At 38.8% G+C, this 143,463-nt stretch overlaps 8 protein-coding genes and 1 non-coding gene across 15 annotated transcripts in view; 4 read left to right on the top strand and 5 right to left on the bottom strand.

Annotated features, from left to right (window-relative positions):
- The first annotated feature begins 671 nt into the window (after positions 1–671).
- On the top strand, positions 672–46,710 carry vipr1b (vasoactive intestinal peptide receptor 1b). Its single transcript, XM_067486861.1, has 13 exons — positions 672–1,284; positions 8,027–8,117; positions 10,861–10,971; positions 26,612–26,712; positions 29,307–29,404; positions 32,050–32,182; positions 35,567–35,720; positions 35,820–35,880; positions 35,971–36,043; positions 39,872–39,963; positions 40,602–40,731; positions 41,499–41,540; positions 43,521–46,710. The coding sequence occupies exons 1-13, from the start codon at positions 1,231–1,233 to the stop codon at positions 43,710–43,712; spliced, it is 1,332 nt and encodes a 443-aa protein (XP_067342962.1). The 5' UTR covers positions 672–1,230; the 3' UTR covers positions 43,713–46,710.
- A 7,691-nt stretch (positions 46,711–54,401) lies between these two features.
- Positions 54,402–59,442, bottom strand: sec22c (SEC22 homolog C, vesicle trafficking protein). The gene is made up of 7 exons (XM_067485342.1): positions 59,185–59,442; positions 58,376–58,587; positions 58,052–58,215; positions 57,728–57,907; positions 57,446–57,564; positions 56,938–57,003; positions 54,402–56,824 (listed from the first exon to the last, which is right to left on the bottom strand). The coding sequence occupies exons 2-7, from the start codon at positions 58,555–58,557 to the stop codon at positions 56,624–56,626; spliced, it is 912 nt and encodes a 303-aa protein (XP_067341443.1). The 5' UTR covers positions 58,558–58,587; positions 59,185–59,442; the 3' UTR covers positions 54,402–56,623.
- A 4-nt stretch (positions 59,443–59,446) lies between these two features.
- On the top strand, positions 59,447–74,803 carry nktr (natural killer cell triggering receptor). Of its 3 annotated transcripts, XM_067485336.1 has the most exons (17): positions 59,447–59,582; positions 60,982–61,060; positions 61,562–61,636; positions 63,123–63,230; positions 63,703–63,747; positions 65,141–65,228; positions 66,046–66,075; positions 66,846–66,991; positions 68,029–68,248; positions 68,444–68,611; positions 68,696–68,783; positions 69,133–69,281; positions 69,366–72,035; positions 72,263–72,346; positions 72,665–72,724; positions 73,724–73,819; positions 74,013–74,803. In XM_067485336.1, exons 2-17 carry the CDS (start codon positions 61,003–61,005, stop codon positions 74,080–74,082), a joined length of 4,155 nt encoding a protein of 1,384 aa, XP_067341437.1. In that variant the 5' UTR covers positions 59,447–59,582; positions 60,982–61,002; the 3' UTR covers positions 74,083–74,803. The 3 variants fall into 3 exon arrangements, with proteins under 3 accessions (XP_067341437.1, XP_067341439.1, XP_067341438.1); XM_067485338.1 differs by lacking the exons at positions 59,447–59,582; positions 60,982–61,060; positions 61,562–61,636 and adding an exon at positions 64,045–64,068 and having other exon boundaries at positions 63,135–63,230; XM_067485337.1 differs by lacking the exons at positions 59,447–59,582; positions 60,982–61,060; positions 61,562–61,636 and having other exon boundaries at positions 63,143–63,230; positions 64,045–65,228.
- Positions 74,804–77,105: 2,302 nt separating this feature from the next.
- zbtb47b (zinc finger and BTB domain containing 47b) lies at positions 77,106–102,979 on the top strand. Its single transcript, XM_067485339.1, has 6 exons — positions 77,106–77,316; positions 91,204–92,562; positions 94,078–94,225; positions 94,669–94,784; positions 95,737–95,881; positions 96,466–102,979. The coding sequence occupies exons 1-6, from the start codon at positions 77,314–77,316 to the stop codon at positions 96,909–96,911; spliced, it is 2,217 nt and encodes a 738-aa protein (XP_067341440.1). The 5' UTR covers positions 77,106–77,313; the 3' UTR covers positions 96,912–102,979.
- klhl40b (kelch-like family member 40b) lies at positions 102,951–106,692 on the bottom strand. Its single transcript, XM_067485340.1, has 6 exons — positions 105,295–106,692; positions 104,721–104,881; positions 104,498–104,605; positions 104,189–104,374; positions 103,873–104,022; positions 102,951–103,473 (listed from the first exon to the last, which is right to left on the bottom strand). Exons 1-6 carry the CDS (start codon positions 106,432–106,434, stop codon positions 103,362–103,364), a joined length of 1,857 nt encoding a protein of 618 aa, XP_067341441.1. The 5' UTR covers positions 106,435–106,692; the 3' UTR covers positions 102,951–103,361.
- A 757-nt stretch (positions 106,693–107,449) lies between these two features.
- On the bottom strand, positions 107,450–113,670 carry hhatlb (hedgehog acyltransferase like, b). Of its 4 annotated transcripts, none has more exons than XM_067486930.1 (12): positions 113,498–113,670; positions 112,347–112,466; positions 111,343–111,410; positions 111,150–111,263; positions 110,232–110,426; positions 109,935–110,144; positions 109,254–109,425; positions 109,017–109,161; positions 108,892–108,927; positions 108,608–108,809; positions 108,385–108,526; positions 107,450–108,299 (listed from the first exon to the last, which is right to left on the bottom strand). In XM_067486930.1, exons 2-12 carry the CDS (start codon positions 112,450–112,452, stop codon positions 108,088–108,090), a joined length of 1,602 nt encoding a protein of 533 aa, XP_067343031.1. In that variant the 5' UTR covers positions 112,453–112,466; positions 113,498–113,670; the 3' UTR covers positions 107,450–108,087. The 4 variants fall into 4 exon arrangements, with proteins under 4 accessions (XP_067343031.1, XP_067343034.1, XP_067343032.1 ...); XM_067486933.1 differs by lacking the exon at positions 113,498–113,670 and adding an exon at positions 111,518–111,615 and having other exon boundaries at positions 107,453–108,299; positions 112,347–112,427; XM_067486931.1 differs by lacking the exon at positions 113,498–113,670 and having other exon boundaries at positions 107,453–108,299; positions 111,518–112,502.
- A 5,137-nt stretch (positions 113,671–118,807) lies between these two features.
- gars1 (glycyl-tRNA synthetase 1) lies at positions 118,808–125,275 on the bottom strand. The gene is made up of 17 exons (XM_067486655.1): positions 124,983–125,275; positions 124,508–124,609; positions 123,852–123,954; positions 123,622–123,763; positions 123,194–123,282; positions 122,598–122,674; positions 122,354–122,499; positions 122,121–122,270; positions 121,872–122,034; positions 121,383–121,547; positions 121,179–121,287; positions 120,924–121,068; positions 120,753–120,838; positions 120,546–120,655; positions 119,868–119,961; positions 119,573–119,763; positions 118,808–119,318 (listed from the first exon to the last, which is right to left on the bottom strand). The coding sequence occupies exons 1-17, from the start codon at positions 125,232–125,234 to the stop codon at positions 119,193–119,195; spliced, it is 2,250 nt and encodes a 749-aa protein (XP_067342756.1). The 5' UTR covers positions 125,235–125,275; the 3' UTR covers positions 118,808–119,192.
- On the bottom strand, positions 123,360–123,494 carry LOC137105107 (small nucleolar RNA SNORA84). The gene has a single exon (XR_010911776.1). It is a non-coding gene; the product is annotated as a small nucleolar RNA SNORA84 (small nucleolar RNA).
- A 4,825-nt stretch (positions 125,276–130,100) lies between the features above and the next one.
- Positions 130,101–143,463, top strand: part of ctdspla (CTD (carboxy-terminal domain, RNA polymerase II, polypeptide A) small phosphatase-like a) — a 28,814-nt gene continuing 15,451 nt past the window's right edge. Inside the window, exon 1 of one of the 2 annotated variants that reach the window (XM_067486093.1) lies at positions 130,101–130,732. In XM_067486093.1, coding sequence (XP_067342194.1) covers positions 130,657–130,732 — 76 coding nt within the window. In that variant the 5' untranslated portion in view covers positions 130,101–130,656. The remainder of the gene's footprint in view (positions 130,733–143,463) is intronic. The other variant, XM_067486094.1, reaches the window with a different exon arrangement.

The following is a 143,463-nucleotide window of genomic DNA, read 5'->3' on the forward strand; positions in this document are numbered from 1 at the left end:
TTTTGTTGACATCTGCAGTGGATGTCTGCAGCATCTCATTTTTTGATTACACCTTTCTCATCCTTATGCATTAGCCATTACATGAGGATGGACCACTGCAATTTGGTTAATGGGCTTTTTTTTTATCACGCAACAGAAGCAGCTCTTTAGAAGGTTCCCTGCTATATTTTCTAACCTTGCTTAACATTATTTATTCCCATGTTAGAGTAAAGAAGGGCTGGGCACCTACAGTACTCTTTCCTCCTCCGGTGGCAATGGTGCTCATCTACTTTATGGTCACTTTATTATAACAACGTCTAAAGTGGAAGCCACTGTTTTTAAATTCAGTGTAAGACAGTCTGGTGTGTTACTGGCTAGTAATCATTGTTTTTATTAATGGTTTCTTGTTTTGATTACATAACAACAATATATATCACAACACATAATCACAAGCAAATATGGCCCATATCATAACAAAGTACATGTGAACCACATCTAAATAGCTTATGTTAGCCAAACTAAAGTGAGCTGAAAGTGGCCTATATTAAAATGTGATGATGTGGCCCAAATGTCCCTAAAATATAGTAGGCTAGCAATACAAATGGAAGATTTAGTAGTAAAATAAAGTAACACACCTTTAATTCGTGCGTGGTTCTTTTGTAACGCAAAAGCAGAATGAAACACCTGCACATCAAACTCTTTAGTTACCATAACTCCAAAAGTCAATCGAGAGAAAATATGAAATTTTTGGTCAATCTGTATGTCCCATGGGCCATCATTCCATGGGGTCCTGATGGATGCCACATATGAGACACACCTGCCATCACTTATGTGAAGTTGTCATCGACATTATTATCTGCTGATGAAGATCATCTTCATACACTTCTCGTGCCGCCTGATGCGCTCACTTGAGGGTTTCCCCACTATGCGTCCCACACGGAGTGCAGCTTATGTTTACACGATGAATTAGTGATCTCCTTAGATAAAGCGTCCTCCCTTAACCACATCTCCAGCAGCCGTGTTGCCAGCCTCCTTTGGAGTTGTGAATGGGCGAGGGGCGGGTCCAGTCAAACAGATGCAGCTCTCCTGCAGGAGGAGCGCACAGAAAGGAGCGCAGTGCTTTGGAGCGGCCGCAGCTTTACCTCCCGCATCTGAACACACTCACACACCGGCGCAAATTTACGTAGCTCGGTTTGTTTTATACCATTATTGATGGGCCTTGGATAAGAAAACTCCAGACCTAAACCCAGAATGGATGCCTCACATGTGTTTTTTCTGATGCTGATTCACGGATATCTCCCAAAAGTAAGTCTCGTTTACTCTGAAATATTGCTTTGCTGGGACCTAACGGGAAATAGCTGTTTGAAATCTGAAATTACGCTTTAACAGACATTTAGGACAATTTTATCAAGAACAGTGAAGGCTACTACTTCCTACAGGAAATTACCCTCTGTTTTATGAGAGGGAGCATGGTCCCAAGATCCTATTTTACAGGATCTAAAATGAGATTATTAGAAACTACCTGTCTGTCTATCTATCTGTCTTTCTATCTGTGTCTATCTAATACAGTTTAAAAGTCAAGGACATTTTACAATTTTTTTTAAAGATTGAATGAAATGAAAGATTCTGAAAAATATTTGAGCTTTATTTGTACCAGTGTGAAGGTGAAATTCTTCTGAGAACAAGTCGCAGGCTTCCTGCCAACACTAAAACATGACAAATGTCCTGTTGAACTGACGCAAGAAGTCCAATGAATACCAATATGACTCGTCAGAATTAAAAGTCAGCACACTCTCATACTGAAACACCTTCATAATTTGGCTCCCACAGGTGATTTTAGTACTCTGCCAGGTAATTGGATGAAAAGCCTTTGAGCATTACCGTAAGGTAATGTGTCACCTTTTACTGCCACGATGATTTGCTTCATGGAAGTTTGGTTCTGTGAAGTATTGACTGAGGGTGCTAAATATTAAGGCTTTCCTGCACCTTTGTTTTCAATTATATATAACTCTTGTTTGATCTTAGTTGTTAAATGAACAACCAGCTTGGACACAAATCAAAATCATCCAAATGTTAGAGAGAGGACAATTCAGCAGATCTGTGCTAACTCCTACATTTTTAAGAATGTGATTGTGACAGTTGTGACAGTTGTGTCTTTGGAGTCTTCCCTCATTCAGCCCAGTGGCTCATTCCTGTACAGCTCTTTAGACAAAGAATATCATAAGTGATATGAAGTCAGTCTCCTCACTTCTGATAACTTTCAGATGTCCAGCCCACCCAAGACTTAAAAATTAACAAGACATATCATTCGTTGACATATTTTAGCGGCTCCTATAGGCACCAGTGTCCCCAGCCTTAGGCAGCACCTTTACAATAACACACCCTGACATGTGACATCAATTTACTGAAGGAGGAATAAGTGATGTTGAAGGGAGCACAGAAAATCTCATAAGTGGTTGGAAAGTACATGTAGTGGCTGGCTGGCAACAAGTCCTCCAACCTTAAAAACTGTGTAGGTTGTTTGAACTTACCCTATGTATCACTAATAAACATTTAGAGCAGATTATTGGTGGTGTCCTTTGTTTTCAAGGTTGCAAATACTGAACATGCAGTATAAGGTATGGGAAAGTCAGCATTTTGTTTTTTAGAAAAATAAAATGTGGAAAAAACCCCTCATGGTTTGGGTTTACATAACTGTGTCAATGTAGACCTTCGTTTTCATAGATAATGTGGTTAAGGTCATTGAACAGTCATGGATTTTAAAAACAATCTCAAACAGTAAACAAATATCTACTGACCCGAACTTCTTTCCTAAACTTGCTATATTAATGTAATTTATTTTTTTATTATGCAGGGTATGCATACTCAGATTGTTTTAGAGGAGAGTATTCATTTTATCCCAATATGCATTAGCTAATGTCATAGGGCATCAAGAAAATGTAATTGTGTGATATGTAATCTGAGATGTAATTGTAAAGATAAATGTACTTTATTAGTATATGTATTACATGTGTCACTTCACCTCAGAGCCTCAGAGGGGGCCTGGTGGATCAGTGGTAGATCATTGGGTTGGGCCACAGCAGGTGACAGGTTCAAATCCCACCCCACCACCCTGGTGACAGCCCTGAGCCCAGACAAAAGGGGAGGGTTGCAACAGGAAGGGCATTCAGCCCTGAAGGGATGGATCTTTGACACAATCACCTTATTATTGGTAGTAGTAGCACTAATAATAAAATTAGTAAGTATTACTATTATAACCTTTGTTTTTCGTCAAACTGCAAGGAAACATTCAAAAGTACAAGAAATTAAAAAATTAAAAAAACTGAACGATGCTTATTTCTACGTGAACTCACATTTCTGCCCCACATTACAAAATAGCTGCATAGTCTCATGTCGGTTTTTCTGATCAGTCAATTGTTGTGTTCATGTGTGTTTGGCCAGATAAGTGTTTAATGTTTACATTGTTTCCATCGCACACGCTGTGCTTACTGATTAATCAACCCCAAATGTAACAACAAGAGGTGAAAAGTTATACACATCACATGATGTAGATGTTGCTCTCCAGTGAAGTGCAGGAATGGATAAACACATTGCTCTGCATTATGTGGCCTCACACAAACACAAGCTTCTCCTCATTTTTATTTCATTCTGCTAAAACCAGGCAAAACCAGAAGCCATTTTAAATGGCAACAATCCCTAACCGCTCGAAGCAAAAGAAAAGCCTGGCAGCTCTCGCGTTGAGCTCCAAACTAGCAGGTATTTATGTGATGTTTTGCTTATGGAGATGCTGTGTGTATTTGTGTGTCCCAAAGGTCCTGCGGAACTCTACTTATCATTTGCATAGACATGTTGATTTATTTCCCAAAACAGCAATCTCTTGGCTGAGCTGTCCAAACTGCAGATACTATCAGTGCGTTTTCAGCCTCTCTACCTGGCAGGCACTTAATATTGGTCTCCAGCATTGTCATTCATGTATAATTTTGTGTCAGATCCGTTCTATTAGTCACTTCACAGATCCGGAAATGTACCCCAATTTCAGCCACTCAACATAAATCGCATACTTTGAGTCTAAGACAGTTTTATTATCACTGGTCTCCCTCTGTGTATTCTGGCTCTGTTAACAATATACAGGGTAATCCATGAACTAATAAACTACCTCCATGCAATCAAGCAGGTTTGATCCCAGCAGCCTGCAGTACAAGACCATGCACACATTCCAGTCTCATGTCTGTTTTCCCCTCTGGTGAGGAACCTCATTTTAGGTTTTCCTCTCTTTATGCAGTATTAATGGTTTTCGGGAAACATCAGGTTTGTTGTCACTCCGTTGAGTTTCCCAAAAGTTACACGCATGAAACTGAAAATATTAGCTTGATTTTTATTTTTGTATTTTTAGCTTGGATAGCTCAAGTTCTGTCAGAATCACTTCATCTTGAAGCCACAGGCAACTCGCTAAGCTACATGGGATAATCACAGGACAGTGGCAACCGTACTGTCCACCTGTGTCAAGTCAGCACACAGTTAACCTGATTAACATGACTGAAAACATCTGAATATAGCTCTGTTCATTATGAGCCAGGTTACATATTGACATTATAATGAGTGACTGTAAGCTACAGAGGAATGATGTAATTCATAACAGGGGCTGATAAATGACTTCAGAGACTTCAGCTGAATAAAACTCTAACATTAGTTTAGTTTGTCATGTACCCGTCTAACATACTGAATTATGGCCACATACAACAAAGTTAGAAAAAAATGTAAATCCCACATCAGAACACAAGTTAAGGACAGGGACCACTGCATATTACAAGCCACAGTTCAGAGTTACATAACATATTTTATAATTGAAAAAAAATTAACGTTTTGCAATTCCCACTAAATAAACGTTGATGGTCTATTTGCAGTGCAGACAAGCACAGGAGTTAAGAACTTTAACCATAACTGAGCCGAACCTACAGAGTACACTTATTTTGTTATCTATAAATAAAATTAAACATTAAATACAGTACAGTAAATTGGTAAAGTCAGACTTTGTTTGGGATCAGTTTAAGCATCATAAAACGTGTTTAGTTAGAGTTAAGGAGAGAGTTAAGTTCAGACTGACACTTCACTTTCTGTCTTTGCCTGATCTTATGCTAACACTAACAATATCAGCCACTAATACCTAATAAGGGAGAACGTGGCCTTGCGTTTAGTTTCCTGATGAATCTACTTTTGTTCAGTTAAGTTTTCTTCTCACTTAGCCTTGGTCCTGTTCAGCATCCAAATTTTCTCTTGCCCTGCTGATGTTTATTCTCTCTGTTTCGTTTTTGTCCAATGTGGACTTTGACCTCCCTTTGGAATGATTTTCAGTGAGTTTTCTTGAGTGCTGTTTATTCTGTATATTCTGTTTTATGTACAGTTGCAATAACTGGGTATTAGGTTTCCCTCCGAGGGGCTTTTCTGAAGTGCTCCACCATTACATGGCTTGACAATCAATTTCATACTCATCAAAAATAAGGTTACCAAAGGGGCTGACACAACATGAGATTTCCTCCTCTATCCATGTTGGTCTGCACAGAAAATGCTAGCAGATTAATTTCCTGCCTTCCAGCCAATGCTGCTGCTGTTACTTTAGGACATGTTGGATTTTCTCCTGTAATCGGTTGCAGGCAAAGAATCCTGTGAGAAAAGTTGGGTTGACTATGATAGTGTCAGGATGACCTCGTCCGTGGAGGCAGAGAGTGAGTGTGGAGATAAGTTCAGAAATGGAAGTAAATTACATAGACAGTGTGTAATGTATTTACTTCATTTTGGTGTCATGTTTGTGAATGTTGTTTACCAAGAGTCTGTTCAACATAATGCATATTGTTGCCCTTGATGCAGTATTGTTTTGATGATTACAAGTCATTTGATGTATGTAGCTACAGCAGCACAGTATTTATAACTCTGTCAGGGTTTAAAGGTCCCCTTCAGAGATATATTAGAAGCATATAAAATCACTCTGCTTGGAGCAATTTTATTCTGATATTGTTTGTTTCTAGTTTTATTACCAACAAAGCCCAAAATACAATTAAATTGAAGAACCTGCAAGTGGTTTTTTATGTGAAAACCACTGAATTCAACATGTCTGATTGTTTTTTGAAAAGTGTGAACTGGAGGTGTTAAATCTCTACATCACACGTGAGTGTGTGTGTGTTTATGTGTGTGTGTGTGTGTGTGTGTGTGTGTGTGTGTGTGTGTGTGTCTAAGATCAACAATTAAAAACAAATGTGCTTGTATACAGGCGGAAAACCTTCCCTCTTTAGATGCAGATAAATGTGAAAGCAGTCTTCTGGTGTCAGGCAGCACATCAAATCTGCACAGTGAAGCTCAAACATCCACGTGAAGAAAAAACGAGCACTACACATTCTTGTGTTGAGGGCAACCATGAGACTGTTATCAAAAATGCCATCTTGTTTGTTCAAATTCCTTAAAAACAAACTCTGATTTTTTGTCTGCCAGTATCGAGAGACCTAAGCTGAATCATCACCTTCTTTTAACTAAAGCCCAACTAAACTAAACAGGGTTTGAGTTTAGAGTTAAGCAAGCTTTTACAAGCCAAGACAATGACATGGTGTATTGTATCTAAACACACAGGAATTACATATTATTGCATGCATATCCAAAAACCGTAAAACGTGGCCATTATTATATTTTTACCAGCCTTTGTCTTTAGTTTTAACAATGTCTATGTTACTAATTTCAATACCAATACCAATACCAGAAATTCATCATATGTCTCTGGCTGTTAGTCCAGCAGCTTTTTCTTCAGCATAATGAAGTTGCTGTAGGTCTCTAATGAAAATCAAGCGTATCTTCACACAAATTAATGGCCTTACCAAGCTGGCTTTTATCATTAAGCCACAGAAAATTACCTGTGACTCTGTGACTTCACCTCTGTCTCCTACTGTCCCTGCTCTGCTGCTCGCTCTAGAACCATAATTACATTTCAAATTCACTGTTTACACTTTAATTATTATTTCTATCTATTGCATTTTATTGCCATATTGTACACAATTTTTAAGGTGAAAAGTCTTTCTTACTCACACTCTTTCTATCCTAAAAACCTCATTATGCCAATCTGCTACTTGGCAGCCTAAATTTAACTACAGTGGCGTTGTTAGCAAAAGCAAGGAATGCTAATCTCGTGTGGGTTTGTCGTTGATGATAAAGTGACTTTAAGTAAGAAACTCAAGCTATTTAGTATAAATTAATGCCATACAAGTTTCACTTTAGATCATTTTTGATAAGACTTTTTCGGATATTTTTGACATGTCTTATTTGTGATGATATATCTATTGGGAGCGTGACCCTCGAATAAACAGGATGTTCGAGGCTGATTAATGAGGATATTTCTCATATCTGATAGCTCCAGGAGGGTTGGGGCTAATGAAAAGAGAAAATATCAACGCCTATAAGTATGATTTAGAAAATACAAGTTGTGTAATTATAACTGCACCATGAGCTTTATGTTGCAATACACCTCTCCACGTGACATTTAGTGCTGTAGGTATTGTGGGGTGAAACTCTAGTTGTGCAGGAATACACTCTGCCTCTGCCTCTCTCTCCATCTCCACTGACCTTCTCAAGCTCCTCTCTGTTCAACTTACACATTTTCATTGACCCATCGGCTCGGTGCCACAGGCTGTCAGCCTGCATTTTTCAGACTTTGTTGACACAGATGAGCAATCGCAGAAGATTACCCTGTGGCTCCCTTCTCCACTTTCTAATCCATTTGTATGATAGCATCTGTTTACCCAGTAAAAGGGAGGGGTCTTTGTTTGGATTTCAGACATACAGAGCATTTTTGTGTATTCACTGTATTTTTCACTGGGGGTTCCATCTAATAGCAAAACATAAGGAAAAGGCCACAGTTTCAGGAATGTATCTGAAATAAATATAAGTATATAATTCCTGGGATATAACCTCTTTACTTGAATCCTACGCCTTTGTTCAGTAACTAATTGCAGTGATGGACTCCTCTTCGATTCTTGACACCTAAATGTGGTCTCTGCCTCTTTCACAGGTGTTATCAGTGCAGATGTGTGACGTGGTCAATGAGATCGAGCTGGAGAAGCAGCGCTGTGAGAATAGCACCTCTGGGAACTTCACTTCAGGTTATTTTTGAAAACATATTTTCCATTCTCTGAATGTTTAGGGTGTGCATGAGGCTGTTTAGAGGAAATGGGAACACAGTAAGAGTAAATGCATAGTGAGGTGAGGTAATAGAGTGTGGGAGGTTAGATAATGTAATATTATGTACTAGCAGGAGGAAATTCAGACCACATATTTTTCAAACTCATTGGCCAATTACCCTGATGTTAACCTCAGCCAAGTTTTACAATTATTCTATAGTTCAAGGTCAGTGTCTTTTTAAGATGGTAACAGGCTTCAAAGTGGCATTTTAGGTCTGACTTTCCAATTACGTTATTTAATTTCCAAACCAGCGTTGTTACCTCCGGTCATGTTCTCCTGTTGTGCCTAGTTTGATCTCTTCTTAAAACTGGTTAAGGTACCAGGAGGCAGATACTTTAAGACCTTAGCGCAGTACTTCATACGCAGTATTTCTCAGAAAGTCTTTATACAGATATTTTCCACTACAGTGTGACTTATCCTCACAACCTAAACTTATTGTATCTTCTTATCCATTAGGACAGGTATAGTTTATTATCTTGAAAAAACATGGTGGTTCTCCAAATTAATCAAAGACATAGAATAATAATTTATGTGGCAAATTCATTAACTTTTAAATTGTGTATTTTGCACTTTCCGTATACTTTGACATAGTAGATGGATGTGTTGGAGGCATAGCAATCAAATCTGTAACGCTTAAGCTTTAATTTAAAGTGGAGCCTCATACTCTCTTCTTATTTGTAGTTACAAGGCAGTTACATCATAAATATTCACACCTATCATGTAATATTTAATAAGTTCCCCTTAACTACAAAATACTTACACTGTAGGTATTTTTTTTCTCATTGTCATCTTGTTACCCTGTTATTCCCCAAAGTCTGCTTATTGTTATCAAGTAACAACAAATACTGTATGTATCACAAATATGTATCACAAGTAAGCACACAGTTCACTGCACTTACCCTGTAAGTCACGGGGTGTAATCTAAAGCGTTACTGTCAAATCATTAATTGAGAAGAGGCCCAGGGTGTCAGGCTTTGAAAACTGCAGCTAGTGAGCAGTGCATTGCGATTTGGACACTAAATCAATATCATTGTGATGGTGGGTGTAGTGTAAAGTTCACTAAAATGTTGAGTATTACAGAAGCAGTTTACATAGCATAGATATCACTTTTTCAGGCATTATTGTGCATAAAATTCACTCTTAAATAATCATACAGGTATTAGGATGAACAGAATGATCTGGTTTAAAAAGAATAAGAGATAAAAACAGTTTACTAAAAATAATGCCCCTGACCCTTAACATGAGATTCGAGTAAGACTTTAATGTGTATTTCAGTTTCCACTACTTTCAACTACAGGCTCACTGAAGCACCAGAATTGGGCTCTTTTTTTTCTGTACAACTCATTTATATTAAACATTTACAGCATTGGTTCCATTTGCTCTCATTTTTATTAAAATATTACTACACAACCTGACATACCAAACAGTGCATCAAGTAAATAAACATAAACTGCTTATGTAGAAACTATTTTCTTATCTCTGCAATAACTCTCTTTTCTCATCCCTATCTGCTTCCTGAACAGGAAGGTAGTGGAAGCTGCTCTCAGAGGTCACATATCTAATAAACCTATTAAACATTATGATAAAACCACATATGTCAATAGCCTATGCTTATATGCTTATGTAACATATTAAAACAGGACACTTTACACTGCTTCTTATTCACCCAATTGCTCTCACAATCACACACACACCTATGCAGCTGGCCAACACTCACTGGTGTTGGGGTTCAGTGTCTTGCTCAAGGACACTTCAACATGTGACCGGAGGTGCCAGGGGTTAAACCATCAACTGTGAGATTGGTGGATGACCGCTCTACCTTCTTGCGCCACAGTCGCCCAATTTCAATATTGAAAAAGGTTTTATATTAGTGTACAGACTGAAGATACTGTTCTTTGAAAAAACATTTCTAAAAGTTATGAGTTAAGTTATGCTTTGAGATCTGTCTCAGAAATTGTTCAGTGCCCACCCTTTAGTTATTTCACACTTTTCTGAAGATTCACTCATGTTTTAAGCCTGTGCACGCTGCTGTTACTTGCAATTACAAAGTGAAATGTTTTGACTTTGATTTCAACTACAGAAGAGTTCACAAAAGATCTTCAATTGTAGCACAGACGCAGAAAAAAACGATTGCACATTTAGTCACAAAGAACATCAGGCATCAGCAGAAAGATTGAGAATGAAGGAGCGTAAAAGCATAAACAAATAGAACTAATAAGTAACTACACACAAAGTGTTCTGAACAGTTAAAATGATGTATTTCAAAGAGAAATTATTGAGGATATTGACATGCACTAAAGAGGAAGTAGTTACGGAGCACACGATACATTTCAGATATACAAAGACGATAAGGGGGTTTATTCTCATCTTGTAAATACAAAAACAGTTTTCATGTCTGTCTTACTTGCCATTATTTGAACTCTCTACCATGAATGAAATGCAGACTGAAATGTCTGTAGTAAAACTGAAGGAAAGCAGATAAAACAACAGTTTACACTGCTTCTCTGCAGAACTGAACCTACAGTATAGTCACTGCAGACCACACACACAATTGTGTCATGGCTGTCACATTAATTAGATGATTTAGGTTTTGTCCTTGTGGGTTTGTGGGTGTGTCAGTCTCAGGTTGAGTGATGCCATGTTAACGAGATTGTTTCCTGGCAGGTTGCCAAGGTATGTGGGACATCATTGCCTGTTGGCCTTCGGCCAGAGTTGGAGAGGTGGTCACAATAACCTGCCCGACTTACTTCAGTTACTTCAGTGACCAGCACAAAGGTAAAGTCATCTTTTCTCAATTAATGTCAACAGAAAAAACAGCACAAAGCAGAGGTTTTCTCTCCATTTTCTCTAGAGTCACATTTCAGACTATATGCTGTGCATTTGTAAATAAAACTTTTACAGTGAAAGAAAAATATGGTTTAAAACCAACTGATAATTAATTAAATATATGTAATTTCATCTTGCTATATTATTACATATTGAAATCTATTTATTTTGTTGCAAACCAGTCTGAATGTGCCAAAACAAAATGTGTTATTATTTTGCTGTTAGATCAAGGCTGCAGGTCAATGCATTCATATATACACTATTTTTCATGTATTTGTATTTCTATTTTCTATGTAAATTTATATTTAAAAATGTATTTGCATACAGTCCGGCCTTTGGGTAGATACTAAAGATTAAATGTGCAACTTCCATACAAATGGTCACTCTAAGTCATCACGCTGGTATTTTTGCCATCACCTCCTGAGGACATCAGAAATATATTAGACACCCTGCAGAAGGCCCAAGGCAAACAAAGTGGATATTGATTCATGAGCGTCATAAAGAGCATCATTACAGCGTTTGGTATTTACAGCACTAATCTGTAAGATTTCAGAGCTTTCATCTCTTCTGCAATGTTACTAATGTTAAAAGGAGAACTGACTTCACTCCCACTATTTCAGCACCCTACAGATGAAGCTCTGTAAGAAATGTATCTATCGTGTGAACTAATGCGGCACATTAAACATGTTTCCGATAAATACTGGGCACGGCTCCCTGTGCCTGAAGTCAAAGATCAAAGTTATCCAGGTTACAGTAAACAGTATGTAGAGTTTACTGTACATGAGCCAAACAAAAGTCGGTTCACATAAATCCAGCCACAGATTAGAGGAAGGGTCTGAGGAAACAAGCAGGAATCCAGCTCATCCTTGAACCTTTATTTTGGCACAAGAACTGTGCAAGAGAGCAGGGAGGTAGAGAGATGGTTCACTAATATATGATAAGAAAGAAAAAGTTATCAAAGCGTGTGTTTTGTTCATGGATGAATTATGAGAATGTTGTCTCCTGGGCACCAAAAGGTGAACGGCCACCCAACAATCTTTTTTTGGAGATATTTGTTCTCGTTTGGTTGTTTTGGTGGTTCGGCCTGTGTTCTGGATCCCTTTTAGGTTGTTTATGGTATCTTAGAGTGATCCTTTTGTGGCTGTAGTTTTGTATCTCCTTTTGGTCATTTTGTGCCTTTTTAAGGCAGCTTTGTATCTCTGTGTTAGTTTGGCCCTTCATTAAAAAGCTGCAACTCAATTTTGTCTGCTTTGTTTATTGCAGATGTGTGTTGCTTGTCTGTCCGTTCCTGCCATCCACTTCAGTTTCTTTTAAAACTTCCAGCATCCTTGTGCATTGCTCGCTCTTCCTGACTCTCCCTCTCTACTGTGGCTCCTCTTCACTAGAATAATGACACTGACATTATCACCAACAGTTACTTTTTATGGTAACTCGATCCTAAATTATTGCAGATAAACAATTCTTCTTGCTGTCAGTGCCACACACAAACATTTACATCAGTGAGGTCACAGGTAATTACGTCTTTAAAACAGATCTATCATAGGATTTTTGCCTCAGGAAGTGATGCATATGTGCTGTAAGATGAGAAACCTTGACTAAAAAAAACTGATGTTGAGGTAATATTTGTCCTTCCTTTGATGATGATTTTTTTTCCTACAATAATTTCCACAGGCTCCATCGTTTTTAAAGAGATTGGTCAAAGTTCACAAGTGGAGATTCACAAGTGAAGTAGTAAAGCATGTATTGACCTGGTGCTCCTGAAAACTAGTGACAGTGTTTGTTTCAGTCTGACCCTGGGCCTTATGCTGCCTTCAACCTGTGCATTATTTTCAAGGAAAATCAAGTATGAGAAATGGCTGCCATTTGAAACATTCAAGTCATGACAACACTCAGGTGACTGCCAACAACAATGGCTCTTCCATTGTTTCCTTCACAAAATGTGTTGATTCACTTTACATTTGAATGGCAAGGAGAAAGTCAACAAGCAAACTGGACAAAAAATTAATTTACATGGGCTCTGACAAAAGGCCACATGTGTTACAGTACAACTTGAAGGTCACAACCTGTGCACTCAGAGCCATCAGGAAATGTCTACTTATGAAGTCGTGAATCCTCTGTCAATGGGTCATTCAATGGGTCACCAGGAAGCCACACAAAAGGGCCTGTGTGAGCTGTTTTACATGCTTCCAAATCCCTCTCAGCTGAGAGGCAAACTGCTTTACTGGGTAATGTGTTTCTAATTAAAGATGTGGGGTCACCAGAGAAGTAGTAGCAGCGTTGTCTCTCTCAGCACATCTCTGTTGAATACTCCCCCTCAGATAAGTGCAGTGATGGATATTCTCAGTCTGTGGGACTCTCATGACTAAACATAGTAATATACATGTCACAAAGTGCAGAGGTGGTTCTCACTGATGTGTTTTTGAGCAACAATGTAAATCTATGGCAAAGAGAAGTAAGCCTAAACCAGGTTCTAAACCAGAGTTAGTAAAATCTAGAAAACCACGGACTTTATCCTTTAAATATCAAATGATGAGTCATACCTTTGTTTAGTTGTCCCTCCATTTCTGTCCAGCTCTACCCACTATCTCACCTGCAGCTCATGCAGTCCAATCAAAGGCACTAGAAAAGCCCTCAGTCAGCAATCACTCTTTGTTGCAGTTCTTCCAGGTCTCCTTTTTCCTGAGTTCCTGAATATCAGTTTTATCAGTTTGTATCACTGGACTTGATTTGACGCTACAGAGTACCCAGCGCACTCTACAGAGACTTTGTTGTTGAGATACTGCCGGTTAGAGGACATACTACTTGAACTGTGTGTTCCTCACTGTTGTATTATTCCATTATCTACCTTTCCACTCACCCGTCACTGTTCATATTGCCTGCAGAATCTCTACTGTGTTCCCAAAGACCTGATGCCATCTCTTGTTTATGGTTGTGCACTTGAATCTTCTATTTTTACCTACTCATAACAAACCAGGGCAACCCTGACCTGTTTTCTTATTTTCCAGATTAAATGATATAATTGAACAAACAGCTGATACAGGAACCTGTTTTCTTGTTTGTGACAGGCTGTGGTTAAAGGGCAGATTTTCCAGTGGATTAGCTGCTCCTAAAGATGGCCTGTGTAAAAGCAATAACCTTTGATACATCAGACCTGTTATTTCACTACGTGACCTCCAGACCTCTCACGTCCTCCCTTACTAGACACGTCTGTGCACACTTATTTTCCAATTTCAAAGCCATACTTACTTTATGAGTTTGTCATAACACACTTTTGAACTTGTGACTCTTACTGAAACAAAAAACTGGTCATATACAGTACCTGGTTTTATTATCCAGCTTTTCAGATGTGAACTGAATTTTCCAGCTGGTGCTGCTCTGATGTTGAGACTTTTTGAAATATAGTTCACATCCTTGTACATTCTCTTGAATTAGACTTGAATTAACTATGAAGTTATTAAATTCAGCACACATTTGTAGGTAGGTAGACTGTGGTCCAGAGCAGCATGAACACCTGGTTGGACGATTCCTGTTTCCAGATCCTTTATGCTCTTTCCTCAGTCAAATTGAAATCTGTGCTAATGGATCATTTGCATCTTGGCTTTTTGACCTGCTCCTTTTTGCTATCATCTGTAAAACTCAGCGAATCCCTGTAGATTCTTGTCCTGACTGAGAGCTGCACTAATGTACAACTTTTGACAGCATCGCTTGATAGAAGATGAGGCTTTTACACTACCTCTGACACACTATTAAAACAAATACTTTCTGTGTCTACAAATCCTGTACAATATGAGCACACCATGTACAGACAGTACCAAGAGTGGTATTTTTATTTTTCTGATTCTAGCTCACTACTATATCAGTTTTTTCATACCTTAATTTGCTGTACTTCTATCCAGTCGCTTTTTGTTCCTCATTACTACTCCTGTATTTTGCCATTAAAATGAGTTTGAGTCCATTTTAAAATTTACAAAATGGCCACTTCACAATTAAGCATTAAAAAAAGGGAAAGGGAAATAATAGTTCAATTAGATTCATTATTAATTGTCAATAAATCAATTACTAGATTATTAAATAACACCTCATATTAACGTCCTTCGGGTCATTTCTTTCATCCTGCCTCTAAAACACTATGTATGCATGGTCTGAAATGTGATGAGGTAGTGTAGGGAGGCTTATGCACATTTCTGTGCACATGCATCATTTATGCACCTGGCCCGAGGTTGGCTTAGCTAAATAAAGGTAAAACAATCTGCCTGCAAGCACCTCTAAAGGTCACTAATATTTTTGTTTTGTTTTAAGATATATATATAAAAACTGAAGAAAATACAAAGTTTGGCTTTCAGAGAGACTTAATTAATATTTTATCTTTAGACCAAACAGGGTGACAGGTTTCAGTTATTTACAGTGAGGTGAACTAAGAATGCAACCGCAAGGGGGCACAAGCCAGTGTCTTCTTGTGCCAGTCCCAAGTCTGGATAAATGCAGAGGGTTGTGGCAGGAAGGGCATCCGACGTAAAACACATGCCAAATCAAACATGCGAATCGTGACAAAGGCTTCCATACCGGATCGGTCGGGGCCCAGGTTAACAACGACCGCCACCGGTGCTGTTGACCTACAGGGTACCGGTGGAAATTGGACTACTGTTGGTCGAAGACGAAGAAGAAGAGGAGGAAGGTGTGTTCGTAGGCAGAGAGAGAAGAGGAAAGCTAAGAATGTAGGACTGACAGTAGGGACTTTGAATGTTGGTACTATGACAGGGAAGGCTAGGGAGTTGATCGACATGATGCAGAGAAGGAAGGTGGACATACTGTGTGTCCAGGAGACCAGGTGGAAAGGTAGCAAGGCTAGAAGCTTAGGAGCAGGGTTCAAGTTGTTTTACCATGGGTCAGATAGGAAGAGAAATGGAGTAGGAGTTATATTGAAAGAGGATTTTGTGAGGAATGTTCTAGAGGTGAAAAGAGTATCAGACAGGTTGATGAGCTTGAAGCTGGAAGTTGAAGGGGTGATGTTCAATGTTGTGAGTGGTTATGCCCCACAGGTAGGATGTGAGTTAGAAGAGAAGGAGAAATTCTGGAGTGAGTTAGATGAAGTGATGCAGAGCATCCCCAGAGGTGAGAGAGTTGTCATTGGTGCAGATTTCAATGGGCATGTAGGTGAAGGGAACAGAGGTGATGAGACTGTTATGGGCAAGTTTGGTGTTCAGGACAGGAACGCAGAAGGTCAGATGGTGGTTGACTTTGCAAAGAGAATGGAAATGGCTGTAGTAAACACTTTCTTTCAGAAGAGGCAGGAACATAGGGTGACGTACAAGAGCGGAGGGAGAAGCACTCAGGTAGACTACATCTTATGTAGACGTTGTAATCTGAAAGAGATCAGTGACTGTAAAGCATTGGTAGGGGAGAGTGTAGCCAGACAACACAGGATGGTGGTGTGCAAAATGATGCTGGTGGTGAGGAAGATAAGGAGGACTAAGGCAGAGCAGAGGACGAAGTGGTGGAAGTTGAAAAAGGAAGAATGTCGTTTAGTTTTCAGGGAGGAGCTGAGACAGACTCTGGGTGGTTTGGAGGTGCTTCCAGATGACTGGACTACTACAGCTAATTTGATCAGGGAGACAGGTAGGAGGGTACTCGGTGTGTCATCTGGAAAGAGGAAAGCGGACAAGGAGACTTGGTGGTGGAACGAGGCAGTTCAGGAGTGTATACAGAGAAAGAGGTTAGCTAAGAAGAAGTGGGACACTGAGAGGACTGAAGAGAGTAGACAGGAGTACAGGGAGATACAGCGTAAGGTGAAGATAGAGGTGGCAAAGGCCAAACAAAGAGCATATGAGGACTTGTATGCTAGGTTGGACACTAAAGAGGGAGAGGTGGATTTGTACAGGTTGGCCAGACAAAGAGATAGAGATGGAAAGGATGTGCAGCAGGTTAGGGTGATTAAAGATAAGTATGGAAATGTATTGACAGGTGCCAGTAGTGTGATGGGAAGATGGAAGGAGTACTTTGAAGAGTTGATGAACGAGGAAAATGAAAGGGAACGAAGAGTAGAAGAGGTGACTGTTGTGAAGCAAGAAGTAGCAAAGATTAGTAAGAGTGAAGTGAGGAGGACATTGAAGAGGATGAAGAGTGGAAAGGCAGTTGGTCCTGATGACATACCTGTGGAGGTATGGAAGTGTCTAGGAGAGGTGGCAGTAGAGTTTTTGACTAGTTTGTTTAACAAGATCTTGGAGAGTGAGAGGATGCCCGAGGACTGGAGGAAAAGTGTACTGGTACCAATTTTTAAGAACAAGGGAGATGCGCAGAGCTGTGGCAACTACAGAGGAATAAAGCTGATGAGTCACACAATGAAGTTGTGGGAAAGAGTAGTGGAAGCTCGGCTAAGGGCAGAGGTGAACATTTGTGAGCAGCAATATGGTTTCATGCCTAGAAAGAGTACAACAGATGCAGTATTTGCTTTGAGGACGCTGATGGAGAAGTACAGAGAGGGTCATAGGGAGTTGCATTGTGTCTTCGTAGATTTAGAAAAAGCGTATGACAGGGTGCCGAGAGAGGAGCTGTGGTATTGTATGAGGACGTCTGGAGTGGCAGAGAAGTATGTTAGAGTGGTGCAGGACATGTATGAGAGCTGTAAGACAGTGGTGAGGTGTGCTGTAGGTGTGACAGAGGAGTTCAAGGTGGAGGTGGGTCTGCATCAAGGATCGGCTTTGAGCCCCTTCTTGTTTGCTCTGGTGATGGACAGACTGACAGATGAGGTTAGACAAGAATCTCCCTGGACTATGATGTTTGCAGATGACATTGTTATTTGTAGTGAGAGCAGGGAGCAGGTGGAGGAAAATCTAGAGAAGTGGAGGTCTGCTCTGGAAAACAGAGGAATGAAGCTTAGCCGCAGCAAGACAGAATACATGTGTGTGAATGAGAGGGACCCAGGTGGAATGGTGAGGTTACAGGGAGCAGAAGTGAAGAAGGTGCAGGACTTTAAGTATTTAGGGTCAACGGTTCAGAGCAACGGTGAGTGTGGAAAAGAGGTGAAGAGGCGAGTGCAGGCAGGTTGGAACGGGTGGAGAAAAGTGTCAGGTGTGTTGTGTGATAAAAGAGTATCAGCGAGAATGAAAGGAAAGGTGTTCAAGACGGTGGTGAGACCAGCAATGTTGTTCGGCTTAGAGACTGTTGCACTGAAGAAAAGACAGGAGGCAGAGCTGGAGGTTGCAGAGCTTAAGATGTTGAGGTTCTCTTTGGGAGTGACGAGGATGGACAGGATCAGGAATGAGTACATCAGAGGGACAGCTCATGTTAGATGTTTTGGAGATAAAGTCAGAGAGGCCAGATTGAGGTGGTTTGGACATGTTCAGAGGAGAAACTGTGAATATATCGGTAGAAGGATGCTGAGGTTGGAGCTGCCAGGCAGGAGGTCTAGAGGAAGACCAAAGAGGAGATTTATGGATGTAGTGAGGGAGGACATGAAGTTAGTTGGTGTGAGTGAAGAGGATGCAGAGGACAGAGTTAGATGGAGGCACATGATTCGCTGTGGCGACCCCTGAAAGGGAGCAGCCGAAAGGAAAAGAAGACAGTGAGGTGAACTAAGGTAAGAATGCGGGTAAGTTTATTCTTTAAAACTATGATTAAATGTAGAAAATAACTTATAATTTGTTACCCAGCTACAGCCACTGTTGTGATTACATTTGTCACTAACTTTCTAGAGTTTTTTACTTTAATCTCTTTCTATGTATTTCGCCTGTTTCAATCCAGAAACCGCAAAGAGATATTGCTGAACTCTTTTACCTTGTTGTGGGTGTGAAAAGCCCAATCCATCATCTCTCAAACTGTCAGTAAAATTAAAAATATGGTCTATTTCTAATGTGTGAGTGTAAAAAATGTCTCCCTTCTGTTGGTGATGATACACTCTTACAGGCATTAGCATCTCAGAGAGCCAAACAGCAAATTCGAGACACAGGGAAATGTGACACTTCAGCCATGGATGATGCACTTAAACTGCACATCTACTGAAGGCAGCATGAAAGAAGTTCAGTGGGAAGCAGATGGCAAAAAAAAAAAGAAAATCTACTAATGTTTTGAATGGATGTATAATGGGGACAGACCTTCAAAGATAGTTATGAATTTGCTAAATATACTAAAGAACATGTTAGAAATGGGCACAATAAATGTATAACCCCAATTCCAAATAAGGCAGGATGTGTAAATGTAAATAAAAACAAAATGCAATGATTTGCAAATCTCATCAACGCTTATTCTGTTCACATAAAACATAAACAACATATCAGATGTTAAAACTGAGATACTTTAACATTTCATTTAAAATATTTGCTCATTTTAAATTTTATGGCAGCAACACATCTCAAAAGTTGGAAGAGGGGAAACAAAAGGCTAGAAAAGTAATTGCTGCTAATCAAAAACAAATGGAGGAGCATTTGACAACTAATTAGGTTAATTGGCAACAGGTCAGCAACATGACTGGATATAAAAGGAGCATTTCAGAGAGGCTGAGCCTCTCGAATGTAAAGATGGGCAAGAATAATGAGAAATCTCTGTGCACAAGTAACAAGGCCAAAGGTAAAAACTGGATGCGTGTGATCTTCGGGCCCTCAGGCAGCACTGCATTAACCCTCCTGTTATGTTCGTCTCTGAGGAACAGCCTTGATGTTCCCGGGTCAATTTGACCCGGGGGACACTTAATTATACAAGTGTCAGAAACCAAAAACCAAAAACACTGTTTATATCTCATCATTAACTCCATTACTAACCATTTCAATCAATATTTAGTTCAATGATGTTCTTTACTGTTCACAGATCATGGTTAAATGAGCATAGGTCACTCGTTTATTAAAAAAATATCATGTTAAAACTTTTTTTAATGTACACTGAAAAGACCTACATATAAATTACAATAGTTTTATATGCAATTGATTTTTAAAAATGTTATTTTTTTTATGGAGTGATGCTGATAAATTGAAATGAGACACCTCTTCTGTTCAGGGTCAAATTGACCCATTTTAAATCTAACAATCTAAAGAAAATACTTAAAAGTATTTTTTCACTTTGAAACTTCTCCTGCTTGGCATATTTAGTGTAATCAACATATAAAATAAAAATGGTTCAGTTCACATATTTGTAACCCCCCCCTACATGTTTTTATTACAAAGGTACTGTTCGGGTCAATTTGACCCGGCAGAAAAAATAGAAGATAAAAAACAGTCAGAAAGATCTACTATCTGATTCTTTGCAACTATGAGACATAATACACCCCTGTCTCACACTCACACTCACAAACACACACACACACACATGCATTCTCTTGACCTCATCTTTGAAGTGTGAGAATGCAGGTGTTGACTTTTGACAGGAACCTTCAAACTCAGCAGAAGCAGAAAACAACCAGCACAAACTCATTACATGTGGGTGATGTCCAGAAACTGCAGCTTCTGTATGTGACAGCGTCATGGTCAAAAAGTCTTGTAAGGAGGAGGTTGGGGCTGGTGTACACAGTGTGGGAACAATGTAGAGAACTTTCCCACAGGAGACTGAAGATTGAGTCCAGTGTTCAACAACTTTCTGTTCTGACCACAAGGACATTATATATGTGACATGATGTGCAACATTAAAGAAGCAGTGATTTCAGCCTATCCACAACATTTTTCTTTATCTAACCATGTTTTTTGACTAAACCCATAGTGCTACAGTTATAATCCAATGCTTTTGACCATTTAGGTTGAAAAATAGTGTTATGCCTTGTTGCCCTTTTGTTGCAATTGTAAGAGTGGGAAGGTGCTGTTTTAACAGATTCCTGCAGGCCTGGGAGCACTTTTACAGCAAGCGCTCCTGTGGGTAGAGAAAAATGATGCACAAAAGCATTTGGGCTTGATAGCTGGTGAATTCACCTTTGGCAAAAAAATGTGTTTTTATTTGATAGTTCACAGTCATAGGCCAAACCTATTTTTCTTTAATCAGTCCCTCCAGGAATTACCAATGTTGTGATCCCAACAATTCATTTAATTACCAAAATATCATAAAAACATTGTAACCTGCGTCCAATGACATAAAAAGGTTTGGGGAAATGTTTTTGTTCAGGCTTTCATATGTAATTCTGTCTTCTCAAATGTGCAGCTATTGCAGATGAAACCAACTTCAGTAGTTACACACTTCAATAGAAAGTCCCACTGAAACAAGTCGTGTTTTGTCAGAAGTGGTGGAGTGTAAGATTCAGGAAAATGTCATTTTATAATGAAATTCTTCAAGTCTTCCTTTTTCACTTTCAGACACACTAGAAGGACAAAATATTCATGACCTTTTCCTAATATTGAGTTTCAGCCCTTTTTGCTTAATCCATACTGTCTACTACATTTTTTCTGTTTAAAAGACCGACTTTTTAATCTGCATCTCATCTTTTCTGACAGCTTTACCTTTATCAAGGAACCACAGAAAGGATTAATAGCTTTTACCTCGATTCAGATCAGCTGGGTTTTATGAAAAGCAGTTTTTCTTTTCAGGCTGAAACACAGATAAAACACTTCTCTTCTTTAATATGTCACAGCAGCACGGTCATATTAAGCTGCTATGTAAACTGAATGTTTCTGTCCTCGGGGATCAGGGATAGGGCAACAGCCCTGGCCACCAAAATTATTACAACCACCGCTGCTAAGGAAACCTGTTCAAGCCATACACAAACATCCAATAACAGTGGCGCTGAGGGAGAAAAATTAGAGCAGGGAGGATACACGTCAAGTAGATTCCTGTCTAAGTCACGCACATAGAAACTGTCACTAAACAAGATTGCTTCTAGTTTTGTACTTTTTTTGACCTTGACTGTTCTGACTTTGCCTGCCTCGTATCAACAAACCCTTTAATAGGTTGTAGCTTTCTGACCCAAGCACAAAAGGCTAGACCAATGGATCACATTTGAAAAACAAAAGTCATGTTCTCAGCCCAAGAATAATAACCCAGTCAGACTATTATTTGCCATTTTATAGCTGAAGTGGACGTAGTTTATAGCGGTCTAGCGCTAAGTGGATTCCAATCCCACTTAGTGTTAGACTGCTAAGCCGAGCAAATGGCAATTAATCTTTCATTGTGAGAAATGACTACGGCTCCTCGGCTGTGTGATTATGCACTTATGCACAATCACAGCATACATCTGACACACTGGTGTGCAACATTTAAGTGGGACAGTGAAGGGATTTCTCCCAAACTGACAATTTGGCAAATGTTTCTGTAGACTTGATTTTTGCTTATTATTTATAATAATAAATTATTTATTATCTGTTAAAATATATGACTAACAGGCATGGGCTCACACCTTTATCTAGTGTGGACTAGAGACTTCAGACTCAAAAACAACACAGGAAACAGTGTGAATTTGACCCAAGATACCACCACTGGTACAGCATCTTATCTGAAACAAAACAGTTTCACCTATTTTTTCTGGCCTCAGTCAAAATCTTTTGGTTCCCTAAATCTAACCAACTATTCATCATCAAGGCCTAACTGTGGCAATTGTTTTAGAAGGCCTGCTTTGCTATTTAGTTTTGAGAATTTGTTGAGGAAATACTACTTTGTCATCAACTGATGTTTGTTCTGTATGTTGACTTACTGGTAGCAGAAAACCTTTTTTCCTACAGCAACATCATGGCACAAGATTTCAGGTGATGAAAAGTGTAAAAAAAAGGAACCCGGGAGACAGCAGGGAGATGCAGAAAGATTTTTGGAGGCAAAGGCTCGGATTTCTAAAAGGGACATGTATTAGTGTGAACTGTTTTCAATTAGTACAGTAGGGGCGGCTATAGCTCAGTTGGTAAAGGCAGTTGCTTACGGACCACAGGGTGAGTGGTTCGATCCCCGGCCCTGGCTGTATGTCGAAGTGTCCCTGGGCAAGACACTGAACCCCTAACAGCCCATTCCCCCTTCCCCAGCGATGCAGTGCCGGTCTAAGCCCGGTAGAAATTGGGGAGGGTTGCGTCAGGAAGGGCATCCGGCGTAAAAACTGTGCCAAATCAACATGCGGACAATGATCCGCTGTGGCGACCCCGAACCCACGCGATAAAGCCGAAAGTAGTAGTTTTCAATTAGTACAGTAATAGTATGAAATACATATTCTTATCATAATGTCCCTGGTAGTTGTGTCAACACAGTGTGTTTCACACCCACAGTTTGCTTAAGTTTTCACCTGTGGCCTTGGGTGTGTAGAAATGTAAACATTTAAATGTTGATTTTGTTATGGCAAAACAATACCTTGTTGAAAACATTTCAAAATTATTTTTCATTTTTTAACTTTTTATAATGTACAGTAATCAATGAAACAAACAAGTCCAGGAACTTTTTGTGCGACTGTGTTTTTACCACATCATCATGAAAGTACTCATGTTGTGAATAATGTGTGAAGTATACAAATACTGGTAAAGTTATGAGGAGACTGGGTGGCTGGTGGTATGCGGTAACCGAATAAGTGCTTTGTGAATGTCTGGAAACTTATTGTTAAGATAAACAGCTTCATAAAATCTTAATAATGGAAATGGAGGCTCAGTAAAAATATGATGGTACTGTGAAAGCAGAGCTGCATATACTGGAGGAACTCAAGGCAAATAAACAGAGACTAAAGCAGCTTAAGGTAAACTGTCTGTGGCACAGGGATATGTTTCACTCTATAGCAACTTCAAAAACAAAATAAACCATTTTCTTTGTCGGGTTAGGGTCCCCGATTCTTCCCTTTACCTTTTTAGTCTTTTTGATTGACTCGCTCACACTCACTGGTTGACATAGTAGGTTCATACAGTATGTTTGCTGTGGTTTCATCAATTTGATATTTACAGGTTAAGAGGACACTTGTCCACAAAGCCTGACTGATGTGACCTGGGGGCCCAACATGAAACCTGTCTTGGAAATCTGTCATAATTGTGAAACAAAGAAAACAAAGGAAACATACTGTAACTGACCACATCACGTTTTCATTAGCATAATGAAGATATTATGTTGATTATTGTTTAAATTTGTTTACAAATCTCATACGTATTGGAGAAAATGTGCACAATGCCTTGAGACAAGTTTTTATTCACATTTACCTAAAATCATGATTGAGTGAGAAAACTCTGCAAGTATTCCCATGTACACATGCAGCTGTGCAAATGTCAAATAAAGTACTTGACTCAGATCAAATTAAACCACTGATTGTGTTTTCCCCCTCCACAAAATTGGAGTTTCATAATACATGCTCATAATTCATTGTAAATAGCCTTGATTTAAACACTTCTATATCATATGATCTTTTAATATCTTTGTGTCAGATGACCTCATGGTAATATTATGATTTTACTAATTACTACTTTTACTGATTATTATACATCTGTATAATAATAATATATGATTTCACTGTATTAAAGTAGAGGCGGCACTAAAGTAGACTAAAGTTGGATTTATCTAAATATCTTTTGGGGAATATTTGAGTTTGTATTAGTTTAAAAGTGAGAAATGTGTCTGTGTTTTCCAACAGTTCTAATAAACATCTCTCAGGTGCAACCTCATTTTTGAAAGATGTTCTGCCGCACTTTCACATGCAATCTGCATCTTTGAGGTAACCAACTGGAAATGTTTTAGTCAGCACTAACTGACTTCATACACCAATGAAAACAAAACCTGTTTATCTTCATAGATCCCCATTGCTGCTCATTTTCAAGCAAGGAAATGACCTGAGTTTTAGTATAGACGTGTTTTGTCAGGTGACCATGACCTGTCCTCTTCTGTACAAGTGGCTCTTTGCTGTGGCCGTTAACAGAGCTTCACTTATGCTGTGATGTTTTTCTGCCACACATAAGAAAATGTGGTGACAGCATCTTGCATCAGGAGTTGCACCATCCAGGACATGAGCCTGCTAAAATGTGCCTCTTGCATGAGAATTAAAAAGCTGGACTGTTAGTGTTGCTAATGAGTCTTTAAGAGGTTTATCCAGTGTTATTAGTTTCTCTGAGCTTGTTTTGAGGAAAGCAAACCTTAACCGACAACTTGTATCTGCTGATATAGCAGCCAAATATTATATGATCAGTGTTGAAATTATTTGCTCACAATGGCTATTAAGACTTTTACAATCATTGTGTGTATAAAATAATTTAACTATTTAATCACAATAGTTTATCAGGATTATTGGTCAGGCAGCTTTCTTCCATCCTGCAATATTCTGCAATAAAACAATTAGTCAAAACAGTTGGTTTAATGAAACTATGCATATAGCATGTGCATTTTTTTTAAATGGTTGTGTGATAAAATCTTAGTTTTAGCTTCGCAAACCTCTAAGGAAATCATGAGGACATCACCAGCCTGTAAAATCAAGCATTAATAAAGCAGTAGTGATGTTGGCCCACATGCAGCCATTTCTCGCCTCTTATCAAACTCACATGTTCTGTAGCTTCTCAGGCTTGTTCAACTCTACTTAACCCTCCCTCTTTGCACCTTTTTGTGGGAGTCTTGACTTTTCAATCACACACTTGCAATGCTTTCCTTTGTAGGGCACACACACGCACACCCGTAGACGGACACACACACACACACACACACACACACACACACACACACACAAATTGAAGCACTTATCCAGTGAGTAAGGTTAGAATGAGATGTTGGGGAAAATGCATTCCTCTAGAGAGAGTGTCCTCACTAAGAAGTACACACTCACATGGGAGAGATAAGGGAGCATCCACAGAGCAGCAACAATAGACAAATGACGTTTCTCTGCCTGAGCAACATTTCCGACCTCCCGCTGCACATTCTTTTCTCCATTGTTCATCGTCTGCAGATGATAATATTTGGCTGTAATTGAATGTTTGTGCTGGCAGTCACATTGTTTTTAGGGGTTTCGTTTGGGTTAAGCTGTGTACGTAACCCTTTTATGCTCCACAAACGAATAATAATTCCCATGAATAAACTTTAAAAAAAAAAAGAAAACGGACTATTACCAGTTTTCCTTCACAGATTACTTCACCTGCATGTTAAGTACGAACAGTATGTCTTTGGCAGAGAATTAGTGGGTTATTTTCAATGTAGGTACAAGAAATGATGACTTGTATATGTTCTTATGGTACTGCATTTATTCAGCATCCTACATTGTGTGTTTTAAATGATTTATTTTTAATGACGCATGTTTTTAATAAATTGAACATTTTCAGTAGTGGTATAAGGACATACCTTGATAGCAGACGTTCCTGCAGACACACATAACTCACAGCAGAAAATAACACTATGGGGAAAGAAATAAATGCAACCACTATAATGAAAATTGAATAAGATAAATTTCTAAATGTGAAGCGTATACATACTTTGAGAAAACATGCAAACTCCACACATAATAATAATAATAATAATAATAATAATAATATCTCCCCAAATCCATAAGGACTCACAATAGTAGGAGAGAGACAACAGTTTCTGGAGGTTTTCTAGTTGTTTGCATTGATCCAGCAGTTCACCCACAATGTCACTGTAGGTCAATACATAAAGTGGTGGACAAATTGTAAACTAATTTTGTGAGCAAATCAAAGAGAGGCATTACAAGGGTGGCTGTGACCTCTAATGTCTTCTTCTTGTTCTGCTTCATCTCCAGGTAATCTCTCCAAAACCTGCACTGAAGATGGCTGGACTGAGATGCAGCCTATTGACATTGCCATCAACTGCGGATACAACCTCAACAGCAGCAGCGATGATGTGAGTAAACCACCGCAGTCTATTGTGTAAGAGGCAGCAGAACATATACACAACGGGCATGTAGTGAGTTAACTCAGCAGCACAGCGGCCAACCTTCTTGGCAGCCTGTCGGCAGGACGAATTCTATGGGAGCAACTCTTTAACTCATGGGTGAGGGTTTTTGGGTCTATCAGGATAACAGTGCAATTGATGGCCTAAATAATAAAGTCCATAAATAATTTGTACAGTTGGTGGATAATCGGTGGGAAAATAATTCGTATTATAATTGCAATTTTTGGCAGCATCCATTGTTGCCTGTTTCCCATTAGAAAGTTGTTGCATTTTTTCTTTATAGTTTAGGGCTCATTCCCATGTAATATGTTGTGAATTTACTGTAGCATAAAGTGGTTCACCTCTGCAGAATTTATTACAGTGGCAAATCTAGAAAATGTTACATGGGGTGGGTAGAGGTTTTGACAGGCGTGGTGGTATCTGGGGGACTGTGAATATATCATTACATCTACCACTAATGTGTGTTATGTAATAGGAAATGGGCAATAACAAAAATCTTCTTCTGAGTAAAATGGGTTGTTATTACACTTGAAATGCAATATTCAGTTAATAGAAACATGCATTAAGCTCTAATTGGAACTGTGGCAGCACATCAGTTAACATGCAGCACATTTAGATTTAGAATCATTATAATGAACCTAAGATGTAACAGGAAGGAGCTTATTGAAGAGTTTTACCCAGGAGAAAGAAATCTCACAGGTTGCTGTCAATCTAAAAAACTGAGAACAGTGATGTGTTCTGATACAACATATTATTAAATCTGTCTCTCCATCAGAGATAGTATTATACAACCCACCTCTGTTCCCCATCTGTCCCCATCGCAGCCTTGTCAGCATCACAATCTTATCCATAACGTCACATTTCTTTATTTTCTGTGCAGACTCCCCATCCCTCCTCTTTTCTTTCCTTTTTCTCAGGCAGCTAACAGCCGAATTTTACAAACTATTTCTTTTCTAGGATTAAAAATTCCTGACCTAAAATGCAAAAATACTCCAACTATTTTTAAAATGGACACACCGGTCAACACACATATTCCTTTAAATATCTCTGAAGCACAACAAACTTGATTCCCATTGACCTGGTCACTTAATAATCCCTGCCTCTGTTATCAGGCATTTTGAGTCATTCAGGAGCTTACTCATGTTGCTGTCAGGGTTGAGAAGGGAATAAGCGCATAAAATGTTGCTATTATTTAGCACCGTTTGAATGCAGAGAGAACTAATCTTTTCTGTGTTGACAAAGGTGGAGCAGGATGAGGGGTGACTGTGCAGTACAGAGTGATAAAAGCTTTCTTGGTGGGCGCTCTGAGTCACTCATTGGTATGCCATAGGAAGTCACGGGGGACCTGCAGCAGAAGTACTCTAAAAGGAATTTGATGTTTCCCCTTATTCTTAAAGTTGATACCTCCACGTGCCACAAGATGCAAATCTCTTGATTTCTTTTCTTTTAGAAGAAAACATATGGTACTATAGTAGTGACTTTAACTTACTCTGCGGTTACTGCATATTAGATGAGAAGCATTACCCTGAAGGACGTCAGTAAATGTGTTGATGCTTATTAGGCACTATCCAAAGAAAATCTTTACTTAAAATGCTAAAAAGGTCACAGGACGCATTTAATTAGCTTGATGTGACAGGTGAATTGTGCTGGTGTCCACTGTTAATCATACCAGTGGATTTGACTCATTTAGTCAGTTTACATTTCAAGGATTTCTCCTTATACCAATTCAACTTCAAGGAGATTAAGAAAGAGCAGGCCTTGCTTTTAACTATACTGTTACATCAATACAGTGTCAACTTGTGACCTGTCCTCACACGTCACATGTTTCGTTTAAGTCAATTTTTTAGGTCAGTAAAAAGCTACATTATTTTAAAGAACTATTGCAGAGGAATAATCTAATGAAGCTAAGAGAAAGTGTGACCATGAATTATCATCTTTTTCACCCCGTCTCCATTTTTACGTCCAAATTCATTCAGCATTTACTGTTAAGGAACTGGTTTATGCAATATTCTCCCTTAGCCAATCACCCCTGCAGGAATCTACTTCAAAATCTGTTCCCCTCTGCCCACCATGTAATTTCAGTTGTGTATCAAAACAACCCTCCCCCACCCTGTTTACCAGCAGTTTTCCTGAGGTCCTTCAACATGCCCATCAGACTCTTGCTGCATCCACATCTTCAGCCATCACCTCTCCACCCTCATCACATGTGTCTTTCAGTGTCTCTTCAGCATCTTGCTCAGGTTTTACGTCTACTCCATCCAAATGTCCAACCATCTCCTTACACTACTGCGAGTGTAAGGAGAAGGAGAGACTCCATCGGAGGATATTCCTGATTTCTCCATAATCTGACATCCCTTTAACATAAAATGAAAATCTTGATCTAATTGCCACAGACTCTCACAGCTACTGAGAATATGTATTTTCAAGCACTTTCTGATCTTTCTTGTGCCTGTTTTGATGGAAATAGCATTTTTTTCTAGTTCAATGTAACATCTCGACTATTTTGGCGACTTCTTGTACTGATGTTGTTTATTTTACAACAGGGAAAATTTTTCTGGCAAGTGAAGATTGGCTACACCATTGGCCACAGTGTTTCCCTCATCTCTCTTACCACCGCTATAGTGATCCTCTGCATCTTCAGGTATGTAGAAACCCAGCAAAGGCTAGATACACTGTTCATCCCCAGCGTTTTTGTCAACGTCAAGGAGTCACCTCTATTCTTATGTAGCAGAAGTTTAAAAAAGAAAATAAGGAAAAAAAACTCCCAAGGACTTTAAAAGTAATTAACTTTTGATGTATCAAAGTAGATGGATGTTGTACAGTTTTACACATATCAATTATTTTGTTCTACATTTTGTCAGAAAGCACATTTTGCTTTGCTGCACAATCCCCTACACACTTTCGCGAGCTGTGAAATAATTCTCCTTGACATCAGAACTCTTCTTTGATCATCTAATCTCTCTCAATGTATAGCAAACTACTGTTACGCATCAAGTGTATTCTTTCCTTTAACTAACCATCTATTCTCTACTGTGTACACATTAATTTCTGCCTGAGTCCCTGCCCCTTTTCTTTCATATTGCAGAAAATTGCTTTTGTGGCTCCATTTTTCATGTGTCGCCTATAGTTTTTCCCTGCTACTGCCACTACACTGAGTTAGCCACATATCAGAGCTGCTTCTCATGTTTTCTCCCAAAACCTTCTGAAGGTGTAAAAGTTTGTCGACCTGAGAGTTTTGTTTGATCTCAGGAATTAGTGTCACAACACAGCATTAACAGTTACAACAGGGCAATGGGAGGTCAAGGCAGCTTGGGGGATTGTAGTGAAGAGGGGTATGAGTAGAATGGGGAGAGTCACACCTGTTCCTGAAACATGCCATGGAGTGCAGCTGCAGCAGGAAGCAAAATTATGGCTGTCACATCTGAGATAATTTCTTGTAATATAAGCTTTACTAAATGGGTTTCAAGCTGGTGCCCCTGTTAAATATAAAACTCAGTTTTAGCCCATTTGATATTGTTTGCCAGGTGTTCCACTCCCTCTGGAATTAAATAGGTTTATGTTTATCGACAGCGTGTTTTGCTGTTTTCAGTAATGATCCTGCAAGAACAGTGAAGAACTAACAGTTGGAAATTAAGGGTATGAAGGGTCTGAACGTGTGCCACAGTGACTGCTGTGCCAGGAGGCATGTTGGGTTGTTGGTAATGCCATGAGTGAATTTTGTCAAATTGGGAAGAAACATTAACACACTGATGACAGTTTGGTGATCAAAGGTCAACATCACTGTGACATTACATCTGTTCCATTCTCGTCAATGCAACATCTCAGAAAGACTAGAGGGAATGTTATCACATGTGGCACAAACATCCACTTGGACTCACAAATGATTAGAAAATGAGTGTAAACAGACATCCATGTAAACCGACTGGTTTATGGAGGCCTACCACCAACAGCCAGTCATTTCATTAATGATTTTGCAAGAGGAAAACCACAGGTTAGTGGTGTGATGTGGAAATTAGCTTATATCTTACTGCTGGAAAAAATGACTACTGATTGATTTAAATAGTCAATAGTTTTATTTCAAGTCATTTATAAATTTGTATACGAAGTGAGTAGAAGAAATGTTCCAAAAGCAAAAATTGGTCAGGCAAAAACAATTTAAAAGATAAAAACTCTGGTAAATGTAATTTGTATAAAAGTAAGAGATTATTCACTAAACAACATTGACAACATTGTTTTAAAAATGTTCATGTGTTAGACATTAATTGTTTCATAATCTTCATTAAATATGATACATTTTACTAATTTAAATGACTTCAATATTTTATGATGCTGGCAGGGATTTTATAGATGTAAAAGATTATTTTTTTCTTGCTTTAATGTGCTTGAATAATATAGGAATAGGTTTTTTTAAACTAAGAGTTGTGAAAATAAAGGATGCAGAGGACAGGGTTAGATTGAGGCACACGATTCGCTGTGGTGACTGACCCATGAAAGCCAACAGCCCACAGGAAAAGAAGAAGTTGTGAAAATAAAACCATTAAGTTATTGTTATGTCACAGAAGTAATTTCATTTTCATCAGGAAATAAACCTTCCAGTCAATGTATTGATTATCTGCCACAGTGTAAAATAATGTCTGTTGTGTTGGGAAATTACAATTCATACAACAAATAGCGTTGCATCTCCAGAGCACCAGCATCATGATGGAAATCAGATCTGACACTTGCCACAAAAGAAACCAATAAATGATTTTGCTCGAGGTATTGCATCAGTTTCATTCTGCTGAACGTTCGTCTTTCTCTGTATAAGCCTCATCACTTAGAATGTGATTTCATTTAAACACAAAAATAACCAAAATATGTAAAACTGATATTTATGCACAATATGAACATGTGCACATTTAAATGCAGTTGGAGTTTGACAATCAGAGCTAATGGCAGCCTTGACACCATCACCTGTCTTTCTCTTTCTCTGATCATTTAATCTTTTTACCTATTGTAATGTAAAGAAGTGCTCAAAAATAGATGCCTGTTTCATTTCTCTTTGTCTGACATTCAGCTTGTGAAGCTCCATTAAAAATCATTAATTGTGCTCTAAAGCGTCTCTACCCACGCAGCGATAAAACGAACTAAGGAGCTTAATTATGAGTTCATTCAGTCTGTGATTTGTTGTAATTTGAAGCAATTAGCTACGAGGACAGTGGATAATAAGCATGAAAACCCTCCATATGAAATTGAAATGGGTGTGTCTCTTTAGTCTTGACCCGTCTCTGTCTCTGTGTGTTCTAGGAAGCTCCACTGCACAAGGAACTACATCCACATGCATCTGTTTGTGTCCTTTATCCTGAAGGCCATCGCTGTGTTCATTAAAGACGTGGTCCTCTACGAGGTCGGGGAGGTGGACAACTGCTCCTCTGGCTCTGTGAGTTTTGGTCTAAAGTGTTGCTGTTTGCTCTGGGTGTCAGATAAAGGACTCCAGCAGTCCTCTATCTCAAAACATGATCACCTCAGCTGGTCATCATGAAATTAAAACAGAGCTGTTTGGCTAATTATATACTGATATTTTTTTAAATGTGTGATATGGCAATCGGACAGTTTTCAATATCCTCTAATGGAGGCCACAAGCATTCAGTCAAGTGTTTTGTTATTATTATAGTGCATAGAGTAGGACTATATATTGAATTACTGTGTGATTATAATTCAGTTATATTTCCCCGTAGCATTAGAAGCCATTCGGTTTTGTTGTTAGTGGGAATTGTTTATAATAACATGGTTATGGTTATGTGGTGGTCACAAAAGGAAGAAACAGCTTTGACAACATTATTTGATTAGATTTGTCATACAGCACATGCACAGATATTAAGCTATGTCGTGAAGATACCACAACCCCTGACTGGCCAATTTAGAGGTTTTGATTTAAATTTGATTTGACCTGCTAACTGCGTAAACAAAAAATAAACTAACCAATCTAAAAACAGATCCCCCATGTAATATTCTACTGCCATAAAACAATAAAGCGTTCAGTAATGATTTTACCGCCTCATGATCTTATGTAAAGTGAGGCTTAGCCATTTATGCCTGATCTTAAAGCAAGGTACAACGTTTTCATGGCTTCTTGTGAGCTTTCCACACCACCAGCCCACCACATAGCGCTGAGTCCATGGTTAGGCCGGAGAACATGAGGTTTGTGTTACGTGTTATGAACAAGAGGAGCTTCAGAGTGTGTTTATTAGTGACTCTCTGGCCAGCTCAAGTGCATTAATGGAACTACTGGTTTGACAGGAGCCAGCTGCTGTCGTCAGGCCACTAAAAAAGACATTATAGAGGCAGGGTTGGTGCTACTCATCATGACCCTGGCATTACTTCCAATACCTGCTGGCTCACTAACTCTAGTGTGTGTGTGTGTGTTTTCCCTTTATTTTTCCAATCAGAAAACATCTCATCGTTCATCCACATCCACCTAATGCCAGACTTTTAAATATACAGGCTTAAGTGATTTGCAAACATTAGAACTAGCAGAGAGGTTGAAGCAGCGCATCTGGATTCATTTTCCTCACGTCGACATGCCCAGTGGGAATCGGGTTATGTAAAATAACAAATTCCTGTCAGCTTTATTGCCAGGTGCTTTAATGAGCTGCCTAAAACTTTACTTCATTTTACAAGAGGAGAATTAAAAGGCAAAGCAACAACACTACATGTCTCGGTTATGGTGTCACTAGTAGCTCAGGTGTGTTTGCTTCCACAAACAACCACATCACTTGTTGAGTATTAAACATTGCTTAAATTTTTTAACCTATTGTACGAGTACAAAAACTCCCATGTTATTAAAAGTGCATACATTTCTTAATTTCTTAATTTCCTTCACTATTATAATAAATCACATAGGCTATTGTGAAAATCTAATTTTCACAGAATAACATGTAACTACTGGTTCCCACTGAAAGCTCAAAAAATTAAATACAGTTTCCTGTAATTAAACAACAGGTAAAGCACAAATACACAGTTTTTACACCGGATGCCCTTTCCTGACGCAACCCTCCCTAATTTCTACCGGGCTTGGGATCGGCACTGCATGGCTGGGGATGGGGATGGGCTGTTCGGGGTTCAGTGTCTTGCCCAGTGACACTTTCGACATGTGGTCGGTAAGAGCGGGGCTTGTACTTAAATAAATGTAGTTGTGTATCACTTCTTAATATTATAAAATGTTTTCAAACTACAGCATTACATACATGTGGCTCTATAATTATTTAATGGACACGTACTGACTTGCAGTATCATCTCAGCCAACTTCAGAAATAACCGTGTTATAAGCTATGGGTGGTGATTAATGATGGTCATATATATAGAGTACAACTCCTCTACATCTGAGTTAATTTGTCATCCGACTCTTTCTTACTCATTCATCATGCCTCCCACTTTAGACTGAGATACGTGGCACATGTTTGGCATTTTGGCATTATATACAGTAATGACTTGTTTGTCATTGTTCCACCATTAAAGGGGAAAGCTGCAGTAGCTCCGTTTGTGAAAGAAAAATGCTGTATCTCTCTGCACTAATACTTCATTCCCAATCACACTTCTTTTTCACCCACCTCTCAGTTCATCCCATGTCTCACATCTGGTACATCCACTAAAGTGCTCAACACATTCACATTCACAGGTCACTTTCAAATGGATACACTATTGATTTTTCTTTTCTCCATGGTGCCCTCCCTGTAGGATTTGCTCATCCCAAAACAACCAGTGTGTAGCCCACGGTGTGTATCAGCCTTGGATCTGCACAGCGGGAGTGTATTTTCAGAGGTGTCAGTGAAAGAGCTACATGCATCAGTTCAGCCCACCCACACTGGGGGGGGAAATGAACCTTTTTATGCATCCTTATCTAACCACTTCAATAGCAGCCCCCTCCTCCCCACACAGTGTTCTCCGAAAACGAAAAGAAGTTTGAATGAATTCACCCAACCTAGTAGAAAGTGTTGTGCTGTCAGCCAACTGGAATGGAGTTGATTGTGTTATCCTGCATGGTTGAGTCAGTGATCCTCTCTTGTCCCTCCCTCTTTGAAATATCTGCTGAAACAATTCTAAACGTTTCAGGCTTTGCTTCAGTGGTTTTGTAGAGGTAGAGTTTACATTTTCTTCCTGTTCATATGGATGGATTACTTCCTCAACATGTGCTGCAGAGGATGCAAATTGGTAAAGAAACTGAAATTCTCCTTTTAAAAGTTAATGATTGGCATTTTTTTCTAATACTAGGTTTGCAAATACTTTATAAATTAGTTATAAGCCCTTAACAAGAACTGTTGAAGTGTCAAGAATAAAAGAGTCAGCATAAAAGAGAGAACAAAGATAACTGAAAAACCAAAAGAGGTCTTAATGGCTTATAAACTATTAATAAATAAATATAGTAACCGATTCATTAACCAGTACTAAACTCCTATAATTACAACTTACAAATTATTAATGAAATGTGATAGATGAACCACTGCAAGCAAGAAAAATGTGCTTTAAAGGAGATTTCACAGATCCAACTTATTACTAGAATTTCTAATTCTGTCATTTAAATTATACTGCTGTAGAAAGTGTCATTATTAGCCATATTTTAACACGTAGAGTGTTAATATTAAACTATAAAATATCTGCTTTTGTACAATAACGCCTTTTATTGAATCGTTCTTACATTTTCTTCTTTTTTTGCCAACATAAAGAATAAAGTTGTATTTTTATGTCTCTATTATTATAATCTTTAAAAACTTCACTATATCTACTTGGACCATTGTGTGATTTATGCTTTTGTCTTGTGTCTCAGGTTGGCTGCAAAGCAGTGATTGTGTTCTTTCAATACTGTATAATGGCCAGTTTCTTCTGGCTGCTGGTGGAAGGCCTTTATCTTCATGCATTGTTGGCTGTCTCTTTCTTCTCTGAAAGAAAGTACTTCTGGGCTTACATTCTGATCGGTTGGGGTGAGAACATCTTTCTTTTTTGGCTTACAGGTTCTGACCCATGTCGGTGGGGGTCAATAATAATCTTGGTGTGCATTTTTCACTTTTGTACGTCTCCAGGAGGTCCCACAATTTTTATCAGCGCTTGGAGCATTGCTAAGGCCTACTATAATGATGTGGGGTAAGAAAAATGTCAGCAAGTCTAAAATCTAAGAGTTTGTCTTTGCATTGATTTGCTCTTATGCACTAATATTGTTTCATATCTTACAAGGTGCTGGGATATAATTGAGAACACTGATGTGTTCTGGTGGATCATTAAAACTCCTATTTTGGCATCAATCCTGGTAAGTTTACAAACCATCACTTTTTATCACTTACGCCTCAACACTGACACAAAAGGATAAAAGTTTTATTGAGCACAAGACAGTTAAGAGACCTAAAATGTTGACTTTAACAACTTGACTCCATTTTAACATCATATCAGTGAATATAAAGGTTTAAGGTCAGATGGAATAGGAAAGATAATCCCCTTTTAGTCTGGTGGTGGTGAGGGAGGAGATGTAGAAGTGGGACCAGATGTAGATTGAGAGTTGGCAAAGGAGAGATATAGCTGGAATGGAAGTGCCTGTTTCCGTGAGCAGAGTGGATGACTAAGTGATGGCAGTGGTGGGGCTTGATGAAGATGGAGCAGGAAATGATGTACCTACTGGAGAATCTGAGGAACACTGATCTGACAAGCAGGTGGATGACACGGTGGAGATTGTTTGAACCACGCTGCATTGAAATGACAGCTGAGATCGGAGCAGTTTTAAGTTCAACAGGTGTAAGATGATTGGCTCTTTCAGACCTGTGGTGGAGACTGGATTGAGAAAGAAAATGCCCTGCAACAGCTGATGAGTGAGGGGGAGAAGAGAAGGAAAGGAGTAAGGTGTGAAAGTGTCTTCCTGATTATATTTTCGCTTAGCTTCATTTAGGCATGTGGAGTTATCATTGGTCCACCTCACACTTGTAATTGATATGAATTCACTTCTTCATACATGTCTCCATGTACTGAATGTCAACAAAAACGAGAGGTTGTTATGACCTCAGAGTTTTCACTCTGGAGAGCTGACAGAATAATCATCATTTGTCTTCATTCCATCATCTGCTTTATTTTGTAGCATCTTGATGTCTTTTTTCTCTTCGATTTACATTTTAAAAACAGCATCCACATCTAAACACATGAGCTGACAGATACTGAAGGAAAAAGTGAAATGGTCAGATTTTTAATGTACTATGGGTGTTCAAGGACTAGTTGTATGAGTTTGTTCTCTTGTATAAGAAGATTGAGAGCCTTCTCAGCCTATAGAACAAAGACAACAGGGGGAAACATCTTGTCTTTCTTCAAGAAATGACACATACAGTATTATAACTCTTTTCTGTTTCACTATACGTGTAATTAACAAGCTTTAGGTCATACTGTTTGTGTAGACATATCTACAAAGTTTAGTGAAACCAGCCTTGCATTTTTCCCTTGTCTGTTTTACTAAGTTAAGCGAATTAGCTTTTGGCACCACCTGGTCAGTGGTGCCCCAGACATTTTTCATAGGGGTGGCCAGACGGGGCCAGTGAAAATCTTAGGGTGTCACACCAAATCGTCGTCCTTGTGGTATCTCAGATTCCGTCAAGATCTGGCCTTGCACTGCATTTTGTCATGTTTCACTAGCTTCATTTCCTGTCCCAGACTTTTATTTTGTAGGCACTTTTTCCTCTTATCTCAGCTACTTCATACACCTCATCAGTTCTGATTAGTTTCACCTGTTCCCCTCCCCATTTAGACCCAGCTCTCCCCACAGTTTCCTGCCAGATTCTCATTGTGCTCCTTTTTTGTATGCGCAGCTCCTGATTCATCCTGGTTTTGTTTTGTGGAGTTATTATCTGATTATTTGGTTTGAGGTTTGGTCTGTTTTTCCACCCTGTCTCCTAGCTATTTTTCTGTGTGCATGTTTTATGTTTGAATGTTTTATGTTTGCAGGTAGTCTCTGTTCCTATTTCTTTAGGTATGTGTGCATTTGTGTTTAGTTGTTCATTCCTGCTCCAGATCTTTCTTGCATAATGTGCACCAACTCTTTGGTTAAGTAGCCTTGCCCTCATTGATTTCCTTTTTGTTTTATCCTTGGGTTACGATTCTTAGTTTTTCTGAATCTTGAATCATGTTTGTTTCCTACCCCCTGAATTTGTTTAAGGTTTAAAGAATTTGAATTCTTTAGTTTTTCCTAGTCCAGGATTGTGGTTTTTTTTGAGTTCACGTATGAATACTCGTATCCATCGTCACTGACTTACCATTCGGCTTCATGTTAATCTCCAATTGTCTGAATTACATTTTGTCCTTAACTGTATCTTGTCAATCTGCAACTGTGCTAGGTTTTTGTCTTCCTTGTTAGAGCAAGTATCTGTTGGTCTTACCTTGTCTGTCCTTCCGCCTTTGTTTTTTTTAAGTTTGGTTTCTTGCCACACTTCTCTTCATCCTGTTGCACTTGGGTCCACCCTTAATACAAAATGTGACAGATTGAGTTCGGCCCCTGGCTGTGCATTACGTGCCCTTTTTTGACATTTTTAATTTTTTTTTATTTTTTTTATAAAAAAACTAAATTGAAATCGGTGGGTGGTAGGAGTGCGAATTTTACTCATGATTTATTTACTGAGTTTTGCATTTGTCTTGACTTAACATGGTTTGTATGAACCATACAAGATTATTGTATGATTTAGTAGGGGAGCCTCTGTGGGGTGGCCAGCAATTTTCCAGAGGGGGCCATGGTCCCCCCAGCCCAGCATTGCACCTTGTGATGTAGTGCAGCCAGTAACATTCTAAAAACAGCAGACAAACTTGTAGATGTCATAAACAACAAAGCATCGCCTGCACCTATAACACTGTGGAGTAATTCTATATTGTGGCACTATACTCCTCCTGGACATCCAATAGGGCAGAAGATCAGCTCCCTAACAGAAGAGTTTAACCTCCCAAAGTCGATCCGCTTCTACAGCACTATCACGGAGGCCTCCCTGACCTGCCCCATCACCGGCACTCTGCTTCTACTGCCACTGATAAGGGCAAACTGCAGACTATGATTTGCTTGCCTGAGAGAGCGATTGGCTCTGATACTATCCATCCCCTCAGGGCCTGCAAAACTCCATGATGCTGAAGCGTGCAGGAAAGATTATAGTTGACCCCTACCACCCCAGAAAGAGTATCTGAAACTTGAAAAACTGGCAAGAGGCTGCTCTTTATCAAAACCAAACCCTGATATCACAAAGTCCTCATCGCAGCCCTTTTGTTTGTTTGTTTGGTTATTTTAAACACTGCAAGTTGAAGGGCATATGTCCTATACTGTTTTATGATTTTTGTGTGTATTTGTCTTTTTGTGTATTATGAGGTTTTGCACCAACTTGCCAAGACAAAATCCTTCTATGTGAAAAGTTATTTAAGATGAATATATTTCTGATGCTTAATGAAAGCTTTGCGAGCATGTGTGTGACTTAAAGAAAGGTGCCAAAAGGAGGTAAAAAAGACTTCAACAAGTATGAATAAAAAAACTGCAGTGAAGTTTAATTCATAGTGATAAATATGACTTGATAAAGAAGCTGAATCCAGACCTGGCATATCTTAGGGCACTGGTGTGTGCAGAACCTGGTCTTTGAGGTCAAATTCGTATCCTTTTTTGAGATCTGCTGATGTCCTTCTTTGTGCTTCTGTTGTTGCTTCAGTTGTTGACAAAGCAGATTCCGTTGTGTTGTTTCACATTAGGATCAGCTGCTGTCAGATCGCTGTGTCTCCTTTTCTCTGCAGCAGCTGAGTGATGGTCATTAGTGTATCTTAATGTGTGCTATGTGTTGCCAGTTCAGAGGTCCAATGCAAATTAACAATTTAGAAAGTCTCATTTCTCCCCTCAGGGCAGCAGCACAATCCAATCAGAAGATGATATTTATCATCCCCCAGCTTCTACTATGAGATGCATTCCTTCAAATCCATTAGTTAAATCACCGAAAACATTGAGAAGTGGTGGCTTTCTGTTACTTTCTAGGAAATTTTGTAATTATTATTTCATAAACCACACATGAAGCACATTATACCCCATTCCCGTTGTGAAACACCCATGTGTTGTCCTCACGTGACAGCTGATCTTTCTCCACAGATGAACTTCATTCTGTTCATTTGCATCATTCGAATACTTCGTCAGAAGATCAACTGCCCTGATATAGGAAGAAATGAGTCCAACCAGTACTCGTGAGTGTAATTTTATGTCTTTTCATGCTATAAAGTTGAATTATTCATCAGTTAAGATAAGATGAAAAATGTTTTTGATCACTCAGACACTTTCACAGCCTATGCCTTGGGCTGAATTCAGTCTTCTGTTGTTGAACACTAACTTCAATTACAGGATGAAGGAAGCTTTTCTCAAAAGAAAGAAAGCTGATTAAAGTTCACATATTTGCCCTTTAGATACAGTACATCAGCTGCTTTAAATCTAATTTCTTGACGTACTTTCCTTTTATGCAATGCAGGGATAACTAGTTTCTCTAGTAACATCAGAACCCTTGTATGATGCCCATTGTTGTCTCCCTCTGGCAGCTACTTTACACAGAGATATATGGTCCCTTGTGTGTTTAAGTGAGTTTTCCTATGATGGAAAGCATGCATAAGCCATTATAATACATGGGCCATGCTCCCACTAACACTTTTAATGCTGTTGTTTTTCCCATCTCTGGTTCTCTGAAATGTAAAATGAAAAGTACTCCAGAATTGCATTTCATTATTGGCATACTGTACAGCATATTGAGATGGATATAATTTGGTTTAATACTGGTTTCACTGGAGGCACAAATGTGAATTTTTTTTTTTTCTTTTTTTATGTGTTGTTTCAGGAGACTGGCAAAATCAACGCTTCTTTTGATTCCTCTGTTTGGGATTAATTTTATTGTGTTTGCATTCATCCCAGAGCAAGTGAAGACTGAGCTACGGCTAGTTTTTGACTTGATTCTGGGCTCATTTCAGGTATGATAAACATGTTTTATGATGATAATATGGAAATTCTCCAATTTTTCTTTTTATCTTTTAAAATTCCCTTGCAGTTGTCAGTGTGTATTTTCTATGTTGCTTTTCTGTGTACTGTATGCAGAATCATACTTGGCCAGTGAAGCCAATTTAGATTCTTATACTATATTCTAATTTTAAGTAGATGCCTTATGTGAAACTGATTTCCATTATGGCAGCCTACACTAAAAACTTTTTTAAAAATTAGAAAATACAGTACATCCATTCAAGGTCCAAAGAAATATTTTTGGCATCATGTCAGTCCATATCTGTAAGGTGTCTATTGAAGAAACCCTTGCAGGAAACTGTGGCAGGTCTCAAAGCACTTTGCTGGCTGATTTAGTGGCAGTGTTATCGTTTTAAGCCCAGGGTGTTATTTCAGCTCATCACGTAATGAGAAATGATTGAGAATGCAGTCATACAGCAGAGGTGTATTACAGAGAGCTTGGAAACCAAGGACACGTTTCTAGCTCATTCTCACATCATTCCTATCACTGTCACCTTTTCATTATTATTATGAACTAACCATCAGATGGTATTCATTGTCTTTGTCAAAGCACACCATCCATGGGCCTCGTGAATTTTACGCTTGTTATTTTTAAATTAGCAAGACATATCTACAAAGCAGTAATACATAGCTGTGAAGACAAGATAACCCAGGTAAACTCAAATTTTGCCTGACACAAATTATTACTGCTCTCTTATCTGTGTTTTCCTTTTCTGTTCAGGGCTTTGTGGTTGCAGTGCTTTACTGCTTCCTCAACGGAGAGGTACGTACTCCCCTCACACTGATGTAAACCAATGTCAGTTGTTTGTATAAACACTCAAGATTCCCATGCAGAGATGGGCTATAGTATCATGTTAGAAATAAAGTGTATAATTTTGACTCCCTCAATGCACCATTTACATTCACACATACTCCTGAAAGGTGGAAGGAGCTGTGAGTATGAGTCACCAGTGCTGCTTGTTGCAGCTGTCTCTCCTCCCTTGGACCTCCTTGCAGCATGTTGTTTTTTTTTTTTTTTTTTACTCTGCTTTGGGGGGCGGGAGGGCTGTAAAAAGCATAGACTTTTGGCAAGGAGCTATTCAGTGATGTCTGCAGAGGCTCCCGGTGGGCAGATTAGTTATGTTCCCAGTGCTGGGCTAGACAGAATCACAGTGATGGGCTAGATGTTGAGGCACCACACTATGCAGATTGAATTTTAATCCAGTGCATTTTTCAGGTTTTCTTTGGTGGTTTTGTTTTAATTACTGCAGCCTCAGAAAAGGGTATATGCTCATTTTTGTTTTTTTGTTAACCAGTGACATACAATATAAAAACATTGCTAGAGAAGAAAATCATTGCTCTTAGTTAATATGCAGTATCTCCTGCATGGACGCAGGCTGCTATTGTCTATACTAGTAAACATTGTCAGTGCACTGAGGTGCATCATTACAAATGAGCAAATAAATCAACAGAGACTACTTCGTTGGAGCTCAGTCAATTTGACATAATCAATAAAAGTACGCTAACACAATCACAGCTTAAGTCAGATGTAGATACCCAATCTCCTCTAAATATTGACAAAAAACCCTACCATCCAGCCGCTCCATAAAACGAGGAGAGGAGGTTTGTTACCGTTCTTAAAGCTACAACCATATAAAATTTCCATATAAAAAAAGATTATAGTAGTACTGGGCGGAATACACTTTTACTGGGCAGACCACACTTTAAAGCTGTGAAATATTTGAAAGTTTACAAGAATGTTACAAGTGAAGAGATGATGCAAACCTTTTTAACTCAAAGAAGCATTGAACAACAAAGCTGCTTTGGACAGCAAAATTTCCCAATTTGAGAAGAGAAACAATCTTGTAAACCTCAATTGTTACTTCTCTTGTTGATGAGGTAGTAATGATGCTACTTCTACTTAGTCCCATAGTACAAAATCCCTTTTTAAATTTTTGTTTGTTTCACTCCCTCTGAGTATTAGTTTAAATGAAAAGTGATTTGCGTGTGATACAGTGGGACATTACTTCTTCTGAGTTGTAAATATCTGCTTTTCTTCTTTTCATCCTTTATTCTCTCAGCTTTGGTTGCTGTTAATGGCTATAGAAATGTTTTTCTGTTATAAAATGCATCATGCTTTGTGTACAAGAATGTTTTTCCATTCAGGTACATGCTTACAGGTTTTGACCAAGTCCCAATGCTAATAACTTGGTTTGAGTCCTGTCATTGTCATTTTATACATGCATTCACATTTTTTTAATAAAATAATTGAAAATGAGAAATGTAAATATATAAATATTTCAGCAAAGATTACAAAACTTGTGATGCACCCCATGGTTTAACTACACTGTATGAATTAGGTCCCAGCAAAATGCTGTATATAAATACTGGTATTTAAAAAGAGGTACAGGGGGAAAAAAAACAGGAAACAAGAAAACTGGGCATTTTCTGAAAAACTCCTTTGACAGAAAAATGTAAATGAGAAAAAAAAAAAAAAGTATTTCAGTACAGTTCTATAAGCTTTGCGTCTTTGAACCAGAGCTTCTATGTGAGGTTGCTGTTGAGTTGTTTTGGAAATAAAAAAACTACAGTACTACTACAAAAAGACAGAAAACGCCTACAAAAAATGCAAAAGAGCACAAATTGACAGTCAAGGGATGCAAAGCAACTTCAAAAAGACAAAAAAGGCACTTACAAAGACATTTACAACTCTTAAAACATACATTTATTTTACTTATTACGCAACATATTGTTTAAATTATAGGTCCAAGGAGAGATCAAGCGGAAGTGGCGGAGGTGGCACCTGCAGAGATACATGGGCTCTGACACCAAATACCAGCACCCCTCTATTGGGAGCAGCAACAACTTCAGCACCCAGATCACCATGTTGACACGATGCAGCCCGAAAACACGCCGGGGTTCATCCTCCTGTCGCGATGAGTTGTCAAGCATATGACTCACACCAACACACAGACACACGTGCTGTAGAAATGGAAGCAGAAAAGTAACCGCATATGTAAGCTCCAGGATGACAAAACATACACACTCCCTCATTAATGCGTGCATTCTTCAAGGATGCTTGAGTGCCTGAGTGTGACAGGGAGAAGGGACAGTGATGAAAGGACAGCAGAAAAGGATACTAAAATAGAGACACTATCATTGGCTTAAAGCAGCTTTTAATATGCATGCTTTCTTTAAAAAATCATAAGCACAGCTTCAGCACATCTGAATGAGAATCAGTGAATTTCCATCTTTGGATTTTATATAATTCAGTGCGCACATGTACAGGTGAATTTGTCTTATCATTGGTCAATTGGCATTAAGCTCCCTACGTGCTCAGGCAGTGTGCAAAGTGAAATATTACATATTAATAGGGTTAGGTGAGAGATCTAAATGTACCAGCAGACTGATTTAATTATGTGCCGATTAAAAATCACTTAGTGTATTACAGCTCTAAATGACTGCGGCTGGAGCAAAAGGCACAGCCACTAAGAATCTTTACTTAGTGGCTGTGTCTTTTGCTCCGACCTTGCTCAGATTTTGCAGTGACACATAGGCAAAGAAAAAGTAACAAACGGGTGCTGTTTGAGTGCCGAATGTTAGCAGTGAAGGAAAATGTTTTAAACAATGCTGTTAGGCAAAAAGAACAAAACCACGTGCAACTTGTTTGTTTTCCTTAATGTATGGGAAGACAGAAAAAGAGAGACTAGCTGATAATCAGCAGGACAGTTTATTTCCACAAATGCCAAACGGATGAGGCTTCAAACCAGGTGACCAGTGTGATGATGATTCACAATGATGGGTTTGGATTAAAATGCCCTTCTCTGCACTATCCCTCTCACAAAAGACTGATTGCCCTTTGCCTTCCCTTTTATTAGTATAGCTTTCACTGGGTAGGTTAATTTCCTTTTTTTTCATTAGAGAGTAAAGACTGGTACCTGGGTTTATTGTTTTGAAGTAACACTTTCAACGCGACCTTCACTGGCTTTTAGGGTGCTTTTTAAGCAGTCTTCCTTAGGAAGAGTCATTTAACGTTGTACAGACAGGTTTACATTCTTAATATCAATGCATTGCTATGAATTGTTGTGTGGTATTAATTGCTTTGTGGATACAGTATAAGTGATGTGTAACTGTAAATGTTGGTTCACTTTGTTGCAACATGTGGCATTTAATGCCCTGGCAGGAACATAAATTTCTCCTGTACAAGCTCATTTATATTGCAGTCTGTGTTTTATTGTCGAACATAGCAGCTAAATTAAATAAAAGGCCATGCATTACAATATGTTTAACTATGAAGCAGTCCTCAGATTTATAATGCAGTAATACATGCAGAGAAGCTTTCTTGCTGACGCTTTGATAGAGCAAGTTTTCACTACTCTATGGAAAAAAGAATCTCCATTGACTTGCGAGATTTGAACCTTTCCATTGGAGAAGTTTTAACTTGACAAGTCAGTGGAGGTTACTGGATGACTGGCTCCGTCATCATAATTATATCATAGCGCTTTATAGCTTACAAGGTTAGACTTGAAAGTCACTTACATGTTCATGCAAGAGGGAACTTCCAGAAGATCCAACTTCACCAGGAAAAAGCAGTCATCTCAACTCATTGCTGATTTAGTATTTGACCTCTGTTGTTAAAATCACACACTGCTTCACTGAATGAGGTTTCGTCATTTCAAAATGTGTTGTGGACAATTTTATTTATTTAATTTTTTTTACCAGATTTTGCCCCAGAACCTGAGTTTTACAATTACTTTGAACCACTGGGAGCAACTTGGGTTTCGGTGTCTTGCCTAAGAACAATTCGACACATAGCCGGGAAGAACTGGGAGTCGAACCACTGACCCTGGGGTACCAACAAGCTACAGCTGCCTATGACCAGTTATCCTGTAAGGGCCTCACAAATAAGAACATGCTATTTTTGATGTTGAAAATGTTAAAAGTGCAGAGACCTTCATATTTTCACAAAAGAAAAAAGCCTGTTAATTCCACACTTTTCAAAGATAAACTTTTGTGCTTTCTAGCCTAGTGTTAGATAAAAAGACCGATACCTCTATCACGTCATTATGCTGGTTGGCTAGTAGCCGCTTAGCTTAGCTTAGCATAAATAGACTCCAGGTTTGTTCTGTTTAAAAGTAAAATCTACTACCAGCAACTCTAAAGCTCACCATTTAACACATTCAGCTGGGAGCTTTTGGAAATTTATATTTTGTTACCTTCGGACAGAACTGGCCGAAGTCTCTATGCTAAGCTAAGCTAACCAGCTGCAGCTTCATAATTACAGCAAGAATACAGCATTGCATTCTGTAAAGACTTGTTATCACATTTGTTTGGTGCCTGTCTTGTCAGTAAACTTAATTGTGAATTTGCGAATATATACCTCTCATAATAGTGAATGTAAATGTATTTGTGCATGATAGAACCTATTCTACTACTATTTAAAACTTCAGTCACCTGTTGCTAAATATTTGTCTGTCAGTGAGATTAGATCAAAAAGGGACATTGAATTAACAGTCACTAAACTTTCCACTGTGACAAATATATTTTATTTGCAAGCTGGATATTGTGTTGTGTAAGCTTATGTTCAAGACATAAGAGTTCTTGTTAGTGCGATGTAACATTTGTGCAACGCATACCATTGTGAAGCTACAAATGTACTGTGAGAATTGATAGCTTTGACTCACCCTTGTTTAAACATGAAGCCACTTTTCATTTTAAAACAATGTGTTGTGTATATTATTAATAATTTTTTTGTACAGTGTATGTAAATATTGTTATCTTGGAGGGACTATGAACTTGCTATTGCCAAACCTTTGACATTGTTCCACACTATACAAAATAAGTTATTTAGAAATCTACAATAATGTAGAGGGAATATGTAAAGCTCCAAATCATACTTGGACTCATTTCTGTTATGTATATACCTTTTCAAATAAAATATCATTTGCAGAAGACCCCATGTCCTCACAGACTCCTCCATAAAACATGTTGTTTCTTAATTGAAACTTAAAGTGCTCTCTTCTACTTGACATGGTCATGGCCTTAAAGTAATTAAAGTTTCATTTTACTCCCAGCGATGCTCACTTAGAGCTTTAGACTTAAGTTGTTCATGGAAATATGGTAATTTCTGCTAGTGAAAAAATAATGTTCAATGAGCTGCATGGTGGTGTAATGCAGGTTTGAATATTCATTTTTTATCTTCAGGGCCTCGTGAACTACAGTACCATATACACCAACCACACTATGATATTCTGATCAATGTGATAACCGCTGATTATCTGGTTACAGTGGCAACTGGAAGTGGATGTGATATATTAGCCACAAAGTGAACATTGTTTCTTTAAAGGTAATGAGCTGGAAGCTGATAACAAGGGTAAGAGTAAGGATTTGAAAGACACTGAGAAGGGCCCAAATGTGGTGGCAAGAGCACTAAGTAAAAGAACCCCAAAACCCAGCTTTGTGGGATATTCTTAGTTGACAGTGGACAGGGCCTATAAGTTGTCCAAGAAGGAAAACTGGTGAACCAGTGACGGGGCCAGTGGTCCATGTAGTCTGATCCATTGGACGAGCTACTGTCGGTCAATTTGCTGAAAAGGTTAACGCTGGTTCAGATAGAAAGTTGTCAGAACACACAGTGCATTGCTATCATAGCTATCAAGCTCCTCTCTTTAGCTATCAAGCTCCTCTCTTGTGGAACCAGCTCCCAGTTCAGATTTGGGAAGCAGACACCCTCTCTACTTTTAAGTCTGGCTTAAAACCTTCCTTTTTAATAAAGCATATAGTTAGTTATAGTTATGCTGCCATAGGCTTAGACTGCTGGGGGACCCACCCCCCAATGCACTGAGCTCCTTTCCTCCTCTTGACCATCTCTCCTCTCCTCTCATCCCGCAATTGTCACCACTGTATGTCATTAACTCTGTGTGTTCTCTCCCGTAGTTTTCTTTGTCCTCCTCTGTCCCCTTCTCTCTGTCCCTTTCTGCAGGTGTCCCCCGGCTTTGAAGCTGTGTGTCTTCCAGCGTGAAGCTACTGGTCCTACCAATCTGCCCGATGTTTTGTTGTTGCTTTTTGTTGCTCTGTTCTTTTCTCTCTCCCCTTTCCACTTACCCCAACCGGTTGAGGCAGATGGCCGTCCACCCTGAGCCTGGTTCTGCTGGAGGTTTCTTCCGTTAAAGGGAGTTTTTCCTCTCCACTGTTGCCTATGGCTTGCTCCAGGGGGAATTGTTGGGTTCTCTTTATATATCTTTATAATCTTGACTTTATTCTGTAAAGTGCCCTGAGATGACTTTGTTGTGAATTGGCGCTATATAAATAAAGTTGAATTGAATTGAATTGAATTGCTGTATGTTGCATATGGGTCTGCATACTGTAGCTGCAGATTGGTCAGTGTGCCTGTGCTGACCTGAGCCCACCGCCAAACATCCCTACAGATGTCATATAAGCATCAGAACTGGACTATGAAGCAATGGACGAAGATGGCTTGGTGTGATGGATCTTGTTTTCTTTTCTTTCTTGGAGGACCAAGTGCGTGTGCATCGCTTACCTGAGAGAGAGATGGCACCAGAAGAGGTACATTGGTGCTTTGGGTAATGTTATTGTAGGAAACCTTGGACCCTGCCATTTACGTGAAGGTTACCTTGACATGTACCAATACCAATTTATGCCACTTGTTCCATATATTTTTCCATATGTTTATTTTATTTAAGTAGGTACGGCTTACATTGCAGACCATAATTTGTAACGTAAAACATAAAGTAATTGAACATTGGACCATACATATTGTAAAAATAACTACTTCGCATTACATGTATACAATCCATGATTCTGCGTTACATCTATTTAAGCATTTAAGCGATTTATGGAAATTTCATTCAAGGAAAGTCAGCAGTAGTACTATCTTTATGCTGGTCCATGCTCTACTACAGTTTACTTCTTTCAATAAAACTCCTGCTATTTGGGCTATGTGTAAACTGCCCCGTAGGTTTTTTTGGTCCATTCGCTGGTTTTCAATGCAGCAGAGCTCTGGCCGTGCTCAGCACCATGAAGAAGGGAGAATTCAGCCAACCGTAAAAAGATTAACAAACACACCCTGCCATGTCTGGTAGATCAGCTACTCAGCTATTTGGGTTTCATTAGCTACCTTCCACAAGGTGGAAATGAGCATGCGTTTAATACGATTAAGTATTTATAGGAGTGGTAATGATTCTAAATAAAGGGATTTCCAGGGTTGATGGCTGCAGCATGAAATTGCCTGCACATATGTTAAAAACATCAACCTTAAGGCCCATGTAATGAAATATGTGGATCAAAGAAAGTATACACATGGATGTTTTGTTTTATAATCTGTAACTGGATTATGCATTTTTATGCATTATTTCAGTCTTCATTTAGACATGGTGAGCATGTCAAGAAACTTATGAATACATGTTCTTTTACGAGTTGTAGGAATTTATGAAGCACTCAGTGGGACTCAGAAAACAGAAGATGGATGAAGTTATTTTCAGATTCCAGGGACTGTTAAAATTTGAGACAGGTGTTTTGCCTTTAAGCATCTTTCAATATTCATGACACTGATTAAATATTGATATAACAAATAAGAGAAAGTTTGGCAAGTTGAGTGATTCAGCAATCAAGGTAGCCCTGTTGAAACTCCTAAGAGGCTGCTGTGATCACCTCGGCTGTCCTAGTACCCAGCACTGAAAGGCTCCTGATTTAAAGAGAAGTCATCAGCCAAATCTGATCTGTTCTGATGCTTGGAGCCATGCTGATGAACATAAGGGGGTCGCGTACATTTCAGAGGATGAAATCATTTACTTATCAGTTTATTAGACTTTGTGGTCTGCATCTGTACCTCGAACAATCAAACAATCCATTTACACAGATGAGCAGAGCTTTTAAAAAGTTTTTATCCTTTAGTTCTCTGGTCCTAGTGGTGAATTATTCTCATGGTGCTGCTTCTCAATTGAGAAGGTACTCTGACTTATGATTAATGCATGCTGCAGTTCATTAGAAAGCCATTCTTCTCAAATATGCACCTACATTTATTATGTAAATGATTTGTCACGGCCATCACACCCGATATTAGAATCTATTATAGTACTACAATCTGTGATTCATATTTAAGCAGTGTATAAACAACCTCAGGAAATTGTTCCACACATTCATACAATGACAGGATGCTTGATCTGACTCTTGACACAAACACATAATTCAGTAAGGGAAAGTATGCGTATTCTTTAAAATACCCTGGGTTTCTGTGTGAAGTGACTGCATTGTCTGGTTTGGCTGGGAGAGTTATTACAGAATTGAGAAGCCTCTGTTGTTGCAGCTTAATATCTACAAGCTAATCATTTCCCGCAGCACAGGTTTAAAGTCTTTCGGTTCCGATCTGATACTGAAAGTTTTTTCTTTTCTTAGTTGGAGAGAACCAAGGTCCTACACTATTACCACATACACCGATCAGACATAACATTATGACCACCTTTACAAGGTTACAATTTCTCACTGTGGCCAAAACATTAGAACTACCTGTTCCTATAATGCACTCCAGTGCACCTCCACTACCCACTTTGACCTCAATAACAACACATAGTAGAATTATCACCTTTCTGACAGTTCCAACCTAAAAACTGAGAAATTGTAACATTGTAAAAGTAGAATTCCTGGCAGAGCCACTGTATTGGATTGCATTAAAATTGTACAGGTGGTCATAATGTAACGCCCGATCAGTCTAAGAGAGCAACTGATATAAACAAACAATATTTGTGCATTAGGAGATAAGAGCAGAAAGATATGTACTGTATATAAATTTCAATTTGAGTGATAGCTGCAGCTAAAGGTGATGCTGTCCATAAATTATATTGAGAATTCAGGCTGATATGGTGAATAAAATTAATTTAATTTTATTTAAAAAGATAACTGATTGGGTCCTAAAATGATAATATTCACAAGGTTTTTGAAAATAGCTTTCACTTTTCTTTCATCAAAATTTTTCTCTAATATTGTACAGCAGCTTTATAGCACAGTCTCTTTTAAATATCAGAATCCAAGTTTCCTCCTCTTATGAAATTGGAAAGAAATTGGAAACACATTTGACTTAGTAACATGTTTTAAAAGCTGCAAAGCTCAACGGAGCAGGCTCTGTACTCGGATGAAAAGAATCTGCTGAACTAAAAAACGCCACATTTTAGCTCCATCAGTTTAAAAAATGACAAAAAAGAAAAGTAAAACACTCCACAAACAGGACAAGGTATACACACCATGTTAGACGATACATATTTTATTGTAATTTCCTGAAATCATATGGCTCTACATTATGCAGTCGGAGATGACTCAGAAAAGCAGAGAAAACCTTGTGAGTAAAGGTTGTCTTCTGATTTGTCTTCGGTTTGTGATTTCATGCACTGTTCAGTGAAGCTACTGAAGCAGAAACATCAAAGAGTCTGGATTTATGAACTGTTGAACATCCTAATAAGCATAAGAGACACACTGTAAAGCCTTAAGGTCTGAAGTACTAGACTGCAAGTCAACATGCTGCAGTTGGAACATGCTGTGAATGTAAAATCTTTTTCATCATTTCTGCCAAACAACTTATGGTAAAATCGTTTAAATGTTCCTCTAAATGGTTTCCTTTTTATATTATGATGGATCAACTGAGTGTGGGATTAGTGTGGTGACAGACTCAGCTTGTTAGCATCTTTTAATTCAGTGGGTTGGCTTTAAATTCTGCAACTCATATTAACTGAAAGGTGAACAAATGTCAGTGTTTACAGCTTATACCACCCCCCCCACCCCCAAGTTGCCTAGGAAAAGAAGATAATGACTGAATAAATAAATTTTTATTTTAAATTGTTATTGGTTTTCCAATTTGGATGCAACCACTGAAGAAGAGAAAAATCTTCCACTTTACATCTCAATTCTTCATGTTCCATACTGAGGACCTCCACTCAGAGTGTTATACTCATGGCACCAGGAAAGGGAGTTGAATGATATATGTGAACTTAATGGAAAACCTTCAGAGAAGGCTGCCAGCACTGAACGTGGGACAAAGATTAAATATATGGAGGAGTGGGTGCTGAATCACCTTGATTAAATCTACCACTCCTCAGAGTAATTTTATACAGTCCTGGAGATTAGCTACTCCAGACCTTCTAAGGTTGTTTTGGGCTTTCGCGGCCAACGCGAGGCCAGAGGGATGGCCTAAGGAGGCGTTGGCCATCCTCCAAAATCCGAATGGCGCCCTACTAGAGTGATCAGAACTCATCAGCTTTTTTAACCATGTACCTATTACTTTTGAATAACAATGTACTTAACCATTTAAAAGGTATTAAACAGTTCAGATGTCTCTGTTAACTTGCTAAAAGGTTTTCACAAACTCATTAGCAAGGTATAGTGTTCAGGTGACATTTGGTATTTTTAATTAAATTGTAATTTCTTTTTTTTTTTATTACTGTAGTTGAGCTATTCAGCAGATGTACTTTGGATAATCTAAAATGTTATTATAATTACAGTATAATTTGGCCAACAGCTTCATTATTTTTACAAGTCAACTTAGTTGAATGTTTGACTGTGGATGCAGATTAAATTACTCATAACAGTAAGGCAGAAAATAGCTCAGTGTTTGTTATAGTCACTAACTCTGATATTTAAGATTCTGTGATACGGAAACATATTGTATAAATTCTAGAATACAATACAAAAAAGCTATGTTTCGGGTCCACTATTGGTGCCCAGAGCTGATAAGACAAACATTTATTTAAAAAAAAAATGCTGTTCTATGGATATGTAGAACACAGCAGGTATTTGTTTGTAAGCGAAAGAATTGCAATCCATAAACATTTCTGCAGGACCACCCATGCTGTTAAGCCTATTTGTTCGGGGAGAAAGGGCAGCTTCTCAACAGCCGGGGCTGTGCCCAATTAGGATAGAAGAGGTTAATTCCTGCAAATGAGGATCACATCTGAAGCTGATCGTTTAATTTAGATGGATTGTAGCAGAACTGATTGGGCTGTGGATTTATAATGCCAAGAAGAGCCCTGAGGGAGACGTTCCAAATGTCCCTCCTTAATATGCATGAAAATACTAACAAACAGTGCACACTTTACAGCCAATCAGGGAACGATCAACAAGGGAGGACAAAGGAGGCAGCTGTCCATGTCCTGGCCCGTCGCCTTTTCAGTACTAAAATGTAATTGTACAACGACACTTGACTTTATGATATGTTTTGGCTCTCTATTTAGATGATCACGGAAATATCAGTTAGATTTTTATTAACATAAACAAGACCTTTACTATGCTGCAGCTGCTGCCAACATCTGTAGGGAGAAGCAAAGAAGTGGTAAAAGACACAATAAGTCGGATATTTACTGGAGGGTTCCAGGATTAATCAGAAGCTTATCAGTGACATTATCTGAAACTGGAGCCAGTAAGGTTTAGGTCAAAGAATATAAAAGGCAATTCATATCTCATTTATACGAGGAGGATTAAAACTTGATTATCTGTATAATGACACTCTTGTCACTTGAAGCCCTTCCACTGAAGCCAAAATGAGGCTCTGAGATACTGTTAAGACAATGACGTAGATAAAAGAAAAGATCAGACATGAAACACTTCATTTCCAAATTTATTTAAAGTGGAAGCTGGATCTATGTGTCCTCATAAAGTCTTGGAAAGATTTTATCTGAAGATCTGAACTAGTTCTGTAAACTAAAGCCAGCATGAAGGTCTGCCACATTTACATCATTATACCAGCATATTGCTGTAGCAGAAGTCAAAACTTCTTACATTATTACTTTTAATAAAGTGATTTCTTTAAAGCATAAATATTTACCTGAAAGGCAGCCACATTAAATACATTGACTTTTAATGTGCCTGTTCGAAACCTAACTAGCTACATGCCCTACCTACTGCATACAATCTGCCTTTACTGTTTGTACTGTAAATAGGCGAAGTACAAAGAGTTTATTGGTTAAAATGCATTTTTGAATAAACATTTAATTATTGTCTCACTAAATTGCTGTCATTGAAAAAGAGTCCTTATTGCTCAAGAACATATTTATCTGAACTTTAAATGAACCCACAAACCTTTTAATTCAAACATGTTGAGTAATAATCTAGCTCAGTGTGACCTTTGTAAATCCGGGCTAATCTATTTTCAAATTCTTAAAATGTGTCACCTAATCAAAGAATTTAGTGTGCTGTGCATTTTATTTCCACCCTTTCTGACCTTTACTATCAGGCTTGATACTGTCTGAGGAGTGAATAATCACACACGCCCTAGTCAAACTGACCAAGCGTTAAACCATCCTCATCCGAGCTAGATAGCACTCAGGTTTCATCAAAAAGATTTTTTTGGCACAATCTAATTTTACTGGAGATGAGAAACTTTGACATTTTATCAACTGTTATTACTTTATATTTAACTTAAGAAGCAACAGTAATAAGACAGATTACAAATTGGTAAAAGAGCCCCACCTGCTGTTACAATGCAAAAGTGCAGCATCTTTTAAACCATTTAGTTTACATTTATGTCTTCCATTTAATTTCTTTTTTAATGTGAAAATGAGCAAAATAATCAATTTAAAATTTTGTTATTGCTGAATATGGGGTATTGCTGGTTTTGTGCACACACAGATCAAAAATCAACAGATGGAAAACATGACAATTTATTAATGAAATTTCAGTTTTACCACATAAGAAAAAAATAAAGCTCTGCAAGTACCTGTGTATTTGGTAGATACAACAAATGACACCATTACATTTATTCCCACCATTATAAAGAGACTGCAGCCACAAAAACAAACAAACAAACAAAAAAACACTTGATAAATTTTAAGTTAGTTATTTAGATAAAAATAACTGACTAACCAACGGGGCCTGTACTAGAGCGGAACGGCACAGTAGGTTGACCTTTAAAAACCTGAATCACTTGCAGCTTCCACACACTATTTACTTTGGATTTACAACTTTGATTCCAATAAGAATAAAGAGAGAGATGTCACATCTTTCTGTTGTGCAATGTACTGTATTTCTACTGTGTTAAAACCTATCTATTAAACATTATTGTCTTTCACTTTTATTATGTGCACCAGTTTAAGTTTAAATCTTTTGAATGTTTATGGAACCTTTTTAAAATTTATTTGGTCATCAGTATTAATACAAATTATATATCTCTTGTAGTCTACAGTGTATGTAATGAGTGAGTAAAACATCATTTGTAGAAAAATATTATAGTATCACCAACATCCTGCACAGAAAATACCACGCAGCATACAAATAATGTTTCACTTATTTACTGTATTTGATGATGTCAAAATTATAATATTAAAGCATCAATCTTGCAATTTAAATTATTTATTTATTATAGTCAGTGACAGATGAGATAAAAAGTGTCTGTTTTTCTTACAAATTCTGGCTAACTTCCTCGCTAAAATGCAGAAACAATTTAATAAAAAATAAAAGGATAGACTTTGCACTGCAGCTATAACGCTACTTGTCTGACAAACTACAACCTAAAAATGACTTCCCTTGCTTAACGGACACCAAGCAGCTTATTTGCTATTAAAATTTGTAAATCTAAGAAGGGGAATACTCAAAATGTAAAATTTAAAAAAAAGAAAAAGAGAGACTTGTACTAAGTCTATTTAAAAGTACTACTGTAATGTGTTGTATGATATTCATACCTAGATTACAATCATCTGATATAAGTGATCTTGTTACCCCCCAAAGAGGGAATGAAAAACAACACATTATTTTAGCTAAACCTGATATGCAACACATTCGACAACAAATTACCATAACACACATAAACCAAACCCATTAGTGCAATTAAGACTTTTACCAGCAATTTATACCACATTGTTTTAGCCATCAAATCAGTGCCTTCCTATCCTTACCTGTAGTTTTCACAATGCAGAGATCAGTATACAAAGAATTTTTACAAGAAGAAATTTATCAATTTTGGATTGTATAAAGAAAATATACTGTGGGTCTAAAACATTACATGCGTTATCAAGCCAATATGATCATCTGAGAAAATAGCTGCTTATATTTAAACTATTGAAATCAGCAACTTAGCCCCATCTCTGCGTATAAAAGAGGATAAATAAACCAATTACCTCTTTTTTTGCACTGTCACACAGAAAGGCATGTAGGAAACCCATACAGTAGCTTTGCATTTACCTTCATTAGCTTTTCATTAAAACCCATGAGCAAAAAAAACACAAAAAAACCAAACTAATCAAAAATGCCACATTTCCCACTTTCCTTTTACTTATATAAAACCAAAGTACACCGGACAATTTAAGTGTTACTAATGCAAGCTACCTAATTATCTCCTAATTAGCTACATTTGCCTGTTAGAGCTGTAAACGGATTATGTCAAGATAGTCAATGGCCTGTGTTAGCACAACAAATACTGAGCTGAATGAGAAGAGAAATGCATCTTAATTACAAAAGCACAAGAATATCCAGTTTTAGCAACATTATTGTTGCAATGTGAAAACTTTGCTCAGCAACTCTGACTGAAAAAACATCTACTTTAAAATGGTTTGTGGAGATTTCAGTCCTGACTGAGATAAATAAAGGCTGTTATTACAAGTTTAACCACATATTTTAAGTATCCAGGAAAAACTTCAATGTCACTGTATTCTGTACAATGTACACAAAGTGCAAGTACAGACTGTACACATGTATTAACTTGTATTTAAAATTTTCCATGATAACAAAACATTTCTGAATAAGGTTTTTATTAAAAATCCACATGATGTCTACATCTGGATTCAGTTACAATGGTGAAAGGTGCTGTTCTCACCTTGACTGAGAAGTAGGGACAATAGGAGAGTTGCAACACAATAACGTGTCCAGTGCCCCTCAAACCCCACAGTCATTGGTTCTGTCTTGGAGTTTGCGCGTGAGGATGAGGATGGTTGATAGCGAGGCGACTGAAGTGTGGAAGATCAGCTGCCACACGTTCCGCATGCCCAGCAAGTACAAGTTGCATAGAATGATGACAGTCAACAGAGTAAAAGACTTCAGTTTCTTCTGAGACGAGTGGAACAGGTAGAGGTGACACTGTGAACACAAAGGTTGTAATATACAAAAATTTGACCTTACAAAGAAAACGTGAAGTTGTGGGTGGAATTTTTTTTAATACAGTTGTGTTGGAACATTTGATCGACATTTACCTGAAACACGCAGCACACAAATGCTAGAAGAAATGCCATAAAACTCCAAATACCTTCATAGTCATCCTGTGTCAAGGGAATTAAGAAATGTAAACCACATTGTTATTTGTCGTTCAAGTTAAAGTCCACTTAATAAAAAATTTGCCAAATGTATCTGAGATTTAAAACCAATTTACACAAGTGACAATCTGGGCAATTTTGTGAAAAACCTCATCATCTGCTTCCACAGCAAAATGCTAATGTTCAGCAGCCAAGTAAGCAGGTTTAACATATACAAATAAGGTTAGCTTATGCCTAAAATGCCTGACTAAAGTTTACTTTGTTAATGAGAATACGAATACCATCACACATTCTTCCTTGTCTCACACAATTTCTTTTATCTAGTTATTATCACAGTAGCTAGTTATGAACATGAACATCAACACTCTGGGCTCCCTCTTAAATTTAAAAACATAAATTTTATAAAATTATTCAGAGCATTTGTAAAAACATTATTGCACAATCCTACCTGGAATGTGTACTCTACGAGGTGCACACCACGGATTACATTCAAAGATGCACACATGATATTTAGGACGAGAGATAGGATGCCTGATGCTGTAACTGGTTCCAGTCTTACATTCTGACCTGTTAAAAATAAAGGTAAATGGCAATATAAAAAGTGTAAAATAATATCATCTTAGAATGGATCTTCATCACTTGTGAACAACTAAGCAGTAAACAATTAACCAACAAATACTATTTATAGCGCTATATTGAGGGATAAGCACTTTTTATTTGTGTGCCTTACCAGATCCAGGACCTTGCTCCATATGCCCATTTGCAATGCCATTTGTGAACTCCACCTCCTCCAAGTTAATTACTTGTGGTGGATGGATCCTCAGATCCTCCTGGACTTCTGCCAGTGTCACCTCTAAGGCTGGGCCACCACTCTGGTTGTACTGCTGCTTCAGCTTCTGAATGGTACGGTCTGTTAATTGTCATTAAAATTAACACTGCATAAATCCACATCAATCTAATTTAAACAAGACTTGAGCTTTTGTGTTTCAAAACATAACAGAATTCCAAAATATGAACAGCAAATATAGACGGCAGTATACCTCTTCCTACTCACCAAATTCCAAAAATGGATACGGCCTGGCTGCCAAGGCAACAACATTGCTATTGAAACATGCTGTGAACTCCCAGTGCAAATCTTCCAGAAAGCAGAAGGCTTTAGCAACAGGGAAGCTGCAGTGGCACACAGTCATGTAGGATACACCCTCTGAAGAGATGAAGCTGAGCAGGTGAGAAGAGAAAAGGTGTTTAGTAAACAAACAGCCTGACACAGTGTGACATGGATGCTCCTGTGATCAAATGGACAACATTCTGTCCACCTTAGGCTCTGTGCTGTGAGAGTCAGCGCCATGAAACAGTGCTTTGTTTCTAGATTTCTTACTATATGTTAAGCTCCTGGCCCTTAATGGTCCCTCTGTCGGGGAAGTGGGCCAGTGCCTTGCTGATGGTTCTGAGCTGCTGTTTTCTCTCCTGGAGCTCTCGGTTATGCTCAAAGTCTGTGGAGGCTGACAGGGGAAGTCCATCCCTGACCCGAACCACAAAGGCAAACAGGATCAGAGACATGATCCACTCGGTCCATGTAGAACAAACTGTCTACAAGAAGTATACAACAACATTAGATCATTGATTTTAGATAATTTGTCTCATCTTCTTGAACAATCGATTAATTATGGTGTATAAAATCTTTATCATACAAAAACACAAATTATTAACTTAATTATTACCTAAAGATGCACTAATGGGTTTTTTGTTGCTTGAAAAAAACCACAATATATTGTAATCTAACTCTTTCCATTAACCAATCAAATAATTCCAAGTCTATCAAATATTCTATCTTTATGGAGGATGTTACTGAAAATTTAAACTGTTTCAAACAGTTACTGATTCACCATTAATTTCTTTTAAATGCTTTAGTGTTGTTTAAACTGTATAAAATGACTGGGTTTCCCCCCCCCCCCCCCATTTTCATCACCGTTTCCAATATCAGCAAACGCTGTATTAATTTATCGTCTGGATTGCATTAGTGTTTGTAACAGGATATTACAGATTCGCAACTGAGTGTGTAATTTTAACTGCGTAGTTCTAAAAATGTTGTGGTTTAACTGATATAACTGTTCTCAACTTAACCGACACTTGGGTTTCGTGAGAATTCAGTCTCTGTAAAGTTATATGTTCATAGTTACACCTTACCTCATTATCTTGGGTTTCATGCTGCACCTTGTTACTTAGCTGCAGTAGATTAGCTGACGTTAACGTTACAGCATGATATTTAGAAAAACCAATCACAGCAATAGCAAGTTGCAGGCCCCAGCTTCAACAGTTACTAAAACACCCGGACAATTTATATTACCGGCGACTTATACAAAGAATCAAAATATTAAGTTATCTATTTAAGATGTTACATTGGCAGCTAACGAGCTAACTTGAAATCTGGTTCCTGATACAACAAACCCCACAACAAATCTTCTACGGGAACAACCGAGGGACAAAGTTGACTCCTGCTCACCAGTCGGGAGTAGGCTGCAGCGCACCTTGACTGGAAACCGCAGTTGGCTCATGTTAATTATTCGGCTAGCTACTGCCCAGAGGTAAAGGTTATATCATTTACACATTTACATAAACCGATTTTATATTGTTGTGTTGAATGTGAATAGTTATTACAACGTAAAGAAACCAAACGGAAGCTAGTCGATTGCAGCTAGCTAATACACTAGCTGTAAGAAGACTAGCAACCATTTTGGAGGCGCTAACGATAGCGCTAAGCGTTGTTTTCTTTTTCTTTTTTTTTAACAAATATGATATTTATTGTTCTCTGTAGACATAGCTTCAGCCTAAACTCTTCATTTCTACCTAAACAAAACAGACACGAGCAATATGTGCGCCGCAACTTTAAAGTAGCTAAAGTTACATAAACTAAGCCTTCAATGTTTACACGTTGGAGCCACTATATCTGTTTATGAGCATTTCCTTGTTTGAATTTATATACATGTCTTGTTTATTAACCAGCATGGCCCGCATGTATTTTCTTACATTTTTGATGAACAAAATTAATTCAAAGGCTGTGGACATTTTTGTGACCTTTCCTAAAGGCTTTTCTTTGTAAGTAAGGAAGGAAGAAAACAATATGACAATATGCCAAATAGTTATTGTTTGCGGCAACATATGATTTCCTCTTGAATATTGTTTATATTATGAAGGATTATTGTGTTTACGTTGAGCAGTCACATTTTTTTAAGTTTAAAGTCCCAGTTTCTTTAATAGCATGAACCTACTTTAACAGCATAAATAAATTGTTCAATATTTGAAAATAATTTAAGTTTGGGAGTACAATTAACGTTCAGATTACGGATGTAAAAGGCATAAGTTGATTCTGATCATAATCATTAAGAAGTTAACAAAATATTAAACAATTCACAAATAAAATACAACTTAGAGTACATCAAATTTAAGAATTGCATCTTATGATACAGACTGCACTGATTTGGATGTATGATTTACAAGCCCCACCTCATACACGTCTGCATTGTCTTGGTTAGGGGAAACTTTCACCCAGCTTTAGTTTAAATATGCAAAATTTCTGCCCATTCCCACTTTAAATATGTCATTGTTGTGGCTTAGTTGTAGAGGCCTTTTTTTACATTTCATTCGGTTACACTGTGATTTCCAAGTGGACAGTGGAAATAGAGCTAAAACTGCTACAATGCGGGAGCTGTGCTGTGCTCTGCTTTAGTTGAGCGTAGCCAGTACATTTCTCCATCTGTCCCCTCCCTTCAATCTCTCTCCTCCTCTTTCTTTTTGCTTTCACTGTCTTCTAATCTTTCGACAGTGCACTGTTTTCTAGCACACTCTTCTCAATGTGCTGTACTTTCTAAATAAAAAGCTATCAGATAAATGGGGAACCTACATGGAATACTTGCTTCTTTAAGAACAGGCAGCCTCATTATTTTTCCTTCCTTTAGCTTTTTTTATACTCTCTTCACATTTTAGGTTACCCAGCCTTTGATCACAATGGGGGTGAAAGACCGCCCTCAGTGTTACTTTGATGTGGAGCTCAACCGGGAGCCAGGTAAGAGAATTTAAAATCTTTTTACAGGTATGAGGATTAGTTAGTTATGTAAAAGCCTCATTTCACATGATTACTTTGCACTCACATCCTCAATAAAAAAAGTTTTAAAATAATGCATGTGGTTTGCTTTTGTAGCCGTGGCACTTTTGATTGATGTCGTGCAAAATGAAAGTAGAATTGGAGATAAAGGACCTGGACTGGTTTGGTGGCCTCAGCTAAAAAACATTTTTTCATTCATATTTGGACAAGGAAGTACAAACCATGCTTCCATTATGCTCATAAGACTAGTTCTAGATCAGCTTTACAACAGGGTCCTTGCAATTATTTGTGTCGGAAGCTAGTTAAAAATGTACAATATAACAACTTTTATACAAACTTTAACCGCTGAATTATGAATAATTCATTGATCCTCCTTTTTTGTAAAGTTCAGTTAAACATTTCTACTTTTCAGAACATGCAACCTGAAATAATTCTTTTTTTGCTAACTTTTGTGTCTTGTAGTTGGGCGCATTGTCTTTCAACTTTTTTCTGATATTTGTCCCAAGACGAGCAAAAACTTTCTCTGTTTGTGCACTGGTGAGTAATGTCCACTAATGGGCATGTTTTACACAAAACTTTTTGCAATATTTAGTACATTGTATATCCAGGGGTTTTTTTTTGTTTGTGAATGTTGCTATAGTAAAACATCCATCCATTCATTATCTGTCACCGCTTACCCTATTTGGGTCGCAGTGGGGCTGGAGCCGGCATCAGCTGGCGTCAGCTGAGAGGCAGGGTACACCCTGGAAAGGTCATCAGTCTATCTCAGTGCCACAGAGAGACACCCACACACAGACAGACAACCATTTCCACTCACATTCACACCTACAGGCAATTTTAGATTCACCAATTAACCTAACATGCATGTCTTTGGTCTGTGGGAGGAAACCCACAACCTTGTAGCTGAGAGGTGGCAGTGCTAACCACTCCACCACTGTGCTGCCTGCTATATTAAAACAGACAATTGTAATCCAGAAAATTATAGTTCTGTCTCTATGTGGAAACACACAGTGACTGTGGTGGTTGTCTGTGGCCAGAATACACAATCGTTTTCTGGATATGAATCTGTTCTGTTTCTTCTCACTTATCACCTAATTTTCTTTTTAATCCTATTTAATCCTAATATTTAAGATTATAACAAAAATTAAATGGAGGGAAAAAATTCAACAGGAACACTTTCTAACCCCCGCTTTGGTCTTTTAATGTCATGAGGAATGAAAGTATAGTAGTAATGTGAGTGGTCCAGTGACAGATGGAGTCACTGGATGGCTATCAGGAGTGGTCTGTCTCCCTAGATTTTTCATTTCACTGAGCAGAACAGAGAAGTTCTGCAAAACCGATGGTCTGCCCAGAGAGCCATAAATTTGTAGACAGATAGCAGATCGATCCTCCGTCTCATTTTTCTGCCCACCTGGCTGACGGGAATGTGGTGATGGTAAGAACAGACATGAGAACTGGCTGATTAGTAACACGTAATAACACAATATTATAGAGACTTTAGTTAGACAGTTTGCTATGGCTGTTAGGAGGGGGATCAGCTTAAACCATAAGAAAACAAACCCTCGAAACAGTATCGAAGCCAGCAAAGCAAAATACTAGAAGATTAGCAACTCAAGCTTTCCATTTGAACAGCCAGCCTTCTGTTCAGTGAAAGCAGCCTTAAACACATCTAATGAAATTTACGCCTTCAAATCTCCATTCGTCCCAGTGGAAAGGGGAAATTCAGGGGGTAATGTATTAAGGCCAGTATTCAGTCCCCAGTCAGTATCACTCTAGTGTTTCTTAATGGATTCTGGAGACCTGCACTGGAGTAATAACAGCAGGCATTGGAAAAAAGGGATCCACTTTATTAAAACTTCCCTTCCCAAACTGTGCATTCATTGTGTTGTTTAAATTCAAACTCAATTTTGAAACATTTAAGACCAACAACTCAAGTCACTGTGAGGCACTTGGTACTGTTGGTACTGTTGTTGTGTATGTTCTATGTTTGATTCAAGCTCAGCTAATGCTCACCCTCTTTCAGGTGAAAGGGGAACTGGCAAAATCACAGGGAAAAAGCTGTGCTTCAAAGGTTCCACGTTTCACAGAGTTGTAAAGAACTTTATGATCCAAGGAGGAGACTTCACTGAAGGTAATAATAATAACATAACTTCATTTAACTTGAAAAAGTGTGTGTTTAGTCACTTTTACTGGCTAAATTTTCTAGTTTAGTTTTTAAGAATAGTAGAAAATATTTTCCTCATGCTCACTGCATGTTTTTACAGCCTTAGTACAGGTAACTAACAGGATTTAAACATTAAACTCTGACATGAAAACAAAAGTTAGTGGAAGCTGTTAATCTCACCGGTGTACTATTTCAAAAGCATGTTGGCTTTGTTGTGGGCTTAGCTTGGCAGGAATGGAGGGAATCCAGGTCACCAGCTACACAGGTGGTATAGCATAAGCAACAACTGCAGCAACTTTACACTTTCATGTCATGTTTAAAAATATAACTTTGGCATTTTGGACAGGTGATGGCTAATGAGACAACACGTTTATGTTGTAATGACTGAAAGATAACAAGAAATGTAGACTGACTTATTTAACTGTTTACATCGCTCCAGGAAATGGAAGAGGCGGGGAGTCCATATATGGTGGCTACTTTAAAGGTAATGAGAAAACTTATATAATAAGCAGTCTACATTGTTGGTGTCTCATAAGTGTATATCTAAACACCTTAATACTTTTTCATGAGAATAACATTGCATGTGCACATTGTGATCATGAGTTTCTTATGTATTTTCTGTGTATGAACCTGTTGACCTTTACTTCTCCATTGTATAGTGCTGTCTGTTGTATAGTTACAGTAGTGGGCTTTATCAGATCAGCATGGAGAGTAGGCATTCTCTTTATTAAAAGCTACAATCTTCCTGCCTAAAATTTTCAACATATTCTTTTATTTATAGAGTGGTCTTTTGCAAAATGAGAAGGTAAGAGATGTACACAGCTCAGTAACACCATGTCAACATTGTCCCCACCACCTTCCTCAGTCAGTAAAAGAAAAAGAAAAAACTGTGCAAACGTTTGCGGTGATGCAGTATGGAAATTTGTACTGAAGGATTTTCCATTGTCACATTTATCCTGTTGGACCCTCAAAGTCTCAGGCATTTAAAATGACCGTTACTTATAGCTACAGCACTATTAACCTTACTGCCATGACATAGAGTTGGAAACAGAGTGGAACTTTCTTTGCTCAATTGAAAGACTGCTTGGTGTACCACAGTCAGAATAAGATAAATAATCCTGCAATATGTGAATTGTGTTTTGTTGGAATAGTAGTGTATAGTATGATGCATTGGGAGTCTCTTGTTTTCATGTCTTGCAAATTGTAGTAGCGTATAATGTGTATACATAAAATCTAATAATAATAGTAATAATAATAATAATAATAATGTAATCACTTCAGCCGGGCTTCACTGTTGAGTATTAGTAATATTATATTAATTGAGATCTGGTACTTAGCTCTACTCCATGGTGGATCGGCTTAGTTAATTAATTTGTTTGTTTTAGATTTGAAGAGGAAGAAAGAAGGACTTTCTCAATTTGATTGTGTTCAATGTACATTAGTGTCAGAAACTTGTGTGTACAACTGTTGGACATTTGATTGTATTCTCTTCTGTCATGCTGATTTTTACAGTATAGCCTATGTATACTAGCAGTCTATTAAATGGGCTTCATCCTCTTCATTTCCACCATAACTAAAAAGATGAAGAGACATGATATGTATTATGTGAACAGTAGCCAATATGGTGTTATTTGGAACACAGTCAGAGGGATTTTAAATGTATATTATTCGTAGTTAACTTATTTCTGCAAAAGCATTTGATTTTTGTTTTATAAAGGTTTAGAAAAATGTAAAACTGCTCACTTTGTGGAAGGATTGGTTGGTGAGGCAATGATTAGGTTTAATGGATTAAATGTTGTTGTTTTTTCTTGTACTTCTATTAGCACTAATCAGAAAATGCACCCTGAGATTTCCTCCTCTCTTTCCCCTCTCAACAGACGAGAACTTCATTCTCAAACATGACAGAGCTTTCCTGTTGTCGATGGCCAATCGTGGGAAGGACACTAATGGCTCACAGTTTTTCATGTAAGTAACAATATATGTAACAATCCTCTCTGCAACTTAATTCTCTTTCTGTTTTGCTCTCTGTCCCTTCTTTTGTTTTGAAATTTTGAACGTGTAGAGTAGAATTTGTCTTTGAGTGTGACCTTCAGCAGTCCCCTCTCTGTATGCAGTTAGATTTCAAAGTGCAGACAAACATGGATTCATTATTTTACCTACAAATGTGTTACATTTTTTCTCTTGCCGTTTTTGTGTAAAATTTACAGAAACTCTAGCATCCTGCTCTTCCAAGGTAATGTGTCTCCAAGGCTGTGTTTCTCTCTCTTCTGACCATATTTATCATTTATTAGTTTGTATTTGCAAGAATTCTGCAGAGAACAATGTTATCTTTGGATATGTTGAAACAGTATTCACAAGCTTGAGGCGACTTATTTGATCTACCTTTTGTAGGCTTTCTTTATCACTAAAACAGGTTGTCACCATAAGTTAGAAGTGTCCTCCATAAACATGAACACTCATGACACATGAGGGAGGAAATCTCATATACACTGTATTTTTTTATATCATCCAAATATGATGATTATGCATTTGTTGGCTCTTTATTGTTGAATGTATATATGCCTCTTCTGGCTGTCTTTAAAGTGATTTAAAATTAAATGTCATTAAACAAGGGTGGTACCACATTTTTACATTTGAGGTTGTTCCTGTGTTAAGTATCACTCACGCTTTATTGAAGTTGTTTATTCTCATTGTTTTTCTTCTTTTTTTTCCCTTCTTTCATTACCTCTTCACTTCCACCGGTTGATCCTCCCTTGCTTCTTTGCCGAATTTTCTCAAACAGCACAACCAAGACGGCGCCACATCTTGATGGGTAAAAATCTGCTATCACTCTAGCAATTTTCTACTATAGATCAAAAGTTGTAGATGAGTTTCATTTTCTAGGATTTGATTGAATTCTAAAATTCGAGCTCTTAAAGCCTTTTGCCAACTACTTTGGAATGTCCAAAATACTGGATTCAAACAGAGCTGCCTTTCTGTTTTCCTTTTTTGAAACTTACAAGCAAGCACAATTTCAGACAGAGAAGCTCTCACTTTTTAGAGATGTTGAGCAAAGACTCCATGCACAATCTTTCATCTAGGCTTTGTGTGTATAGTTTGACTATATTTGATTGACAATGAATATACAGCCCAGCATATGTCATCTGATTGGTGCATGGTTGGACACCAGCTTACTAGTTTACTAACTGAACATCATCACTTCAACCTGGAGAAAAGCGCCCAGTGTGAAATATTCCACCCTATGTTTTCAAGTCGATTGAAGACACTAAAATCATGTGATATTCAGTGTATAAAATTGTGAGGTGGTTCGGACATGTTCAGAGAAGACATTGTGAATATATCGGTAGAAGGATGCTGAGGTTGGAGCTGCCAGGCAGGAGGTCTAGAGGAAGACCAAAGAGGAGATTTATGGATGTAGTGAGGGAGGACATGAAGTTAGTTGGTGTCAGTGAAGCGGATGCAGAGGATAGAGTTAGATGGAGGCACATGATTCGCTTTGGCGACCCCTGAAAGGGAACAGCCGAAAGGAAAAGAAGAAAGTGTATAAATTTGTGACAGGTATCATTTCTTTTGCCTGTGCAGAGTTCATGTCGTCTTCGGTCTTGTCATCTCTGGCTTTGAAGTGATAAAAAAGATTGAGGGGCTGAAGACTGATTCAGCCAGTAGACCCTATGCTGATGTGAGAGTGGTGGATTGTGGTCAGCTCATCACCAAGTCTGCAAATGATGGTGAGTTCTCCTTGACCATTAGAGTTGGTTATTTAAGTTTTATGTTTGCCAACTAACTCAACAAAAGGCCAAAATCATTTACTGCATTACTCTGTCTGAATAATTTCTGACTTGTGGCTCATTTGTATTCTCATTGGTTCTTGCTGAACATTTAATTCTTAAAAATATTTCACAAAAACATTTATTTTCTATATAATTGAACAATGTGGTTTATAGAAAAATATTTTTAACGAGTGAAATGGACTATTTTAGTTACCTATTGAAAATGCTGAGTCACATTTTTTATTATTATGATACTTTTGATACAATGGAGCAGAATAAATATCTCCTTTTTTACATACACAGACATTAGTTGTCAGTAGGGTCATTGTATTGTTGGTTTTGTGTTTTCTTTATTATTTGTTGACAAGATGGATGCAAGCCATCAAACTATTATGCATTGAATTGTGATCAACTGCTGACTAAAAAAAGTTTTTAGTTCAAGTCTTTATGGATTTCAATTTAGCCACTGTAATAAGAATGAATATCATGTGCATCTGACAGTTTATCATAGTTCTATATTCAATAAAAAGGCTCAAATAGATGTTATATATAGTCAGTAATTCAAACAAAAGCTATCACCTTTCTTATTCTGTCTTTTTGTTTGTGATTTCTCTGGAGAATAATGTGTGTTGTCATATTTTGTGTTCATTGTGTAAGTCTTTGAGAAGTATTTGGATGCCAGTCTTTTCCTCATTGACATTAGTATGGGGCATGTATTCTGATCGTCTGTTTAATGAGGATCAGCGAAGTGATCTCTGTGGAGTTTTGTTGGCATCTGCCCACCTGACTCTGGCGGGCCTCGTTGCCTCCAACATACTGAGAAGAATCAAACAAAGCCTTGTTGTAGCAGAGTCATCGCTCCAAAAATTACTTATGGCATTTAAACTTTTTTCTCGCCTCATTTAAAAATATATATATATATCAGTGTTGCATTCTTAAAGATGAACACATTTATTTTTTAATTGACATACATGCTGTTGTATTTCATACTTCAGTGCTTCAGGGCAAGAGGAAAAGAGCCTCCCATTCTGGGGATTCATCCCTCAATTCCTATAACTCGTCCTCTCAGCTCTCCTCTTCAGAAGAATCTGAAAGTGAATCAGACGAAAAGCCCAAACATCACAAACACAAGAGACGTGAAAAGAGTAAACGGTCAAAAAGGAAAAGGAGGGAGTCAAAGAAGGACAATGTAGACGTTATGCCTCCCAAACAGTGGTATGTTTGATCTTTATTTGTGGGTCCTATTTGTATCTGGAGTGAACACTATTACAGTTTTGGTTCAGTTTAGGCTTTTGATGAATTTTGTATAAATAAAGTACTAACATGAAGCATACTTAGCTTTAAGATAATCTTTGGATCTTTGCATGATAAAATCAGGTTTTGTATGTCATGTGGCCGCTGCTTTGACAGTTCTGCGGACAGAGAAATGCTGAAGGGAGAGACTGAAGTGGAAGGAGACAAGGAGCATGGTGGGAAGAGGGGGAAGCCTTTAGTCAGACCAGAAGAAATCCCACCAGTGCCAGAGAATCGCTTCCTGTTGCGACGGGACATGCCATCTCAGGAAGATAAAACAGAAATGTTAGTGCTTCACTTGTAGTGATTAGAGTATTTGTGTCTCACGCAAGTGATAATGGTAGGTGTTTGTTTTAAAATATTTTTCAGAGTTGAGAAGGAGGAAACAACTCTCTCAGCTGACCAGAAACCAGCAGTTTCAAAATCTGGACGGAAGATCAAAGGCAGAGGAACAATGGTATGCTCACCTCAACTACCTATGTGGGCAGATTTGATGTTTATGTTTTAATTGTCGTTATAATTGTCTGACTAGACCGGATGCTTTTCTGTTTATTCCAGGGATTAAAATTTTACAAGTGTACAATATAATCCCATTAACCTTTAGTTGGTTTAAAATGGTTTTAATTAAAAAGAAATATTTAGATATAGCAAAAAAATAACAATTTCCTCTATCCTTAATTCTACCAATGCACCAAAAATTATTCAATACCTTCTAAACTGCATGAATAATCAGTATATAAATTGTTTAAATATTATAGTACTAAATGTCCTAAGTACTAAAAACATTTAATGTAATTTTTTTACAGAGATATCACACTCCCACTAGGTCGAAATCACGCTCTGCTTCTGTAGAAGAGCGCGGCAGCAGTGAAACTCCGCCACACTGGAAAGAGGAAATGAAAAGAACCAAAGTTTATCACCCACCGAGCATTGAGAGATGGAGCAAAGGAGACAAGTAAGACTTATTATTGTACTATCTACTTGAAACATCAGGTTTCTGTTTATTTGTCTTAATTTGTCTTTCATTTTCACTTAACAGATTGAATGACCGTTCTTCAAGCAGATGGGATGACAGAAGTGACTCTGTGTGGTCCCGGTCCGCCGAACACTCTTCAGACGGCAGCTCTGAGAGCTCCAGCCTGCGCCGCCAACAAAAGAAAGAGAAGAAGCCAAAGAAAAGCAAACACAAGAAGAAGACCAAAAAACGAAAACACAGCAAGAAGAAGAGCTCCAAGAGCAAACCTCAAGAGGCTTATCTTTCAGAAGGTGAAAGATCCATATCTTCAGGAAGAAAGTCCAGAAGATCCCATTCTCTGTCTCGTTCCTCTTCAAGTCAGCATCATTCGTCAACTCGGAGAAGATGGCGGTCCTCACAGTCACGATCCCGCTCAAGGTCATATACATCCAGTCGATCCAGATCTAGAAGGAGATCCAGATCTTATTCACGATCCAGAAGCCTTTCAAAATCAAGAAGTCGGTCCCTGTCTAGATCTAGATCTACATCTTATTCTAGATTCAGGTCGAAATCAAGATCCAGGTACAGATCCAGGTCTTTGTCTCCATCTACAAAGAGAAGTTTATCCAGATCCCCAAGAAAGAGAAAACCTAGCAAGACCAAACCAGATGTCATGATCCATGGGACAGAGAAACTTCCAGAGAGCAAAGTAGCATCTGTCCAAAGACTCCCTGCTCTCCCAGCTCCTGAAAATGTCCCTGTGATTCCGCTGAGTGACAGTCCTCCACCCTCACGCTGGAAACCAGGTCAAAAACCTTGGAAACCCTCTTACATCCATATTCAGGAAATTAAAACTAAACTTGCTCCCAGTGTCCTGTCCTCTTCTGGACAAGGAGTTGATAGCGTTACAGAAAAGAGTTCAGCTATGCCAAAGTCTTTGTCAGGTAACACTGAAAGTGACAAAGCTCACAAACCTGCAAGGCGCCCACACAGTAGGTCCTCCAGAAGCAAGTCCTACAGCCGATCTTACAGTCGCTCTAGAAGTAGAAGTTACAGTAAGTCCAGGTCCAAGTCCAGATCTCCTCGTCACAGCAGGTCGACCTCGTACAGCAGGTCAGACTCTGAAGACTCCCAGAAAATACGCAGCAAGAAGAACTCGCTAGACAAGGAATGGAAAGAGTATTACAGCTCTCTCAGTAGGATAAAAAATGTAGATAATTACATTTCACTCACCAGTGGTCAAGATGCTCACTGTGGTTCGGAGCACAGGACAGGCAGCGAGCACAGCCCTGATATCAGCATCTCAAGAAGTGGCTCTTTGGAGAAAATAAAAGACAAGGGCAGTTCACAGGATGCAGAGACTAAACATTACAGTTCAGTGCCAGTTGAGAAAAGCAAGTCTGAATGGGATAGTGAGAATGAGAAATTAAACCAAAGCAATAATGCTGTCCCATCAAAAAAGCAGAAACAAGCAGCTCAGCCAAGTGAGGTTCTTGAAAAGAAATTGCCTGCACCTACTGGATGGAATTCTGAAAGTGATTCAGAAACTATAAATGCCAGGACAATAGCCATATCTGAAAAGGAGGAAGGGGAAGCTAGTTCAGAGTCAGATTTTGAGACTTGCAGAAAGACATCAGAAGTTGCTGCTGCCATAGCTGCTTCTGATCAGTCAGAACAAAGTCCTGAGAAGGCCACAGAGCCAGAGAAGCAGAAGAGCAAGAAGAAAGCCAAACGCAAGCATAGACATAAGAGAAGAAGTGAAAACAAAACTGGGTCTCATCACAGTAAAGATAAAGGAAAAAGATCTAAAAGGAAGCATCAGAAGCTCAAAGAGACTTTTCACTGGCAGCCACCTTTAGAGTTTGGAGAGGAGGAAGATGAAGATGAATCCAAAAAACACAGTCCTGGCAAAGTTATTCAAAGACCTGGTGTAGACAGTATGATTGAAAATGACCAGACTGTAACCCCTTCAAACAAGAATCCTACTAAAGAGGAAGACAGGGGGCAACAGAGGACAAAAGAGTGTATCAACAAAAACCCAAAACACCCTGAACATCACCAGTCATCGAACAGGAACAGTGCTAACTCTAGTCATTTAACCAGCAAAGAGCAGAGGACATTGGATGATATGGATATTTGTACCCCAGAGCATGATGCTGAAATTGTAGAACCTGCAGTCACACATGATAAACCTAAATTAGAAATATTAAAATCTACTTCAAAGTCTTCAGATATTGCATGTAAACAGAGTGCTTTACCTCACATCAAGACACAACAGTCTGTCACCTCCACAACAACTGCTGGACCACAAGATGAAGCGGCCACTGGCAAATCTTCTACTGGTGCTGTACTTAATTTTAAATGGAGGCCTTTGAAAGAGCCACCAACTATACAAAATGTGAATGTACCACCTGTTACTGCAAAAACCAGTCAAAGTCAAGAAAACCAGACCGTCAACACACAAGGAGTAAGAATGGAGATAAAAAGCAAAAGCCGAGTTAGACCAGGGTCATTGTTTGATGAAGTTCGTAAGACAGCACGTCTGAACCAGAGGCCAAGGAACCAGGAGAGCTCCAGTGAGGAAAGATCCCCTTCTGTGGGAAAAACCAGGGGGACATCACGCTCCCCAAACAAGTCCAGGTCTGTGTCCAGGAAGTCTCGCTCTGTTTCGAGTCACCGGACCCACTCCAGAGGGTGGTCCCACTCCTATAGTAGGTCCAGGAGTAGGTCCCGCAACTCCAGCTACTCATCCAGGTAAGAGAAAAAGCATTAAGATTAAGTGAAGAACAAACAGGAACAACCTGTAGATCCTTTTAAATACTGACTAGGTTTTCTGGACATATCTCAGATTGTTTTGTAGTGATAAAGTTGATGAATGTGAAACATGTAATCTACAAAGTAAAACTCACCCTGTCTAAAGAGCTATTTCCCATCTTGGGTAAAAAGTAATTTATAAGATGGGGTAATTCTTTTTCTTTTAGGAGCCGTAGCAGGAGTCGGAGGAGACGTTGGAGAGGACGCTCACGTTCTCGGAGCAGCACCTATCGCAGTTACAGGAGTCACAGGTATGTCCAGAGTCGCTGATTTATTAATCTGTTGTGGCAACTAATAAATCATAGCAAAAGTGTTTTCAGCTAAAAAAGCGTGTGTATTAACCCCAAAGAAACCTTGGCGCTCCTGCGCTTTTATTATCTTGTTTTTCATTCTAACTAGCTAGACTTTAGAGAACATTTTGTGATGGTAAAAGTTTCATACATTCTTCGTATTTTTTTATTTTTCCATTGTGTATTCTATTAAGACTGGTTTATAATTGAGTATTTTTTTTTTGTTTTTTTTTACATTTATTAAAACTGTCTCTGACTGTATTTTTTTCCTCCCATCAGTCGGACATACAGCAGAAGTCATTCCCGCAGTCGGTCATATAACCGCCGCAGGAGATCAAGGTCTGTGAGCCTCCCTAATTTATTACCTCAGAAATAAAAGTGTGCTCTTTTTTTCCAGATGCTTACTGAATACACCTTAAACATATATTGAGATTAAAACAAACACTGCAATCTAGTTATTCTTGGGAGTATTGGGCGGATTAAGTTTTGATGGGATATCTAAGGAGCAATTTTAATAAACTAGCTGATAATTTGCCAAAAATTGGTTGCATGTAAAGAAACCATTGCTTGCTTATTCAATTAGTAATTTAGACAATTGTTATGAGCATTGTTCTTGCTGACATAACCCAAAAGACTAATCTGTTAGGTTATTCAAGTAAATTCATCAGTTTCACTATGAAAAAAAACCATATCTGTAACTCTGATAACTCAGATAGTCAGAGAAAAGAAAAAAATAGGGTATTTAAAAATAACATGGGGTGGCTCAATGGGTAAGGTCCACACAGTCAAGGGGTTTGATCCCCGGTCCTAGCTATATGTCGAACTGTCTCTGGACAAGACACTGAACCCCCAACAGCCCATTCCCCTCCCCAGCTGTGCAGTGCCAGTCCAAGCCCAGTAGAAATTGAGAAGGGTTGTGTCAGGAAGGGCATCCGGCATAAAAACTGTGCCAAATCAACATGTGATCAACAATGATGCGCTGTGGCTACTCTGAACTCACAGTATAAACCCGAAGGACAAAAAAAAATGTGTAAAAAATTCAAACCATATTAAATACAATCTCAGGAATTATTGCTGTGTAATACTGGAATAATTATGCCTAATATGTCTGAAAAGCAGCTAATAAAATTAATTATTTTGCTTTTTATCTGGCCAATGCAAAGACTTAAAGAGGTCTTAAATGTAACGAAGTGAATCCTGCAAAAACCCTGAACCAGATTATCGTGAACTGGGTTTAAACAACATTATAGACATTTTCCTTGTTAGTGTATTTATTCACTGTTATGTACTCATTACTTCATTATTATCACCACGCCTTTGGACTGTGTGTCAATGCAGGTCAGACTCCTATGACAGCTATTCCAGTCGGAGTGTGAGCAGGAAACGAGGTCACAGACGAAGTGACAGCTACAGGAGCTCAGACCGTCGATCCTGGTAAGACTCTCTGCTCTCTCATGAACCCTGAAGAACATTAACACATTGGCTGGTCTCAGTTCAGACTTTTCACTCTCTTTTTTTATTTTATTATTTTTTTTTCGTCAGTTGAAGGTTATGGACTAATATTAAGATGCACTCATCATTGAGCTCTCTAAGATAAAATATTTCATTGTTATGTTGTCTTCTACAGGTCATACCACTCTTCCAGTCGCAGTTCTTCCAGGCGCAGAAGCCACAGTCGGAGCAGTCAGTATAGTTGAACTGCACTTCAGTCAGGTTGTTTAGCTAAGAGGGAACACAACTAAGAATACTGGATGCTGTTTACATATAATAGCAATCCAGGATTACCTATGAAAACTAAAAGACTAACTATTGTAATACAGTACTGTACACCATTGAGTCACAACAATAATACCCTTGGTAGTATTTTCCCATCCGGACCTCTGTCCATTACCAGGTGGTGTTTATGTTTGGGCTGATCGCTGTATGTCCTCCCCTTATTATCTAACATTATGGCCTTTGGTAAACTGAATGTTATAATGTAATTTTAAAAAAACATTCACATTATAGGCTTACATTTAGACAGATGCTTGTCTTTTTATGTGAAATATACGAATATGTTACAAATAATGAAAAATAAGCTGTATTTTATATTCCTACATATTTGTGTTACTTTTTCTAAATAAGTTTTGTTTTTTGTTTTTTAAATACAATTAAGTGTTTAAACATACTTTTAAGTGTCTAATTCTCTCAGTTCTGAGGAGTTAATGGGTTACTGGTTATAGAAATAGAAAACGCATCGACATGGGTTAATTCTTTTTTTCTAAAGTAGTTGAGTGGGGGAAAATTATTTTGTCAAGCCGTCACTTGTCTTTTTTTCATTAGTTTTTTTTACTGTGCCATGAATGATTAAAGTGGACTGGATTTTGATGAGTCATACTCTTTTGAATGTTTACACTTAATAAATTCCAGCACATCTTGTGCCCCTGGTTGTTTTTGTACTTGCACTGTACAAAATACAGCAGATGAGAGTCCAGAGATTTCGGCTTATGTTCTGAAATGTAGTATCTATGCCAATACAATGGTGCCATCTATCTTTCATTTCAGTACTGCAGTGTTTGTGTACACCCATGAGGTAAATCTAGTAATCTGCAGGGTGATGTCTTTATCCTGGTAGTTAGGTGCTTGTACCATGTTTATTTCAACTACTATAAAGGCACTGACCAGAAAGTGTTGCAGTTTTCTGATTAAACTATTTTTTTTTCTATTAGATTTCATGGAGATTAGAAGAATCAGATTAATGCGTGACTATATTTTTTTACTCCCTGTTCGGGGAACTTCGTTGGAATAAAGACAGACAGCCATTAAATTATTAATCATACTCAGAACTAATTGAACATTTGCTTCCCTACTGACTAATATTTGCATACACTTAGTGGTGTGGGACACTTTGAGAGCTTCATGCTAGAAACCAGAAGGGAACCATCAGATACAGATTCTCCTAAATCATTCAGTTCAAATTTACACTATTTCCAAAAAAGTTATACGGAGGTCAGAGTTACTTTAAAATATTTTTCCAAAAAACATTTTCTATTGGAAGCTAGATCAATGTGAAGATATAAATTTACCTTGTGAATTAATGGGGAAAACTAAAGCAATGGTAAAAAGAATACATTTTTCTATTTGTATTTTATTTCTTGTGAAATGCATAATTTAACATTCAAGGTTCAAACATAAGTAATTATTTCTGGCAAGGAAATCACTTATTATTGTTTATTGTAAGTTTATCTTGCCTCAGGTTATTAAGGAAGATCTTTGTATATAATCTGTGGCTTCCTCCTCTGCAAGTGTTTGGTTTAATCCAGCCGTGTGAACATGCAGGTGTGTAGTAAGTTTGTCTCAATACAGTACATTTTTTTTTAATTATGATTTTATTATAATAGCTTTATTTTTGTTAAAGTTAAGCTCCTTATTTTCTGATTAGAAAATGCAAACCACATGATTACTTTGACATTTCCACATACTATCTCCCAATTCTAAATGCATTTTAAGATTTTTGTCAGTCTGGGTCTTGTCTTGGCAGCTTCTCTGAGAGACTATCCACACTGATGCTGTGGGCTTAGCTGAGTCTTGGACATGAAGTGATAAATGGGACTTGCTCCAGGTTGTGATCAATTTTTTTCCCCACCTTGTTATGAGCGTATCGACGTCTGTGCTGGAGTGAGCAAAGGCAGTGAGGTCTAAGACTTGAATCACCAAATTGAAAAAGTGGGTAGCTGCCTCAGGGGCCCTAACAATTTCTCTGGGTCCAGAAGCTCCAGGTTAATTAGTTAATTAAAATTAGTTAAAAATTTGATAATTGATTAATTAAGAGTACATTTTAAATTGGAAAAGCTGAACATTAGCTGGACCCAGCTTCTCCAGTGTGATGATTTGGTGTTTTGTTTATATGATTGTAAACTAAATATCTTTTGGTATTGATTGTTGGTGGAACGAAGCATGACATCTGAGTACTGGAGAACTGGAAGATGTTACCATTTGATTTTGGAGCTTTGGGGTTGTTGGTAGACAGATTTAGTTGCCTTCAGTCCGAGCAGAGCTCCTCTAGATGATTCCTTCTGTTTCCAGGCTTGAGGCTAAGCTATGAATAATCTCATATTTAGCCTTCTATACAGATGCAGGAGCAGTCTTCCTCTTATAATCCATCTCTAGGCAACACAGTGAATAATGGTGGCACTTGCACCATTAACCGCCCTGTTTTGTAGGGGTATCATGTCAGTTTGGCCATAACCCCATAGGAGTAGTTTTATATAACTAGAGTGTTGGGGCAGGAAAATAGAAATGTTCATTCGATATTTTTGCATCATGTGCATATTCCTATTTAAAGAATTACATTTTGTGCAAATAAAACCATATGTGTTTCCCAATGAAGAATCTTAACATAAAGTTCTGACAGGGTTGATATATGATACTTATTACCAGTAATTGGCCGTATATAAAGCATATTAAGTTCCACTGGCTTCTATATTATGGGAAATGAGTGAACTCCCTGACCTCCTGCATCTGTCTGGCCGTCTGACGTCACACTGTGGCAGAGCGCACGAGCGGAGGAAGCGCACCCATGTTTGCGCCATATGGCTTTATGATGTCCTATAGTCACCCACCTCACGTGAAAATAATTCAAGTAGCCTACATTACAAAAGACATGCGCCTGTCTCGCAACTCCACGACAAACGGTACCGTGTCCCTTTAAAAACGTCTGACAAAAAGCCCATATGATCCCCGAGCTCCAATCACCAATTCCTTCTGCAAAAGCAGCCTCTGCATTTTTGTCTGACTGAATGCTACAGCAGCACGGGGGGGGAAAGATTGTGGATAAGGCAAAAACTGAAGAAATGTGACAATTCAATGGTTATTTTCATGGCGAGGGGAAAACTGGTGCGAAAGGAGTTGTTCTGGGACTCCTTGGAGCCTCGAAGCGCTGGATCAAAATGGTAGGCTACAGAGGAGCGCTGCATTTTTTTTTTTTTTTTTTTGTTTATATTTTGTCCCTTCTTGATCTCTTGCAAATTTGAGCTACTTAGCAGGCCGATGAAAGTTCCCACACTTCTGCCTCATTATGTGTTGCCATCTCCGTCTGACAGACGTATGCTTCGTGCTCTGTTTCGTTTGCAGTGAAGTTTGCAACTTGGCGACACGGCACAAGTTGGAAATTGAAGCTGGTGAAAAGAATGCAACGGGCTACAATAGCTACATTGATGCAAAGAAGGAGTTAAATTCTTTCATATTAGGGCGCTTCTGCAAAAGGCTTAGGTCGTGACTGGTGCATCTGTAGACAGATGAGTGAAAAGCACTTTGACATTCGTGCATACATAAGAAGAGCTGCACAGAGTTGTCTCACAGAGGACTACAGGTCACTCTTCTTGGCTTCTCATAACTTCACTTGGTTGCAGGTGGCACTCAGCTAGAGGTGAAATGGTCTTTGACACATAAAAACTAACAGGTTTTGTTAAAGCCACCTTGTTCAATTAAATCCGAGAGTAATGTTTGTGTTTGCTGGTTAAAGTAGAGTAATATTCTACTGGATTTCATCATCTATTTTGTTTTCTTTTATCCATTAATATCCCTCTGTGAACACCACAAACTGGTTTTCTCAACCAGATTCCATGATATGAAGACAATTCTGCACAGACAGAGCCAGAGAGTTGTGGGAATAGAGGAAGATAGTGAGGCAGACCGTCTGCTCTGTCTCCAGGGTCATGTTAGGATGCCTCATTAGGAAAGCATGTGGAGCTCGATGCAGTGGTGGAGTAATCCCAGCGTGCGCTCACATCTGGAGGCTTGGGGTAATATCTGGGTCAGGTCAGCGAGGTTAGCCCTGGTGATCGCTGGGTGGCTCCTGGTGTGAGCAAAGAGACAGAGAGAGGGTTTGGTTATTGCAAGGTTTTTTCTTCATTTTCTTCATTCTATTTGCTTTTATTTGGGAATTGGGCACATAAAAGCAAACTGCAATAAACAAAATGCAAGATCTGCTAGATAAATGAAACATACCCGTGATCGGATTGTGTATCTTTTGACTGGGGTGGTAAACATGCCCCAGCTAGTTGATGCTGTTACTTTGTTGACATCAAAAGCAGATATGTCACAGCTAATTTTCTTTTCATTAATAGCTTTGACTTACAGCCCATAAATTCCACTCATTTGTGGATGGATTGTTGAGCAGGCATATTGGGCGAAGGCCAAGTGGCCCAAAGGGTCAATGAGCCCCTGAACAAGAGTTTCTGTGTGAACATTTCATGTCATAAAGTCAACCAAATCATTGAAAAAAAGAGTGAAACTGCAACACATTATCACTACAAAGATATTGAAAAAAGGACTAAAATGACTTCCCTCTGTTTCGATCTCTGGGTCTTGCTCTTACTCTACATAAGAGGGGTGGGAGGATTTTTCCATGTCTGTGCCCAGCAGCTTGTTCTCTCATAATCTGCCCATGCTCTTATTGGAATGAAAAGATAGTTTTTTTGTTGTTTTGTTTTCTGTGAATTTGGTGGATTTGTGAAAATGTAAATCTGTCTCGTTCCCATGCACATGCTAGATGTTTATACTGTACATTTTTGGGAGTCTGATACAGTTTTTAATTTCAGTCAGCACTGTGAGGTCCTAAGCAGCTCCTTCTCTATCCTCAAGGGTGCTGTGAGATTTACGTAACTCTCTATTCAGGGCATTCCTGCCCACCCTTGACTTTGAGGCTTCACTGTCTCTGGGTGCTGAGCGAGGACACTGTCTTTAGTCCTTGTGACAAGTGCAGCCATTCCTGAGCCGCAGCAACAAACTCCAGTAGATGTCTTCGGCCCCTGGTAGAAGGCAGCGCTCCTTGGAAACGCAGACCGTACTGTAGGTGCTGCTAATTTATGCCCCTGAGATTAAGAACAGTGGAAAAAACGGTGCAACTGCAAGGTCAAACTCACAGGCTTTATGTAAGGTTTTCTTTTTTTCTTGTTGGTTCATGTGGCCCAAGCTTGTTTGAAATAAACAGGCTTCTTTTTCACTCTTTAAACAAAATTTAATTGTTTCATATTGGTGCCAGCCAGCATCTGTGTCTTTTCATCTGGAAAGCACAGTTGCTCTAACTTTGTAAAAGAAAGGCTTTGAACTCTGTTGTCAAAGAGGCCAAATAGCCTTTTCTTATTCAATGTGACGATTTTTATTAGACCTTCATTGTCAGGCATTTGAAGATATTAAGAAACGTTTTTCGAAAATTGGGGGTGGGGGGTGGCTCGTCTAAAGTGTTCCTGAGGCTTTTAGCTGAATTCAGGCCAGGGAGAAAAAGACTTAGGATGAGCTTTAAAGCAGATGGAAATGAGTTTTCATGCTGTTTTCAGGGAATTGCAAGGCAGTAAAGTAGGGATCCTTGATCTGATGTGTTCAGTCACACACGCAAATTAGTGCTTTGGTTATTTTACAGATATACTATTATATATCCGTCCAACTCTATGTGGTTTTTCTAGCTGCTTGTTGTGTTAAAAAAAAAAATAAAAAAAATGCAACCTCTTTGAAAAATAAACTTCTTCTCCAGCAATTTCACCACAAGTGAATAACTTATTGATTGAATATTTGCTTGTATATGTTTGAAGGATACTTCAGGCACTTTAGCCTTCAACGTTCCAGATACAGTATGTGCTGGAGGGGCAACATCTAGTAAGTGTAACAGAAGTGACTGTTGGATTGGTATTTCAGAGAAAGTCAGTGGAGGGAGGAGGTTGGGATGGATAAGTGGCCATGAAACAACTTTGCTCCCCACTTTGAACTGTCAGTACATATTGTACGGTGAGCTGACATTCTGTACCGGTAGGCAGATTTTGTTACCTTTGACAAAACCATGTTAGGCTTTTCCCCGTTTACAGTTTAGCTTCCAAGATATGTTAACCAGCTGCTAGCTGTAGCTTTATATTAACTGTACAGACACCCAAGTGATTGATCTTTTCTAATTCTCCACTCAAAAGTGATTAAACACATTCCCCAAAAAGAGAAACTGTTCCTTTAAGCACATATTCACCATTTCTCTGCCATCTATTGATTGGTTTCTGCTATAGAAAGCCTCTACCTCTTTTTCATCTCTGTCCTCTCTGACCTTCTCATCAAACATATCAACTGCCTACACACACACACTCACACACACACACAGAGTATAGCCACAGCAGAGAGATCCCTCTGATAAGGAGCTCTTTAGACTCTTGTGTTAGCTTCTTCTATCTTGTCATTCTATGAAAGGGATAATGAAGATATCACAGTTTCATCTTGGGTAATAGCCTTTGGGTATGTCTGCACCTGCTTGCTGCTGCACATTAGAATGATCACTTCAAAGATGCATCTTTTTACCCTTTTTTTTAAACTTCACTGTCTCCATTTTGGTTGAAGTTGACTTCGTTTGAATTTTACAAATATCTCTGTTTGCACAATCTTTCAGACTTTATTGTGCTGTGGCCATTTGGCGTCACATCCCTGTGTTTACTGATGAATGCGCGCACAGCAGGCGAGTGTGTGCACCCACGTTGTGCACATACATGTGCGGCACTGGCCTGGGAACAGTGTGTTATGGCTCCAGCAGAACGGTGGTGTGCGAAGCATTGAAACATGTTTTTGAGGAGTTGATGCCAGCACCACGGGCCCCTCTCTTGGCCAGGCTTCCTGACTCAGCGCTTCCTCTCTTAGCTCATTGGCCCAGACACAAACGTCCTGGCAGAGCTTTAGTGTGAACGCTCTAACCTCATGCCTGACCCCCACCCCTCAACACACACACACACACCTCCTGGCAACTCCGTTAAATATCCAACCAATTGACAACTGCTGGTTAATCTCTTCCTTGAGAATCACTTCTTATTGGGCTACACAAACTTACACAAACTTACACAAACTCCCCTCAGCTTCAAAACACTGTTGTAAGGACTTTTTAAAACATGTCTTTCCTGCTCAAGCTGTCAAATTTTTAATTTTTCGAATTTTTTGTACTGTACCTTGCCAAGATGCTGTTCATGCTGTGTCCTCTTCCCTATTTTTGTTTGTGCATCCCAATATCATGCTCGGGTAAACACGTATCAGTTGTAGATTGGCTTGTCACCTGTGGTTGCATTAACATATAGATGGAAATGTATTTAAATCTAATGGTGAAACTTGGTGGAACTCAACCAGGGCAAGACTGGGACTAGTCCAACCTGTTAGATTAGGACATGGAAAAGCCTCCAGTGTGGAGGGGAGATTGGATGTCTAGGATTAGAGAAGCAGTAGTGCTGATAATATTGTCTTTATTAATTGCAGCCAGCAGTGAATGCTGTGGTTGAGAAAGTTAAATGTTTTAATAGGCTGAGGGGAATAAAATAATTAGCTAAAGTGGTGGAAAGAGAAAACTGAATAATAAGCAGCACATTCTAACATAATTTAGGATTCTCTTCTTGCCATATCTGAAATTGTCCCTCGGTATATTTTACCTGAAATCTCATTTTGTTTTTCAACACAGCTTGTTGAGTTTAGTTGTTTGGAGTTAATTTTTCTTTTCCTACTTTACATTTGCAAAAATTAGTTCAACTAACAGTTAAAAATCAAGAAGGTTTTTTTCTAGCAAAATGGTAATTTTTTTCCCCCTAAGTTTTGGGACAGATTACTAGATGATGCAGTGTAATATCTCAAATTGCAACTATGAGTCTGAGTGGCATTATTATCCAATAACCAGTGCCACCCTGTCAGTATTAAACTCCACTTTAATGTGGCTGTGCATGTCACCACACCGTGTGTGACCTCAGCAGTCAGCGTGCTTCCACCCATCGCTGCGGCTCCCCCTTTTAGTCACTGAACATTGATTTTTATTAGCATTTTTTATCATAGCGCTATAATGATCACTATGGGGCTTGTTAAAAGCGAGACCTTGCCACTTGTGCTATTACTAATCTGGCTCATCTCTGCAAGAGCAACATGTCTGATAATCTGAGTCCGCACACATTCAGAACCTCCTTTATTCAGCCTTCTGTATCAGCAGAGTCATCATGCATAGCATATTTCTTTATTTCCTGGTTACTGATGTAGACACAGCTGCATGTTTATAATGCAGGTATGCATACAGAGGCATTCAGTTAAGCACGTGGCTGGGTGTGCACATGCATCTGATACTGTATATGCCACTTCTACCTCAAGGTCAGTGCTGGGTCTCTGTGCTGATTGGATTTAGAGAGGAGAACGGGAGGGGGGGGGGGTGCAGACAGCACACAGAGGAGAAATATTCCACTACACACATGGATGGATTATAAGACAAAGGGTCCCTGGACACAGTCATGTGAAAGGTCCCTGACTTCACTTACACTGGAGCAGTGCTTCCAGGCCGAAAGGACACAGGCCGACTACAAGTTACACAGCTGCATAGTGGTCATGTTCTCTGTGCTTCTCATTGTGGCTGTTTTGTGTTGCTTTGTGGTTGTTCAAACTGCTGTTCCAACACAAATGTTGACAGCCATTCTGAAGCACTGGCTCAAGGGCACAAGGTGCCGAGTAGGCCCATTTTAGTGATCCATCCCTGACTAGGCCCAAACACTGAAAGAAGGCAGACAACTTGGCAAACTTTTTGTCCATCCATGCCAGTCTCGCCCAGGCTGTAGCTTAAACCAGATAACACACTGTGGATTAAGCTGTGCCACGATTCTCGCCCAATCAGAGGCTCAGCATCCCTGGGACTAAACCTGTCTCTCATTTTGGCATCAGCTCAGCAGCAGGGAAGGTCTGGTGATCACCCAGAGGACGCAGTGTCAGTCATTACCCTGATGACTTTTTAATGTCTGTCTGATTGGACTCCACCGCAAATGACATACCCTTGTCCTGTTCTGTTTGGTTGTGTGATCCATTTCTCACCATGTAAAGCACTTTGCAGTTGCCATGAGGCCAGACTTTTGTGGAGAGTTTGTATTCAGGCCTGTCATGCTCTGCTCTCATCTGCACTGGTGATGACTCAGGGATGTGTGTGGGTGTGTCTGTGTGTGGTCTTGTGGGGGGGGGGGGGGATGACGGGCCCTGCTCTCCTACCATCTCCATGCCAGTGAGTGAGATGAGGCCTGACATGGTGCCCACTCGCCTTCCTCCAGGTGTCAGTCACGACGAGCCCTGTGCCGGGGCTCCTCTGCAGGAGGCGTCGCTGTGAAAAGGGCTGCTGAGTGGGCTTTTTACTGTACAGTTGGTTGAAGTGTTCTGATGGGGGAAGTGGCACCCCCCCACCTCAAAAAAAAAAAAAAACTCACATCACCAGGGCAAAAGCTTATGGGTTTGCTGTCTTCATGGCTGTAGATGGTTGGGTGATCTCTATTTGTTCCCTGATGGTCATTCGCAAGAGGAGATACTTCACTGTGCACATGGACAATTTGCCATTTGGCTGATAGCAAGCTGATTTTTAAAAGTGGACTCAAATTTAAAGCTATGCTGTAGAATAGTGTGGATTTATTTGTGCTGTGTAGAGCTTTACAGTTATTCACTGTTATTGCAACTAAGAGGGATTTTCATAATTTAGCCTGCCATTATTCTCTTGATTAAAAAAATAATTGTTTAGTCTGCAAAGTGTCTCTAATAATTTTCCAGAGCCCCGTGTGATTTATAAACAGTAATACAAAATTTGTAAATCCTCACATTTGCGAAGGTTGAATCATCAAGGGTAACACCTATTTACTTGAAAAAGGTTAATAAATTATTTACAGGTTAATAACTTTGAAGGTTTCATTTATCAACTAATAATTTCAACTGTATTCTTAAAAGATAAATAAAGCAAATACAGATGGTTAAATTTTATATGATTGTATATTAAATCTTTAAAGTTTTGGTGTAAAAGAACAGTCTGTTGCCTCAGCTTCTGGTAAATTTTAATGTTTAACTTTTTTTTGACATTTGATAGACAAAATCATTAATTCATAAATTGTTAAAATAATCACATTCATCAGTTATAAAAATTCTCATTAGTTGCAGCCCTAATCCAATTGTCAAACAGCATGAGATATCAAATGAAATTAGACAATATCATTAGATTAGTGTAAAGGATAATCTTTGAATGTGGAAACAGTTTGGTTAAAAATAACTAGAAGCGTCAAGTGACTTGATTTTGTGTGGATTAATGAAAAATGTAAGTGTTCACATTTCAGTGTTGTTAGGTTAGTTTTCTAATTTCAGTTTAGAATGAATTATTAACTTCAACATGAATGATTTTTCAATGACATAATTCCAGATAAAGTCAGTGATCAGTAACATTAATTTATCATCTGGAAATAATAGCGTTGTACATTTTTAATCATACTTAATGCATTGTGCTCATCCTGCACTGTATATCATTTTGAATGTCTACTCATACATATACACATTTTTATGAGCAACTGCAGTCAAAACTGAACTGATAGGTGAGTAAACTGGAAAGATGTGGTTTAGTTTAAAAACGCAAATGGTGTATTTAAAGTACACCAGTGTTGTTCATGCCACCCAGCTCTAGTCAAGCATATCGGTTTGAAAAGATGAAGAAGGTGATGTAAGAGGATACTGAGTGCAGTCGAAGAGGTAGATGGAGAGACAGCTTTAACCCCCTGCAGTGTTTCCCCTGGGGACCACCTCCTGCCTGAATACAACCTGCCACTCTCCCTCACACTATTGACGTGTCCATGATTCTGTGCTCTGACATTGGCCCTTGCTGATAGTTCAGCCTGTTCACTGGTCGGCAAGCAAAGAAAACCTTCAAGGTAGAGGTTGTTTAGTTCCCTGCTCATGAAGCTGCTATTATTCTGTAAGGTTTGTGAAAAGTAGTGACACAATTAGATTTTTAAGAGGATGTCATATCATCTTTTAGTATTTTATCACAAAACACTGAAAAAGAGGAACATTCACAGTAACTTTCTGAGATGTAGCCGTGCTATCCTTTAAAGAGGCCTCATTTTCACAGAGAAGTGTCCACCACATTATGGCGAACAGTGAGGGGGATGTTTAAAATGGCAGCTCTGCAGAGGTCACAGCACAACCACAGTCTGTAGCTGAGCGGCACAGTTACGGTGGTGTAAACTTTACAGAGTAGTAAATCTCCATGGACTGTCCGGTGCAAAGGTGTGGGAGAGATGGGCCTCCTCACCATCGAAAGTCAAATCAGAAAGAGGGATTTCTTTCTGCTCTGTGGCTCAGGTCCAGGAGTCGGGCCACTGCCAAGTGCATACCATGGTCTCTGACATGGCTGAGGTGAGTGAGGATTCAGCACTTACACAAAACACGTTTTTATCACTAGCTGTGTTTGACACATTTACTGGAGCACGAGTGGAGCACCTCAGAGTTTCAACATCAGTGAAAAACTAAAGAAACAGTAATAAATAGTCTCATGATTGATTAATTAAAGCACTACCAACAGGCTGATCGAGGAAATCTTTTTAAATGCCTGATTATCTCCCTAAAAAGCATCACATCATCCTTGCGAATCTGTGCAAATTTGACATCATACCTGACATAGTTGAAATGTTTTTTCTTTGAAGACAGCACCCTTTGTGGGACATGTCTCTTTTGTGGACTTTCATTGTTTGACATTAAATTGCACAGCCTCCTTAAGGCTAATTATTATAGATTTTGAATGGAAAATACAGTGAAACAAGACTGACCCTCCGCACTGACTGAATGATATGTTGATGCCAACAATCAGATGTGATGGCAGACAAGGATCATATCATCTGGTTAAAAAGCAATTAGAGCAACAATCTGGTTTGTGTAATGGGTAGTTTATTTTAGATTTTTGATTTGAACATCACAGTAGCGTTAACAATTGTAGTTCATTTTTATGCACAAGGACTAGGTCCACGATGTATCGGGGTTTGCAGTGAAACACTTAATTTGCAGTGTGAAAATAAATGAAATGTTGAATACACATGCAATAGGCCTGGATGTTTCAATGCCTTTATACACAAATTTATGCTTAAAAATTTTATTTTTCAAATCATATGTTTAAATATAAACATATTAAATAATTTAATTGATATACAGACACACACACAATTCATTTGTAGTTTAAATAATAGTTGAATTTAACTTGGAAAGTTAAAAAAAGTTGTACTGGGCAAAAAGTTGTACTAAATGAAGAGCCGTTCTGGAGTTTAAAAAGCTGGCTTTTATTACTGAGCTAATTGATCTGGCTCACACAAAGAGCCACACTTCCATTTGCTACCAGCCATGTTGGTAACTGTGTGAGCATGTAATGCTACTGAGCCAAATGCTAACATCTGCATCACAATGGCAATACTGACATACTATGCTTAATTTTTATCTTTGGTGATTAGGGCAAACCACAGCTGTAGTGACTGTCATCACATATATGGTCATGAAGTAAAAACCTGTCCCCAAACTTAGTTGTTAAATTTAAATTGTTTAGAAACTGAATATTTAGTAAAAATTTGGAGGTGCATCAATGTAGAAGGTGTTGAGATATTTTGCTGGATTTGTGCCTATTGTGATGCTAACATGTAAAAGATTGAACCACTCAACGAAAGGGCAACAATGTTCTGTGGTCTGAACTCTGTAGTTTAACTCCTCAATCGACTACAATCATGCATGCATGCCATAATGAGGCATTCATCTGTGAGGACACCATTCCTTATCTAAATAAGGCATAAAACAATTTGGCTGCAAAAGAAATGTTTTTTTGTTTTTATTGGATTAAAACCACCTTTAGAAGAGCTTTGTGTTACAGGGCCTCTGAGGCCTACAGTGCAAGAGGATCTCTTCACATTGTCGTGTTTGGCAGACGATGAAATGATCTGTGTGGAAAGTGTGCACAGAGCTTTGATTGAAGCCTGTTTAAATGACACCTCTTGTTTGGTGCATCAGCAACCCCCCCTCCCCCCCCGCGTGTTTGTCACGGGTCAGGCCAGATATGAATAATGTATTGGGAGACATCTGACTGAGAGGCTGGTTAAAGGTGTTGTTCCCTCTAATTATAGCCAACGAGCTTCATCGCTGACATTTCAAGGAAAAGGGGGGAAGAGGAGGAGAGGGTCGAAGGGAAACTAGAGAGATGATGACGGACAGAGATGGAAGGACTTAGACAAGGTCTTTCAATCTAAAATACTCAGATTGTTTGGCCTCAGTGTGTGATGAAAGTGGCCCATTCTCATCATGTTTTGACACAGCAGCTGCATGCTGTTGGATTAAAAAGTTTAAAGGCATCTGTCTACATTAATATAATGCTCTCGTTCTGTCATTTAGCAGTGTACAGTTGAACTTCTATTACAGAATGAACAGTTTATGGCTGGAAAAAAAAAAACGGCTACCTCCATAGTGCAGTTGTATTTTTGCCTGAATTCTCTGATTTAACACGTTGAGCAAGCTGACAAATTATAGATTTTATACAAAAGAATTTATACATTTTTGATCAATCCAACAGTGTCACACTGAGGCTTATGATAATTTTAGCCAAATACAGAAAGAAGTGTGAGATAAGTGAATAGCAGAAAGGTGAGAAAGCACTTTCAAAATGGTAAAAAGTCATAGTTTGCCTGTAAAAGACTATTATTATTATTATTATTATTATTATTATTACTCAACCAAGCAGCTGTAAGTGCCCGATAAGAAGAATTTAAGTAAGGGAACCTGTTCCTCCTTAGTCCTTTTTTTATGAGAAATACATGTGTGGCAAGTTTAATTACTGTGTCAGTCAAAGGTTCATTCTTTTGCTGTCCTAATCCTTCTCGTGTAGCCTTTGACACCATAAACCACCAAATCCTCCTGTCAGAACTCTACAACTTGGGCATCTCCGATAGAGGTCTCAGCAGATTCAAGTCTTACCTATTTGGATGAACCTCGTAGCGTCTTGGTTGCAGTAAGTTTCTAACTCTCATTGCCTGGCCACAGGTGTGCCACAGGGCTTAGTACTAGGCTATTTTCTTTTCCCGTGTCTGTACCACAACTTATAATCTGCTCATATGGCAAAACACAGGCCTTTCATACAACACAGCATAAGCATCAACTTTGGATCTTCAGTAATTGTCCCCAGAACATCTGTCTCAGACATGCAGATTTATTCTCTACAACATCAAGATAGCTCAGACCCTAACTTCCTGAGCCTGCTCTCCAACACTTCACAGTCACATCTTATCTTTACTACTTTGATGCAAGCCAGCTTGTGAAATCAAACCTTTCCATTTGATTCATTTCCATGTGATCAATTTTGAACAGCTATATAGCACCATCCAGTAAAAGGTCCCAAAGCAAAGCTCCTCATCTCAATGGTCATAGGACCAGGATGGTGGAACAAGCTAGCAGCCTCACTACAAATATTTAAAAAACAGTTTTTTCTGCAACTTTCTGTGCACTCAATCTTAAATTCAAATGTCTAATTTGTGACTAAATTATCCCATTGCACATTCGGTATAGAGGCAAAAAATCCATACAATCTTGTCCAGACGTGAATGGATTATATCTTGAACATTATCATTTTGCATTTCAGATCCCTCAATCAAATTGTCTGTCACATTATTGACAGGTCAGGAGCACAGTTTGGAGGACCTGGGTGAATACGTTGCAAAAGGGTTAGGGATTCACTCAGTTGAAGGAAGATGATCTAAATCTAGAATTCACCTCAAATTAAATCTTTTAACCATGTTTCTTTCCTAAGCTGTGGATTTGTTCTGTAGGATTTAATCTTTAACTGTGTTGTCACCAGAAGAAGAAGATGATTGTTATCTCGAAAGGAGCATAACTTTCAATCTGCAACTTAGACTTGATCTGATTAAGGCAGCAGTGTTTTGCCCTTGGGCGGTGTCTGTAGCCTTGCATACAGAGAGATAACCCGATCTCCACTCATCTCTGACTCAGAGTCCAATTTAGCATCTGAAAACTATGAATAAATCTAACACCCCATAATTGAATTCTTCTAACAGGCCAGATTCTCAAGGTTAGGCCAAAATGCAAAGCAATTTTGCAGCCTAAACAATGAAAAGTAATTTTCATTGATCTTAAGGAGAAAATATGCTAGGCAGCATGGAAAGGCAATATTTAAAGGACAATTACATTGTTTCAGTGGGCATAATCCTCACAGTTCCATATTAGTCATTGTTCAAAACTAAATTAATTATTCATTTAATCTCTTGCCTTTTTCTTCTTTTTCCTTTTGTTGTATGTCTCGACCTGCACATGCACCTGTGTGGAGATGATGACTGCTCATAGCTACATCATCTTCGGCAGCTTGTTAGCTAAAACAAAGCTTGTATCAATACTCTTCTTATTCTGCCTTCGAGAGATGCCTAGAATGATAAATTCCATTAATTGTTTGGAAGGTTAGTTAGTATTTATTCGGCATGGTTTCCCTAATTATTTCTCCGGACGTGTTTTGTCTTGTGCATAATTTGCCGTTCCTCAGGGACAGTGTAGTGAGTGGGTGTGCTGAGAGAGCTGGCTAATGGGAGGGAGATGGCACTGAATACCAATGCACAGACCAGTCAGTCCTCGCAGAGACCAGACACTGTTTGTTGTGTTTGAGTGTGCCTGTGTGTGTGTGTGTGTGTGTGTGTGCGCGCGCATTTGTGTTTTTTGTGCATCATTGCACATCACCTGCATGTGTATGTCTCTGTGTGTGTGAGTGTGTTTGCTCTGTTTGCTGCTCTGTCCCCACTCACATCCCGGCTGGATCGAAACCCTGCCCTTCCTGTGCTAAAATAAACCCACCTTGGGAAGTTGAGGACCTTGCACGGAGCACAGAGAGCTATACCTTTTGGTTTTTTACTGTCTCCAATTATGCAGCATCCATGTACTCAGTGCACAAACCGAATGGATTTCGACTATTCTCCAACATTATTTAGGCCTTAACCTTTGTGTCAAAATTTTATATCACAAACCATTACCATATTTTGTGATTGAGATCCGCTAATAATAAATTACATTTAGTTTTCAGCCTGAGGAACAGAAAGAAATCATGTATCTTACTATTTTAATCTTTATTTATGTTGCGTTAATGTACATACATGGACCAGTTACAAAGACCACAGAGATGGTTTTCCATGCCCCACCCCTAGATAGGCAATTATGCATATCAGTTCAACAAGAGAACACACACACACACACACACACACACACACACACACACACACACACACACACACAAAACACATAATACATTAAAATGACATAAAACCTAATGAGCCATTACTGATCCCTATTCAAAAACCATTTCACCTTGACTTAAATGATACTATTCATTATCCATTTTGGGTTCTGTCTTACATGTATGGATTCCCTGAAAAGAACCTCAATTTCACATTGATTAACTTAAGAGTTGACAAAAGCCTAAGGGGTTCCGTCATGTCACTAAGCACCTTAACATCCTGATTATAGGCCTTTATAGTTACATTCAATGTGGAATTTATAAAATAGTCCAACTTTGGAATATTAAGTTGAGCAAATCAATCATAATGTCTAGCTTGGAGCCTTTGATCCTGTTGCATGATATTAAGCAGAAGATTTCTTGTAATGTTGTCTCTTTTTTGGCTTAAATCTAAAACTCTTTGACAAGTAGTGAGATTTTTCTGCTGATGAAAATAATGTTATAAAAGTGGTTTTAATTGTTGTTTCCAAAGTAAAGAATTAATTATTTGTTTTTCTTTTTTAAATATTTAGTTTTTTACATCCAAAACATTACTGTATTATTTATTACTATATGAAAATAAAGTAATTCCATTTACATTTAGTCGTTTAGCAGACGCTTTTATCCAAAGTGACTTACAAGTGAGGTTCAAGTCAGGCAAAAATCTAATCAAAGAGAAAACATCAAAGCGAAGTCCTATCAGAAAAGTCTTTTCATTTCATGAGATTATTGCTGTTTCAACCCTTTTTTTCTGTCTCTCTTTCAGCTCATAGTAGAGAAGACCACAGACTTCCCCTCTGCTGAGTTCTCTCTGGTAGAGGATGTGGCTCTGCACTTCACCTGTTTGATGGACAGGCTGAACGAGCAGCGCCTCTTCCAGCCTGACCTGTGTGACGTCGACATTGTTCTGGTGCATCAGCACAGCACCTTCCCGGCCCACAAAGGCGTGCTGGCGGCTTACAGCCCTTTCTTCCACTCCCTTTTTGCCCAAAGCAAACAGCTGCGGCGGGTGGACCTGTCGCTGGACGCCTTGACCTCACAGGGCCTGCAGCAAATCCTCAACTTCATTTACACTTCCAAGCTACTGGTCAGTAGCCGTACTGTCCGCGACGTGCTTAATGCAGCTACCCTGCTTCAGATGACTGACATTGCAGCCTCCTGTCGCGACTTGATCAGCAGCCACTCGCTGAGGACCACCTGTGCAGATATGGCCAATCAGGAAGTGGTTGGCAGCAGTGACCCAGCTGCTGTGGAGCTTCCCTCAAGCCAGATGTACCAGGAGATCAAACAGGAGTCAGAGTTAGGTAGGGTGTACACACGGGAGGGCAACAGCCCGTTTTCTGTTAGAGTGGAGGAGGCAGGCAAGGCGGCCTGCCAGCAGAAGCAGTACTACCAGAAAGAGGAGGGGTTGGGGGCTGGGGTCGGCACAGATGCTTTGTGCAAAGTAGAGGGCAACGTGGAGGAGTCAAAAACTGCAGATAGCCACCCTTCCTTCAACAGAGATCAGATCATCGTGGAAGTCAACCTCAACAACCAGACCCTGAATGTGTCAAAGGGGTCAGAGGGAAAATCTGCCTCCGAAACAGCCACCTTGTTGTGTCGTTGCCATGACCACGAGAGAGATTCAGAGGAAGGTGAGATGACTAATGATGATGCTGTTGAAGATGACGATGAAGACCTAAAGAGGGCAGACATACTGGTGCCGAGCAGCGATGAGGAAGATGAGGAGGAGGATGAAGAAGAGGAGGAGAACACCCTAAACATTCCAGGCCTGGACCAGACAGCCATGATGGATCGACCTCGACGGGACACCAGAGCGTTAGCCGTGGTGGGTACCACAGCCTCCATGCGGCAGACGCTGGCCGAGGCCACACTAGCCAACCAGCGTCCCGGCGGGAAGAGGACTCTGGATGCAGAGGGCCTGGGCCAGAAAGTCAGGCTAGAAGAGAAGCAACATTTCCCATGTAAGAAATGTCCTCGCGTCTTCAACAACCGCTGGTATCTGGAAAAACACATGAACGTCACTCACAACCGTATGCAGATCTGCAATAACTGTGGAAAACGCTTCCTGCTGGAGAGCGAGCTGCTGCTGCACCAACAGACCAACTGTGAGAAGAGCATCCAGGTATTTTTTTAACACTGAGGATGAATGAGTTTAGCCCCACTCTTACAGTTCTGTGGCCATGTCACATTTAAACCAGCCCAGTTTAGATAGATAATTAGTTTATTTCAGCACAGTAGTCAGTCTAATGGATATTCTGAGGTAAAGAAATTCAGAATTTTTTATAATTTTTATTAAATTCAATTTTGGTAAACTGACACAGAAATGTGTGCAATTAACAAAGCCACAACACCAGTGTTGACCTTGGAGCAGAAAGTCCAAAATGGAGGAAGCAATTTTAGTTTATTAGCTCTGTTGCACCACCTATATTTAATTAAGCCCCTTGTGTGTGAGCATAAACTGCTCTCCAAATGAGACGTGGTTTGCAGTTATTAGAAAAGCTATCTTAAATTTTCTGTTGTATTTGAACGTATTAATTACTGAGATAACCACCTTGCTTAATGTCAGATATCAAAATATCACCTTAAATCCTATTTTTAACAGAAGCTAGACCTACTGTAAATGGACATTATATATGGAAAAGGAGAAATCACAAAGACGTTATTCCACCTCTACTGCTCAAGAGATTATTTACAAACAATATTCAGTTAATAACAGCTGATCCTAAATGCATCCAGAAAGTATTCACAGTATTCACAGTGCTGAACTTTTTCCACATTTTGTTAAGTTACAGCCTTATTTCAAAATGGATTAAATTCAATATTCAATACTGTCCTCAAAATTCTACAAACAATACCATAATCAATACTTTCTAGATGCACTGTATATTAGTTGCATTCTGATTGTATCATGTTAGCTGCAGCCACAGTATGAGAAATTGCCAAGTGAAAAAGTTTCTTCAATCAAATGTTTTGCAGAAACATGAATTTCACTGTGCTTCTGTGACCAACAGAGTGACTTGCTGAAGTGTCTGTATTATCTATAAGATTAAGAGAAGCTATGCAGTTGTTTAAATCACATGAGTCACATGGCTCTGCTTTTATCCCTAAATCATACTTTTCTGGCAGCAGTGGATTATAGAGGCTAAATATGCAGATATTAATTCCTAAAAATGCTGTTGTTTTAGTTTTTCAATATGTTTGTATGTATGCTTTTTCTTTCTTTCTTTGAAAATTCATCATATTGTAACAAAAGCAGCAGTAGTATCTGCTATAAAAACTATTGATTTGGGTAGATAATATAATTATTTAGTTCACTGCAAACATTTAAATCTATAACAGCTGATCAGAGCCAGGTACTCAGTCATTATTAATATATTCTGATACGTCTCAGTACCTCCTCTATTACCCCCTCCACAGTGAGCGGCTGGACTCCTGCTGTGGTTCTGAAGATCATTTGCTGCTTTAATCTACTGACTCTAATTGCTTTTTTGGTACAGTGGATTTTCAAGTATCTGTGTAAGCACATACACCTGGGTTCGATTTGTAAAGGCTGTTCCAGATAATGACTTTCTTCATATCTCACACACAACCAGCTCCAGTACTAACTATATTTTGCCTTTCCGTGTGCTTTATTAAGTGTGTAACATGTGGCAAGGCCTTCAAGAAGCTGTGGTCACTACATGAGCACAACAAGATCGTTCATGGCTACGCTGAGAAGAAGTTCTCCTGTGAGATCTGCGAGAAGAAGTTTTACACCATGGCTCATGTCAGGAAGCACATGGTCGGTGAGTGGCAGCCAAATTAGTGACTGTAGTTGGTCACTTTGTTCCTGCGTGTAACTTTAGACTTCCTTTTTTACATCTTACTGATTGTTAATTTGGATTTGTTTGGGGTGTTGCTTTCCTCTACCCCATTTTAGGGGAGATAAGGATCGTATTTCTCAGAATATCAAACCTTATTGGCTGTGTACATTTGTGTTCCAGCATTGAAAGTAAAGTTCGGATAACATATCTATTATTCCTGCTAAAAGAGTGACTTCAGAGTTGGCAACCTCAACCCATATAAAATTTTTAATAGATGAGGAAACTCAATTTTCCTTAGCTTCATTGTAAGTAGTCAATGATAAAGAATCTTAGCTTATTTGTCCCCCTGCTGCATTTTGACCGGGAGTGACTTAATGTTGAGTGGCACTAACTTATTGTGTGTGTGTGTGTGTGTCTGTGTGTAGCTCATACAAAGGACATGCCGTTCACCTGTGAAACTTGTGGGAAGTCATTCAAGCGCAGCATGTCACTCAAGGTTCACTCTCTGCAGCACTCAGGAGAGAAACCCTTCAAGTGTGAGGTTTGAGATCCTTTTATGCTTACTTGCTGCACAACTTCATTCATGTGAGGAGTTAATTCCGAACTGAGTTTATATAAAGTATATTTAAAATATATAATTAAACTGTGGTTTTTAAAACCAGTTGTATGAGTCTCTGACCTGTCTATAAAATATTCACGTTAAGGTCAAGAAAGTAAACGGGTCCACATGTGCTCTACAAAGATTCTCATTAACAACTCTTTTAACTGTCTATTAGCTCTTCTTATTCAATGGAAACCCCAGCAACAGACACATTTATATTTTCAATTTATTTGTAACTTTTATGTGATGTGATTACTCAACAGATGTTGGGATTTCATGCAAGAACCACTGATTTAAACAGATTTGTTGTAGCATTCACCAGTTTGCTCATACTGAAATTTTTCTCTTACCTACGAATAAAATTCATGAGTGATCTTGATCTGCCATTCACAACCAAAACAGTTCTTCTTTTCTTCACTTCTTCACTTAGAATATTCAATATAATCTATAAAACAAACTCAATGCTAAAATATTTTAGTTGTTATTTGAAAGATTTGACTTTTTTTACATTTTTACACCTTAAACACAGTTTGAGATTTAAGTGACTCACTCTTTATATTTATATAACTCTACTATTCTACTCTAAAATAGTTAGTTAATCCATAGTAAAATAAAAATTTTTGCCCAGCAATAGATTTGATGCTATTCTCTTTTTATTTCCAGAAACATTTTTCTCATGCTCAAGATTGAAAGTAAATTTGTCTCAGGAAAGACTCGCATTTTTTTATGTCATCTGTCATTGTGTGTGTGTTGTTGTTGTTGTTGTTGTTTTTTAACTATTTATAGGCTATTTTTAATTTTGTACTGCATTTTCTTCAAAAGGAATTGCAGTAGCATCCTTCAGGTTTGACTTGTAAAAAAGCTGGGGACTGTCCACTGTGTGCCATTTCAGAACTGCAGTGAGCGCTTCCAGTACAAATACCAGCTCCGTTCCCACATGAGCATTCACATTGGTCACAAGCAGTTCATGTGCCAGTGGTGCGGAAAGGACTTCAATATGAAACAGTACTTCGATGAACACATGAAGACACACACTGGTGAGTCACTTCTTGTTTATTGTGTTGGTGCTGAATCAAAGAAAAACAATGTGTGTTTTAAACTGATAATACTCATAACAATACAGCAGCAGAAAAGAAGCTGTAAGCACAACACTGACATGTTATTTACCTTATACAGTTCACAAGAAGAGCTTGTTAGCAAAACTTTCATCCAAACACATCTAACAGATATAGAAATAATTATCCAATGAGTCATGTTTTTTTCACCATCTGGTGAAGTTAAATTTAGTATTCACTTTTTTTGTTTCTAAGAAAACATCGGCTGCTTTGTGTACTGTGGGTTGCACGGCCATTTTGCAGAAAACAGCTGCAGCTGGAAATGAAACGGAGATTGAATCAGGACAGTAGAACTATGGGCCATAAAACCAAAAGAATGAGCTGAAAGACATTGAAATGGTCTATTTAGATATAAACATTGTAAAACTCTGTGTGGATTTCTGGACACAAACAATCCTATTCATATAACAGTTTCATTAATACCATAAAAGCATGAATTAACACAGCCTTGAGTGTTGTTAATCATAAATGTGTATCTTTAGCTTTTTATGTCCTTTCTGCTGCAGGAGAGAAGCCATACATCTGTGAGATCTGTGGGAAAAGTTTCACGAGCAGACCCAACATGAAGCGCCACCGCCGCACCCACACTGGAGAGAAGCCTTACCCCTGTGAGGTGTGTGGACAGCGCTTCCGCTTCTCCAACATGCTCAAAGCCCACAGGGAGAAATGCTTTCGCATCAGCAACCCCATGGTTACAGATGGCAGCGACCCCCTCAGCCTGGACCGGCCTCTGGCTTCAGCCGCTCTGGACTCTTCCGGACAGGTCCAGCTGGGAATGACGCTCAGCGCTACTTCTGTGACCACACCCGCTGCCGCCCCTAGCCCCCACCCACTCCACGGCACCCAGCTTTCTCTCCCGCTGCTGCAGTCCATGGGGGGGCTGCCTCCCACCCCACATTTACCCCCACCTCCTCCTCTGTTCTCTGCCGGTAGGATGAACTCCAACAACTAACAAATCTCTGTAGCATTGAAAGCACTTTGTTACTTTAGTTTTATTGTTTTTCTTTGAACATTTAAGGGGACTGCTGCAGTAGGAGAGTGATGCACCTCAGTGACATTTACACAGAGGCAAAAACTGAATGAAGGCTACATGGCAGCCTCATAAACACACACACCTACCACAATAAGAAGTAGTTATTTTTTACTCTATTGAATACAATAGATAACCTCAAAGTCCAGTAGGACTTGTCGTCATTGGTCTTCTTTCACATTCTGTTCTGGTTCCATTTGGGATTTTTAGACACTACACACACCTCTCCAGAGCCTGCACAATGCATTGATTGTAGCATCTTTATACGGCATGGGAGTTTCTTAAATCTTCGTTTACAGGGGATCATCAGTTGAGTGTGAACCACACTATGGTGACATGTTTTATTTTTCATTCTTTGCCAAGATGTAGCGAGTGGTTCTTGTCCGACCCAGCAATAACCAAATGCTGAATAGTCTTTGAGCATATACATGTATATGGCATTGCCAATAACCAAATCCTGTAAGCTCACCTGCTATAGTTAGGTAATGTTATACAGCATTTATAATCAATCCTGCACCTTACATTTAACTCTAGTGATATTTAAAATGTATTCATAACTGTCTTCATTTTTATAATTGTGATAGTGTGTAATTTGTGGCACGTTACGTCAGTTTGTAAGGACATAAGAGAAGCTGTGACGTGTGGAGAGTCGGCCGTGCAATGCAGAGTGTGGTGTGTGTGTGTGTGTGTGTGTGTGTGTGTGTGAGAGAGATGTGCAGCAAAGGTTGGAGGTGAACCAGATCTTTGTTCAGCTGATCAGCGCTTGAGCTTCCACCAGTCAGGAGATGGAGTTAATTGTTGAGTCTCATCCGTTGCTTACATTAAGCATGCTCTCTCCTCTCCTGTGGATCTGGCTTTGAGACAATATGGCACTTTTTTTTGGTCATAGGTATTATAAATTAAATGTAATCAGACCTACAGTATATTTGTAGGTTTAATCCTAATTTTAATTTACAGCTCATTTCCCTACCAAACCTAATCTGTGTATTAAGTTTGCAAAATACCAATAGTGTATAACAATATTCAGAAACGGCTGCATACATAGCTAAACTTGGTGTGCACATTTCATCTTGATGTGTGAAATAATAATCACTACAGTCACTAAATTGCTTAAAGAGCATTGACATGCTTTTGCCAAACAGAGCTCATCGCTAAAAGGGCTTCATACTATCACATAGGTTTTTTGTAAAAACTACCCGTAGAATTTAATTTAAATTTGGGACATGGAATAAAATGTGTTGTAATACTCCTCAAAGATTTATGGCTTTTGTTGCACTTTTTGTCATAATTTTTTACAGCAGATTATATGCTTAACTATTCCTTCCTGCGATGTCTGGTTAGATATTAAATGTAACCTCTTGATTATGAAGCTTTAGAGTTGTTTGTGAGCTGATTTTAAACTGATTTTCCAAAAGGGTAAAATAGCTATTCCTTCAAATCTGACATTTCAATCAATTTCCTATCCAAAAATGTCTCTGTGCACTCCCACTCACTTTATCTATAGCTTATACTGCAGTATTAATATGTATATATAGTTAAGATGCGTTTCCTCTTTGTGATTAATTCCTCGTGTTTACATTCAGAAAGTCAGTTAAATGTGCCCCCACGTGTCTTGGCTGGTACTAGCGGAAGTTGGAATTTATAAATTAAGTTTTTGTAAAAGTGATAATCTGTATGTTGTTTCATTTAGAAGACAACGCCGTGCACCCTGGTGCCGTCTTATGTCTCAGCTCAGCCCAGCTACATGTCTTCTCGAGCTAAATGGTTAGAGCCACATTAGATGTTGTTTTGATAAAGGCACATTTTTATTATTTTATCCGTATGTTAGACATATTTTGTATTTTGATTTGCTGCCTTTGTATAGGGTGCATTTTCACACCCTTTAAATTAAAAACCCTGAGCTGTTGATTTGTTGACTATATTCTGGCTGGAATAAATCAACGTTAGCTTTGCTGGACAGTGAGCAACAGTGTCAGAAAGTACCTACCATAAAGATATTTGGACCTGTCTGAAATGATACTTGCCAACATTTATACCCATAAAAAGTTTTATGTTTTCATTGGTCGAGGGGGGGAAACTGATTTTTGACACAGAGTAGGAAAAAGGCAACCTATGTTGCTCTCTTGTGGCAACTCAGTACATTGCACTAAAGAAAGAGACATACAAGGCATCTCTCCTGTTATCATTGGAGAACATTGTAGTACTCTAGGATCATAAGAAAAAACTTAACTTTAGTAGACAATTAGTCAGTATTTCCCCATGTCACTGTTTTGAGAAGCACTAGCCCAAAAGACAGTACTGTAATACTGTGTTTATAGTTTGTTTGTTTGCCTTATACCTGGAGGGATTTGAATGTTTTTGTGTTGATGGTAAAGGAGATGTTATAGTAGTTGATACTACTGATTTATGCACTTTGATTGCCACATAAGCCTATGATGGCGACATGATTGCAGATACAAAATAAAAAATCGAAGATATACAAGGCAAAAATTTTACATGTATATGTACAGAGTGGATTTTAATGCTCATACGTTCTTAACAAAATCAACATGTTTCTTCTTTGTGTTATTAATTTAAAATTGGCCAAAGGTTTTGATTAGTAAGTTGCCGAAGTGACAGACCCAGACCTGACCTGTGTTTTCTTAGAACACCGTATTGGCTTGTTTGCTGTGGTTTGGCATCTCGCACACTGAGGACCACTCAGCTGTGAGCAGTCAGTCACTTACAGTATGTGTAACCCTGCAGCTAAACTGGTGTTTCAGCCTGCCTGTTTTTTCCACTGTTCTGGCCTTTAACAAGTATTTGTGACTTCTCCCTGAGGGTGCGTTCACTACAGCTACAGCTGTTTGTGGTTGGTTTGTTCTCTGATTGCTACTATAATCAAGAAAATGTAGCTCATATCTTTGTTGAAGGGGTTGGATACAGTCATATTTCATGTTATGAGAAATATTAACAAGAAGGTATTGCTAAATTGATTAATGAAAAGATATTAATTAATGTGAGCACTTTATTCTCCTGCTCAGCAGTTTTTCATCTTGAAACTTGCTGATTGCAGATGTGTTTTCCTATTTTTCCATTATACAAATGCAGTTTTTGCCTGTTGTCAGCAGGTCTTGCGTCCTCTCAAACAGTATTTCAACCAATTGTTCAGACCTTGCAAAAATTCTTATTACATGTATCCGCTTTATATGGTATACTATAATTTGCTTAAACTATGGACTTCCTAACACATGTAGTATTAATCAGTCGCTGTTATGAGAAAAAAAAAATCATATTTGTGATTTTTTTTTTTTGGGTGGGGGGGCGATAACTCTGAGCACATGATCTTTTATTTAAAAAGCCTAGGCTATTATTATAAATTGGTAACTTGGTTGAACATTTGATAAAACTGTTATTTAAAAACATTGGAAAAAATGTTTTATTCACACTACATATGTGGTGCATGACAAGGCTGGCCTGGCTATGAAAGTGTACATCCACCCTAGCAGGTAAAATTTTGAAAACTTTGTTTTCTTTGGATTTAGGAAGGATTTTTTAGCTAAATAATTTAACAAAACAATTTGTGACGTAAAGATCTTAAAGAATCTTAAAGATTCAAGATTCAAACAACTTTATTGATCCCGTAGGAAAATGCTGTTGCCTACAGCTACTCTTGGCGTGAAAAGTAGAAAAAGAAAGGAAAAAACTTTCACCAAATCAAGACAACAAACACATGCAAACTACTGGTCAATGATTAGGAAAAATTCCAGCTAGAGGAGTAAAAATAAATAAAATAAAAATTATAAATGCAATAAAAACAATACTATTTGTCCATTTTGACAATTCCTCCTTTTTACAGAAGGGGGATGAGTTGAACAGTTCAATGGCCACTGGGAGAAACGATCTCTTGAGATGTTCTGTGGAGCATTTGACTGTGATCAGTCTCTGGCTGAAAGTGCTCGTCCGTGGACCAGCCGTCCCTATCAGTTTGTCCAGTCTGATACTGTCTGTCACCTTTATATTACTGCCCCAGCAAACCACAGCATAGAAGATGGAGCTGGCCAACACGGACTCATCTGCAGTGTGGTGCTGCAGATGTTGAAGGAGCTTAGTTTCCTTGAAAAATACAGCCTGTTCTGTGTTTGCCTGTATATTGAGGCTGCATTAACTGACCAGTCGAGTTCATTGTCCAGGTAGACACTCAGGTATCTACCCCCTCTCCCTTTCTGGAGAGAGGATTGACGGGAGTGCCGGACTTTCAACAAGTCCTTCACCAGTTCCTTTGTCATACTGCTGTTGAGCTGGAGATGATTGTGCTCATACCAGTTAAAGAGTCAATGAGCATCCTCTTTAATTTTTTCCCCAACAGGACAGGCTGGATTTAAAGGAATATATATCATTTTTATTTAAATGAACTTCTTAATTGAACATTTTAAGGTTAAATGGCAGTAAACCGGACATTCTATAAAAACAAAATTTTGGCACAGTGATAATTCATCGTACTGTATATTCCAGGCAGGTCAGCTTTATGGCTTTTAATTAGCCCAATTCTCCATCACTACCGCTAGCAGCCAAAAGCCTGTATTAGATTAAGCAAAGGTGAACCTGTCCTTGTAGTTAGATGAGTGGTTGTCAATGATTAAGTGGGTGCCCAGACTCTACAGTGACTGCATTCTGCACTGCATCCAAGGCTAAGGTTTGTCACACAGTGAGGCACTGAGCATTTGCTTCAAAGCAGAGGATGCTCACAGCATTATCGAGTTATGTTTCTGCTGGGACTTTTAGTTTTAGGTTTGAGAGGCCAGAGTTTAACACTTTGTCCAAAAGGATTTGATTCTGTGGCCTTCAGGTGCCAAGAAAAGTGCCGGGAATATTTGGTACCTAATTTTAGAAGCAGTAAAATTTTAATGAGGATATTGGTGAGGAAGTGTTGGATTAAGTATTTAAAGAAATATGAAACTCTTTTCAAGAGGAAACAAGTTTAATGTTAGTAAGGGAGAATCAGTTTTTGATTTTCTTAATCTGTGAACATGTTGGCCGAACTCATAGAGCACCACAGCCATCTAATGTTTATTGGAAAAGTCAACAATACAACTCAGTAATTCAGTAAATGACATTGTTAGTTCAGCGATTAAAACGAGTTTAAAAGTTGGGGCAACAATACTTAAGCAGTTACTCAAACGTCAGTTAGTCAATCAACAGAAAACTATCAATTTTGTTATACAAAATTTCTGATCTCTTAATAAAGAAAACAATAAATGAAGCAGTATTCAGAACCATCGTTAATTGGCTTCCTATAAAGACAGTTTTATGCTTTTCCTCTAGCCTCCAGTTGACTGGTCAAAGACTATTAGTCTAACTCACCTTTTTAGTTAAGTTTGTTTTTAAAAGGAAACAATAAATCAAACATTTAGAAAATGTTGATGATAGTAAAGCTTAGTAATAAGTTTAAAGTAAACTTTAAGCTTATACTATCATTAACATTTTGTAAATGTGTGAACTTATAGATGAAAGTATCATTGGTAGTAAGAGTTAAAAGAAATTGCGTATCAATTTTTAAATTGAAACACTTTAGCTTTAGCTCTATCGATGTGTTGTGCATTTTTGACTCCCCTGATAATCTTTTGGTACAGTTTTGTGGCTCCATAGAAAGTATGAAAATAGTCAACTCAAAGATTTATTGTCCACATACCCTCTTTTTTCCCATACTCATTGCAGCTGTGCTAAAGAAACCATAATGTGTACTGTTATTTGCTGATTCTACATTGTAATGTAAACACTATGTCTTAGTTAACTCTGGTGTATAAAGACCATGTGTAGGCAGTAGTTGTCAATTTCAGCTATATTAAAATACTAAAAACAGTACAAAGACAATAGTGTCTAGAGGTGCTAATAACATTAGACTGTATTTTATGTATTTTATTGTATTATGACTAGTGTTTACTGTCTGTAACACAACACAGCGTAATGAAATCATTTCAATATTAAACAGATATATTATTGCAAATCCAGATATGTGCTGTGTTTTTGTTTTGGTTTTTTGGAGAAAATAAGAAATCACAGTATCATGTGTCAGTCTGGTTTTTTAAATTTTCATACCCTATGACTTTGCTGCCATCTATTGGGAAACACCTTATGCCAGAACAGTTTCCATCATTATAAAGGCATTGTTTTGGTTTTAAATATTAACATTTTATTACATACAGTGTTGGTAGACTACATATTACAGTTACAATCATTGAAATGCATTAATGAAATGTCTTCAATCAAAAACAAAAGTGTCCCTTATATCAAACCAGAATACAGAAAACAAAACAGACAAATGTTAAATGTCCTTGAATCTGTCCTTGGACTACTGTAAACCTACTGGTGACAAACAAACTAGACGTGGATTTACACCTTGGTGAGACGCAGAGTGTTGAGGCGGACCCCCAAAATAGTGGCCCCTGAGGCGTATTGGATCTCTCTGAGAATCCCCTTCCACTCCCCTTCTGCCTCATTATACCTGAGGACGTCAACAGACATTAATGTGCTTTCAAAATGTAAAATCCACTGATACTGACCCAATGTCAACATGTTCATTCGATTTATGACTGAACAGTACATCAATATTTTAGAGTTTACTTTCACTTTGGAATTTTTTAATATCATGCTCAACAATTCACTATGGTTTTAGGTAAAATGGACACAGGCTTTGCTAAAAACTGGTTTCTCTACAAATTATTTCTAAACTAATTTAGAATACCAGCTAAAAATGGCAGTGAAATGGTTGGATTTCTCTTTAACATGGAGCCCAATAATTAATTAACGAGTGATGCTGTACAATCACTTATTAACTTACCCTTGTGTTTCTCAATGCATGAACACGTGGGTTAATAGAGGTGCATATTCGACTGTGACTCACCTCCAAATGTCGTTCATCTCTTTGGGAACAATCTCATCACAGTTCTCCAATGGAATCATGGCAAAACCTCCTACAGCGAACAGCACCCCGGTCAACGACACCAAGTTTACAGAGCTACGCTCCTGGGGCAACGGTGCAGAATCTGACCACCTAAAAAACAATGCATACAGACCAATAGGAGTACAAAGGTACAAAGTACAAATACCTCACTTTGAAATCTAATGTTTCTAAGACATGGGGACTTCAGGGCCCTAAATTGTGGGTGAGCAGTCTGTGACAAGCACATACACCTTCCACCTATTTATGATTAACTCACTTGTTGGTAGCGATGTTGTACACCTCTACAGAGTCTGTTAGACCATTGTCTGTGACTCCTGCTGCCACATATATCTGGCCATTGTGAACTGTGGCTCCAAATAAGGAGCGTGCAATCTTCATGGGAGCAAGCTCCTTCCATTCGAATCGCTTGGCATCATAGGCACACATCTTATTTAGACACATTCTGTTCATAAAAGAGAAAAAGAACCAAGTGCCTCTAAGTTTCACAATTTCTCTTCTAATCCCCCACAGATAATAGTAAGAAAATAAGAAAAATGAATAATATTTTAATACACCATATACTCACTTGTCGTCTCCTTTTCCTCCAATCACATAGATAATATTGTTGTGGGATACTGTCGCATGTCCATACACTGGGTAAGAAATTGCCTCCGATTCCCCCCATTTGAAAGATCTATAAATATATACAAAAGCATAGGAAATGAATAACTTAATAAGGATGAAGCACTAAGGACAGCACTGCTTTAAATAAATTCAGAATTGATGCGAAAACCCAAACCTGTACTCACTCTCTGTCATAGACCAAAACTGAGTCCAGTGTGCGCTCCTGCTCCTTTAGCTCCTTCCCTCCCAACACAAAGATGGAGTTCTCAGCTTCGCCCAGCCCAAATAGGAAGCGAGGAGATGGGACAGGAGGCATCCCCAGCCAGTCAGCACTGACAGGGTCATACTGAGGTTACAAGAGTCAAACATTTGTGAATGGTCCCTTTTCAAATCCACACTTTCTGTCAATATTACATATACTGTATATACAATTTGAGTTTAAATGATGTTTATACAAAGTGTAATATTCAAACCAAGACTTCATATTGTGTAGTGCCAGTTATGGCACAGTTAGTGCCATATCTGGGCTTTTTTACAAATATGGTAAAAAAAAAAAACCTGCTGCATCATACTGTTTTCCAAAATATTTAATATGACTTTTATATGGAATGCTGGACACCATTTACCTGCACAATAGATCCTAGAGGACTTTCTGAATAAAAATCTAAAGAATAGGCTGAGATCAGATCTGTTTCTGCTATTGCCTATTTTGTGATCTTATCCTAAAGCTTTGAATTAAAGAGAGCCTCTCCTACCTACCTGGAGGAAGAAGGAGCACAGTGGATCTTCCTTGTTCTGTTCGTCAAAGAATAAACCTCCTGCCACAAAGATCTGGTTCTCCTTGGTGACCAGGCTGGCGTGGTTCTTGGGAATCTGTGTGGAAATTGATGCCACAAAGCAGTCGTTCTCTGACGGATCGTAGGCCACAGCCCCCGCTTCGTTCACCATCAGTATCAAGTCTCTTGCAAACATGCCAAATCTCAAATTATCATTCAAGATGCCAGGGAGAAGACCTTCCTCCTCCTCCTCCTCTTCATCTTTGTCCTCACTCTGTCCATCTTTTTCTGCTCCACCGGCCTCCTTCTTGCTTTTGCTTTTTTTTACCTCCGGTAATTTCCCAGCGTGAGCATCCCAAACCAGCTGCAATTTCTCCAGCAACTCAGGATTTAAAGAGATCAGTTTGTGTTTCTCTACTTTTTCTTTTAGGAACTCCTCACTGACTAGCCGCAAACGAACACAATCCAGCAAACCTGGCAGCTCTTTTTGTCTAGTCTCAGTGTCCCGGGACACCCAGGTCATTAAAGCCTCAAACACTGCTTCCTCTTTCTCTACGTTCAGGTTGTCATTTGCTAAAATGGCTGCCAGCTCACTGGGGAGCAACTGGTAGAATTCCTCGTCTCTGGAGATGAGCTGGAAGCGTTCACAGGCATAGTTTCGGGCAGAGATAGCCAGCCTGGGACAGTCCAACATCAGGCCAAGCCTGAAGATAGCCAGACAGTTGCTGAGGCTAAGACGCTTCTGCAGAAAAGAGACGCATACAGTGAAAATTGACGGGATCTGGTACATATTGGCCACAGCAAAGATGTCCTGGACATTCTGCTCTGTCACATTGATTTTGGATGTGTACAGATACTTGAGAATCAGACCCATGACTCCAGGTTCCACATCCTCCAGAACAATCTCTTTCTTTTTGCTCTCTTCTAAGTCAGACAGAATGATAGTGCGGAAGTAGGAGCTGCAGGCACACAGGACCAGCCGGTGGCAGGGGAACTCCTTGTCTTTGATCTTCAGCACACAGTCAACCAGCTTCTCATTCTCTAACAGGTCATACAGTCCATCCTGGAGCAGAGTCTGCTGGTACAACCTGGGCTCGTCCATAGGGTTTACAGGCACAGCCATCGTCTCCGGTGGCAGATAGCTCAAAGAGCCTCTATGGGGCTGCAAACCAAACAAAATGGGGATCTTCTTCTAAGCGGAAAAGCTCAAATTTTCGCCTGACAGAAGAAGATTCAAAGACACTGACAATCTGCTGTTAGCATACAGCAGCTGAACCTGGGGGCAGCCCACTTTGTCAGCTGTCTGGACTTTTCAACTGAGCTCCAACTGGAAGGTTATTTATAGACTGGGTGCTTGGTGTGGAGCTATGGGCTTCAAACACGAAATGCAATACCCACGCTTCAATCCCTCTTACCCATCGCTTACCCCACCCCATCTGCTCCCGAGGAACCTCCACCCACTCTCAGACAGCTGACACATTGCTTGATGGAAAATATGTCTGTCCTGTATCATGGGGGGGGGTCTCCGTGAGTCATCATAGCAACATCACCCTCTCATTTGGTTTTATTACTTCATTTGTATTATTTTAATACATATATAAATAATTTTAATACGATGTTGAACATTGTTAACAGTATTCCTCCCTCCAGACACTAGCTGCGATCATATTGATCTTGTATTATGATGAAATCCCTTTGTGAAAATGATTTATGAGGTCAAAAAAAAAGATCAGGATCTGTGTTAAATTTATGTTGATAATCTGTATGTTTCTTGTTGCATGTTAAAATGTTTCCAAAGACATTATTAGACATTATTAGAGTTGGTTGATAACGGCTTCAGTGCCTCATTGTTTTAGGAAAATCATACAGATTGGTTTTTGTAAAGGATTTGTCACAATGTTACCCAAATTTCTTTAGCAGAACCTTTGTTTAACAATTAGGAAGTGATAAAAGAAAAGCTTTTAGTATGAAGTACTAAACTTAATCAATCAGAACAATCAATATGTAAAAATGTACTTATGGTGCTGCCAAGGCACTGAGTAGTCAGTCCAGCTTAATTTTAATGTTACCAAATACCTTTGAACAAACTGCTCAGGTTCAGGCATTGGTTCAACACAAATTTACAAATGTATTACTGTAGCTGTTTCACTGAACTGTGTTCAAATTGTTTCCATTGTGGAGGCATCAAACAGGAACAGAGCTTATGTGATGTTACAGAAGTATCACAAACCCTTAATAACAGGATGCAACACTCACACTCACACTCTGTAAATATCTACATTTGCTTGTGCATATTCGAACCGCTCCCTCAGAAACACTATCTATAAACATTTTAACAATCCCAATGTGACAAGCATATCACAAAATCCTTTTTACTCATTACCTTAGCCTTCGATACATTTAAAAACGTAACCCATTAAACTGTCGAGGTTTATTTTTGGATTCACAATCAAAGCAGAGGTCTGAGAAAATAGATGTTTAGTTTTAACTACCCTACATTTTAATCACACAAAATGTAATTTAACAGAAAGTGTCTTACAGGGCATGTGACAGTATACAGGTGAACATGAATTAGCATTGATCACATTCCATTGTGATCCAGGTTTTTCCTTTTTAAGTATAAATACTGTGAAATGGTGGTAAACATATTATTTACAGTTAATGATGTTTTTAAAGCATCCAATAAGAAATTGCGTTATAAAATGTAGATTAGTAATAATACTGCTGGCTCCTACACCCTTGATTATTTCAAAGCATTTGGGTGAACATTAAATATCTACTCTGCTTTTTCTTTGTTAGGGTCTGCGACTGGTTGAGCAGCAGCAGGCGTAGCTGCAGTGTTGGTCGGGCTGGCGGCTGCATTTGGAGGGGCCGCGGGTGGTAGAGGATCAGGATCGTCGATAAGGGCCTGTCTTCTCTCTTGCTCCTTAATCACCTGAATTAGGCAGTAGGTCACAAACATGACGATGATTGTGGTAATAGGGAAGCCTGGGGAAGTAGGGAAAATCAAAACTTAAATGTTAATACAGTTATTATTAAAAAAAAAATGTCAAAAATAAAAAAACTAAATCACCTTTAAAAAGCAGTCGTTTGGCGACCAAGTTGGCAAAATCCAAACTGTTCAAGGCCGGGATGTTGTACAATACAATACTCCAGAAGTTGAAAGTATTGAAAATAGCTCTAACCCGGCGGGACATTGCTTCTGACATTGCCATCTGTAAAAATCAACAGAAGCATTTTCATTAAACCAAGATGCCTTTTTTATTCTAACTGAAGCATAATCTCCGGTAACTAACCTCAAAAGAAGCAAAAGGCTCCATGGAGAAAAACTTTGCGGCCCACAGCTCAAAGTTGAGGCCAAAACAGTTAAAGAAAGCCCAGAGCAGCACCACCTGGCAGGGTCCCAGCCACAGGATGGTGATACCGAAGGTGCACGCTGTAGCCACCAGCTCCTCCACTACGTTGTCATGCTTTCCACCAAGGTAATCATACACATATCTGTAGGCAACAACAGTGTCAGAACCTCTAAATTTGGAATCTTTTAATTGTAGTTTAATAGTGTAGTTTAATGGACACTCACTTGCACAACCAGTCATTAATTCCTCTGTCAAAGTGCCTACAAAGACAAACCAACGTCAGGTGTTATGAGCATGAGTAGGAATAGATTTAAACCAAGACTGATGAAACAGTGCAAACACTACTCACGTTTCAGCAAACACGTAGAGCATAGTGATACATTTTGGTGGCTTAGGCGGGTCCAGATGATCTAGTCTAGCTACTGTGTTGATGACTCCAAACATGACAGCTGCTTTTACCCAGTCATACACCAAGTTAAAGTAAGCTAGACCAACTGGAAACAATGCAATCACTTTAGTTAGTCCACCACCACATTAGTAATCAAACAGTAATATGCAGGAATTTTTGTGAGGTAGTAGCATCAACCTAGAGCCCAGTCAGAGAGGTGCTTCAGCAGCCTCATGTCAGTGGGGATGGTGAGGATGTACATGAAATGGAAGAGGATGTCCACTACAATGATGGCTCCCAGGTGGATCAGACCCTGCACACGGATGTTCCACATCTCCCACTCTTTCCTGTTCAGGTCCGATTTGTTGACCTGCAGCAAGCAACAGACACAAATCTTAACATTTGTGTTTATTAAATGCAACAGCATTCAATGAAGAGCATGGACGGATTATGAGAAAATAGGTGAAGGGCCTCACTTCCTTAAAGTTTGGTCATATTGAGTCTGTTGTGCTATTTGCATTTTTGTTTGTTTTATTTTTGTGTCAGTCAGTTTTCAGCCTTTTTGCCTTAAGTCTTATTTCATATCTGCTTTTATCATGTTTTTTTCTTTTAAAAAACTGCTTAATCTTACCTCCTTGCACCTCTTAACTTTTATAATAAAATAGCGTGCGGAGAGGGGCCCCGCTGGGTGGGGTGCTCCGCCCACCGGGGCTATAATAAAATAGGGTAAATGTATGTGTAAATATATTCAACTAGTGGTTACATATAATCAGTTGACACTAACGTATCAGTTCGTCTGGTGCAGTAAACAACTATAGGACGTGCAACACCCAAGCTGCTGGATTATTGGAATAAAAAACCAAACCCACTTAAACTTACTTGAACATAAAATTTATCAAAGGTCATGATAGGCCCAAAATAGAAGAAGGGGAGGTAGAAGTTGTATGTGAGCAGCTCCAGGATGTTGTAATTTCCATCTTTCCTTTCACAGTTCTCCAGAGCAAAGCTCATACAGCGCATGATTGTAAACGCACAACCTCCGTAGAAAAGAATGTGACGCAGCTCAAAGTCGCCCTCAACTAAACCAGCCTAAAGAGAGAAGAATTAGAGAAAGAAGAACTGAGTGTTAATTTCCTAAAATTTGAAATCTCTTAATATGTACAGCCAGCAGTGTACCTGCCAGGAAATGAAGGGTTCACACTTGAATGTCGCGAGGGTACAAAGCCCAGTGCTGAAGCAAAGCCAGCGGATTTTCACTAAGGAGATGCTGTAGAGCAGGATACAATGAGACAGGATGAGGGTGACATAGGTCCAACCCATACTGGTCAACACAGCCAGCAGCCCATACGCCATGTACACCAAGGACCTGTACTGTGAGAGAGAACAACAGTGTTACCACACAACCAAATAGCGTCTCGTGGGGATGGCACAGTAAGGCAACAAAAGCTTCTCTTTATTGCTAAGACACAATTTTACATTGATCATATTAGAAATTTCTGCCATAAAGGCCTGCTCATAATGAAGCCATGACAAACGTTTATACTTGGTGACTGCTGGCAAATGATGAAAATATGGGTTTAATTAAACCTAAATGGCTTCCTGATCTACATTTCTATTTATTGCTCTCTGTCTCTATTATTCCTCATCTATTTCTACCCCAGTTTTTTTCTCTTTAGTTGGTCTTAGTCATTATCTGCTAATGATATAAAAAGGTCCTGTACAATGTTGTATAAAATTAAAGGTGACGAGCATTTATAACCCTTTATCCATAGGGGGGGGCAGGAGGTCATGCTTGGGGCTGCTGGAAATTGGAAATTAGGTGAGAATTCAGAGAATTGGGGCCCATGTATCATCTGTCCACTCAATATTTTTTATTAGTCTAGAAAACTGAAAATGGCCGCGTGTTTGTTTTCATCAGAAATTGTTAATCAAATCATCAAATAAACCAAAAATAAAAATTAAGCCTTAAAATCCTTCTGATGGTCCACTGACATAACAAAGAAATTGCTTCTCTGTCATTGCAGCAGCCTTGAGCTCTTTCGCTACATTACTCTTTTTTTCTACAGCTGCTTAATAAATAATCATCAGAAGCACCTGTGGAGCCAGCATGGAGCAGATCTTGGCGAACAGCACATGACCTGAGAGAGCAAACAGAATGTGCGCCCTGAATGTAGAAAACCACATCACCCACTCAAAATCTGCTGTATCCTGTAAATCATGAACGATAAAGAATAAATATTAGAAACAGAATATAGGCATCAATAAATGTGTCTGAATGTGTCCTCACCATTTTCCTCCCAAAGTAGTACCATCCTGACTTCACACTGGGTTTGAATGTCTTTCTGTTTGCATTGGCTAGATTAAAAAAAAAAGAGAAAGAGAAAAAAGTGAACAAAATTTGCTCTGTGTTTTTTTCCAAATTACACTTAATAATTAAAGTTCAGTGTGAGAGACGTTCTTACCTTCAGCCTGATCTGCATGATCTGCATAGCTCCAACTCTACACCCTCACACAACAACGCTGCTCTATACTGCACATTATGCCATCAGTGTGTGATGCACTACAGGAGGTTGGACACACCGCATAACTTACAGTATCTAAAGAGCATCACAGCTGAGCCTTGTCAGGTTAAACTACTGCACAGATTTGTTGTAGACTCATCGACATTTGTAAAGGGAAGCATTACAGAGTTGCATACAGTTATAATGGCACAAGATATAAGAGTGAGACAGTTTTCCTTTGAATAATTAATAGTTACCTAGAAAACATCACTAGCTCCACCTAATATTGGGTTTCAGCAGGATATATTGATTAATTCAGGTGTAACTTAATTACGGTGCCATGTGAGAGAAAACAATGATTGTTGGAAAAAATAAAAGAAACTGATTTTTGAAAAAACTCACAAAAATTGATCAGGCCATGTTAGGAATAAAAAGATTAACTTATGCAAGATCTTGCAAATGTTTTTGTTGTAAAATTACTTTTGTCTTTAATTGTTGTCTTACGTGTCCTGATTAACCTTTGCGAGATCTCGCTAAAGTTAACCTGATTTTGTTTTTTTCCCAATCATCTATTTTTGGGTTTTTTTTCTTTGCGGGCTTAGTCATCACACTAAATTGTGTTTTTATGTCTTTCTTTATCCTTTTAATACATTGTTGCATTGTTTTGTATGTGTGCTCTCTGGGTGTGTGTTACAGTCAAACCGGTTGGCAGATAACTGAGAGTATTTGAACGTGACCATCATATCTTAACTGTGTGTGTGTGTGTGTGTGTGTGTGTCATCATACTCACAACTGGACACCTCAAAGATCCAACTGGTGGCCCAGAACAGGGCCAGACACAGCACCATTTTGTAGAAATAGATCTCATATTTAGGAAGTGCAGCTTTGATTCCCATGGTGACACCCGCTCCTGAACAAGGTATTGGAGAAATCGTCACTTGAACTGAACAAGTAAAACCCGTTAAACTTCTGAATGGACATGTCACAGCCTATCAGGACTTGCCGAACAAACAAAAAACTAAACGAATTGTCCTGATCTCATTTAGAACATCATAATCACACTACCTACACATCAGTAGAGAGGACATGGTATGGTTATTAACAGACAGCACAGTCCTCTACTGACAGCTGTAACCCTAAAAATAAATTGGAAAGTACAACAATGTCCCTCTTATGTTTGTATGAGACATCTATTTCAGCTGTAACTAAAAATAAACCTTGGCTTGTCAATAAATATTGATTTACATGTTCGTGTCTGTCAGCTATGAAATACTTTGGCCCTGAAATTTGAATAGAGGCAGAAAGCAACAAAAGAAATTTTCTGTGATATTGTTGATTCTGTTCTTAGTACTTAATTACACCACCACTGGCTACACAAGCAGCAGGAATTGTCCACTGTTTCTACCTTTTCATTCAACAAGCTAGAATATAATTTGTCTGTATTGGTCTGTTTGGTATAGCTGCACGGCTTAGTGTCCATGCATCTTCTGAGACATGCAGCAAGAAGTGGTTTTCTTTCTGAATTGGGGATCTTGTGATTTTGAAAGTCTCAAAGTAAAATCATTGAGCAATTCCATCTGCCTCACTACCTTGACACAGTCCTCATTTATCATAGAAAGAACATTGGAGGGCAAATTAGCAGGTTTCCGCTGATTAGACTTCAGAGGTAAGACACCAACTAAGTGGAGCTGCTTGCTATTTGTAACCAAACAACTGCTCTCCTCTGAATTCATTCAGCAGCTTTGTGCACGCTGAACACTGTTAAACTATTAGAAGTTTGTAGTGCAGAACCCAGTGCAGAACCTCCCCCCCCTCAGAAAGAAATAAAAGATTGTATACATTTCAAACTCTGTGTGTTTTCCTCTAACAGTGCCTGCTGTCAGAATACCACACGGTCATGCACTTCAGCTTGTCCTCTAAAGCACCTGTTCTGATACTGACCTTGAGCGCAGCAGTTGCGGCCCTGAAGAACTTGCTTTAAAACCACCCTTTTTAGTTTGTTAAAAAGAGGTAAAAATGCATGAAAATGTTAAATTAGCAAAACATGTAAGAAACTCTAAACTACATTTGCTGTGTATCTACAAAGTGCAGGGTGGGCTGCAGGTCCCACTGACTCCCTGAGAGGGAGTTGCCCCCAGTTAAAGGTGACATGTATTTATACTTTAACCAGTGACACAGAGAGGGAGGAACAGGAGGACTGTTAAATCAGGATAATGGCTTTGTATAAGCACCAGGCCATCAGGCCTCTGCAGCCTTCTTTTATCTTCTGCATGTTAAAACTTATTCTACTTTGGTGAAAGCAGACACTTCTCTGTCTCTTTCATGCAAAACAGAAGCCATTTTCATAAGTTAGCATCTTGAACTCTAAAAAACTGGAATTATATTGACACAGCAAGAATCAAGGAATTATTATGTCTCCATTGCATCACACTACTTAGTGTGAGATACTTTTATATCACAAGATTTTTTCTACATTTTACCAGATGTCATTTCTATTTTCTTTTGTTCCTATTTTCCATGTTCCTGTTGGCCAGATCTGTTTTGGGAGTGTCTAAGCCTGTTGCAATTTTGAGCCGTGGCCAACAGCTCATACGTCGGATTCTGCGATGAACTATGAGCTGTGCAAAGACACCAACTAGTGACAATATCACAAAATACAATACAGAGAATCTCCATGGTTTTATTGCAGCTGGAAACATCAAACAGTTCAAAGGTTACAGTAATATTTGTTAAGCCACAGAGAACTGAGTTATCCACCGACATGTAGGCAGAGCAGTTTTTTCTAGTTTATGTTGCACATTCAAATGCTGCAGCCCACTGACATTAATCATCACAATATAAATATCAGGGTACAGACACAAACACATTATGCCTGCTAGTAATACTCCATCATAATTTATTATAATTTATTCACATTCAAATATTCCAAACCTAAAAAAACGAGCCATATCAACAACACTGCTTTCTAGTTTCCTGCAGCGGTAGGAAGTAAGAATACAAGTACTTTGTTAGTGTACTCAAGTACATGTTTCACGTATTTGTACTTTAGCTTAATTAAAGTAGCTTTAATTATGGCTTTGACTTTTACTGCACTAAATCCAAAGGCAAATGTCTACACTTTTTACTCCCAAAATTCAAAGTTGCGTTACGTAAACACGTATCAAGTTACTTTACACTACACTCAAATTAAACCATTTTTCCATTTTTTTAAGAAAATGAATCAGTAGCGAGACAGTAATCGTTTCACTTAACCAGGTGCAGGCAGGTATAGTGTTAATCCCTCCTTCCATGGCCTTATTTAAAATACTTTTTTGACATATTTGGAGTAATCAAAGTGGGCCGCTACGCAGTAATTGTGCTTGTTGGATGTTACTGTCAAAATGTAATGAAAAATAAAACAGAAAACGCATCAGATAATATAACTGAAACTGCTTCAACCCATCATTTATGTCAGTTGCCATTAACTAAAGTGTCATAATGAAATGTTATAATTGCAGAGACAGATGCTGATCTCACAAGAAGTGTCTCCTCTCAGGGACAAACAGTGGGCACATGGGAAATGACACTGAGAGCATCACCCTGGCTGTCAACATCATCTTTACGGTGGAAAGTACAGGACTCAATAATGACATTTTGTAATCATACAAATCATACAATTATTACAATATAATAATTTTAATAAGCTGGTGGTGTCTTCCTGCTGATTATTGTTTTGTTTTGTAATTTCTGTGTATTAAAAAAAAAACTCTTAATAGAAGGTAATGTTGAAAGTCACTTTATTCAAGCCTCACTGAATAAATCCAAAAATATGTACATTTTAGCTACAAAGTTTAATTTTAATTACAGATTTTTTTATCCTGTTCCCATATTCCAACCAATGAACTTTGATGTGGACGGTGATGGATTTGCCGAATACGGAGTCACTCATGAGGGTCAAGGGTCCAATCCTCGAGTCCACATCTCAAAACGGTCTTAAGCCAGGTACTGAACCCCAAGTTACCTTATGTAAGCTGCTTTGGATAAAATCAAAATGTAAATGTGAAGGTGTGTCTCTGTGGGACAGACAGTTAGTTACATTGCTCAATATTATAGCAACAATTACACTCATAATGACACACTGATGTACTTGGAGCAGTTTTTTTCTTATTCAGATGTAACAACATAGTCTGAGGCCACTTATAGAACAATTTAGTTTGCATTTTGAATTACTGGGTCACTTGGCACAAAGAACATTCTCTTTAAATTGTTGTCAATTTTACTTAAATACTTACATATTGTCCTCTCAGGTTTGTCCTACAGAGTAGCCTGTTGTCCTTTAAAGATGGGGAACTTGGTTTGAACTTCAGTCCATGTCAAGGTGCCAACACCAGGTGCTGTCTCAAACTATCCCAGGTAACTCGGTGAACTGCAATTTGTTTTGTCATATAAAACCTCTGCTCTGATCGGCCTCATTTAGTCTCAGTCTGGTTTGACGCATCCAATAATAAATAACAACATCTTCTTAAATTGTTTAATTCTTGACATGACAGAAACAAACACTACAATTCATTAAGGACTGTTGGATTAGGACAATAGAAGGATGTATGGGTTCCTTCAACAGCTTTTCAGCAGGAACGTTGAGCACAGCCCACAATCTCAATCCAGCCCTCAGAGAAACTAAAATTAAAATACAAAAATTAATAAAATAAGTACATGTTTGGGAGCCCAACAGATACATTTGTTTCTGTTATTTTTAACAGCTAAGCTTGTAGGTGAGAATAAAATAGAAAAATTTACATAGGATTTCTAAGCATAGGATCATTTTCCATGTTCTGACAAAAGTGCACTTTACCTTTGGACAGTCCCACTTTAACCAGGTTCCAATGAAGTAACCTGGCACTGAATTGTTGATCTGTCCCTGCACAGGACAGACATGGTTTAAGGATGTCATTATAATTTAAGTTTACTGAAAAACTGAAAACATTAAGCGTTATGTTGTAACATTCATTGATTTGATGAAGTATTAAAACAAACAATTCTGTTAACCCACTTACTTGTTTCCCACCTCTAAAAACATATGCAGTGTTTGAATATGAGCTGATCAGCAGACAAACTTATCCATTAAATAAAGCTACCCAACAGAGCAAGGAGAGACCTCATTCCTGAAGGAGTTTCTGATCTGGCAGCTCCAAATAATGTAATTTCCCCTGGTTGAACTCCAACATGCCCTGAGCTGTTTCAAGCCTCAGATACACCGCACACAAACAATTAGCTTACACAGTTTCAATACAGCAAGACAGCTGTAATTTTGTGCTGATCAGTACCTTTGCGGGCCAGTGGATGTCCATAACATCGGGGGAAAGGAGATTGGAGGTGTGAGGTCATTTCCTGTGGAGGGAGACCTGACATTGTATTTCTCAGAGAGATCAGCCAGCTCCTGATTGGTGTAGATATCCATCTGAAACAAGGAGAGTGGATATTATTATTTCTCTACCAGCAGGGGTCAACATTTCCCTCAAGATTTGTTGTTGCTTCTGTGTATGAAATCCAGATTGTGAATGTGTAGAAAAGATGTTTTACACCTTCCATCTTATTCACCTTCACCCCTGAGAATTTCTTATCTTACATTAGCTTTTGTTTATGGTCTGTGAGGAAACAAACATTCATTTAGATGCTGTTATATAGTGATTCAGTCCAACGTTATGTTTGAAAGAAATAATGATGTCTGCATTCAGAGAAATATATACACCACATTCATTAATCTTTCTGATTAATGATTACAGTGTTTCTTTGTGCAGCAGTCTGAAAATGCCATGTGGTGTGAAAAACCCACTAAAAAACACAACCTATAGGTTAAAAAAACCAAGTAAAAAGTGACAAAAGCACCTAGAAACAATGTAATGATTGGTTGGTAGCTACTTGTAGCTCATGGGTCAGCATGGTGCAGTCAGTGTCCTGGATCTGCTTCTCCTAGAAACAAGAATGGTTTATAAATGTATTGTTCATACTGCAATAAAAAAGGACATACAAGCACAGCCTATAGTTTCAAGTACAAAGTTTATGTGCAGAGTTTGAACTAAAATGATTGTACATCCTGTAGTTAAAGAAAGATATGTGTGACAATAAACCTTTTACTAATAAAAAAAGTATCTTTTTAAAATTTAATTCATATGTAGATTTACCACTCAATGTAAAGAAAACGGGAAACAAAATCTATTTCAGTGCATATGAAACCTGATACAAATGCATTATCCATTAACTATCGTTTTTACATTAGGTTAATGTTTCTTCCATCTTGACTCATTTATCCTTTTGCAGTGTGAATCTGATCTGAATGAAGCCGTTTTCTTTACTTCCCCAAGCTTTTTTTGTGCACGGAAAGGGAGGCGCTTCTTCACAAATACGAATCTGCACCTTTGTTGTCTGAAATAAGGGCTTCTTGTTGTGTCATCCAGGAAACTCATACAAAGCTAAATTTAAATGCACCTGCTCCCAATTACTGTAGTGTGTGTATAAGGTGCAACCATCACACTAGTAACTGCATGATACACTGTTGCCCATAAAGTTGGAATAATTTTTTTTTACCTCTCTCTCATAAAATTTTAGAGACACTGTTATTTATTATTGTTAAAGTGTATATCTTCTCAAAGTTTTTTGATCAATCTCCTCCAAACATATCACGGTGAAAATTAAAACACCATTACCCTTTGCAAAAAAGAGAAATATGTCCATCTTTATGGGGAACGGTGATGCCCATAAAGATCTGAACTAACATGCAACATTATTCCAGGTCTCTGGTAAATCTGTAGTCACTTATTGTGGTGGTGGTTTCTCATAAGAGAAATTATCTAAAAAAAATAAATAAATAAAAGTAAAATAGTGTACATACTTTTCTTGCTGGATGCTGCCAGCAGACCATGTTACAGGAGGATGTCTTTTGCTCAGGGCTTCCCATTGATCTGATACCAGCTAGTGGCTACACCTAGCAATCAGCACTATGGTGCAGCTTTGATCATGCACCAGTTTATCAGGACATGTACCACATTAAAACAATCTTCATACATTTTTTAAAGCTTTTTATTAAATGCTCAGGCTTTAACTCTAGTCCCTCTTTTAATTACACTATGGTGAAAAAACAGCTTTATTTAACCTGAGCTTGTGATAATACTTTGATTATTACTAAAAGGTGGAACCAAAGAGAGAATCCACAGTTAGTGGTTATATGATACTCAGGTTTGAAAAAAAAACAAAAAAAAAAACAACAACATTAGAGGTGCTTGCCAATGTCCAGTAAGTGCTGGCTGTTTTATTGAAATTGCTGAATATCTCAATCCAATCTGCCTGAAAATTGGAATGGTGGAAGCCTCCTTCCACTGACAATGACCTGATTACGTTTCTTCCCTTTTAAAATATATTGACATAGTCATAAATGGATGAAAAGTTGCTTATCAAAAAAACAACGGTCCTGTGCAAGCTTTTCCACAACTGTTAAATATGATGATTACATGACATTTTTAGTGATTGCAGTGGTGTAGAACGCAAGGTTGGCTTGGTGCACCACTGTAGCCTATCACAAATGCAGTTGCAATACTCCTCCTGGTGGTGCATAAGTAAGAAGTCTCTGTGTTTTCATTGAGTGGCTGGCAGAGGGTCAGCTTTACTCTTCAGGTGTGTCCTTCTTGCTGGTCTCCTGCCCTTCAAAGATGGGGTACTTGGTCTCCACTTCCGCCCAGGTCAATATTCCATTGGCCAAATCACGAACAATCGCAGGTAACTCGCTGACCTGAGGAGAGAGAAAGGGTGTTTACTCAAATGTGTTAAGTGGGTGAAATTACACATGCAATGCGGCCGTTACAACACTTATATGCAGCAGTCTTATACACAAAATAACAGGCAATGTTTTTATGCAGATCTATAATGTGTTGCTACACCTTTCTACAGTACCACAGTATACACTTAGTAACACACATTTTGCCAGCACTAACCCACACATACACACACACACACAAACACACTAAACAAAAACAAGGGATGTACCTCTGCTCTGATTTGCCTCATGGAGTCTCGGTCTCTCAGAGTGGCTGTGTGAGGAGATTTGTTCACAGTGTCAAAGTCAATTGTGATACCAAACGCCACTCCGATCTCATCTGTCCTGGCATAGCGTCTTCCAATGGATCCTGAAGAGTCATCAACTTTGTGAGACACGCCATTTTTGGTCATTGCCTCAGCTGACAAACCAATAAGAGGAAAAATAGATAGGTTAACACTGTTGAACATTTCTCCTCTTCAGACAAAAATAGAATATTTGTGATATGATTATGTGGGTACGTACATAATTCCTTTACGAAGGGCACGAATTCCTGGTTCTGACTCAGAGGCAGGACGGAACATTTGTATGGAGCTACAGTTGCAGGAAAAGTGAAGTACTGTTGGAGAAATACAGTGCGTTAATTTCACAAACAGTTAAGTTTCGACAGTGGATGATACAGGCTACACAAGGATACAAGGATTTTGTGATTTTAGCAAACGAGTACGGAACTTAAGGGACAATTGTTTTTTCACTACATCCCAGGTTTGATGTCTGACTAACTTAAGACCAAGTGACTCTCAGTTTCACTAATACTTTCAGATATAGCAGCTACAGAGTGACAGGAAGTCATTAAGCCAGACAATGAACACAACATGTTTTTGCTTTGTTAAGGCCAAACTCACTTTTATTTCTCACTGTATTTGGACAAAAACCCATTCAGTTTGACAACCATTAGAACTGGTAAATTTGGGTTAAACGGCACTGCAATTATCACCACTCAGGCTTTTACTGTGAAACACCTTCAGATTTGTAACATGCACAAAGGTGTTAAATTAGTTCTGCATGCATAATTTGCTTGGGAAAACAATATTCCAAATGACAGCTAACACAATACATGGCATTTTCCAGGCGCAATAATTATACACAGTATTAACCACATCCAGGATACAGCGGTGCGGCTGATAAACATGGCGTTCTTACCGTTCTTTGTTCATCACCTTCTCTGATCTGGAATGTGTGCTCAAAGATGGTGTACATGATCCTACCAATCCCAAAGGAAGGTTCAATCACATTTGGAACAACTTCCTCCACTGTGGGCATCAGAGACAGACAAAAGTTGTGTGTTACACATGTTGTCAGTGTTTTCCCCAACATTATCTGTATCATGTCCTAATACATGACTCTCACCGTGCAGAGTCTTCTGGAATCGCTTCACACTGACCATGTCCTTAGTGAGTTTGAATGTCTTGCCTTCAGTCTCGATGGTGAACTCTCTATGGAGTGAATACAAACATGTTGGCTGTTTTGAAAATTGCAACACCCGTGTTGCAGGTGTCCATACTGGCCCAAATGACTCACCCAGTCTCGTTAAGCAGCTGCTCCTGCTCTGTAATGAAGCATTCGTCGCACGCAGACAAATACTCCATGGCTATCTTGGCGTCCTTCTTATACGCCTTCCCCATGGTTCCTTTGTTGGGTTCAAATTGGACGACATTTACAACTTTGTGTGGAGAAGTTAAGAAGAACGACAAGACACCCAAGTACTCAGAATTTCTTAGACGTTTGAAGGATTTGACTTTTTTGCAGCATTCAGGCTGCTGCAGTTGAAGGATATGGGTTCTTTAAGAAGCTTCTCAGCAACCAGAGGGACCTTTGTGGCTCGTGCATGGCACTTTAGATCATAGCAAGACCGGTCAGCACACCCTACAATTTCAATCCAGCCCTGCAAGTGATAAATATTACTGTTAACGTGTTCAAAGTCCCCTCATATGACATTGCATCTATTGAGCCTTAAGGAAAAACTGCAACAAGACATACATAGGAGGTTTTGGCTTCAGCATCCCAACAGTCGCAGGCATAGTGAGCCATCTCATTGTCCATGTGCTGTCGGAAACGCAGCTTGTCTTTGGCAATACCAACTTTAGTTAGGTAGAGGTAGATCCTACCGATGAAATATCCTAGGACGGAGTTGTTGATCACTCCCTGCATAAGACAAATACAGGGATAAAATGCAATTTTGTTCCTTCCCAAAGCAAGAATGTTGGTTCTGGATTTAGGTATTGGTTTGTTTATTATTGACAGACCTTGTATTAAAATTATTTTTGCCAAATCTTTTATTTTTGTTAAAACCCCTTTTAACATTTCGTACAGGATTTCAGCACTGAACTGTTTTTTTTTTTTTATCATTGTGATAATGTGCAAATTCAAAAGTGGAATCCTAGTTAGAAAGCAATTTTCTTAATGCTCTTACTGGGTGAAATGTGTTTGCATCAAAACTACGCTCTATTGCCAACTTGTGCTTCCTACCTGCTCCACAGCATCTCCCAACCTCATGATATGTGCAGACTGCCCGCTGGTCTGGGCTTTGGAGGAGTATAACATGAGGTCCAGGTCGGCTACATTGGAGAATTTAGGGTGGACCTTCTCATTTGGGTCCACAAAGTGCTCAATCTCAGCCATGGTGAACTCTCTGCATGAAGAGTGGTCATATTCCTCTTTACTTTCTCAAATCCTAAATAAAAATATGTAGAATGGGTGAGTTTGAGGTTTACTCACCTAACACGAATGAGTCCAGAGCGAGGAGAGATTTCGTTCCTGAAGGAGTTTCCAATCTGAGCAGCAGCAAAGGGCAGTTTTCCCTGGTTAAACTCCAGAAGGCGTTTGAAGTTGAGGAAGATTCCCTGAGCTGTTTCAGGCCTCAGATAGCTGCAAACGTAGAGTTTTTTCTAATTACCCGACAGTTACAGACATCTGAGTGAATCAAAGAAATTTTCCTCTGTGCTTTTTACCCTGGCATATTCCCCCCTGGTCCAATGGACGTCTGAAACATCAGGTTGAAGGAGACGGGAGGTGTGAGGTCATTTCCTGTGGTTGGTGACTTGACGTTGTATTTTACAAAGAGGTCGGACAGTTCCTGCTGGGTGTAGTTATCCATCTGTAAATAATATTAGAAAAAAACAATTGAATCGTTTGTAGTTTTGTCAGCAAAGGCTTTTCTGCACAATCCGTCCCTTTCGCTCAGTTGTCTCTGACCTGAGTGATGACTCCCTCCATCTCAACCTTTTTCTCTGCTGTACACTTTTTATCAGACATCAGCTTCTGGAGATGAGCTGCAGGTCAGGGAAAACCATATGTAAAACTACTTGACACACAAAAGCATAAAACATCCCTATTGCACATTGAGAACATGATGCTTTTTTAGAACAAATCAGTGTTTTCAAAATATCATCTGACATTTATAAGAAATAACGTGATATAATAAATTTTAGCCTCCATCAGTCTTTTAGAGGCAGACATGTTTTCACTTCATCTTAAATTTTCTGCAAGCTTTTTTGGACAGCACTAGCCTCAGCGTTCCTAGTAGTTTGCATTGTTATGAAAGCCCTGTGTGATTTCTGCTGGTCCAGTCACTTCCATTCTCCCTTAGGCACAAGAATGATACTCAGAACATAGTCAACCAGCAACAGCCACTGACGAGTCTTGACCACATCGATGCCTCCCTCTGCAGAGTCCCATGAATAATACAGACAAACCGCATACTAAGACCTCCGCAGCTCTGACTGATCTTTAGTTGACACAGTGGTGGAAATCAAGTTTCTAAATATAGTCAGGCAGACATACAAGTTTACCTTTGAGCAGGTGATCAGCCCTGAAGCATTCACCATTTTTGACATCTTTCACCATGTAGTCAGCAAATTTGTCCACATGTCCTGATGTCCTGGTGATATAATAATGCAACAAATCAGGAATCAGATTCATTACAAAAGAAACGTTTTAATATTTGATTTAATTTATAAATGTCTCTGCAACCGGGCTATGGAAGGCTTCTATAGTGACAGCTTCCATGCATAAAATTGCAGAATCACTGTGCGCCTGTTAATTAAAACCCACAGTTCAGCACTTTGGAGCTGACTCTAGGAACCACCAGGCAATTCTTTTTGTATATAAAGGAATGGCCAGGAATCATTTAACACCCATACAAACATTATGATTTTTGGTTTAACAGTCTTACAGATATTGTTCTACATCAAAAGGAAAAGCAAAACAGGGCACCTACTTGAGGACAGGCTCGGGAGTCAGCATGGTGCAGTCAATTTCCAGGATCTGCTCTTCCTGAATAAAGTGCTGCCTCCAGGCCTGCAGGATGTTGTTCTTCAGGGCACAGCCCACAGGGCCAAAATCATAAAGGCCACTTACACCTGCATGGAATCAAAGAGTTCAAAGACTATTTGAATGGATGTGTATTTAGCAGCCAAAACAAAATCCAGCTTTAGCTGTCAATTTTACCTCCATAGATGGCAAAGGCTTGGTCGTAGAAGAATCGCCTTTTAAGGGTATCCTCCATCTTGGTTCTGTCAACAATGTCATCTTTGGGTTGTAGTGACAGTTCCTGCAATGAAAATTATATCCCAAGTGTTTTGTTTTTACTCTGACAAAGCCCATAATGCTAAGACATTTTGGGGGTTTTAAATTTAGTTGATTGGTCTATGATCTGATTCACTTTTGGAAAAGTTAAACAGACAAAAATCCACATTACTCAATTTCCCCAGCTTTCAACACCCTGTTAGGGTTTTCATTCAAAAACAGGAGCTGGCTCGTTTAACATTATGTCACAGAATACAAACCAGTAATTAGATCCCTGAGCCCATTTTATGCTGTTACATATAATTTTAGTAGTCTCCACGCTTCCAAGTTGAACACGCCCTCTAACTGAATCTGCAAACATCCAGTTTCAAATTGTCACAACAGTTTGACAAAAATTATATCACCATTTCAAGTAGTTAATTGAATAAGTGCTTGCAAATCATATTCTGCCTCTTTCTCTCCAGCAATCACAGACTTTAGCAGAAAATCTGTAGTGTTTTCAACTCAAAACGTAGACTGAATTCAGATTCAATCTAATATATTCCAATGCACAACTAAACTGTACTTAATTGACTCACCTTGTTCTCCAGAAATCTCTTCCTGGCTTTCAGTTCAGCCACAGCTTTAGTGATATCCACATCAGGGGCACCATCCTGTTTCATCTGGCGAACCAGGTCCCCCTAACCGACAGACAATTTAGACTTTAACACACAAAAAAATCCTTTAGCCATCAGGATATGGTTAAATTTCTAGGTCAGCATCAATAACGTAAACTAACCACTTAACCCCACCCTGCTCACGATTGTCTGCAGGATCAGCTGTGATCCAGTGAAACGTGGCAAGGGGTGCAGACGTGACTGTCAGCTAGCAGTTAGCTAGCAAGCGATAGCTGTGTCCATTCATTGCCAGTTTTGTAAGCATCCCGTCAGGTTAGCTTGTTAAGCTAACACAGTGAAAGCCACTGAGTCTGAAGCAACAAAACGTTTCTAGTCCCAAGCAAACCGCCTTAGTCTCTCATCTACTCACTAAAAGTGTTGGATAAGTCAGTGTTACCTGTTCTTTGACTGCAAGCCTCAAAGGGGCGAGAATCTCTTCGATGTTGCCGTCCATGGTTTGTCCTTCTGCCAGCTGCAGCCACAAGCTTTTCTGCTTCTTCTTACACAGACAGACCGACGTTGACAAAGGCCTGTTTCGGGGCGGGTAGCAGAGCGACTGCCGAAATAACCGAACCGTGGACACTGGGCAGAAAGAGAAACTCTCAGCGCTGGTCCTCAGCAGTGCCGATGCTGCGCTACGAAGAAGCATGGACCGCCGTAATGCGAGGAGAGGAGAATGATGAAATCTCAGGGTCCACGTAAACGCTGCTTCCGCTGCGGGTGAGCACTTTCGCTTCACACCACTGTGGGATGTATCGGCAGATTCATCACGAAGGCAAATAGCAAATAAAGAAAATTTAAAAAGCGTTTATATATATATTTTGTGTATATACACAAAATATATATATAAACGCTTTTTAAATTTTCTTTAGCATATATATATATATATATATATATATATATATATATATATATATATATATATATATATATATATATATATATATATATATAATGTGTGTGTGTGTGTGTATATATATGTGTGTGTGTGTATATATATATATATATATACATATATATATATGTGTGTGTGTGTGTGTGTGTATACACACACACACACACACACACACACACGCACACACAGTTTAAACAATAAATGAACGTTACCACTTTCATTAAGTTGCTTTAAACAGCCTAAATATTTACTAATTAATTGAATAATAAACTGGATCATACGTCATGTTCTATAACTCAGTATGTCCGCCGTCTAAAATAAGCCTTTTGCCAGTGGATGTATGGTTTATTCCACAAGGTGGCGCCACAGACTTTCTCATACCTTTTCTAAGGCCAGTATATCACATCATCACATTTTACTTGTTATTTTTGTGTAATGAGCAGTTTACAGGAGATTTTGATCCTTGCCAACTATACATGTACTTTTATGCTTTTAAATTTTTTAATTTGGAGTCTGCATCAGACCACATTGTGACCACATTGTGTTTTAATACATACATTTTTGTAACATCTAGAACATTAAGAATAATTGTTCAAGAAGAACTGTCAGAGACAGTTACAGCTGTTTTCTTGTCTTTTGCTCATTTTTATAATTGTGTCCTTTAATGTGTGTTCAGGCCTCTTAAATGTGACAGTTCCGGTTATTAAATATATGAATTACGTCTTATTTCTTAGTTTAGTTTCCAAACATACAGTTCAACTAATACGTTTAAAAGAGGGTTGTTCTTGTCAAAACACACACATTGTTTTTTTTGCAAAATTTTTGACTTACATTGTAAGATGTCTGGACAGCCGAGTATCTTCCCTTCCTGAACCGAACTTTGTCCCTTTTACTGACATCACCAAGTCATTGTTTATGTGGGGAGAGACTCAAAGACTCAACAACTTTAAGAAATTGTTTTAACAATAATAAAAATCCGTTTTAACATTAAACCAAACCATACTCCTGCCTTTAACCACATTTTTTTAATATATGTAACAGCATTTCTCTGCTCATTAGTAGAAATTTAATTTTGAGATATCTACAACTTTAATATATCTAAAACTCCTTTCCGTTAGAAATAAAAGCCTTTTGTGGAGAGATCAGAAGCATAATGCGGTTCCTAGTCATCACTGAACTACACCCACGTTCATAAAACATTCAAGGACCCGCAGTCTGACAGCAAACCAGATGTATATCTGACGGCAGTGAGAAATATCATCTGTGTCCTATCAAAGTTAACATCAATGCCATATTTGTTTTAATTATTCATATACAGAAATATGCAGTTGCAAGGCATTGCTAGTTAGTTTGAAAGTCAGTGATCAAGAAGCGAATTCTCCACTGTTTCTAGTCTTAATGCAATATGTGCAGATCTTTCTTTCTCTGTCACCATTACCTTTACAAAGACTGAGGAAGTGTTGATGCTCTGACAAAGAGTTATTTTCTGTTTCCCAAAATCAGCTCATTAGTGTTGTGCTCTGTCTAACAACAATACCACAACTACACAAACATTTCTTCTGGACTGACTGCTGTTAGCTGTCTCTTCAGGGTGCCATTAAAGTGAAAGTTTTTAATATATGAGCAACCGTGACGTTACATATGCAGGTCAGAGAATAAAAATGTGAGTGAACATCTCCAGTTTTTATTATAATACTTTCAGGGATCGTATCTGTCTTACTCACGTGTTAAAGTGCTGTAATAATAAAGCTTTTTAATGTCTATTAGTAACATATGAGGTTACTAGAAATGTAATGATCCTCTGTGAAGTTATTATAGATGAACAGCTCTCGGATTGTCACTTCAGGGGTCTCCACAGCAGAATGTGTTCTGCATGTGGATTTGGATGCTCTTCCTGCCGCAACCTCCCAGTTTGTCCGTGGTGGTGGGGTGGGATTTGAACCCGCAGCCTTCTGCATCACAACCCAATGCTCTACTTAAAGAGTTCTGTTATTGAAGCTGTGTATAAAATTGTTAATTTATTTAGATTTTTTTATTTAATTTGTTTCCATATTATTTCCTTCTTTCATTTTGTCTCATTATGGCTTATGTTTTGGTAATCTATTAGGGACCTTAGTAAAAAGAAACAAACGATAAAGACAAGTATTTATGCTTTACAGATCTGTTGCAATTCATTATTTTCAAGTATAACTCCTTGGTTAGGACCATTTAATCTGAGCTATGATCAATCCTGTGCAGGGTGATTCTATCAAACCTGTGATAACAGATTGTAATCCACTAGGGGCTAGTGAAAACAAGCTGGGAAGACAAAACTCTTAAGCTCCCTACTTAAACATACAGCAGACACGAGGTAATGTTGGCATTTTTTTACAGTTGTATTTCTGTCCACCCAATGGATATTCACTCTCTTTCAGCTCTGTTTTTGGTCTCTTCCAATTCCTAAAGTGAATTATTTGTCTCTCCAGCTGCTATTTGCCATGTTCACCAGCCAGTCTGCAATTTGGTGCACAGCAGGTAGCAGCACATTAGTAGTAGTAGTAGGGGATAATGCTACAGGAACAGCAAAAGTCAACAAAATTGTACAATTGCAAGTCAGAAAGCCAAAAAAAAAAAAGAGAATAAATACTGAAATGTTTTGCTAATATGAAGAAAGCATCTCTGTGCGATAGTCCTTATTAAAATCGCCTTTTAAATTTAAGTAACCATGGAAACTACAGTTAATTTAAAATGCATCATATTTATAGTAGCTTTTACAACCACAATTCTAAAAATATGTGTAAAATGTAAATAAACACAGAAGGCAATGATTTGCAAATCTCATCAACGCATATTTTATTCACAACAGAACATAAACAACATATCAGATGTTGGAATTGAGAACTTTTACCATTTTCTGGAAAATATTTGCTCATTTTGAATTTGATGGCAGCAACACAAAAATAACTTCAATAAATCAAAAACAAATGAAGGAGCATTTTACAACTAATTAAGCTAACTGGGAAAAGTCAGTAACACGACTGGGTAGAAAAGGAGCGTTTCAGAGAGGCCGAGCCTATTTAATGTAAAGATGGGCAGAGTTTCAGCAAACTGTAAAAAGTGGTCCCAATATTATTTTACAATCCGATTATTATTAGCACAGTCAATCATTGCCTTGTTCAAAGAATTAGGAGGTTGTGATGAAAATCTAATACACTTCAACTTTCCTTTTTTTCCTTTGAGGAATGCTTGTCCGATCTAAGTAAACAAACTGTGGTTACACACAGGCTCTGTGTCATCAGGTTTCATGTGGCCACATCGTCTTCACAGGCACAGTAACCTGAGACTGCCAGCCAAGTGCTGAGAACAGATTGTGATTGTGCAAAGTGTCTCAGAGACCTGTGATGGCTTGAAAATTGTAAACATACATCAGGAGAAAGGCACTGACCCACATGAAGAGCCTCGAATCAGCAGGGAGATTACATACTAATTATGAGCTGCATCAGCAGATGACAGCCTGCACTTACTGCTGTTTTCCTGCTGTCTGTATGCCATCTCACACTTGTCTCTCAGTTGGGGTCAGTTAGGGCTGTGTGGGCCTCATCTCACTTAAAGTGATGGCGAAGGTGAATAGGGACGACTCGTCACTGCTGGCATTGTACCAGAAAACCACTTTAACTTCCGCTATGTTATTGTACAGTTTACTGAGGCGGAAATAATGATGTTTGTTTATCAGTGCTGACAAAATAGCCTTAATATCATCGTAGTGATGTCGAAACTCTGAGCCCAATGACGTTAGAACCTTTAATTCTATAACACCTGCTGTTCATGGCATCAAGGGAAATGAAGGATTAATTGAATCTGGACCAATATTTATTGTCAGTGGATATTTTAGCCTTCGCCTCACAGATTTCAACCAATATATAACAGTGTTTTCGAAAGGTGACCTTTGTACAGAGTCTGTAAGCAGTCACTAATTGTTTTATCAATGATTAATAACATTTTTTATAATGCTTTATAGGTAGGTTTGATGGCAGGTTTATGTTGCTATGTTGTTAGCAATTCATTAGGTTAATAAATGCTGTATGATCTTTTGGGTTTTTTATGGAGCCATCATGCCTACAGTAATAAATATATGTACATATATAGAATTGCAACAACAACCCGCCTTACTGATGAATACCTACTGATCCGTTTCAAAAGATAAACTAAAGAGATAATTCCGAAACTCGCATCTTCAGTGTTATTTTAATAATTGTCTCTTGATTTAATAACGTTAAAAAGTCCCTATAACTGAGTCTTTACAATCAGTATCTTTTGATGTCATGTTTAAAGGGATTTTGAACATCCTGGGGGAGAGTTATGTTTAAATGAGCCTAAAAATATTAATTTAAATTAAAATGAATATTGGTTTTCATTGATAGAGAAATACTGAAATTACAGTCCTTGCTGTGTAAGAAAGGCAACAGGAGAGACAATACAAGACAGGGTGGGTGGGGTTGCACTTGTGGACTCTTGACCTCAGTACAATAAAATCCTTGTAGCCAATATCACAGTGGAATTAAAATGTACTTCCTAGGCGAAATATTTCCAATACAGCTTTTTGTAATAAAATTCTCTGTCCTGTACTGTGCGAAAAAACTCCTTTCCCCAGCTTTAAACATGAGGAACAACAAAAAGCAGTGAGTGGTGGGCGGACTGAGATGTTTTTCAGCCTGGACCGAGAAAGATAATAGAAATGCTGAAGGCGTGTTGTGGAAATGAGCCTGCACGGCCCTGTGGTAGGAGGACGGCCGCCATCTCTGAGTAAACACTGTAACAGTATCACAAGTTGATTGTAGTGAGTGTACTAAAGCCGGAGCGTACAGTAGCAGCAGCAGCAGAAGGCGGGGGCTATGCTGCCTGCAACAGTCACCGCGGACACGCAAGACTTCGATGCAGGGCTGACGCTTCGTGTGTCTCCGGCACATCGGACCGCGACCTCAGATGTTGGACGCACTGTGGCCGCTCTTTCTCATTGACATTTCGCCCTGTTTGCAATCTCCGGGGAATGGGACTGCATGCTTCGAATAACATGGGATTTTAATGGTGCAAAGAGCGGACGCTCTAGCCTGTGCACAGCCAGGGGACTGTAGTGCGCTTGGCAATGAATGCCAAGGAATAAAACGGTGTAGCCGAAGGTGCATAACATCCCGTTTCCATGGACAACACGTCCATAATAACACAGGTTGCAAATCCGAAAGAGGAGGAGAGCATTTCTTCAAGTCCAGATAAAGGTAAGGTGCACAGAAATTGCAAATGCTACACATGGCTGATATTTATAATTAGAGGTGCCGGAATTTGTGATTTCCATCTATACTGCTGCCGCCGCAGCTTGTTTACAATGCTCGGTGCCAAGCTGCCCCCTCAGTGCAGAGAGATTCTGGGCTTCAGGGCGCAATAGAAAAGCAGAGTATCGACGCAAACCCTCCATTGTTCAGCCGAAGCGGGGAAACATTAAGAGCCAGCGAGCGTTCAGCCAGGCTGGCACTGTTATGCTGGGAGCGGAACTTTATGGAGAAGGGCTTTATTTGTCGGCCGAATCTATCATTTAAATGTTAAACATTTTGTGATTAAAAATGTGAGTTTGTATATGTGTGTGGTGTGAGCTGGGTTTACTACAGGGGGCGGGTACTCTACTCCTCTTCTTGTATTGGCGACATCCCTGTATGCATCACTGCCACTATAATATGTCTTATATTCCACTAATAGCAAATGTTCAGATACAAAGGTGAAATCAACATTTTTGCTCTGGTGCCCGCTGAAATACACCATTTGAAGAGGTACAAAAATACATAACTGATTGGATTCCTTTGTTGTAGAAGCCAGTAATAAATTGTCTGTTTTCAAAAATGCATCACAATGAGACAAAAATACAGACAGGTACTGCATTTACGTTGGCATTGTTTATCAGTGTCAGCTTTGTGTAATGCTTTATAACAAACAAGGAAATACTATCATCATGTAGTGGTGCAAGCCATACACAGTGTAAGGGTGCAGTAAACACACACTGTCACAGATGTTCTCTCTTGCATGAAAAAGTGCCTGAAAACAACAGCTCAACAGCTGCTCCACAGATTACTGAGACTGAACGAAAACACATTTTCTCTCTGTTGTTTTGCACAAGAGTAGCCATTTCACCATGTGGTGATGACATCAATAACAAATCCTCATGAGTCAGGAGCTTTTCAGTTTTCATTAACTTTGAAAACGGTTTTCACCACTCACTGCTGGACAGGGACATTTTTTTGAACTCAAGACAGTAGGGAACCTTACACATTTACCTAATATTCATTTTGGATTTGAGTGTACATACAGTATGTGATGTCCACACATGGAAATCAGCTTATGGAGAACTATTAGAGGTATTCGTAGGAGATCAGAGCAAAGGGCATTTTGTTTTATTTTTTCAAGCTTAGCATCCCAATTACTTTATCTAGCACCCATAGCCTATCTCTGAGCAACAGGGTGTCTGGAGGCCAGCAGGATCAAAACTTCCTGCTACACCCCGTGGTCTGTGGGAGAAAAGGTCACTTTCCGGAAACACCCTCTTCTGAGCAATGCATACATGCACCCAACACTGATTCACTGACCTGCCACGCTCATAAAATTAAGTAATAATGAAGATAATCTGGACTGCTTCACTTCAAAATCAGAAGTGAAGCAGTAGTAAAACATTTCTTTTCACTATAAATATGGATATATCCTATGAAAAATGCCTCAGAAATTACACAGATTTGCAGTCAGAACAACTGGTATTTATGTGGCCTTTTGCCCTTTGCAGAACTTCTCTAAACATTTGCAGAGAATTCCCACATTTTAGTTTCTGTTACATCCTGCTTGTCTCGAACAGTAAATCCTATCTGAAGTGGAATCTAACAATTAATCTGGCAGGATAAAATCCAGGGTCACCCTCTGACCAGCGAGGACAGCACACACAAACATGCACGCACGCACACACACACACACACACACACTCACACACACGCACACACAGTACCACCAGGGAGCTTCCTGAATGGAGTCCCTGCCCTTCACTACTGTGAATGTCAAAGCAGACAACAAGCAGCACTTGTTGTCCAGTTACTCTGTGACCTGCTTGGGCGGCACTGAAGACACAAATGATCACAGACACACAGAGAGTGAGAGACACACACTCACATGCTGAATATTTCAGAGCACAGGGAGGCTATTTTCAGAGTCCTATCAGTTTCATTCCAACCAAAGACATAGTACTGTAAGCGTTAGAGCCACGTTTTTCACATACTTAGTTAGGTGGAGATTATATATTTATGGATTATGTTAAATGAGGTGAGTGTTGGAATCCTAATGTGGGTGGTTTCTTCCTTCAGCGAGCTCATTTATATTGGAACAAAGTCATACTACAGTCTTTTTTTTTTGGCTACACAATCTTGTCTGTTTTACCAATTAGATCATTGTCATCATGCTGTAGTTTTACCTCTGTTAAAACAGTGGTTTTGTATTATTTTATTTCACAAGAAGCAGTACTGTGGCATACAGAGGCTCAGAAAGCAGTGTTTTTAGCCTCCAAACCCAAATTAGGCTTTTCTTCTGGCAGCTATTTACTTTCTAGCGTCTGATGCAATAAAATGTAATGACTGGACTAATAACGCACAGGGAGTCAGGGGCCGGCCAGCCGCTGTCTCGCCTCACAAATCAGTCAGGCTTTGCTCTGATAACTACACAGCTCGACAGGTATCAATGGAAGAGTCATTTACCTAAATCAGATTAGCTTAGATGTGAGTTTAGCTCTTCACTCCTGATGGGTAGGTGATCGACACTTAGGCCAACATGCACAATAACATGTATTGAGTTAAACAATGATTATAATATTGATGTCCTTATTCATATGGAGACATTTTTAATTGGTGTTAAATTTGTGCTTCGCACAGATGTTTAATTAAATGTATTACTGTACATGTTCTCTTCCTCTAGGTCCTAGTGGATGCCTAATTAATGTCGGTCCAGGATGGAGCTTGCGTACACTATTTGTCAGCTTTATTTCTTCCAGATTGCTAATTTATTTGGAAATTCACCTATAAGCCTAACTGCTCTTTTAGGGGAAAAACAGCAAATTTCAAAACAACAAATTTCACAGTTTTTGCAAGGGTGGCTGAGGCTGACTAATGTATATTCTGCTGACCAGATTTATTGTCATGCTCCCCTGCTATTATTCCAATAGTAGTTAAAGGCTGCAACAAAACAGTATAGGCACTAAACTCTAGAGTTCACAAAGCACATTAACTTTCAGCCTTTTAAAAACCTCTGTGGTCAGCTACATGTGAATGTCTCTCATGGTGATGTAAAACACAATTTCAATAGAAGCATAGATGAGGAGAAGTAGCAGACACTGGAATTTATATATACTAGTGGCATGTTAATATATCATGATTTCCTTGAGGACATGTTGGTTAGGAAACCATTGCATTGCCAGAAAGAACATGAGAAAAAAATTCCTGAAGCTCTAATTATATATTAAACTGGAAAGAGGCCTGTGATTTCATGCACACTTGAGGTTATTCCTGGAACTCACTGCTGTACATTAATAAAGTGTTTATGATGTGTGGACCACACCTGAAGGGGTTAGCAAGCAGAGCTACTGTGGTTTTTGGCTGCACTGGACGTCCTGGCACAAGTTGCACTCTGGTGTATGCAGCACTTTGCGTGGCAGACTGTGTAGGACAGCAGTCGTTTACTTGTTCATAAACCACTATGAAATATTTTGAGTAGAGTATGTCATTCTCAGTGAAACATTAGAATCTCCAACCCGCTTGAGAAACACATTGGATTGCAACATGCATACAGTGATGGAAAGAGCCCATTTTAGCTGAGGGGAAGGGGAGAAAATGTGATCTAAGGTTTAGGTCCTTATTACAGATTTATGAGCCTATTTCAGCCAACGCTGGTCAGAAAAGCTGATTATCTGCACCTCCAGGGAAGTGTTGGAGCATTAGATGTTTCCCAGTACATCTTCATTACTTTAGTCCTGCACCATAGTGGGCAGAAGATTGGCTTGAGTTGCATATTTTTTCTGAGCCTAATCTCCTTGTCTGATAAGGTTGTTAATTGTATGTGCAACATCAGCATCACTGTGAGAATGGACTTGTTGAAATAGAAATTGGGGGAATTCTATTAATTTGTCAATTACATTCATTCAGGCCCACAACAAGAAGGAATGTCAAATTTGGATGCTGATTGTCCAGAGTAATGAAACACAATCTGTGGAAAGAGATGTTGCTGCTGAATTTTAAAATGTCATTTTTAATGCTGTTCCACAAACTATATTCATTCACCTCCCCTGTCTTTGTGAAGTTTCAATCTGAAAATTAATCTAGCTAAATGGACAGACACCACTAGGGAGAAGCATGAACAATTATATTTGTATTCTATTTTATTTATTAATTTACTGAGTGACAAAACATTTTAATAAACATGAGGAAAAAGATTTTTGTGTTTGGACAGTAACATTAGCAACACTAACATTAGTATATAACAAGTACAACAAAGAGAGTTTTCATTACTGAGACTACTATTTTCTGCCTTTCATTTAATTGGGTGATTAGAGTAAGAGTGATTCCATTCCTGTGAACATTGTTGCATTTATATTTCAAAATTAAACTCTGCAATAATCCACTTGAAACAGCAGAAAAATATCTTAAGAGGAAACAAGATTTGGACTTTAGCTGAAAATAAAAATGTAGTGACAGCTTTGATGGTGCTAGACCCTGAGCACAGCATGACTTCTCTGCTGTGCCACATGCAAAAATTGTGCACAGCTCCCTTCTCAATTTGGAGTCACATAGTTTATAGCATATCAAATCTGCTGTTGTGTGATTATGGCCATATATATATGGCTATTTAATAAAGTGGAGTTTATTGGTAAGTGTTAGTGTCCAAAAGTTATTATGTTCAATGCAAAAGTGTGAGATTTGCTATTATTGCTGTGATGCTTTTAGAGACAGAGCTGAAATCTTGCAGGGTTCAATGTCCTAGTTGCAGCCCTATGTTATGGTGTTTGTAAATCCATCAGTCTCATTTTAATTTGGAAATAATGCCTACAAACCTTTCAGATTAGTAGTTATATTTTTTTAAGAAAGATGTAAGTGGGCAGGTTTTGTTGACAGTAAAATGCAAGATACTGAATACTATCGATGATATCAGATGTTTTACATAATCTGAGTTTATAGCAAAGTTAGTAGTAATTGACATTTTGGCAAATGCATGTTGCAAGAAAAACACATGGATTCTAACTTAGACGTGTTTTTAACATTATTATAAAGTGGTAAACCCTTAAACTAATTTTATTGAAAAAACCTTCCTTTTTTAAAAATATTCGTTTCATAATTAGTCTTAGTATTAACACTGGATTTTATTAGTAAGTTAGAAGCTGTATGCAAGTTTAAATTGGTGTCATGTTATCACAAAATGTGTTGTAGGAGAAGATTGATACAGCACTATGTTCCCATTGAGAGTAAACTTAACAGTAGCTAGTATCTCTCCAAAGGTAGAAGTATATACTTACCTCCTCTAGCAGTTTGGTTGTCAGCCAAAATGATAAAAGTGGAATAATGGGTACTACTTTAATTTGAAATTCATTTACACTTAAAGAATCATCCCATATCAAACACAATTAAGAAATCTTGCTGGCTGAGAAGGTCTGCAAGCTGCTGACTGTCCCTTGTCCATTTTCTCAGTCTTTGACTTTGATCCTCACATTATAAAATGTAACCTTGTGACAAAGAATGCATTAGGAAGATGTAAGTCAGAATTTAACATCCATTCCCAATATTCAAACTGAAAAACGGCATGTTTCCTTTAATTAGGATGCCGTCTGTAGAGCTATAGATTCTGGGACACAATGAAGGAGATGCAATCACACTGCAACCCATTCTCCGAGACGCCACAGAGGAACTTAGTGCGGGTTGACTCTTTCTTCACTCCCACACTTACTGACTGGGAATAGTTAAGCTTTTATTTAATACAGTTTTAAATGGGGGAAAAAACTGTTCAAATAACTCCAGGTCCGTCTACTTCCTTCCAGTTTAAAGTAGAATCCTTACTAGTTTATTAATCTTGTCAAAGACTATTGTTGATTTGTTGCCAACATGTCTCAGATCTGCAGACTCATTAATAGTCTCAGTTCATTAATAGTCTCCCCGTGGGTCTGACCCATGGCGTGGATGTATGAAGGAGAATTGGATCACAACTCAAAGATTGCACCCAGACACTTGCTTTGCACGAGAGCCAAGATGTTTTCTAGCTTCCGGGTTTGCTTCCATGTTGTGCGGCCCAGTGTTTTCAATTGTTTCTGTGATATAAAATAAAATGAAACTCCCTTTTTCTAGGCTCTGCAAAAATTTTACAAATAAAAACCACTATAATTTAATAGTTTAAAACACAATGTGTGATAAATGACCTTTGTAGTTCCAGGTGTCCTGTGAACAGTTTTACAGACCCCTCTTTTGTAATGGCGTCCTGTGGAGTAAATGCTTTATGGATCACGGCAGGATTTTGGCGTGGGAAAAATGTAGTAAATGGCTGAGTAGTGTTGCCATATCCAGCTCCTTTATTACATCAATTGTCTGGTCTGAGACTAACTTTATTCAAAAGGTATAATTTTAGCTTTGCCTCTGCCATTCTCATTTTTCACTATTCTCTTGTGTTTAGCTTCAAGAATTGGTCTTGTTGTTTATGGTCCTTGACCACACGAGAAGACCAAACATGTTTCTGCAAGTCCCCAGCATCAGTGCTAGAGAGTGAGGCAAATTTGATCTAGTGTCAACACTGGTTTTGCAACATCTATGTTGTTGATCATATGACACACAATGGTCCAAAAGCATTATTTTCATACAGAATCATTGTAGGAGGAGCAGCTATAAAGCAGTTAATAATTTTTTGGTTTTGATGTCTTGTTTATGAGAATTTGATTAATATGGTCTAGTACTGTGCAGATTCATGTGTGCAGGCCCAAAAACCTGGATGCATGTGAATTATCTGGATAATTTTAGAGACTGGATTCCAGAAGGATAAAGAATGTTGTTTGTGTGGTATTGGGCCACTAGGAAGGAATTGGTGCCATTTTTAAATACAGTTTTCATAATACATCCATGTGTTTTTGTCTGAGAAAACACTGCAGATCCTGAGAGTCACATAAGGCCATTTTCTTGTTTCTGTTCTGTTCATACTAAGATTTTGATTCTTGTTTTAAAAGATAATGAGGGGTTGCTGTGTTTGAACTGGACTGAGGTTCGTAAAAGTACGGTGATTTGTTTCTACACCGTGTGGTAAAACACAAAATTTAAATATGGTTTGTTTGTTTTTTCCTTAAGATATAATTGATGTGGCAGATGTTTTTTTTTTTTAAATTTCAGTTTAAATATTTATACTGACCTCTCATAAATAATGCCTTGTAATTGGCTTGTTTTAAGTGTGTATGAAAAAACATACAATTTCTCAGCATTCACATCAGCAAGACCCATAAGTTGGTTGTGCTGCACGGCAGTGTTTGGGTTTTCTGGGCCCTTTTTATGTGTACTTTGGAACATATGTTTCATGGCATTGTGGGAATGTGGCCTCAAGTGCAGCTCACTGTCCTGCGGCTGCTTGTTTTGGAGCAAAGTTTCTCAAGATGTCCAGCAAGAGACTATTGCAGTGGGATTTCAAGTAGAATCTATATAAAATGATCTCAACCTCCATTCTGAGCAGTGATTGCAAAATATTGTTTCTTAAATTATTTTGTAATAGTTGAAAAATAAACAATTTTGTGCAAGATAAAGATTCATTGGTCTCATTAACTGATTGTATTGTGTCCAGCTTCAACTTTTGGTTAATCGACTGTAATTGGCTTGTTTTAAGTGTGTATGAAAAAACATACAATTTCTTTGACTTTCAGCCCATTAAACTTCTAAGACAAGAAGATGATAAACAGCTGACACAGCTTACCTTTAAACTCACAGCATTGTTGTGGCATTACATTACTCTGCCATTCCTGAATATATCGACACATCGGCAGTCTGTGGGTGTGATTGAATGAAAACTATTATTAATGCTCCAAAAGCCACAATCCCTATGGCACAAAAGAACCTCCTGCCACATGGCTGCAGTATGCTGCCGCTCAAAAGCTTGTTCCTAACGGGACACGACTTTAGAGATGGGATTAATTGAGCATCAATTCAGCCAAACGGACATTGTCAAAACAGATCAATACAGTCAGGGAAAGGTAGAGGTCAAGGAAGGAAGAGAGGGGGTGTGTGTCAAGACAGTAAAGCAGGAAGAAGTGCTCAAGTTGCATCTGTGTGTCTCTGGCGTTATAGCCAGGTACTGTCCGTAGTCTGCTGGCTCTGACAAGAGGATGCCCTTTGTGCATATTTTGCCCCCTTCTGGATTGCATTCATCACCAGTAATTGGCTACCTACAGTAAAAGGGAGGTCATATTTTGTCCTTAAAGATTTTCTGTCACTCTTTGTGAATTATGCTGGATGTCAGTTTGTGATATATTTGACAGAAGAGCATAAAAGGTTTGTAAATTTTTAAACAGACAAGCAAGGGAGGAATAAGCAAATACACAAGTACAGAGGCCGTAAAACACTCAAAGAGGCATTTTTCTGCCTCAGCAGAGGTAAAGGTGAATACTGTTTAACTATAAATCTCAAGGGCCATTAAGTAGGACGTGCTGTGTGTGGAACCGTACAGATGAATGCCTCTCAGAGAGCAGAGACATGGGAAACTGTAGCAGCAATACATAAGCAGGACACACACACATGCTCATGCGAATTCACACACACATACACAAACACAAACACAAATATATGACCCACTTGTTTATTTCATTTCGATTCATGCCAAGCAGCATTTTAATGCTCATGAATCTGATTTACTGTTATTTTAATTCGCGCTATGCTTTACAGGTGAATTGTCATTTGAGAGAAAAAAAGATCTAAATTTAAAAGGGGCGCAGTAGAGATTTTATAATAATTGTTAAAGGGTGTACTACTCGGGCTGTGCAAATAGTTGTATAACGTAGCTCTGGAGGAGCTTTATAAGCTTTATTGGAGCTTTATGAAGTCTGCTCTAATAGATATAATGATGTCATAGTGATGTTATCAGATTATCTTAGCTTGGGTTAGCAAAAAGTGATGTAGAGTTTGAACCACATGGTCATTTTCCAGACAGGCACAGGATCTTATTGACTGTTGGGTGCATGGTAGGAAAAGTGGGATCCAGTGGTTTCTAGCTGGGTTTCTCATGTTACTGCTGCTTGATTTGAACTATTAGATTTTATATGTCTCTTGTGAGTGTCCCAGTTTTATGGAGGATCTATATTAAATATCTGGAGTACCCCTTTAAATTACACTCTGCACATGGGATCAACTTTACAGGATCTGTTACTCTGAGGTGTAAAAGCACTGTATGTTCAAGTGAGGCCTGTCATTACATTTTTTGCTAATTCTTCCGTGTTCTTTTTTTTCTACCAAGAGTCAGGCAAGGAGGATTTCCCATCAGTCACTGAGACTCTGGCACTGAGCGAACAGTTTTTGATGGGAATATAAAAAGAAACATGTATAATGAAGTGTCTCAGCCCCAAACAATGTGGGCTGTATTGCTGCTGATTGCATAACTCCAGCAGAACAGTCAGATCTCCCTCATTATTTCTCCCTGAGCTCTTAGTGGGTTAATTCCCCCGTGCTTGTCATCCCCTCCGTGCTTGAGAAACAGCAGCTCTCATCCCTCCCCTGGGGGCTACAGGCAGGCTGGGACCGCCACCACAGTGCCTATGCTGCTACAAGGCAGGAGAGCAGAGGCAGACCTGCTCACATCCCTGTGTTAGAGTTCACTGCAGCATCCGGGAGAATTTCTACCATGCTTGAAATGGGTGCCAACCGAGTGATATGTGTATTTAAACCTCAGCAATCCGTGTCTTGACTTCAAGTGTAACAGGATTATCAAGTAAAAATGTCACTTATATAAGGCTATGTAGGATGCATATGTATATATAAATCTTGCTGGATAAGTAGGTGAATATAAAACCAGAGCTGCAGCTCAGGGTCAGTCAGTGTGACTAAAGGCATCTGCTAGAACTGATTGTACCTCTGTAGCCTGCAATTTTCACCCCAGTCTCAGCTGTCTGTGTAGGGAAGTGAGGAGGCTTAGTGGGAGTTTATTTTATCATACTGTGCTTTTATTGCCTTGATGGCCTCACACATAACACACCAAGGACCTCAGCAGGCCAAACTGTCAAGCTCCACTCATCTGACGGTGCCTAACTCAGCTGTTCGAATGGACTTTGTTTGTGTGTGTGTGTGTGTGTGTGCAAGTAGACACATGTTTAAGTGAATTGTGAAGCAGATGCTCTTCTGTGTAAATATTTTTTTGGAAGCTCATCTGTTGCAATAATCGTTGCCTCTCTTTGTGGACACAATCAATGATCTGTTTTCACTGAATAAGGTCAGAACTTATCCTTTAAAATTTTGTTAGCTGGGTGACAAACATTTGAGTCTCCCTCATTTAACAAAAATTGACAGGTAACAAACTAATTAAAAATAGCTGTTAGTGATTTCCCCTTTGTGACTTTAAGAATAAAACAGCATCATCCAGTTGGCAATGTCGTGCATTATTGCAGGGATGCCTTCCACAGTGTCATTTTGCTGACACGGTGTACAACAAGGAGTCCCCCCCCCCACCCCCCCACTGTCTGTTGCTGTTAGTCAGGAGCAGAAATAGCTTCATCAGGTGCTCACTCTGCCTCTGAATGTTAGAAACTCAAGACGTTATATCCCAGGCTCTGGGAGAATAGTGGCTTACCTGTTACCAAGTGTGTGTGTGTGTGTGTGTGTGTGTGTTTGAAGAGTGTGACTTTCACTTTGGCTGCAGCTGAATAAGTATTTTATCTCACATGGATTATATAAGCCCCAGACAGCTGGTCCCACTTTTAATGCAAACACTCCACACTCAAAATCTCATTGAGGGGAGGAGGCAAATAATCTGTGAAATCAGGATTTAAACATGTCATGTTTGGCTGTCTCCTTGCCATAATGTCAATTTATCTCTTATGTCTTAAAGGCGTTATTTTTATTTTCAGTCTTATAGTAGCTTAGCGTAGCAGATATACCCTGGCTCTCAACTGTTTCTTTTCAGTGTATGACAAGTGCCCAACTGTGCCATTTAAAACCGGCCTGTTTTCCATCTGAATTATTAAAGCTCCACCTTCACATAGACTGTTCTCACATTTACCTACATGCCCCCCCCAGGTACTATACACTTTACCTGCCTGGCTAGTCAACTAACTGCTGCTGGAGTGAAGTGCAGAATATGTCACACAGTCACAATCATGAACAACATATCAAAGAATAATTTGTATTATAGTTATTAGTCCTAATATCGCTGTTATATGCAATTTGGGAATCGATTTGATTGCTGCTTGAGCAAAATGGGATGAGAGATTGAGTTGATTGAGAGGTTTTAGATCAACCCCCCAGACCAGCCAAACATACTGTATATGTATATGTGGCATTGCAGCTGTTACCTTTGATTTATATAATCTAAACTGTTCAACAGCTTATGACCTTGAGGTTGTTGTTCCATCATGTTGTTTATCTTCGCAGATGTCATGCATTAATTTGGTAAGAAGTTTTTTATTATAACCACCAGTAATGACAGCCCGGCCTACCAAATGAGTGGAAAGTAGTGAAAAAGTAAAATTATAGTTTAATATTCTGCCACCTCACCCAGGACCATTTATCACAAGAGTGATGAATATCCTTACATAAATCTGGGAGACCTTGTGCACTGTAAAGGGAGAAAAAGCAACTAAATTCTTATATTTAAAATGTCACATTTGTGTTTTGAATGCTTGCATACTTTTGTTTTGAGTTAAGCCGGAGATCGTATTCCCTCTGGGGCCTGGCATTATTCCATGCTGTGGGTCACACAGTGATTATCTCTTCCTGTCAGGAATGCCGAGAATTTCCTGCATTTTCTCCCTCTTCCGGCCTTGTTAGTGGTTGTGCCTGAACATGTGACAAAGAGCCCAATCCAGACTGGCTCCGATTGACTTGAGAGCTTTCTATCACTGTTACCTAATGCTCAGCAGGAGCGGTGACTTAAAGGGACAATTTTATTGCTCTCACATCAAAAGAATATGCTGATTTGAATGAAGTGTATTCAGTAGGTAATACTGTGCACCTGCTCTGAGGATGCACAAATTTGGCAGATCTGTCTCTCTCTTCAGGGAGCTTTTGACGGATAAAGCCACTGAAATGCGCCGCCCTTTTCCTAGAATTTAAAGGTATATCACTTATAGGACCACAGATCCAGCTAATTCTTTTCAGTCCTAGTGCTTAAGTGTATTATTCACCAGAGTTAATGTTTTGTGCTGTTGCAATTGCAGTTTGTGTGGTTTTAGGAGCTTGTGTAATTAATGGCAAATGCTGCACTCTGACCTTTTGCTATTATTCTCAGGGCTGATGAAAGCTGCCTTACCATGCAAGGCGAGCTGACGCCAGTAACATTCCTGAGCAAGGACATTGAAAGACAAAAAAGTTTCCGTGTGCTCAGTACGTCAAGTTTGTGGATCAGTGTACATGTGGGCAGTTGCTGAAACATGTCAACATATGCGGCATGTTTTGTGCGTGCGTGTGTTTGCTCAGGCTCCGGCAGCAGTCAACTCAAAGCTATGTTGTTTGTGTCTAAGGGAGAAAGGAAAGCACTGTTTGTGTAGGGTGGTGGTGCAGGAGGGGGTGGAGTAAGAATCAGACCCAAGTATAGGCTGTCTCGCCACAGTAACATCTACGCCCTTTTGTCCCCCTTCCAGCTCCCTCTCCTTTCTCTCCCTTTCTCGCACTCCCACCTGCTTTTTTCAGGGCGGTCGATCAGGGCAACGGACCAGAGCGGGAAAATGTAGACAGTCCCAAAATGGAGGAGCGAAGAATGACTTCAAGGCATGTGAGGC

The sequence above is a fragment of the Channa argus genome, chromosome 19 (genome assembly GCF_033026475.1).
Source record: "Channa argus isolate prfri chromosome 19, Channa argus male v1.0, whole genome shotgun sequence".
NCBI classification, from domain to species: Eukaryota; Metazoa; Chordata; class Actinopteri; order Anabantiformes; family Channidae; genus Channa; species Channa argus.

What these genes read in the sequence shown, in the direction of transcription:
- klhl40b (XM_067485340.1), bottom strand. Translation starts at nt 106,434, where the DNA reads ATGGCTGTGCCTGTAAACCCTATGGACGAGCCCAGGTTGTACCAGCAG. An exon ending in TGTGCTCCTTCTTCCTCCAG is followed by an intron (nt 104,882 to 105,294) that starts GTAGGTAGGAGA and finishes TTGTAACCTCAG; the next exon opens with TATGACCCTGTCAGTGCTGA. An exon ending in TACAACATCGCTACCAACAA is followed by an intron (nt 104,023 to 104,188) that starts GTGAGTTAATCA and finishes ATTGTTTTTTAG; the next exon opens with GTGGTCAGATTCTGCACCGT.
- zbtb47b (XM_067485339.1), top strand. An exon ending in ACTGTGAGAAGAGCATCCAG is followed by an intron (nt 92,563 to 94,077) that starts GTATTTTTTTAA and finishes TGCTTTATTAAG; the next exon opens with TGTGTAACATGTGGCAAGGC. An exon ending in AGAAACCCTTCAAGTGTGAG is followed by an intron (nt 94,785 to 95,736) that starts GTTTGAGATCCT and finishes GTGCCATTTCAG; the next exon opens with AACTGCAGTGAGCGCTTCCA.
- hhatlb (XM_067486930.1), bottom strand. Translation starts at nt 112,452, where the DNA reads ATGGGAATCAAAGCTGCACTTCCTAAATATGAGATCTATTTCTACAAA. An exon ending in CCTCTCTGACTGGGCTCTAG is followed by an intron (nt 109,162 to 109,253) that starts GTTGATGCTACT and finishes CATTGTTTCCAG; the next exon opens with TTGGTCTAGCTTACTTTAAC. An exon ending in CAAACGACTGCTTTTTAAAG is followed by an intron (nt 108,300 to 108,384) that starts GTGATTTAGTTT and finishes CTACTTCCCCAG; the next exon opens with GCTTCCCTATTACCACAATC.
- gars1 (XM_067486655.1), bottom strand. Translation starts at nt 125,234, where the DNA reads ATGCTTCTTCGTAGCGCAGCATCGGCACTGCTGAGGACCAGCGCTGAG. An exon ending in AGCCTTTGCCATCTATGGAG is followed by an intron (nt 123,764 to 123,851) that starts GTAAAATTGACA and finishes GATTCCATGCAG; the next exon opens with GTGTAAGTGGCCTTTATGAT. An exon ending in TGGGAGATGCTGTGGAGCAG is followed by an intron (nt 121,548 to 121,871) that starts GTAGGAAGCACA and finishes TGTCTTATGCAG; the next exon opens with GGAGTGATCAACAACTCCGT.
- nktr (XM_067485336.1), top strand. Translation starts at nt 61,003, where the DNA reads ATGGGGGTGAAAGACCGCCCTCAGTGTTACTTTGATGTGGAGCTCAAC. An exon ending in CTTTCTCTGTTTGTGCACTG is followed by an intron (nt 61,637 to 63,122) that starts GTGAGTAATGTC and finishes ACCCTCTTTCAG; the next exon opens with GTGAAAGGGGAACTGGCAAA. An exon ending in AACCGCCGCAGGAGATCAAG is followed by an intron (nt 72,725 to 73,723) that starts GTCTGTGAGCCT and finishes GTGTCAATGCAG; the next exon opens with GTCAGACTCCTATGACAGCT.
- vipr1b (XM_067486861.1), top strand. Translation starts at nt 1,231, where the DNA reads ATGGATGCCTCACATGTGTTTTTTCTGATGCTGATTCACGGATATCTC. An exon ending in CTTCAGTGACCAGCACAAAG is followed by an intron (nt 10,972 to 26,611) that starts GTAAAGTCATCT and finishes CTTCATCTCCAG; the next exon opens with GTAATCTCTCCAAAACCTGC. An exon ending in CTATTTTGGCATCAATCCTG is followed by an intron (nt 36,044 to 39,871) that starts GTAAGTTTACAA and finishes CTTTCTCCACAG; the next exon opens with ATGAACTTCATTCTGTTCAT.
- sec22c (XM_067485342.1), bottom strand. Translation starts at nt 58,557, where the DNA reads ATGTCTCTGATCCTGTTTGCCTTTGTGGTTCGGGTCAGGGATGGACTT. An exon ending in GGCCAGGAGCTTAACATATA is followed by an intron (nt 58,216 to 58,375) that starts GTAAGAAATCTA and finishes TCACCTGCTCAG; the next exon opens with CTTCATCTCTTCAGAGGGTG. An exon ending in TTGTGTGCTGCGTGTTTCAG is followed by an intron (nt 56,825 to 56,937) that starts GTAAATGTCGAT and finishes TTGTGTTCACAG; the next exon opens with TGTCACCTCTACCTGTTCCA.